General features: G+C 38.0%; 5 protein-coding genes across 6 annotated transcripts; 3 read left to right on the forward strand and 2 right to left on the reverse strand.

Annotated features, from left to right (window-relative positions):
- Nucleotides 1-8,223: 8,223 nt before the first annotated feature.
- On the forward strand, nucleotides 8,224-12,371 carry tnfrsf18 (tumor necrosis factor receptor superfamily, member 18). Its single transcript, XM_084129583.1, has 6 exons — nucleotides 8,224-8,413; nucleotides 8,752-8,919; nucleotides 9,124-9,211; nucleotides 9,307-9,368; nucleotides 10,155-10,319; nucleotides 11,003-12,371. Exons 1-6 carry the CDS (start codon nucleotides 8,284-8,286, stop codon nucleotides 11,155-11,157), a joined length of 768 nt encoding a protein of 255 aa, XP_083985709.1. The 5' UTR covers nucleotides 8,224-8,283; the 3' UTR covers nucleotides 11,158-12,371.
- Nucleotides 12,372-14,183: 1,812 nt separating this feature from the next.
- On the forward strand, nucleotides 14,184-25,098 carry arl8ba (ADP-ribosylation factor-like 8Ba). The gene is made up of 7 exons (XM_084127983.1): nucleotides 14,184-14,427; nucleotides 20,558-20,638; nucleotides 20,755-20,828; nucleotides 20,930-21,023; nucleotides 21,116-21,183; nucleotides 23,917-23,987; nucleotides 24,084-25,098. The coding sequence occupies exons 1-7, from the start codon at nucleotides 14,212-14,214 to the stop codon at nucleotides 24,131-24,133; spliced, it is 654 nt and encodes a 217-aa protein (XP_083984109.1). The 5' UTR covers nucleotides 14,184-14,211; the 3' UTR covers nucleotides 24,134-25,098.
- An 885-nt stretch (nucleotides 25,099-25,983) lies between these two features.
- Nucleotides 25,984-38,896, forward strand: edem1 (ER degradation enhancer, mannosidase alpha-like 1). Its single transcript, XM_084128177.1, has 12 exons — nucleotides 25,984-26,576; nucleotides 27,066-27,138; nucleotides 30,125-30,228; nucleotides 30,533-30,704; nucleotides 30,780-30,963; nucleotides 32,128-32,302; nucleotides 32,712-32,832; nucleotides 33,963-34,133; nucleotides 34,229-34,302; nucleotides 34,388-34,484; nucleotides 34,638-34,799; nucleotides 37,380-38,896. Exons 1-12 carry the CDS (start codon nucleotides 26,113-26,115, stop codon nucleotides 37,467-37,469), a joined length of 1,887 nt encoding a protein of 628 aa, XP_083984303.1. The 5' UTR covers nucleotides 25,984-26,112; the 3' UTR covers nucleotides 37,470-38,896.
- Nucleotides 38,897-39,291: 395 nt separating this feature from the next.
- gnat1 (guanine nucleotide binding protein (G protein), alpha transducing activity polypeptide 1) lies at nucleotides 39,292-44,323 on the reverse strand. Its single transcript, XM_084128178.1, has 9 exons — nucleotides 43,589-44,323; nucleotides 42,581-42,623; nucleotides 42,315-42,456; nucleotides 41,454-41,611; nucleotides 41,194-41,322; nucleotides 40,859-40,988; nucleotides 40,601-40,754; nucleotides 40,185-40,396; nucleotides 39,292-40,066 (listed from the first exon to the last, which is right to left on the reverse strand). The coding sequence occupies exons 1-8, from the start codon at nucleotides 43,692-43,694 to the stop codon at nucleotides 40,206-40,208; spliced, it is 1,053 nt and encodes a 350-aa protein (XP_083984304.1). The 5' UTR covers nucleotides 43,695-44,323; the 3' UTR covers nucleotides 39,292-40,066; nucleotides 40,185-40,205.
- Nucleotides 44,324-45,136: 813 nt separating this feature from the next.
- On the reverse strand, nucleotides 45,137-95,817 carry sema3fa (sema domain, immunoglobulin domain (Ig), short basic domain, secreted, (semaphorin) 3Fa). Of its 2 annotated transcripts, XM_084128175.1 has the most exons (19): nucleotides 95,464-95,817; nucleotides 94,512-94,681; nucleotides 60,117-60,277; nucleotides 59,926-59,988; nucleotides 59,682-59,801; nucleotides 58,766-58,855; nucleotides 57,507-57,600; nucleotides 57,255-57,374; nucleotides 56,227-56,366; nucleotides 54,916-55,030; nucleotides 51,523-51,592; nucleotides 50,547-50,691; nucleotides 50,231-50,453; nucleotides 49,781-49,869; nucleotides 49,496-49,537; nucleotides 49,087-49,244; nucleotides 48,433-48,500; nucleotides 48,199-48,332; nucleotides 45,137-46,937 (listed from the first exon to the last, which is right to left on the reverse strand). In XM_084128175.1, the coding sequence occupies exons 2-19, from the start codon at nucleotides 94,639-94,641 to the stop codon at nucleotides 46,515-46,517; spliced, it is 2,385 nt and encodes a 794-aa protein (XP_083984301.1). In that variant the 5' UTR covers nucleotides 94,642-94,681; nucleotides 95,464-95,817; the 3' UTR covers nucleotides 45,137-46,514. The 2 variants fall into 2 exon arrangements, with proteins under 2 accessions (XP_083984301.1, XP_083984302.1); XM_084128176.1 differs by lacking the exon at nucleotides 58,766-58,855 and having other exon boundaries at nucleotides 95,464-95,780.
- Between the last annotated feature and the right edge of the window lie 48,362 nt (nucleotides 95,818-144,179).

Consider the following 144,179-nt stretch of genomic DNA (forward strand, 5'->3'; position numbering starts at 1 on the left):
ATGTAACATTATTGAAAAAGATTAAAGAAAAAGAACATTACTGATTATTGTATCAGTACAAAAATGCTAAACTGTGACAAAAGTATTTTTTTATTGTTATAATTGTGATTTCATAATATGTAGATATGAGTCAACTAGAAAAAAAATAGTGTAAAGATGTCTTTTTGTTAGGCAAGTAGTGGAGCTCTGAAACCATCTACTGGCTAAATTATAATTTTTTACTTTTAAAACTGCATTTTCCAAAAGATGGGCAAAAATCTTACACTAAACCATGTCAAATTATCCATGTTATCCCCATGAATGAAAGTTAGAAATGTGGATCCTTTCTTGTAGATTTAGGAAGTGTTTTACGCATAATTTTACCTGTAGGCCTAAATACGGGACAATTCCGTATTTTAAGGGACGGGTGGCAACAGTAGCCTTTACAGATGAGATGTATACTGAAAATCAGTTATTTTATGATAAATATGTTATTTCTGTAGGCTAATATGCCACGGAGGTCATTTCTAAGGGTTTTCCATTTTGTATTAGGCTACTAGTTAATTTGATGATGTCTCTTTTTGCATCAGAGTGCGACGTTTGTAGAACGTTTTGTAAAAGGATCTGAAACGAGAAGTCAGATTTGTTAACCAACCATAAAATTCCAGACAGGCCGTGCAGCTCAATCCAACATGAATCTCAGAAAGAATGGAGCCCTTTTGTGAGAGTAGAAAGCATGTGAAATACTTGAAAATATTTTGTCTTATGTTGTTCATAGAAGAATATTCATAGCTAAATTAGTCTGATATTAATTTCCTCTTTATTTGAAGTAGCAGCACCATCTGCAGGGCTGCACAGTTGCAGGTGTCAAGAACAAGCTCTGCAGTGCAGACCAAAATCTCACTCCCTGATACGCATGAGCTATTTGTTTTTATTTTTATTTGATCTAATCTGCCCAGATAACTGCTCTGCCATGCTTTCGTGAAGAACAGCACATTTGTGATGCAATCTTGTAGCATAGTGGTCTGAGAGCTCGGTAATCTTGGAACTTGTTCATTTCCTTACTTCATCTGTTGTTCAAGAGAATGAACCACATCCCTTGCCTTCTTGTCAAAGAGCCCCATTGTCACGAGATCAGCGTTTCCCATTCTTCAGTTGAATTCTTGTAACAGAGAGTAGGCCTTTGCAAACTTATGACACCAACTAATCGTTTGACTGCAGAGACTGCCGTCGAAAATGAGCTGAATGATGCGTTTAGAGAGTCATTTTGAATTTGCATGGTCCCTTTAAATCTAAACCTTAAAGATGCAAACATTTCATTCTATAAAATGGCCTTTGTCATTTTGGAAAATCTGATTGTTAGATCAGGATTTTAAACTTTTTATCAGAATGCTTTTAAATGTTGACGTGGAAGGACATGGAAGGAACATTTAAAACAAAATACAACAATATCAGCAATCTTTTAATTAAATTTAAGACTGGCTATATACCTCCCTGTAAAATGCATATACTTATATAAAATATGTATTATAAATACATTTTTATAAATAATATTTTTAGTTTAGTAATTTTGTATATTTTAAACAAACAGTTAAAAAATAAATAAAAACACATTCAGTACATTTTTCATGCTTTAATGAACTGCTTGCATTAATTTTTTGTGTGTTGAGCAGCTAGCTTGTATAATTCGTATTGCAATATACCGATGGTAACATGAACTCTGTGATGTAGGCCTACAGTGTGGTCACAATTAATGTGACGTACATGTGCTCATCAATTTTATTAGCATAAACCGAAAGAAAAAAAAAACACTCTATGAAAAAGTACAGTGTGAACGTGTCATTGCTAGATGTAAGCTTTCGTAAGATTAACCTCATGCTGTGACATTTCACTTAGACCACTACTGTCAGCTGCACTGAAACGGCAGCTTTGCCTGGTGTAGGCTACCCTTTGAGAAAGACGCAGGGGGAAGCTCGAAATGAAACCACCAGACGTGCAAATGACACTGCAAGACGTCGGCAATACACGCAGACCACCTCTTTTCTTTATGACATCATCATCTGTTTTTTTTTTTTTTACACTTAAATATCAGTTTGATATTTTCATTTCAACCCTCAGCCTCATTTTCTATCGGATAATAATGCATGGGTATAACACTTTATTTTGATGGTTCCCTTTAGACATCCTGTAGGTTGGATTAAATTAAAAAACTTGCTGCATAAAACAAGTGTATTTTTTTTTTTTTTTTTTTTTTACATCCCTTATACACAACAGTAGCCTATACAATCTATTTTGTCGCTCACAAAATGAACACAGATTGAAATGAAAATATAATAATCTCACCATAAATGCATTTAATTAAATCAAATGTAGTAATCTCACCATAAATGTATTTAATTAAATAGCCTACTACTATTTTTCACAGTCATCTTTTTTACTTTAAGACCGGGGTAAAGCAAGGAAAAATATAATTTACCTCAATAAGGCTACATAATGAACAGCACTCGTCTCATTCGTGGAGGTGGAAAAACAAGTTATTTGTGACATGCTTATCGCATTAAAATTCGAGAGTTGCGATTTTAAAATAAGTACATGGTTAAATATTTTACCACTTGCTTGAGCAACTTAATATAGAAGTAGCCTAATACATTATACGTTGTTTAAATTGTGTTAAACAAAGTATTATTCATGAACGTGAATACGTAGGCTATATTAAAGAGTGTATATGTGTACAAAGAGAATCACAATGCTGACAAAACTTTTTTTTAAAAATAAAAGTTGCTGATAACTTCTGGATTTGAAATAAAAATAGTGAGTATGTGTTTGTGGTACAGCCGCAGATCAGTTACGCACTGCAAACGCAAGCATAGCCTGTCTGAAACCACTATAGCGCGTGCTGCTCCAGCACCGCATACGCAGTGCAACACCACCTCATACGCACTGCAAACGGAGTATGTGTGAAACGGGCGTGAGGTCTTCAAATCTCAGGCTTTTCCCCTTGAAATCTTATTAAAACAATTCTAATCACATAAGCTCAGATGCAGATACAAAGCTTAGCTAAAAATGGTTGGATTTAGCTGTCAGTACAGGGGTGTGAGGTGTGAATAGTTGATGTTTGTGCGGGTTCATGTGCGTCTTTTATTAAAGGTCATAGCTCATCAGCAAATCTGCTCCATTCATCCTATTCTCTCTCAATTTAGCAAAGATGTTTGTTCCAATAGTCTTTGTTAAAAATAAATGTACTTTTATATACAGGTCAAGCAAAGAATATAAAAGTAAAAAAAGTAAAGAATATATCATTCCACTGATGTGACAAAGAAAATGACAATGGAAGAACAGTGGAAAAGACAGTGGAAAATGAAAGTTATTTCAGAGGAAACAAGTCATTTTGATAATGAAAGATAAACAATGTCCAACACAAATGTCAAAACAAAGTTTACTTTTGAATAAAATGCATCAGTGTCACAATAAAACCATACATTTTGGTTTCATTAAAATAGAAAAGATGTAATATGATTGTCCGTAGGTCAATATAGTGTGTAAAGCAGGACATGTAAAAAGAAAGGAAATAGAGTTAAAGAAAAAATGTTTAGTAATCTTTAGTCAAAATTTAATAAATTGAAATGTCTTTCTTTTTTTACATTATGTATATATTTCTTTTTCATTCTAATGTTAACCAGTAGCTAAATAGCTATTTGGACATTTTAGCAAATGCAAATTCAGTCTGGTTATTCTGTTATGGAAATCATCTTCTTGGGGTTATGTGTCTGTTCCCTGAGAAGGGAACAAGACGCTGCATCAGTTGCTGCCACTATGGGGACACACCCTAGCGGAGTCAGGTGTCTGAGGCACGTGCACAAACACTCCATTCAATGGTTGACGCAGTGCGATGACGTTGCAAGGTGCACCCCAGCGCCGTCTGAGAACACATCATCAGATTCGTATTGTCTGAAGGAAGATGTGCCGGCATGCCCGAAGCATGGCAGCTTGACGCTTCTCTGGGAACCTGGATTACTTATGTAACCCCAAAACCTTCCCTCCGTCAGCTGCTAACGCTCTGGGGATGCCATACTAACTACGCCATGCTGACTAATACCTTGCTGACCAATGCCTCAAACTAACAACCTAAGAACTACGCTCAGAGGGCTCAGCCCCGAACCATTAAAGTGTCAGCTGGCAAGCACTACAGGGTATCCGGGAGCCGAACAGCAGGCTTCTTGGGCTGTAGTAAAGCAAGCTCACCTCACTTTTCAGGGTAAGGAGTGGGCCCAACCTCAGTTTAGATAGCCCACGTCCTAAAAATAGTCACAAGTGCCAGTCTCTACCTGATGCCAGTCATCTCCTACTTTTATTCCCATCTAAAAACAACCTCTTGTACCCCAACACCTTCCTCAGAGGGGAAGGGATGGAGGGGGAGACTGGAAGAAAGGAAGAAGAAGAAAAAGAAGAAAAAGGGGGCGAGGGCTCAGCGTATGCGCTTTTTATTTTTGCAACCAGATCTGTGTCAGGCTTCTGTATTACGGTTTCCATTCCTCGAAGGGGGAACTCAAGCAGTCACACTCGCCTTCTGCTTTTCTCTCCAGGATCTCGTTGAAACTCCAGAAACAGTCCAGAGGGCAAGACAGGGGCGTCAAATTAAGCCATGAATACTTCTCCGTTGCTACCATAGCAGTCATGGACCGGCCCTATAGAGCTGGCCGACTGCTCTGTGGCACAGGGAGTTAGATCTGTGGCTATACACAGTTCAGAGACCGCCTCAGGGATAAGCCCTCCCCTTGATCTAGGTCTTTGAGCAGATCTGCCTGGTAAACTTGCAGTACAGCCATATCACCCTGTAGCCCAAGACTGGTTGCCCACTGAAGCTAAGTAGGGTTGAGCCTGGTTAGTAGACCTCATGGGAAAACTAGGTTGCTGCTGGAAGAGATGTTAGAGAGGCCAGTAGGGGGCACTCACCCTGCGGTCTGTGTGGGTCCTAACGCCCCAGTACAGTGACGGGGACACTATACTGTCAAAAAGCACCGTCCTTCGGATGAGACGTTAAACCGAGGTCCTGACTCTCAGTGGTCACAAAAAAATCCCAGGATGTCTTTTGAAAGAGGGGTGTGACCCCGGCATCCTTGCCAACTTTGCCCAGTGGCCTCTGTCCATCATGGCCTCCTAATCATCCCTATATACTCAATGGCTTCATAACTCTGTCTCCTCTCCACCAATAAGCAGGTGTATGGTGGGTGTTCTGGCACAATATGGCTGCCGTCGCATCATCCAGGTGGATGCTGCATATTGGTGTTGGTTGAAGAGATCCCCCCCTTCTATGTAAAGTGCTTTGAGTACTGAGAAAAGCACTATATAAATGTAATGAATTATTTTTTTAATGAATTATTATAGTGTGCAAAGCTCCACCAGACTTCCCAGCCGCCGCATACACTCTGCCCTACAATTTCGATGTGCATCTGACATGGTTTAGAGGGTAAAATAGGAGCCATCAGCAATGAGGATGTCCTGAAGGAAAGGTAATTCGCTAAATTCCTCTGAGGCATCCACCCATAACCCTGCTCGCCCAGCCTCAGCAAACGTGAGGCTAGAGCTGCAGGGCTCAGCGGCCGGGAGCGGAGTTTCCTCAATGGGAAATCATGGAGGAACACAGTGTTTGAATTGTCTGCTTGCCACATTCAGCTTACCTTCATATTCTTCACACATTACACAAATAAGCAGCTTCCTGAAGACAAAAAAGTTGATGACGTATTCTTAGGCACCCTGTACGCTGGGGCGCACCTTGCGACATCATTGCACTGCGTCAATCGTTGAATGGCGTGTTTGTTCACGTGCCTCAGACACCGGGTTCTGCAAGGGCGTGTCCACATTAACATCTTTTTTCACGTGGAAATACATCACATTACCATATTAAAATGGGCTGTGAATGGTATTTCACATCAAGTAATTTTACAAATGACACTAAAAAAACTGTTTACGACTCAGGCTGGTACAGCAGTTGTCAAACTAATGAAGGGTTAAGAGATCCTTTGACGAAGTGGTACTTCCTGTTATACTACGTAGTCTAGATTACCTCGATAACACTGGTGTTATCAGAAACAGAGATGTTTTTATTACCCATAGCAGAGCATTTTGTAGGTGGTGGAGAAGTGTAAATCAGACAATGATTAAATAGTTTCTGTGACATGCCTATCAAAACTAGTGATAGTGGTTTGCTTAGGTTTCCTAGAAATATACACCAACCAATGGAGAACATAGACTAACCACAAGGCCACTGATTCAACAGCAATAAGGACGTGATGTTCAGCTGTATCGATCCCACTCTTCTTCTCTTTTTCCATGACTTATTGTCATCTCTGTTGAGGTCTCTGAATTAAAAAGAGCCAAAGTCCTCAACAATTTTTATTTCTTTGTATACTTATGAATTTTTAGTGGGGCGCAATTAATCAGTTGCCAAACCCATCACAGAGGCACACAAATGTCCTTATCATGGCATTCTCTACTTGCTTTACAGTGCAGTTTGCACAACAGAACCATCTGTTGGGTCCTGACCAGGGGCGTAATTTGTGGGGGGGTTGGGGGGGAGATAACCCCCCCAATATTTAAATCTATGCATTACAACCCCCCCAATATTTATACCATGATCACATGAAAAATATGCAGACCCAAGCTTCAACCCCCCCAATGTTCAAACCAAATCTACGCCCTTGGTCCTGACCCAACTGAATCTTAATATTGAGATGCCACTAGTGTCACTTCATCAGCCACTTACTCCTATAGGGCCCTATCTTACACTCAGCGCAATGCAGCGCCAAGCACGCAAGTGTTTTTTGCTAGTTTCAGTCCGACACAGTTATCATTTTCACGTCCAGCATCCAGCCATTGTTTAAATAGCAAATGCATTTGCGCCCATTTGTGCGCCCATGGGCGTGTTGGTCTGAAAACGAGGTGTGTTCTGGCGCATTGTTGGCACGTTGCTATTTTGAGGCAACAGAAATAGACTGCTCCATTGACCAACTGAAACCTGGTCTAAAGTCAATGGCGCAATATTTTTTTATGTGGCGGGTCCACAACACGCATACACTCTGCTTATTAAACACACAGGGATGCACAGCAGCACACAAACATGCCAAATATTTAAAATAAAAGGATTACAATGTAAAAGATTATTATTGTGAACATAAAGATATGGTGGAATCTGGCTTGTCCCGTAGATGGTCTGCTTGCGCACTTTTACCTCAGATGGCTTCGGTTTTTCCACTATCAAATTCCGTCATGTAAATAGCGAATCTGCCATGGCGCGAGCGCAACTGGCATTTAAAGGGAATGGGAGATGAGACTCTGATTGGTTTAACACACGTAAATCCCAAAACACATCCATTACTCATGTGACTTTTGCTGACATTAAAAGAGAAGTTGTCCTTTCACCAGAACGATAGGTAACTCTTCCCTATTGGCTGCCTCATGTGATAAGACCGCATGATTTCATTTTTTTTTCCATTTTTTTTAAAGAACACAAGAGAAGAAATTCTGAATTTACTTTTATTTATTTGAGTTTTTTGCATAGATTAACCATTTTAGTGAACAGATCTTTAAAGAACCTTTTTTTCACTATGAAGAACATAAATATTAATGATCTAACAAACCTTTTTCATTATAAAGAACCTTTTGTCCAATGGAAAGGTTTCATAGATGTTTAAGGTTCTTCATGGAACCACAGATGCCAATAAATAACCTTTATGTGTAAGTGTGTAATGAAAGTTGAATAAAAATAAGTTACTTTAACATTGTTCTATTGTATTCCTCAGAAGAAAGAAAACTCCAAAGTTTGGAAACAACATGAGGATGAGTAAATGTTGGCAGAATGTTTATTTTTTTATTGACTATGACCCACAACCTCATGCTCTATGAAACTGTGAATTATAGTAAATATGTCTTTGATATCCACATCCAGCCATACTTTCCATGTCAACCAACAGCATCAAATACATTGTCCTTAAAAGGAAAATATGAAAGACTTTCAGGGGTATTTATTTCTTCCACCCCTAAAGTGAATCTTTCCCAAAAAAATGACACAGATCTCATGCTTTCCAAAGAAATTCTCTGAAAGATTTTCAGTGAGTTGAATACAAGAATTTGAATTCACATATTGTTGCATGTATTTGCATGTTCTCACTCTCAGTTCTATTGGCTCTTTGGTTTTGACCTGTCTTCCTCATCATGCTCACGCCTCTGCTTTGTGGGTGTAACGTCAGACTATAAAATGTGAGAAATGAACATAGAGAGCAAACCTCAATCTACCGCTGTGATACAATGGACACTGCTAAGCTCTGGTTTACACTGCTCTGTGTTTGTGGCAGCTGGATTTCAAGTTTGGCTATAAACTGTGACTGGACAACTGAGTACGAACTTGAACAGAAATGTTGTAAAGCCTGCCCTTTGGGTAAGATTACAATGATATTCTCAAGACTATGATAAACACTGTAATTTATTCTCTGTTCATGATTTTTGCATTTAGAGTGTTAAAGTTGGTGATGTTTATTATATGTATATTGTATATTATATTACATTATATTTAATAGCATTATTATTAAATTATTATTATTTAAACACCATTAGATAATTGATACCTGAGACATTATATGGAGTATAATGAAGAAGAAACATCCTTATGAAGAAACTCATAATATCATAATATTCATCATAATACATCATAATACAATCATAATATTAAAGTAAGATGTGAAATGCTCAAACTTACTTTAAACTTTGTTTTGACAGGTGAGTATCCCAAAGGCTCATGTCAAGAGAAATGTGAGAAATGTCCACAAAACCCTGCTTCGGATAAGGTCAGATGTTACTGTAATAATGATTTATGCTTAAATGAAGACTGCAGCAGTTGTGTGAAAAGAACAAGATGTAAACCTGGAGAGCAACTGAATAGAAACGGTAAGGCATTTGTTTTTATTTAATCAAACAAAATTACACATGTCTCCACAATGATTAATATTTAGAGCTCCTCCTCTCTATGTGTCTTTCCTGGGGACTTTTTTTCTAATGGTCATAGTGTGTAAAGGGCATGAGGACAGAGAGACATTAAAGTGATTCATGATACTTAACCCTTCAATTGCCTTTTTTCTGGTGTTTTGACAGGTGGCTTTGATTACAATTACTTATGTGCGGAATGTCCAAAAAACACTTACAATGATGCTGAGGACAGCAGTTGTAAATACATTACAAAGTAAATCTTTGTATTTGCTACATTTCATTGGAGTTCTTAAATGAATAGTAATGCCTTGAGATTGTTATCAGGTGATAACTGAGTTTCACAATCAGGTGTGTTGGTGATGTGATCTTCCCTGGAAACAAGACCCACAATGCAAGATGTGCCTCTTCTGGTTTGTAAATTTTACTACTGAAACACATAATGTCATTATGGGGTTCCATTTCCATTCATATAACATTTGTAATTAAAAATGTATGATACACTACTGTTTAAAAGTTTGGGGTCAGTAGGATTTGTAATGTTTTTTGAAAGAAATCTCTCATCCTCATCAAGGCTTATTTATTTGATCAAAAATACTGTAAAGACAGGAATATTGTGAAATTTTACAAGCAAATTTTCAAATAATATATAGTTTAAAATGTAATTTATTAATGTGATGGCAAAGGTCATTTTCAGCATCATCATTGCTCCATTCTTCAGTGTCACATGATCCTTCTGAAATCATTCTAAAATGCTGATATGCGCTCAAGAAATATTCTTTATTTTCAATGTTGAAAACAGTTGTGTTGAAATATCAGGATCCTTTGATGGAAGTTAATTAACAGCATTTATTTGAAATTCAAATCTTTTAACAGTACTGTCACTTTTGATCAATTTGATGCATTCTTGCCAAATAAAAGTGTTCAAAAGCTTTTTAACCCAAACTTTTGAAATGTAGTGTGCATATATTGAAATCTGAAAGTTTATATGTATATATATATATATATATATATATATATATATATATATATATATATATATATATATATATATATATTAATATATTACCATTGCATTTATTGATGAGTCGTTGATGATTTTGAGGAGGAATCTTAAATTACTATATGCTCTATCCGAAATAGTTATCTTACAAGGCATTTCTAACACAACCCTGGTACTTCTTCTAAATTTCCCATAGATGTAAGAAATAATACAGATCCAGACCCCTCAACAAACAAACAAGAAAATGGGATCCAGTCTCATCCACTCATTGTGACCTGTTTAATAGTCACCGTGTTGACCTGCTTCGTTTTTATCATGTATACTGCTTTCCAAATTTACAAATACAAGATGCTCCTAAAATGTAAGTAACATTTTCATGTTTGTCAAATTTCTAGTTGTCTAATGGAGGGCTTGACATTAACTTTTTTACTGGCCACAATTTTGACATCAATATCATGGGGTATCATATAGATATTTTTTAATATTATCTCATAATTTGGCAGCAGGTGTATTAGGCTGCAGTCACTTTAAGACCTGACACACAGATCCATTATACTGTTACACATGCATTTTCTTTCCCAACTTTTTATGTTCACTTAAAACATAACTGACTGTTTACATGAATACTCGCCGAGACCGGGATTTTGACATTATTTTTTGTGTATTTGACTGTAAAAAAGAACTCAATTTAGTACTGAGATGCGGCTTTATGTGTGCGCACTTTGGGTTTGAGTTTTGTGTGTCAACTCGCTGTTGAAGACTGCCACTGCTGAAATCCACCTGCATTTGACAGGTTGGCGGGTGTTAATGTCAAGCCCTGGTCTAATGGATGTAGAATATGGTCATGCAGAATAAGGCATTAATATTTACTTTATAAGTAATAAACAGCCAATATCCTAGTAATATGCATGTTAATAAGCAATTAATGAGAACTGCACCCTAAGCTAAACCATTACCATATCCAAAATGTATTGGTGTATGTAATATGAAATCATTTTTTGTAAATGAAATTCCTATGTCTGATATAATCGCACCTTTCCACAGTAAGAAAACCATGCACACATGTATTGCCCTCAGATACATGCAGTTGCAAACTGTCCAAGGAGGAAATGGGTGATGGATCTGACTCCATGTCAGAGGTATCAGAAGAATATAGCAAAAGTGTGATGTCAACAGCTTTCCTTGAATGTTCTTTGTGATGTGAAGAACACCCAATGAATTGATTGCTTGAATGAATTGGATCTGTATTGATCAGACAAAGGTCTTATCACTTCAGTTTCCAAACAGATTCACATGAGCTAACCACATGTTTGTTTTTGTCTTGATGGAACATTTGCTCTCTGAAGCTGAGTCATGCAAGGGGATATTTACTGTTAACTGTATCTTGTAATTGTTAACCATTAAAGGACAGCCTTTCAGATTTTCGGAAAGAGCAGAGGACATTTAGTGAATTATATATTTAAGCTAGTCAAACATTACAAATGTATTATTATTATTTTTTTCACAACAGATAAAACCTTTGGGATATGGTAATGAACAGAGAAATATGTCTTGTAGCACCAAAGATTAGAAGGCACAACTATCAGCATCTAATGCTCATGTTTGTCTTATTGTATTGATGTTCTTCTGATCACATGTGTGAATATGACGTATAGTTTGCTCTCTGTCTGCTTGTACAGCTATTTCTGCTTTAAGGACAGTTGTTTCACTTTCACATCTGTTTTGATTTGACTGTCAACTATTATTCATTATATTTATTGTATCAATATGCACCATGTTCTACAAATATATATATAAAATCCATCACTTGGATACTTTTGCTAAACAACACTTGAGTCATCTTGTTGCAGACATATGTATTTTTGTGAAATAATTTCACCGCAATTTTGAGTAGTTTTATTTGCAGTTATTACATTTTATGGTCATTAGCCATTAGAGTTACAACGTGCAAAGACTTTTTTTAGAAAGGAAATGTAACTGTATTTTAGTATTTTTTATTGTGAATTAAATGTTATGTTCTACATAAGTTTTATGAGCTGTATAATGGGAACAATACATTGATCTTACATGAAATAAATTAATTAATAAAGTGTTAACACTTGACAATAAGGTTCCATTTCCTAACATTAATTAATTATGTTAGTTAACATGAACTAACAATTTAAAATGCGTCTAATTTATTAATTTATTAATCTTAGTTAATGTTAACATTTTTAAAATTAAAAGTTAATATTATTTAATGAACCTGTCCTGAACTAACAAGCAGGCCTAGTTGTTTTTTCATTAACTAAGGTTAACAAATATTGTAACAAATATATCATTCTTAGTTTCATTACTGTTAACTAATGGGCAACTTATACTGTAAACTGTTATCATAAAACTGAATAAAACCAATAAAAGACTGCAGTATGTGCCTAGTAGCCTACATATGGTTTTGTTTTAACGTTGTTGAGCTTGTAAAATGCCACACTTCATGACACAAACGAATCACTGGATTGGCTTTTTTGTAACGGACTTTTCTATGAAGGACTAAAAATGACAGAACGAAAAATAAATAAATAAATAAATAAAAGTAGAAATAAATAAATAAATGCAGAAATAATAGTGAAAATAAATACATTTTGGTATTATAAATGGCTATTTCTGTATTTTTACATGTATTTATTTATTTATTTATGCATTTTTATATGTATTTATTTATGTATTTATACATTTATTTATATATTTATGTATTTATATATTTATTTATTTATGTATTTATATATGTATTTATTTATACATTTATTTATTCCTACATTTATTTATTTCTGTATTTCCACATTTCTACATTTATTTATTTCTGTATTTCCACATTTCTACATTTATTTTTCCCTGCGCATGTATGCTAATTGACCAATGGCTAACCACGCCCCCTCCACTCACTCGGACAAACAGTCAACATTCGGTAACAGGCGCTTTGGCAGCTGTCACAGTAGGAGACATTTCACAGGAGTCAATTGATGATTTTTTGGAGACAGAAAGATTATATATCATCTCGATGTCACCAAAAGGGCCTTAAATATGCATTGGAGGGTTATATTAATAATTTTATAGTTGAGAAGGTCGATAAGCTTCAGCTCCAGAACAAAGATTTACAGTTCACAGTGTAAACGTTATAGTTTGGTGCTATTTCGCTTCAAACGCTCGCTTTATACGCGTGTCCTATTCGCTTTGGATTCAAAATGTTCAAGCGTCGAACTAGACGCGGATACGCGCGAATTTGACGCTCTATTCGCGTTTGGTGTGAGCGCAGAATAATGAACAGGCTGCGATGTCAAGATTGCATTGCTGGAATGTGTGTTTGTGTGTGTGTCTGTGTGTGTGTGTGTGTGTCAGAGAGCGGGCGCGATCGAACAGTGGAAACATAAAAACATACTCCATTTTGTTCATACAGGACATAATTAAAACTGCAAAGTGTTTAGCCTACTTATATTTGTGTAAAACACAACATTGTGCTTTTTTCAAACTGTAAACTCTTGTCAAACTGTAACCTACAACTGTCACCCAACCAAAATCACACACACACGCTGTTTAAAGCCAAAATGACAAGAAAAAACATAAAAACGAATGAAAACCGATAACCGCAATGTATTGCAATGGACAAGGAAGCAAGCAGAGAATGTCCGAGTGTATTGGGTTAGCTATGCGTACTGTGATTGGCTCATCGCGTTTGGGGGCGTGGCTTAGCCATTGGTCAATTAGCATACATGCGCAGGGAAAAATAAATGTAGAAATGTGGAAATACAGAAATAAATAAATGTAGAAATGTGGAAATACAGAAATAAATAAATGTAGAAATGTGGAAATATAGAAATAAATAAATGTAGGAATAAATAAATGTATAAATAAATACATATATAAATATATAAATAAATAAATATATAAATACATAAATATATAAATAAATGTATAAATACATAAATAAATACATATAGAAATGCATAAATAAATAAATAAATACATGTAAAAATACAGAAATAGCCGTTTATATTACCAAAATGTATTTATTTTCACTATTATATCTGCATTTATTTATTTATTTCTACTTTTATTTATTTATTTATTTATTTTTCGTTCTGTCATTTTTAGTCCTTCATACTTTTCGAAGGAACCGATTCGCTGAAATGAGTCGGACTGCAGGACTGCGCATAAGGGGCGCAGCTTCAACGCGTATGAACACACATTCAGTTCGCAAACGTATCACAGTCAGTCATATGACAGCGGTCAGTTCCTCCCAAACACTACATTACGTTTCTAGTGGTGAAAAACATTGCAAACAACACAAACCTGTAAAATCTTACATCAAAATGTTGGCACTCATTAACCGCCTCTTGGACTGGTTTAAGGCTCTTTTTTGGAAGGAAGAAATGGAATTAACCCTCGTCGGGCTGCAATATTCGGGCAAAACGACGTTTGTTAACGTAATCGCGGTGAGTATTTGCGGTTAGCATGAGCTAGTTTAACAAATCTAAGAGACTGAATGTCAGTCTAGTACACCAGACAATTAACATAATTGCTTTACTAACAGATAATGAAGCTAATTTTACTTAAATTCACTGTAGACGTCTGGAACAGACCAACTTAGGGACTGTAAATCAACGTTTTTGGGAAAGCTAACCGGCTAGCAACGTTAGCTCCCAGATGACCATCAATAATTTGATTGCGTAGGTAGGCGATGGTTTGTGTTGACAACAGTTGACAGTTTACCGTATACATCCTGTGAAATGTGCTTCACGTCCACATATGTTCGACCCTATAAACTTGTTATAATGTCAGCTCAATTTAACCCTGGAACATTTTTGTTTTCGTGATCGGAGTTCTAGAGAGAAATCAAAATCCAACTATTGGTGGCAGGCAGCTTTCTGTAAAACTAACTGGTTGAATTAGTTGTTACGTATTCCTATCCCAAGCATGTGAATGTACAACCCAATGTGTTATTCTCAGCTTTAAGGGTGCACTCAGTCGTTTTTATAATAAACAAATATGTGGTTATATATAAAGAAATCAACAACACTTTTTAGAAATATGATGACGTGAAGACTCTAGAATGTATCAGTCTTCTAGAAAAATATTTTATTTTACTGGAGGGGGTCACCCCATCATGGGTGCCGCCATGTTGACATGAAATGATCATCCATGCAATTTACCCACTTGCTACTATTAATAATAACAATTAAATATAACACAATCATCATAAACACACCAAGTATACTACCGACCTGCAAACAGCCAGTGACAGTACATGGTAGCACTCAGCTGTGTAGTAGCACAAAGCACCAAGAATGTGAAAAAAAAAAACTCTTTGAAATTGAGTCAAAGAATGTGTCATATGGAAGTGCCTCATATCAGACTTGATGCACAAAAATATGGACAAATGTCAAGCAGTAGCCATAATTAGTAAACAAACTTTATGCATCAATACGGAAAGGCGTCAGTATAAAGTCTAAAACCACTGCATTTCATGCTCAAATATTGTGTTGTTCTCTTGATTAGCTTGTTTTTGCTGATGGGAAACTGGATGTTTGATTTAGGAAGCACACGAGTAATCACACTTGTTTATTTTCTCCATAACATCAGTTTTCATCAATCCAGGTATCATCAATCAAAAGTGAGTCACTTATTAAAATCTTTGCTCATATACAGGCGAGGCAGTGTAATAATAATAATAATTCATTACATTTATATAGCGCTTTTCTCGGCACTCAAAACGCTTTACATGGAAAGGGGGGATCTCCTCAACCACCACCAATGTGCAGCATCCACCTGGGTGATGCAACGGCAGCCATAGTACGCCAGAACGCCCACCACACACCAGCTTATTGGTGGAGAGGAGACAGAGTGATGAAGCCAATTAGTATATATGTGTATATATATGTATATATATATATATATATATATATATGTATATATATATATATATACATACATACATACATACATACATATATATGGGGATGATTAGGAGGCCACGATGGACAGAGGCCATTGGGCAAATTTGGCCAGGATGCCGGGGTTACACCCCTACTCTTTCGAACTCGATACTTGTTGTGTTAAAGGGATAGTTCACCCAAAAATGAAAATTCTGTCATCATTTACTCACTCATGTTGTTCCAAACCTGTTTGAGTTTCTTTGTCCTGTTGAACACAAAAGAAGATATTTTGAAAAATGTTGGTAACCAGACAGTTGACAGTAGCCATTGACATACATTTTTTCCTACTATGGAGGTCAATGGCTACTGTCAACTGTCTGGTTACCAACATTTTTCAAAATATCTTCTTTTGTGTTCAACAGGACAAAGAAACTCAAACAGGTTTGGAACAATCTGGGGGTGATTAAATGATGACAAAACTTTCGTTTTTGGGTGAACTATCCCTTTAATTGCATATGCCTATATGTGACTAATAATTAATTCCTAATAATACTGTTTTATCTGCATTGCATTGTGTTATGTTGTTGATTAGACACATGCCCTGTGTCTAACTGGACCTTGAGGCAAAAAATAATAATACATAACCTCATACTCTGAATCAAGACTACATGTACTGTAGTACTTGTTCCGCAAGATCATTCCTAATCCTAATCTAACAAGTAGTTCCACTCTCTGTTCTTGCAAGCACTGTATGTATGTTTCTAGATTCTGGCATTAGTCACAAGACTCACAAACATTTAATGCGGTTCTTCCTGGTCAAGTGACGTCCTCCATCATGTGATTTGGTGCACGAGTAAGCAAAATGTGCTGGTCACAGTAGTTCATTGTTTTTTTTATTTACCATGGTAGAAGACTAGACACTATGAATGTAATGTGGTATAGGCCTACCAACTTTCAAATTGTATTTGTGTTGCTCAAAATGCTTACGGCACATTAGTTGTTGGCTGAAGTGTTCAGTGTAAGCATTGTTGCCTATATTTGTAGTTCTCTCTTCTGTAACCACTTCCCTCAAATTGTCAAAACAGCTTTTTTTGAAATTGTTTTCAGAATGATCTTCTTTCGAAAAGGTCAAATTGACCTTTTGAAGGAGAGTTCTTATGAATAACAAGCATGCCAGGCTTGCAGAAGATCTTGAGCTTCAGAGTATGCTGAAGGAAGGGAATTCGTAAAACTTGGAGTCCCTCATAAGCTGTGGCGTAATACAAATCCTGTGACTACATAAGTCGGATTTGTCACCTAAACTGCCCATTTTTGTGTTTTGCATCATGTAATATGAATATTCATTGGTTGGAAATATTTCTGTTGTATATTTGTTTTCATTCGTTTCAACTGAAGAGGACTTTGATATGGAGAGATAGATACCATTTATAGATTTTACATTAGGTGTGAGTTGGGTCAATGCAGCATAATAGAGTTCAAGGAGTTCCTTTCGGAATATAGGATGGAATAAAAACAAGCTGTGTTTTCTGATAAGAACTGCTAGAAATGTTGTTACTACTAGACATGGAAATGCATATAGGACTTTCCCTCATCAAGGCAGACCACCTTAACTCTGAGTCATTGCAGGAGGTGGTCATGTGGTTTAAACAAGCATCTTGCTCACGTTTTTTTTTTTTCTACAGTAGTAAATACTAGGAATTCCTCAAGATAAAGATACATAATGATCATCATGATGCTATTTATTTGTGTAATTAATTATATATTTAAACCAGTATGGTACATAAAAACTTCTGCACACACATCGATTATTTATTTATTTAGTGTTTTCTGAGCAGACATACTGCAGCTAAATTTGTATTATGCATCATTTAGTGAATTGCATAGTTGAAGAATAGTTTTTGCTGTCTTCGCCCCATCGTCTCTATAAAAACTCTTGCTGTGCAGGCTAATCATTTCAGCGCTTCAGGTGGGAATCACATCTTCTGAGGTGACCATGTGTGTATCTCATTAATTGTTTAAATGGAGTAACAAGTGCAATTAAGTTTTCATCAAGGCACAGAGATGCCAGAGATTGTGCACTCAATGTCCCACTTGCACCTGCCTGCTTGTTTCCCAACCACTGTGAGTGTGCACACTAGTGTGACAGGTTGTCAGGTGCACCGTGGAAAAGTATCAAATGCCAAATAAATAAATGCTACGATATAAGAAAATATCGTCGCTGTCACCTTGTATCTATATTTCATAATTTTTGTTTTATTTTATTTTTAAAAATCAATGCTATTGGTCAAATATTTTGGTTTTACAAATATTTAACCAATGAAAGTATTAAAAAGAGCTTGTGACTAAACCTCGTAAGTAGTTCTACACGATTAATCAATATTAAATCGAATGCGATTTGGCAAAGGCTGCGATTTGAGTTTAGAGTAAAAACATGTTATTAAATCTTCCCTTTTGTTGGACAACAGGTTTTTAAATGCTTCTCATTTTTGGAAAGATGTTTGACGCTTGTTGCTTTTTCAAAGGCACGTTATAAGCGACTCAAACACGCAGTGCTTTTAGATGGAGCAGCATTACTACTCATCACAGAGCCGTGCTTCACTGACAAGCTACGCATAATAAAATAATCGCACTAAGACTGATCGGTTTAAGCGCGATTAAGTGTTAATTCCAATTAATCGTGCAGCCCTCCATTGAATCCTCAAACTGTCGGTCAAACTTTATAACTCCACCCGCCTCTATCGTGAATGTAGTGCCACACACGGTTTGCAGTGCAAGGGTAAATAAAGAACTGATGTTTGATTAACTACAGCATTTTATTTACTCAAGAAACACTATGTCTATAAAGGCTAATGTTTTGTATATTCGAAGAGCAGAGAAGAGTCTTGTATTTGCCGTCTAGTTCTGTTTTAAATAGCCTTTGCATATGTAATGAACAACACGAAAAACCAAGCGCCCACTAGTGTTGCACGATTCTGGGTATTCTTGTTTTGTTTTAAACAGAGATACTGCCTCAGACAAATCTGTCATTCTCCAACTCCATCTAAGGCTTGATTTTCATAAAATGTTAGGCTAATATTATAATGACTCGTGCACGTGTCGGACCATATATAAAGCCACAATACCAACTTTGATGACGCAGTATTTAATTATTGAAAAAATAGTTAAACGATATGAGCGACGATATGTAAATTTGTTGTTTTATCATCACAAACAACATCATATAACTACTTGCATGACTGTATTGTGTTCTCCTACCTGACTTAAGTTTAACATTAAATGTGAGTGCTACTTTAAATACAATATCCAGATTAATATGCCATTTAAAGCAATGCATGTTTGTGCATTAGTGTGCTGTGGGATTTTTTTTTTTTTACTTTCCAAAATCTGTCTGGATCTCTCTGAGTAATGATGGCTGATAGTGTGAAGTTATAGTTATAGATAGTTATCTTTCTCCCTGTTGCCACACAGTCTGAGATGGTGTGCTGACTCAGTAACCCTTTGTTCACTATTAGCTGCAAGAGCCGTGCAGCCAGAGCTGTTGACACTGCAGTCTTGAGCAGCACTACATGTATATTCTCTTCAGTTATTTTGCTTAGTTAGCCTACTTTGCAAACATGCTGTCAAATACTTCATTTAGCTTTTTAGTTTCCTTGATTGGGTTACAGAACATTTGTCAAGGGCAGTTAGTTCCATTGCATGTGATTGCTTTGGTATGATACTTACTGTACACTTTGGGATGCTGCAACTTCAAACGACTCTTTTTAAATTGGCAGACTTCCTTTCCTTTTTTGCCATTACTGCCTTAAGGCATTAAGGCATAAATCTTGCTTTTATCATGGTTGTCACTTTGCCTCAGCACAAGTTGAGCATCATTTGCTTCGTTTCGTGAAGGACAAAAACAACAACAAAAACAAATCCAATAGGCTGTTTTGTGTACCTGCTCTAGAAAATGAGTATACTGTTTGTTAGGTTGTGGGAGTTAACAAAATCCTATCTCAATACGAGTAATTTTATAGCACGGTATCAGTAAGTATTGTGACATTATCTTTGCTAAATATTCAATATTGGAATAATTTTCATTATCAGGTTGACATATATAATTGCTAATATTAGCCAATGGAAGAAATTACATCTACAGATTTGACTATGCAGTCAAGAACTGAATGAGTGTGTTTGAATACTTTGTGGTGGTCCAAATGTTTAAAAAGAAAGTTTTACTGGCAACAGTGTGACAAATAAGGGAAAGTGTTTATAGGGAGGGAATTTTCCCTTATTAAGGCAAACCACATCAAAACTGAATAAAAAAAATGGAAATCGCAAAATATTGTATTGTATAATAATCACCATATTGGCACAGAACTTTTAGAGTTGACTGTGCCAATGGCCTGAATTTGAGAATCTCTGTAGATTAGTACAGTAGATGGTAATATACCATGAAAATTTCCCAGAGCGGTCTTGAGGTTTTTTTGTTTGTGAACTTTCATTATGAATCATAGATCAAATAAATGTTTCTGATGGGAAGCCCTTAACTACCAATCACTGCAGGCCTACGCTTACAGCAATAGGAAAAGAAACTGGGCGTCAAAAAAACCAAAACAAAGTTTGTTTTAGGTAGAATAATGGAAACATTTAATCACAAACAAGTCTTAAGTCCATGAGTTGTTAATATGTGCTATATTATCCCCCCCAGTCAGGCCAGTTCAGCGAAGACATGATTCCAACCGTTGGGTTCAACATGAGGAAGGTCACAAAAGGCAACGTCACCATCAAGGTTTGGTCCTTTTTAATGCATAATCTTGGTTTCTTTGGATTCAGGAGAAAAATAAGGTGCAGGTTTAATTGTAAATAATAAACACTGAAACTAACGTGGGTCTGATTACTGTGCAGATCTGGGATATAGGAGGTCAGCCGAGGTTCAGGAGCATGTGGGAGCGATACTGTCGTGGGGTGAATGCAATAGTGTAAGTATCTCTACATCCATATTCTATAAGAGAAAGAGGAAAGTATTCACACTACCAAAATAATAAAAAAATGTGCATCCTTTCTCCATTTTCTCTCAAAGGTACATGGTGGATGCAGCGGACCGGGAGAAGGTTGAAGCTTCCAGAAATGAGCTGCACAATCTTTTAGACAAGCCACAGTTACAAGGAATCCCTGTAAGACATTTCCTTGTTTTTTCCCCACATCATTGCTCAAACATATCTTCATCTTCACTGCATAAGTTCCTATGGATGTCTTTGTCTTTTAGGTGTTGGTGCTCGGCAATAAGAGAGATCTACCCAATGCGCTGGATGAGAAACAGCTAATTGAAAAAATGTAAGGAGCTGTACACCACACATGCAGATGTTTCCCCGCTGCTTTTTTAAGTAAAGTCTACATGAAATCAAAATGGACAATACCTAAATTGATTTATCAGTGCAAATTAAAAAACAAAACAAATGTTGATTGAAATTTTTTTAATATTTATTTTATTTTCGCCTGATGTCACCCTGGTCAGATTGCTGGGGAAAGTAAATTGTTAACCAGTATAGCTTTTTATATTACTGTCTCTCTAGGCTAGTAGTTCTCAACTGGTTTGGCCATGGGTCCCACATTCTCCCATTCGACCTAAATTTTTAGGAATTTGAACCAAGCAAATTTATTTCTCAGAAATGGTTGACACACACCAAAGTACCGTTCCATTTTATTTAAAGTATATTGTTAGAATATCACTAACACTGATGAATAAACAAGCTAAGGCTGTTTAATAGAAGTCCTAGTTTTTCATAATACCCTAAAGTTAGTAAATTGGTATGAGCCACCACAGTCATCAAAAATACAAAATAAAATACAGTGAGAAAATTAAGTGGTATTTTGGGGTTACGATAATAGTTACCATGGTAAATACACAATACTAACATGAACTGTTAATAAAACATAGACACTGATCCTGATGAATAGAATGAACATCATACTTGTGTGAAAATCGTTTTTAGCTAACACACAATTTATTGGTAGTTTTTGGTAATTTCATGACCTAATTGACAGCGTAAATACAACGTTGTATGCTCGTAATTTCATTATATATAGTGAAGTAATATACAGCATGCGCCTCTGCATTTGCACTCGCACATTGTGAGCACAGGATACTGTCCGACAGGGCAGGAAAGTTTGTTTTTCTGAGGTGAGAGACTTTTTCATAACAATTTACTAAAATGTTAGAATAATCACACTGACATATAGCCTGACAACATCACATCTGACAGCAGATACTAAATCAGGACAATGCATTTTTCTTTGCCACGCTTTACTTAAACTGTGTCTGACAGAAGTGTCATCAGTATTAACACACGTCTTTCAAAATAAAAGTCTTGCATCAGAAAAACATTTACAATTCAGTTTTAGTTGTTGTTTCTTTGACCACACTCTCCGCAACCCACTAAAACAACCTACTTTTTCTTGTGTGACCCACTTTTGGGTTGTGACCCACCAGTTGAGAAATATTGATACATAAATGTTTGTGAAAATTGTTTCAATAACTGATCCAGCTTATTGGCATGAACGTTCTTGGTGGGACATACATTCCTAAAGCTGCCATATTGAACATTATGATTTCTCCCATTCATGTACGAGTGGACTCTCTCGGCCTCATACAGCCTCTGATTATATTCTGCCAAATCATATGATGCTAATAAGATTGCCTTGCCATAATAGAAAACTTAATATCATTATAATAATTAGGAAATTGCATTACTGGCTCTGGCTTTTTTTATTTTATCTTCATTATAAAGGAATGCTCTATTTAAAAGACAACAACACACAATTTAAATTCTCTCTCTAAAATCATCTTATGCATTTAATTGTTTTAAAGAAAAAGAAAAAAACATTGGATCAGATTGAGAATTTTTGTGTTTTCTAAGAATTGTGTGAGAATGAGATGAGTCACAATGCAGGGCTGCCAACTCTCACGCACTGAGCGTGAGACTCACGCAATTGACACTTTTCACACGCTCTCACAATTGCGGAGCAAAGAGGTACTTTTAATATTAAACTAATTCTCAGCTCTTAGATTCCGTCAATTTTATTACGAAATTCGGACAAAAATACGTTTGGCGCTTGTAAATGTGACGTGACAGATCGCTGAGCGCCTCAGTTCAAGTGCACGTTGAAGTCAAGTGCTCGGTTCGATCATCTGTTACTTTTTTATTTAAAGATGCAGTACAACTTACCGAAAGTATACATAATATCGACCATTTAGTGTTTTTCAACCACGGAAAGAGGTCAACGTTACATTTACCTCAGGAAAGCCATTTAATGACCATAGCATGTTAATTGAATAGAAAAAATAGCTAGAGGAGATTTTGCTGAGCACTATATTACATATTTATTATATTTTTACTTATGTCATTAAATAATTGTTATTATAACAAAAACTGCATTATATTTAATTCAATTTGTTATTTTTAACCTTTAATAATACCAGCAGATTGGGCCCTCTATGTTTACAGCAATAGGTGAGATTATTTTTTTAAATAAAATTTAAAATAAACATGTATCCAAATTAGACAATATAATATTGAATAAAAATCGGAATCAAATCACAAGAATGGAATTGAAATCTTGAAATTTTTGTCAAGCAATAATAAAAACTGTATCCTACCAGTCACTGTACAATGTAAACATTGTAACATGTTGTCACTAAACTTCATAAAATTCTATTTAGTTACCAAATGTTTTGACAATCACAATTACACTTATTGTGATGCAATATTTGTTTTTACATATCCCCCCAAAATCTCACTCCAAGCTAAACTCAAAAGTTGGCAGCCCTGCACAATGTCTAGACCAGTTTAACCATCTGTCTGCATGAAATGGAAAGGTTTTGGGGTCTTGTGTTGTTGTAAGAATTACTGCCATCTATTGGCTAAGAGTTGTATCTGCTTCTATATTTTCCTGTTGCTGGACTACACTCTGTTTACAGCTTTTCCTGAAATAACTAGTAGGCCTGAAATGAAATACCATACCATATCAATTGTTTTATTGATCCTTTCTCATGTTCTATTTCTTTAGGAACTTGGCTGCTATTCAAGACCGGGAGATCTGCTGCTACTCGATTTCCTGCAAAGAGAAAGATAACATTGGTAAGTAATGTTCCATGAGGATGAGTTGAGATTGCTGTATGGTGTTTCTAGTCTGCTATACTTACATGGCACTGTTATGTCCCCTGATTCTCACAGACATTACTCTTCAATGGCTAATCCAGCACTCAAAGTCAAGAAGAAGCTGAAAGTGTCTTCTGAGTGCCCGCTGTCTATCCGCTGCCATGTTCCTCTCACACCACATCCTGCTCGCTTTGTGAAACTGTACAGTTCTCCGTACCGCTCCCCTTACACTACCCTGTTCGTCTGATCCCATAATTCTTCACCAGCTCCTCTTCCCAACTGCATCAGTTATGTCAATGATACATCAGTCGCTAAAAGACGCTAGCCTGCAGAATGAGTTCCTCCACCTCTTACGGCCTGCTGTCGGATGAACATTATGGATTCATGGTTTTGCAAATCCCCGCAGCTCCAGTGATCTCCACTTGGGGTTTCCTGGACAAATCTATTGAAAAACTGAGAAGAATCTAAACTTTAATATAGTGTAAGCCTTTTGTTCTCTCCGGTCTGTCAGGTTATGCTCATGAGAGAGTATAATATCATTTGGACTTGCTTTTATTTAGACAGTAAGTAAGTAAACATGCAGCGGGGAAATGTCCCCCCCCCCTCTCCCACCCCCCCTTTCGTCTCTTGAGAAATCTGTAAAATTTAAATGGGGAGCAATCTAGTAAATAAACGGCTCAACAGAAATGTACAAATGATGATCCAGAAAGATTTTTACAAAAAGTGAGTGTACGTATATTAGAGAGGATGAATGTTTTGCTGGTAAAGGTTTTCATTTAGCTCAGTGATGTCTTGAATCCTGTTCATGAGCTGAGAGAAAGAGTAGGTGAAGTTAAAGTGCCTTGTGCAGTGTCTCTGTCCCTCAAGCTAAACAGTATACCAGGTGTGCCTGCCTGGAACTAGATTGGATCAAGACAGCTTACTTTGAACTGCAAGAACCGAAGAAGGCATGCTTTTTAAGGTAGATTAGTGTACTGTTGTCATTATCAACTAAATATTTGTGAAAAGAGGCAAATGTTGGAAACCCCACTATTATAAATGCACTTTTGTAAATACGATGAACCAATAAATAGATTGTCAACATGTAGGAGGAATCTTGCATTGTTGTGGTTGATTTCTTTTTCTTTTTTTTAATGTTGTGGTCAGTCAAGTAGTCATATCTAAAGTTGAGCATTACTGTTATAAATCCTAAATATGCGATCTCAAGTTTTCAAATTTCAAGTTTTTTCTTGCTATTGCTATTTCCATATAAAATCAACATACAACCTGTTCTCAAGATTTTGATTTAAATTTATTTCAGTTATAATTATATTCATAATATCAATTTGATTATAATTATATTCATAATGTTATAAATTAATATATTCATTATATTATAATTATATATATTATGAATTATATTCATAATTATATTTCAGTAATATTTAATAATTATATTTAATAGTTATAATTATATAATTATAGTTATATTCGTTACTGAGGGGTTTGCATTGTTTCTAGTTTATGCATATCAACATTTGTTGACGTAACCAACGTTCTAATACTGCTACTACTATATATATATATATATATATATATTAACATTTAAATTTAGAATCTTAAGTGATTTTTTTTAGTCTGTAATGTATTTAGTATAAAGTATTTAACTTTATTGTAATACTAATTTTATAAAACTTTAATTTAATTAATATATCTTTTTTACTTGTAACATTTATTATTATTATTAGGTTATAGTAGTAGTGGAGGGGGTAATGGTTAACTGTAGCTGTAGTTACAACTAAACATACAGATAAGACTTTATGTACTCCGTCACTTCACACATGTGATTTTCTCATTGGCTTAGAAATGCAGTTTAGTTAGTTTAGCTGCCACGACATCTCCGCTGCTCACTGCGTGTATGAGTAACGCCTACATTAACTATTCGCCCTCTCCGTCATGACGTTGCCGGTGGCTGACCAATCAGCGTTGAGGACCAGGGAGGGGCTGGTTTGTTGACAGGAAGTGTGTGAGAACTGAAAGCGGGATGAAAACTGTTGACTTTTGCGCTTCGGTAAGTCGCAACGTCGAAGTAAATTATGACTTTTAAGGACGACAGCAGGCAAAGATGCAATGGAGGTCAATAGTCGTGGGTCTTCTTGTTTTGAGAGTGGTGCTAAATTGCGCGGTGTGGCTAGTGTTTGGACTGGGACCCAGCTGGGGCTTTGACTTCCCCATTAAATTCTCGTTCAACTTGCATAAAATCGAACTTCTCAATGATGGCGAGAGAGCCACCGTCAAAACTAACGAGTGGCCACAGCACGTTTACGACCACAGAAACCTTCAAGCAAAGACCTGCTCCAAGATTAATGGGAATTCACCAAAGAAATCCTACCTCAGCTTCTTTCAGGAGGGCAGAGATGAATATGACAGAAAGTACAGCTCCTTCCCCGACGAGCTGAAAGTGAAAATGAGGGGAATGGCGCGAGACATGTTTTATTTCGGATATGATAACTACATGAAGTTTGCCTTTCCAAAGGATGAACTTAACCCTATAGCTTGTGAAGGTCGAGGGCCTGACGTGCTCAACCCGTAAGTTAGGCTACTGACTAATCCATATCAACCTTCAAAACGACCATCTGTAATGTTTCATTTCATGTTAACTATATGCTTTAGTGAATTCTCAAGTAGAACTGACTGAGAAGATCTTGGCATGACCCGTGTATATAAATTTATATTCATCTACATTTTACAGTCTTTCTTTATTCCCTTTTCTTACATACATTGTTCCGGAAAATAAGTGTCCTGTGAATCAAATGCCTGTGTAACAAAAATGTTGCTAATCAAGCTTTTTCCTTTAGTCAGTTGATAACGGGTGAGTAACAAGTAGAAACTTTTCAAGTCAGCCCCAAAGTCTGTGCATAGGAGAACTTTAAGGCATGGAAAAGGAGAAATATCTCTTTCATATCCAGCACCACAGATTTTTTTGGGCTTTAATTTATCCCAAAGTATTTGAATAATGGAAGCATATCAAAACCGAATAGACCTAAGGATAAATTTGCTTGTATATTTTTCTACTAGGTCAAATATCAACATCAATGATGTCCTTGGAAACTACTCCTTGACCCTCATCGATGCTCTTGATACGCTGTTGGTAAGTCGGCCTCTTAAACAGACAGATGACTTAAGGTTAACTTAAAGTTAGCCATTTTTTTATAAAAACTTTTTGTTATACTGGTTGAAACTCTCTTCGCATCCTGATAGCAATCAATAATATAAGTAGGGGTGTGCGATATTACGATTTTTGATCGTGGACATTTAAAATGTCTCCACGATCTGCTTTTGAAGAAATATCATAGTATCGTGCTACACTGCATTCTATCAGTTGCAGTTCTGGTGCCTCTGTCTCAACATACTGTACACGCAACGTACATTCACATCACATATTATTGCAGAGGTAGACTTACACTCACGGGATACTGCAATTCACAAAAGTTCATTAATTGCATGTGCTTTAAAGCCTTGCCAGTTAAAAAAATAATTTGTGTGCTGTTCCTCTGTTCTAACATGCGCTTTTCTGAGCGCATACACGAAGCTCACGGGCACTAAAAGCCTGTCAAACAGTGCCTGGATACTGGACTAAGTTATTTTTCGAGTCTTATTGCGGTTTACATAAACACAGTTGATTATGTCTAAAGTGAAAGCAAACATTTGAGAGAAAATCGGGTGCATGTCATATGCGTGTTTATTAGATGTGTGCCGGTCCTAAAGTGACAGTAGCTTTCTTGTGCTGAACACAAAAGAAGATATTTTAAAGAAAGTGGCTCTCCAAACAGTTGCTGGTCCCCATTAGTCTCAGACGTGACGCCCACGGACCGTTGGCTGAACGTCTGATGCATATGGCACACTTTTCTGGAAACACTTCAGGAGTTTCGAAGTTGCAATCTGATTTGTTGAATTCTACAGGATGTGTGTATCGCGTTCTTTATCAGTCCGCCTGGAAACAAATGCCATGACGCCAAAACCCCTCGTGAAAGAAGAAAGCCGTTGTGTTTACATCTGTGACAGTGAGCGCTTACCAGGATCAACTAAACGCTGGACCAGCAACTGTTTGGTTACTTTACAGCTGTTTGGTTACTTGGTTACTTATTCTTCAAAATAACTTTTATTTTCAATAGAAGAAAAGCTTATTCAGGTTTAAAACAACTTGAGAGAGTAAATGATGACAATTTTCTTTTTTGGCGAAACTATCCTTTTAATGTTAATGTTTTAATTTAATGTTAAGAGATCACTCACTGCTCTTGACTGAGAACTTTAAATGAACAAACATATAAAAAAAAACACTACATAAACTTCACTGTATAAATTATACATTGATTCTTATTAAAGCCACTATTAATTTCTTTCTTGAATGCTACTGTTAAATACACCTACTGTAAAATTTATTTTAAAATAAAGGACTGTTTATTTCATTTGAATATTAAGTTGTGTATATGTAATGTGTAACTTTGTTCTTATTTTTTAATAACAAAGAAAATAATGACAGATTTTTATCTTCGCCACTTATTATTCGCCAGATGTCTGCCATTCTTTTTTGTTTTATATTTTGTTTCCTTTTAAGGGTTTGTTTTTAAAATGGGGACATTAGTTTGGCTGTAATGCTTAGTCACTTGCAAAATAGTAAAACCAACATGAAAAAGAATCGTGATAAAATTGTGACTTGTGATTTTTCCCCCAAAAATAATCGTGACCCACCCCTAAATAGAAGTTTTATGATATATATAAATATTCATTCTATGAAAGTCTCAGGAAAAAAAAAAAATGTTCTGCCATGCTGCCATTATCATGTGACCTACCAGCATCAGTTATGTAGCTTCACTGCCATTCATAAATCCTCTCCCGTTGCCTCATGGGATAGTAAACTGTCCATCATATGCACACTTCAGAATCTCACTGGAAGAAGTAGGTCATCCGGGTACTTTTTGCCTCCTCTTGGTATGAGTACTGTGAATTTAGACACACTACTTTTGTCACTTACTGTTTTTCGCCTAGTGTAGAGTAGGGAAGTATGCGATTTTGGATGAACCATGCTGCATTCACGCCATGTCATATCTGTAATTACGAGATGGCAACCTGAGACTTTCTGTCCAGAGCTGATCTCAGACTCAGATTTTTCGCTTTTCTTTGTCAGCACTATCAATGCCAAAATGAATCTGCACTCTGCTCTGTGCGTTCAAAGCCACGCCTCCTTCAAAACACATGAACGGTGTTCATGTGTTTTGAAGGAGGCGTGGCTTTGGAGACGCTCTGAAGGGAGAGTGGGATCTCATGCTTTCAAAGCTAGCTTGCTATTGCTAGCCTCTCCGAAATTGCCTACCCTACCTTTAAGGTTAAATCAGTTCTATTTAATTCTCAAGAGTTAGAAATAATTAGTTGACACTGATAATTGTACAAGCCTTCTAGTTTAAGTATTTTTTTTGTCTTTCTTACTATTAGTAAATTATGTTTTGTGATTTTTTTTTTTTTTTTTTTTTTGAATTTTGAATTTTGAATTTTGCAACAAAAATCAGCTGAACTGCCTAATAGTATAATCTTCTAAAAAATAAAATAATTTGAGCCATTCTGTTTATAGTCCTAAAATTTATAGTCCCAGAACAGATTTAGCATTTTTGAGCCATGGGTTCCCTCCCATAGATGCTGGCTTATGATTTATAAGTAAAATAAGGTCTGCGTTTTGTATTACTTAAAGAGACATTCACATTTTATTCTACAACATAAATTACAGTCGTTTTTTTTTAAGCTGTTGCTAAAATTTGTTCTGCTCATGTTTCATGAAAAGGCCCATTATTTATCCTTTACTACATGAGAAGAGAAAGAGGGAGTAGCTGTTTTATGTGTGTCCCAGTAAACAACCTTGAATTTATCTGCACTTATGATTAACTTTCAGTTATCTAGTGAACAAAAACAAAAAATCCACATCAACAGATGTATGGCTTCACCTGAACAAACTGTGTGGCTATTAATTACAGAAAATCTCAGGAATTCCTCACTTCCGTGTCACCTCAGCTTAATTCAGTAGTCATCATAAGTATGTACATAGATGCATAATGTACTCCCATGTTTGTTTTCCATTTCTGCAGGTGCTTGGAAATGTGACAGAGTTCCATCGAGCTGTTAAGCTGGTGATTGAGACGGTGTCTTTTGACAAGGACTCCACTGTTCAAGTCTTTGAGGCCAACATTAGGTGCAGTATTTCACTCTTTTATTCAGTCCGTCAACACCCTCGTCGATTAGTTGATAAAGGAATCCTATCCATTCCCATTCGATCATTGTATGGAAATAAGAAGTGTTCTCCTTTTGTGTTCTATGAATGAATTTTTTTTTTTATAGAGCTTTGTCATTTGACAAAACAAACCATTTTTGTAATGGAATAATTAGGCTGATCTGCTACGGTTCTATTCATACTTTTAAATAAAGTGAGAAGTGTGTTCAAAACAGCATCTTTGTTGTTAACCAGGAAGTAACTGAAATAAATTTTCCCTTTTCAGAATTCTTGGCAGTTTGATCTCATCCCATATTCTGCTGACTGACCCACTGCATCCTTTTGGGGACATAGGGCTAAAGGACTATGACAATGAGCTACTGCACCTGGCACATGACCTTGCTGTTCGACTGCTACCTGCCTTTGAGAACACTAGCACAGGCATCCCCTATCCCAGGGTCAGGCCCACGTACATAAACATGGCCTAGATTTTGCTGCATTTGACATTTGTATCTTACCATGGTTTTGTGCAGGTGAATTTAAAGAAAGGTGTTCCTCCTGACAGCATTAATGAGACGTGTACGGCAGGGGCGGGTTCTCTGCTCGTGGAGTTTGGCATTCTTAGCCGTCTGATTGGCGACTCCACATTTGAATGGGTCGCTCGGCGGGCTGTTAAAGCTCTGTGGAACTTGAGAAGCAATGAAACTGGGCTGTTGGGTAAGTGGTTGCATTTTTGGTCTGTTTTAGGGTACATTCAGACTGCAGGCAAAAGTGTTTTTTTGCTTATATGTGAGACAGATCTTTTTTTTGGCACAACAGTGTGAACAGCACAAACCACATGGAATCTGTGGTTTGGAATGGAATCTATCCTTTTTGATTCTGATTTAGGCCACTTCCATATGGGGTCCTAAATCAGATGGGTGTCTGATGTTTTACAATGCGACCTCAGTCTGAATAGTCATGCAACATTTATGTCACTCTAGATCAATACTTCTATGATTCTACATACCGGTATTTGTTTGGTCACTCAGTGAATATGGAAGACTGCAGCGAAGTCTATAACCATATGAGAAAAACATTGCTCTCGTCCTCGTCTGTGTCCTCCTTTTCACCTGCGCACAGATTCACTGGCTTCCTTAGCACAAAATGCCTTAAAAGAATGTGTAAATCCTGACTTTAGTAGCCTCTGTTTACATCTGTATGACAGCGTGCTGTGTGCCATCTTTGTTATTGTTCTTTTGCGTGTGCGGGTCAGTTCAGGATCGTGACCTGTTTCCAGTCAAATCTGATATTGGCCACATTTTAAAAATAATGTGAACAGCCAAACAAAAAAATCAGAATTGAACACTTAAGCGGGTCGCACACCGGACGCGCAGCTCAGCGCCGCGCCGCGCCACGTCTAGGACAACTCTCACCTGAAAATCCGTTAGCATCAGCAATTTTCTGATTTCTGTAAATAAGTATAAAACTAAATGTATATTGCAGCACAGGGTGAAGTCCGTATATACATTAACTACGATTTGAGACACATAAATGTAAATTTAATATAAAACTATGTAAATGGCGCTCTGTGGCGCGGCAGGATTTTGAACACGGTCCTGAGCCGTTGCTGGGCGCCGCGGACAGACGCCGCCGGTGTGTGTACTCTCATAGAGAATAATGTGTTCGAATTTAAAAGACGTGGCGCTGCGCGGCGCGGCGCTGAGCTGCGCGTCCGGTGTGCGACCCCCTTAAGGCTTGCAGTGTGAACATAGCCTTAAGTCCTTCCCTTAAACAATAACTACAGACCTTTTCTTTTTCTTTTGTTTTGGATCCAGTATCTTTAATTTGTGATCACATGTCTTTGTCTGACCAGTGATGATCCTTTTGTTCCTTTTCCAGGGAATGTGGTGAACATTCAGACTGGTCAGTGGGTGGGGAAGCAGAGCGGTCTTGGTGCCGGCATGGACTCATTCTACGAGTACCTCCTCAAGTCTTACATCTTATTTGGAAAGAAGGAAGATTACATGATGTTCTCTGCAGCTTATGAGAGCATTCAGAGCCACCTGAGAAGAGGGTGATTATAAACATGTGCATGTGACCACAGCTGTTTGTGGCTGCAGTTTGAGCTTACAAAGACCAAAGGAGTTTGCATGTGGGTGTCTAACCACCTGCAGATAAAGTGTGTCACTTGGAATTTTTGGTTGTTTGGCATGGTTTGCAGCCAATGAGTGTATTGCTTGCAAGTTAACTTATTATAACCATTCTTGTATGTGAATGTGTCATTCAGATTGGTTTAGGTCTAGACTGACATTTCAAGGTATATGTAGACATTTCAAACTACACAGATATGCAGAAGTTTAAGCGTGACACTTTCACCTCACACCTCAGGGTGTGCATTAATGATTTCTTATTAAACTATTGTAATGCTTTTGTTGACACATCCTGGTTCTAATTGTGTACTTTTTTTTTCTTTACTTTTACAGAAGAGAGGCGTGTAATGAAGGAGAGGGTGATCCACCACTGTATGTGAATGTGAACATGTTTAATGGGCAGATCATGAACACATGGATTGACTCTCTGCAGGCATTCTTCCCTGGACTACAGGTCTAAAACGTGTCTTAATTGTCTCCTGCTTCTCTCGTTCAATCTCTCTATTGTCTTTATTTAATCTAAGTACAGTACATTCTGAATACAGTCTAGCCTTATTTCTTAAGTACTCAATTTTTTACGACATAAAAAAATGTGGTAACACTTTACAATAAGGACTCATTTGTTAGCATTAGTTAATGTATTAACTAACATCAACTAACAATTAGGAATATATTTGTTCCAATATTTATTCATCTTAAATAATAAAAATCTAGCTGTTCATGTTAGTTCACAGTGCATTAACTAATGTTAACAAATACAACATTTGATTTTAATAATGTATTAGTAAATGTTGAAAGGTTAATTGAGAAGTATTGTTAATTCTTTGTTCAGTTAACTAATGAAACCTTACTGTAAAGTGTTACCAAAAATGTTCTAAGATCTAGTATAATGTCATTATTATTATAAGCAATAACTTACATTACCGTTCAAAAGTTTGGGGTCAATATGTTTTTTATTTATTTATAATTTTTAGCACAAAGGATGCAAATAAATTGTATTTATTAAAGTATCCTGATTATTTTATTTTTTTATCAGTTTCAATAAAAATATTAAGCAGCACAGATGTTTTTAACATTGATAAAATATATAAATAGAAAGACTTCTTTTAAATCGTAATAATATTTCACAATATTATTGGTTTCACTGTATTTTGATCAAATACATGCAGCCTTGGTGAGACTTCTTTGATAAACATCAACAAAATCTTACTGACATCAAACTTTTGACAGGTGGTAGTAGTGTATATATATTTTGTTTATTAAAATATTTTGTCGTTAGCTTAGCAAACATTTGCTCCCTATTTAGAGTGCTTTAAATAGGCTCCATGTGAGGTTTTGTTTCTATTTCATCTGAAGTAGCTGCCTATGAATAAGAGAGCAATTGTCTTGGTGATAAACATCAACTTTCTGATCTAATATGAAAATCCAGTTGTTCAACTAATTGAACAGTGTTTCAGTTATATCTGTGGAATCTACTTGACTCAAGTGCATACAAAAATGGACCAAACTAGACCTGCTGATAGCCTTTTTCCATTGTTCATTAACAAGGGTTTCTAACCAGGTGCACACATTTCTGTTGCTCAGGTTTTGAATGGAGATGTTGAAAACGCCATTTGCCTTCATGCCTTCTACTATGCAATCTGGAAGCGTTTCGGGGCTCTTCCTGAGAGATACAACTGGCAGCTTCAGGCCCCAGATGTCCTCTTCTACCCTTTAAGACCTGAACTAGTGGAATCCACATACCTGCTCTATCAGGTACAAACCTTTTCTAACTGCTCTTTTTCGATTAAGACCAGATTTTTAGACTGCAGCATTACAGTATAATTACCGATGAACTTGACTTTCTACAGGCAACCAAGAATCCTTTTTATCTTCACGTTGGGATGGACATCCTTGAAAGCCTCGAAAAAAATACCAAAGTCAGGTATGTGGATTAAAATGTCAGGAAGTGATTTGATTGGGATGCTGGTATGTTCTCAAGACAGATGTTTTGTTTGACTGCTTCTCAGGTGTGGTTATGCCACTCTCCATCATGTGGTGGATAAGTCCAAAGAAGATCGCATGGAGAGTTTCTTCCTCAGTGAAACCTGCAAATACCTTTTTTTGGTTAGTTTTCTGTTTCTATATGCTCTCCCTTGTAAAAATGTTCTATTCTCACTTAAATCTTATAGTTTAAATTTATAAACTATAAACATGGTCAGTCAAGTTTTATGCTGCTGCCATGTCAATCACTAAATTATATTTTACAATCTTTTACAGCTCTTTGATGAAGACAACCCGCTGCACAAGTCTGAGAATAAGTACATCTTCACTACAGAAGGCCATATAGTGCCGATAGATCAACGCTTCAGGGAGAAAAGTTGGGAAGAGCAATTCCCATGTGAAGAGCCCAACAAAGAGCCCCCAGCCAACATAAGCAACGTAAGAAATTGGTTTAATAGACACTAGCAGTCATCCCACTTATGAATATGAATTATAGTGGCGATCTCAATGAATCTTTTGAGTCATTCGTGAATGCAACTTCTTTAATCAGAAAGTCTTTTTTCTTTTATTAAATTTGTTTAGGTGCAAGTTAATTCAGTCAGCTTGTCCAGTCAATTATATGCTCCTTCACAACCTGCCCTTTAAAGATATTCACTTAAATGCTGATTTTCTCTTGCTACAGGCAAAAAACACCAAAAACAACAAAGCAGTCACCTTATTTATAAAAGGAGGGATTCAGTGCTTGGAAGTGAAGCAACTGCAATAATAGTGAAATTATGTGAATTAAATGGCTCATGATATTTTTTATTATTTTAATGTTTCTTGAGGTTTACTCATGTTAATAAAAGTTTTTTACACGCGCACACAAAACAGTACATACACAAATATATATGTATATGCTGAAAAATGAATATTTTCACCCTCATTCTGACCGTTTTTAAGGGGCTGCTCCTTTAAGGCTTGCCGGTTAAGGGCAACTGTTATGATTGGCTAATATCACTGACTGCATAGAAAACAATATCAACGCCCACTTGCTATTGCACATGAGTAAGTGTATTGAAAACATTATCCACTAAGACAAATCATTCTGAAATCATTTACTTCAGGTTTGTGATGCAGCTGTTGTCAGATCCAATACAGTTGGGTGCTTCATCTTTCAAAAAAAATTTCTTTTTAAAATCTCCATTACACTGTGCCTCGTTTATATATCCCCCTCAGAAGGTCTTCCTTTCGGAGTCACACCCTGGGCCTTCCCGTTCAGAAGTGACCGGACACCTAAAAATGAAACTTCCTCCATCCCAGTAAAACCAATGCAATTTATTTTTGTTCTATAATATTTATTCTTTTTAATTTTGTATTTTGAGAGAATTTTATTGAATTTATTAATATTTATGCAATATTTATGGTCTATTTTATAGGTCTATATATATATATATATAATGTATGTATTATTTTTTTTTTAATTTTTTTTTTTTTTTTATGCAGTATTTTAGTAAAAAGATTAGCACCATCTGGTGAGAGTATGGAGAGAAAGCGTAGAAGCATAGTGTAACCACTAGATGGCATGTACAGCTCTCTATGGAGAGGCATGTGAATTCCCCAGCTGTTTATGGACACATTTACTTTTTTTTTTTTACAGAATTTGTAACAAAAAATGCAATTCATTCAATTATAACACTTTATGTAAAATTATATATATATATATATATATATATATATATATATATATATATATATATATATATATTATATATTTTATTATTATTATTATTATTATTATTATTATTATTATTATTATTATTATATATTTTTTTTTATTTCCCATTCATTTTCTATGGGGGTCATTTTTGACCGAAGACCACAAGTGTGACTATTTTTTTTACAACTACTTAGCATGCTCGGATCATGACCTCAATTGTTTTGTGTGTTCACATACCTAATGCCATAAAAGTCACCAAGTTTCGTAATATTCCGATGAAGCTGTGATTTTTAAAAATTCAAAACACATTTTTTGTAATCAAAATTATTGGTGTGTATGTGTATAAAAGTGTGTTTGTATGTGGGTGGGTGTGTCTTTTTTGCACTCTTGATGTTGTAGAGTGTCACCCCTTTACAGCTGTGTACTTTTTTTTAGGATTGTGGCCGATTTGTAGATTGTACACACAAAAATTCGGATTATTTTTTTTTTTTTTTTTGTCAATTTCCCATTCATTTCCTATGGGTCGGTCATTTTTGACCGAAGGCCTGTAGTGTTGACTATTTTTTTTACGACCACTTGGCATGCTCGGATCATGACCCCAATTTTTTTTTTTATTCACATACCTAATGCCATAAAAGTCACCAAGTTTCATAACATTCCGATGAAGCTGTGATTTTTAGAAATTCAAAACAGAAAATGTTTCGGTCAGAAATGACCGAGGACCGTCTGAGGGATATATATATATATAATTCTCAGACGCTATCCGGGACGACATTAAAAACTATCCATCCGATGCTGTGATCCTTCTGAAGACTGTAGAGAGATGCAAACGAGCTGTTTAAACTAGACGCGTCAATGCAAACGGCACATGTCAGCCGTTAAGACCCTGAATGTCAGTGGGCGGAACCTTTCATGCGATGATGTATATCTATTTGTTGAGGTCCTGCTCTGGAGGCAGTCATATGCAAATGTATGTGTGATGTCACAGATCTCGCAATATCAAAACAAGCTGTTTTTGGAGCTTGATAAATGCCTTGTTTGTACTGAGGACATTTTAAGCTCTGAAAATGGCAGAATGTTTTAATGGTACGAATACCTCTTATATGTCAAAATATCAAGACAAATTTGATCATGTCATAACCCCTTTAATTTATATTTCTTTTTAATTAACAAATTACAATTAGCCACTACCAGCTTTTTTTTTTCTTGGGACATAATTTCAATATTAAAGTGTTTAATCGGGTATTTTGTTAGTGACAGTATGAAATCTAAAAAGTGGTCATAGAAATAAGAATGACATATTTTCATTTGTCCAATAGTGTGAAAGGATTTCCGAAGAGAGACGTTACGGCCTTCCTCTAAAGAGCATGTACATGAGGCAAATCGACCACATGGTGGGGCTGTCCTGACATTAGTCCTGCTCCCTGGAGGTCTCAGCACCTACAAACCCCCTGGAGGGGTTCAATAACTCTCCCATCAGATAACTTTTTGCACATGGAGTGGCAAGGTATTTGGTCAACAAATCAACCAGTACGTTTTGTTGTGGCGTTGTATTATTATTATTTTTTGACATGAAAGTGTCATTCTTAAGCTGGACCAGGTGTTTGGGTTTGGTTACATATTCAGATCCAGCCAGCAAAGTCCACAGCATAAAAAAAAAGCACATTCAGGGAAGTTTGGATCTTCAGAATCGTAAAAATCAATCACAAAACTGTTTTTGATTCCTAAGGCTGATCGCCTTCTGCGCAACGAGTGTGTTACATGTTTTCTTCAGTGCCATGTATAATGAAACTTGACCTAGTATTATTAAGGGCTCTAATGGGTTGACAGATGGTATGCATGTTTCAATTTTCTTCTCAAGGAACAAGCATTCAAATAAGCTTTATAGTAGAAAAACAGTTGTTTATCCAGTATATGTCTTTCAGAAACACTCACAACAGATGGGCTTCATTTATTACAAATCAAACTGCATTCTGAATCTTTTTCGCTTTGCAATTTGACACGTTCTTCATTGTTAATTTTGTGCCTTGGTTTGTGAGAACACTGTGGCCTATTTTTAGTTTATTTGCATGATTCCATATTTCCAACTGTACCCATTCTGATGTTGCTGTCAGTGTATTGTGGTAAAATTGGAAAGGTTTTGTTATGTAGCATACATGTTTGGTAAGTTTGAAATCTCCACTCATTCATGTATTTTGACAGAACAAACCTCATATAATTTGGTACATTTTGCACAGCGGGTCGAGGAAGTGCCGTAGATTCTCTCTCAAATGGGTCTAGTAATTAGTCTCCACTCTTCTATTTTGTGTTTAAACAGACAAGAAAACAATTACATGCATTAAAAATGTTAAAATGTTCTTGGACCAAATATGACATTTAACAAAAACATGTGCCTTTAACAAATTTCATTTTCATTTTTCTTCAGTCCTCAGGATCAGTAGTTTGCCATGATGCAGTCACTCGAGGTGATATGCATGTAATGTGTCAGTAACATTGTTAATTTTTTCTCTTTTAATGCTTAGATGTCATGCATATGTTTTCTGAACAAAAGTCGAAAATAATGGATTCTGAGAATGATCATTGTGCTGATGAGAGAAGAATTCATTTCTTTGGTATTTCAGATTATTTCCTTGGGGCACGTATGGAGGATACTCTCAGTAATTAGGGGTTGATATTTATTCCGATTTGTTTTTATCAAAAACAAGTATTCTAATTAAAGTTTATTAGATTAATGTTGTTCTGCTTGTTGATTTTATTGTGATTAAAGAGACAAAGGTGGATGTCTACACTGTGCATTTTATCAAATCAAAATTAAAACCATGACTTGGCAAAACTGTTTGATAGTCTAACTTGATTGAGTTGAAACTGCAAAAGGCACAAAATAGAATCAGTGTGTTTGGTACTGTACAATCATTCTATTAAACATAATTGAAACTGTAAAAATGCTTTGAATATTTATAACACTGTAATGCAAAGCCATTGGAACAGATCCATTAATAAACTTGGATAAAGTGGTGTTAATGGGCTTTACTTTTGCAGGTTGCGCTCGCAAATTATCTGTGGGGTATTTTCAGTTAAAATTTCACATACACATACAAAAAAAAAGAATGATAGGGAAGGTGTAGGCTATATAAGCTAGTAAACAATAATGTGTAGTCTGTTTACCCCTGGATTTAAGCTGTTCATGGGTTTGCATTCTGCCAGACACTTGAAAGACAAAAATACATCAGGTTCAGTCTTTTCTACAGAAGCTTTATTCGTTCAATTTACATTTACATGGTTGGTTCTGGTTTTGCAGTCAATTGTGCCATTTTAATCAATATTCGCTGTTGTAATTTAATCAATGCACTCAGAAACCGTTCGTTGTCTCACAGCTAACTAACTGTGCTCCTGAGCTAAGCATCTTATTGAAATAGTATTACAAGCTATCTTTTCATCAAAGTTATCCATCTTACATAAAGATTCGGATCATGGGACATAACATGATATAACTCTGTAAATAACACAGAACATTGCAGCTTAAAAGTATGAACTTTACACAGTTAGTAACTGCTATGACGTATAACTGAAATACTCTCTGGACTTCATAATGTGTGCTCTTGCAAAACATTATGCTGAAGTGCATATGCAGGTGTTTCAGAAGTTTAGCTGTTTGGTTTGCAGCTGCATGTAGTTGCAAATCTACAGGATAAATCAGTGCGAAAAACTAATAGGACCAAACACCCTCATAAGGGCCGGTTTTTCAAGCAGGGTGATGCTTCATGTGTTGTTATATATGACTTGCTGCAATGGATATGTATTAGGCTCTGATATTTAATTAAATGCAGTGTTTAATCAAATGTATACCAATATAATTTTCTTCTTCCAGATGCAATCAATTCAATTCCCTTGTGTGTGTGTATTTGTGTTTGGTTATGTGTGTATGCATTGGATAATCCCACGTTACCCAGGGAGGAAAACAAGGAGGGGCAATGGGTCAGTATTGGGTTTTGTTGATTTAGACACTCTGTAAAAGAAGAGACATTTTAATTATACACATATAGAAATTGTACTGATATTTGATATGCTATAAAACAATAATACATTAATTATTTACTATACTGTTAATATTGTATTATATTCACCTCTTCTCACAAATGGCTTGTTTAGAAGAGGCCGCAGTCTTTGAGATTTTCTTTGATGATAATGTCCGTTACGGCATCGAACACAAACTTGACGTTCTCTGTGTCTGTGGCACAGGTCATGTGGGAGTAGATTTCTTTGATATCTCGTCGCAAGTTCAGATCCAAGAACTGCAGCTTGATGTAGTTACCAGCATCCTCAAAGGTGTTGGGACCTGACAGAGGCATGCATTATATTTTTTTAGCGTAGTTTTGCATATCATATGACAGAAATAGAAGCCTAATTTTGACATTTGGTTTTGTTCCATGGTAGTTCCTCACTGAAAATGTATTGATATTCAGAGTTAAATTGTCTGGTTCAATGCCTATTTTAAGAACATTTATGTTAAAGAATCAAGCTTCTGATTTTGAGGTCTCACCATCATAATCAGGGAAGCACATGCTCAGATGAGCTTTCTTGATCTTCTCCAGGAAGACATCCTTTTTGTTGAGGAAGAGTACAATGGATGTGGTGGCAAAGTAACGGTGGTTACAGATGCTGTTGAACAGGTGGAGACTCTCATGCATTCGGTTCTTTGGTTAAAAGGACAAGATAAACAGGTTGCTAAAATGCACAAAAGTAATACTGTAGTTGATGTGGTTGGGGTTTCATTCTTGGACCACAAATGGCAACCTACCACTTCATCATCCTCCACCAGCACCATGTCGTATGCGCTCAGTGCAGCGATGAAGATGATACAGGTCACACCCTCAAAGCAATGGATCCACTTCTTCCTCTCTGAGCGCTGACCGCCCACATCAAACATCCTGCAGACCAACATCAGTTAACATGGCATTGGTGTCTATTTAAGCTTGTCTTATTCAATTGTTCTTGAAACTTTTACATTGTTAAACTTTTTTTTTGTTGCTTTGATTCTCTAGAGATGATGATGGTCAATGGGCAGTTGAACTTCATGCCATTGTTATCATTATGAAGGCTCTTTGTATTTTAGATGACTTTGTTTTAGAGTACCTGAAGTTGAGATCCTTTAAGCCGAACATGGTCTCGATGATACCGGTGGTCTTCACTCTTGATCGCAGGACGTCCTGTTCAGTAGGGACATAGCCAGGCTGGATCAACCTCTCCAGGTCACTCAGATAGCTTGGAGATAGAGTAAGAGAATCAATACAATATTTCCCTATACTTATTAATTCAAAGATAATTTGATCATGGCCATTAAAGCCTTGCTAACTGGTATTTAATGCTTTAAAAGACTAATTCGAGGTCCGTACTATCCGGCAGAGTCGTTGAGCTGGTATTCGGAGGCTCTTTCAAAGCAAGCTTGGATGCCCGAGTCCTTCCACAACCTCAGGATGATGTCTGACAGCTCCTTGGGCATGGAGCCTTCCTCGATGGTGTCCGCTAAGTGCATCAGCTTCCTTCCATCATCCTGCAACAAACAGATAAAAACAGTTGTATCTAAAAATTTCTCTTTCTTTTAATAGTCTCTTTCAGATGTCTATCATTCATGACCTCTCCTAATAATCTAATTTTATAAATCCTCCAGTTATTATGTATGCTTTCATTATGGTTTTGATAGAATAACAATTGGCAGGAGATAAAAACAAAATAATGAAACTCCTTAGAGTTATAGTACTATATAGAGTGAATTTGGTTAATCTGAGGACACCTACACATTTTCACATAGGTGCTACTCTTTATTTTACAGTCCTGCTTTGCATGCACATACTATGTACTTATTGTAGTAATGACACTAACTGGGTAATAACTAGGTTATAACGCTGAAGCTACACCTAAACTTGACCTTAACCCATGGAGTTGTCTTACATTACACAGTACTCTCGTGGGTAAGTACACTGCGAGTAAAGTGCACGTACTGTAAAATAACATGCAAAACAAGTGTTTTGCAATTCAGCATGAGTGCAAAAAGTACAGTACATTGTTACAAACAATGTATTTGTTTTGATGTAAAGTACAATACCATGGTGTTTTGGACATGTACTGTACATTGGTAATACAATACCTGATATAATACCATCTGATATCATAATTGTGCCATGGTATCACCAATGGTATATTCCATACTTTAACCTATTTATTTCTATAAATGACTAATGAATGCTGTAGAGTACCTGTGCAGCAGAGTCTCCATAGGAAATGTTGAGTGTGGTCATGGCCTTCACAACGGCCAGCATAGACTGCAGGGTGTTGCTGTAGATGATGACAATGAACTCCATAGACTCTTCAAGGGAGTAACCATCTTGGTGAATAATTCTGTGATGGGAAATAATTGACATTTAATTGAAGTTATTTGTTGGTTATGATATAAAAGAGCAGTGAACATGAATCATTAATGAGGATAGTCTCATGTAATACTTTTGGTTTTCTCAGCACTTACTTCATCTGTTTGACAATAGTGCTTTTACCCGACTCGCCAGCACCTGAACGGAAAATCATCACGGATTAAGGATTATCAAGGTTATTTCATTCGTACACATATATACCGTTTAAACGTTTGGAGTTGGTTCGATTTTAAAACATCTCTCACCAAGGCTGTATTTATTTGATCAAAAATCACAGTAAAAACTGTAATATTGTTAAATATTCACAATTTAAACAAAATGTAAAATAACTTGTGTATATATATATACATATATGCAATTTTTAACAAAAACAATTTACAGTATACATCTGACCTCCAGGTCTGCGGACACCCGGTTAAAAACCACAGATCTACATTGAGCCAGTGTTTTGAGGGGTAAAACCTCAGTGAACTACTGAGATTTGTCAAACTGTAGATGTTTTTTTAGAACAGTCGCACAGTAATATTTGATTTATTTTGGCATGAATAAGAGAATTAATGCCAGAATACACCCTCCTTCTCTCCTCTGTCTTTGTTTATCTTTTGGTGGATTACATTAAGAGGCTTGAGGCTTATTATTATTATTGTCTTAAGCCCTTTCAAGCTTGATGTCCCATAACCCTGACCCACATCACTTCACGGACAAAGACACAGGCAGTTATGAATGTACATGCATACTTGAAAAATGTTTTGAAATATTACATTTAGATATTGAGATATAGAGACTTTTATAAACCGTGCGGTCAATTTTGTGTCTTCGGTTTATTTAGCTCCACTTTGGTTTGAATTTCAGTAAGACATTTTCCTTGTATTTAAGCTTAAGATATCTAATACTCCTTTCATATCGCACAAATATATGAATAAAACATTAAATGTCATTCAGAATCTTTATGCTCACAACATGAAGTCATTGCCTGTTTATTATGAGGTTTTAAATGGGAAGGCTACACAACAAATCTGCAATATACCATTTTCCAAATCTAGCAAGTTAGCTGTTCTTCATGTTTTGACTTGAAAAATTTGAGTCCCCTCATGCGTTGTTACCTAGCAGCAGAAGTTTGACGGTCCTGGCATCTTTGTCGGCATCATCTTTCAGCTTCCTCTCTAGCTCCCTGGAGTGCTTCTCCTCGGCGCTCGCCCCGGCCCCCATACTGACTCTTGATCAGGGAAAAGAAGTCCTTTCTGGATGACCACTCGCTTGCCCAGAGGCCTCCAGGTGCTGTCGACGATACAGCTCACACCTCAACTGGATCTTGGTGATCTGATGAATTGTTTTGAGTCTTAGAGGGATTTTGGGGATGTCTCTGACCACCTGGGTTGGTGGGGCCAATGAAGAACAAGGACAGAAGGCGTTCAAAGCGTGGAGAGGTCATCCAACCTCAGATTTAAGGAGAAGGTGCTGTGCTCAGCAAAAGGTGATAAGCTGTCGATGTCTTCACGAGCACATTAAAAAGGACTGTGCGAGTGGTAAAATGTGACGCTACGAATGTTACAATTGTTGTTATGCTATTCAAGAAAAGGCAGAAGAAGACTGAAAAGTAAATGGGTCTCATAAATAATTGGATATGTTGTCTGCCATCTCAGTTTTCTATCTTTATTTTCTGTTGAAACTATGCCTGACATCATGAAACCAAATTGCGTCCGTTTGGCTTTTTCAAAATAGCCAGATTTTTTATTTTTTTATTTTTTATAAAACGACTGAATGTGAACGTGTTCTGAAATCTCCATGAGTAATTCTAATCTCACCTTCCCACTGTAGTCATCAGAATCAGTTTCCACAGTGTACAGTGTGTGCAGCGCAGCGTTTAAAGAGCTTTAGTCTTTTACCCGACAGCTCATTGACCCCAATCTGAAGATTGATACGTTTTAATCCTCAGGCATCACAGGTAACAGAGACAAAGAAACAGGAACACTTTTTTTAGGGACTTCATTATTAGCAATTCATTTGATGTCTCAGTGTTCTGAGCGTATGCCTGAAAGAACCATTTATGCACATATGGTTTAATTATATGATCACATTTATCATAGTAAACATTTAGCTTAAAGATCAATCTAAAAAAAACGACTACCAACGACAAACATTAAAAATGTGTTCGCATAAATCTGAGTTTTAAGTGGACATTCTTAGGAGCTGGTGCAATTTGTGCAACATTTTTACAGAACCGTCACATTATTTGATAGATTTATCTGGGTTTAGTTTGTAATGCAAAAATTATTTTGAAATAAAGTGGGGATTTTTTTCAACTTTGAGAATTTGCATGTCACAATTACATTATGCTTCTTAAAGTTACAGTAAAAAAAAAGCTTTTTTGAAAGAAAATGACATTTGCTAATTAAGACAGTTTTTTAGTATTAATAATAAAGAAAATACAATTTTCAGGCACAAATCATAAATGTTATTGTGAATGACCCTAATGTGAAGTTCGGTTCATAAAATATGCAAATCAACAGATTCCTTAAATCCACTTTTGGTGTAAAGTGAAGAAGCTATTGCTTTTTTATCAACCGTAAACTCTTCAGGGAAAATGAAAGATTCACATATAGGTATACCCAGCAACATTTCTGAAGAATGGCCAACCTAAATTTGTTATAAAATATATAACTTTAATTAGTCAACGACAAAGATGTAAAATAAAACAAATAAAAAATACATTACGATAACATTAACTGTTTATAACATCTAATTCTGGATCTTTTTCACATTAGAATATTCTAAAAAAGACAAAACAATAGGACAAACCACAGTGATGAATAATGTCTTACAAATGAAAGAAAAAAAATACATTTACAACACCCATTTCACACAGCCTGTTTGCTGTGTGTTTTGAGAAAACACAACAGAGGCGAAACACACACATCAGGTAATTGTGCTTGATTCCATCACTAGTTCGGCAAAGTCCTCTGTCTTCAGAAAACAGTCTCTCTCTTCATCTCTCTCTCTCTCGATTCATTGTCAAAGACCATACAGCAACACATCCAGAAATCGACTACATATCTGTACAGTACAAATACAGTTCATGCAAACTCAAACAAGTTTAGTTCCAAATGATTTAACGCTTTCAAATGATTTTTTTTTGTTTTTGTTTTTACATAAAATGTCTGGAGAGTTACATATTTAAGATTCGCTTTAAAAAAAAACAAAAAACAATTTTAAACAATGCTTTAAACAACTCTGCTCTGCAAAGAGATGGACAGGTTTTGAACCCCCAACTTTTTGAGATTCTTTGCGTGCAATAGTACATATTTCCATAAATGAAAAGAACAAAACAAAAAGTGATGTACATACTGTACAGGAGGCTGTAATTAATAATAAACCAAATATATAACACACAGAAACGACTTTATATTTAACACACATTAGCATAGCAAAATATGGAAGATCAAGAAGATTAAAAGATGAGTGATAAAGTGTTTCTCAAAGTCTTTAGGGAGGTCACAGAACACTCAAATAGATGTGGAAATGCCTTTATCCGTACATCTGCAGAATGAGAACGCGCGCTCAGCTAAAAGAGTCAACGGCTTCTGACGCAGTCCCATCATAGCTCTGGTATCGAAACATCAAGCGCAGTCAAACTGTCCATCGGGAGTTTCAAACGTCCAACTATCCGGTTAGTGGTATGTACACAACGTTTTATAACAGTCGCACGGTGTTTTATGACGTGAATACCGTTGCAATAAATATATTGGAAGGGAAGTACAATGATAACAAAATATTTGCACAGATCTATACACAAAACTTTTTTTTTTTTTTGCTCTATTTCCATACAAAGATATCCACAGAATCTAACTATGTACAACCTACAATAAATACTATGCATTTTCAAAAACGTACTGTTTATTTTCTCCTCGGCCATAATGGTTGTGGGTATACGCTGAATATTTTGTGTGTAATGGCGGTCAGAGACTTTGAGGTCAACCTCAAGTCTAGCTGGGAAATCTCTGTTTGGATGGAGCGGGATGTTTTTCCCTCTCATGTCTCAGCCATGCTGCTCTGCTCCTGGTGGTGTCTCCTGTTCCTCGGCTTCCGTAGGTCCTTCTGTACTTCCTTGAGGTCCTTCTTCTTGTGTTGGTCGTCCCCCATCTGCCAGTAGTCTTGGCAGTACTGGTTGATGAGGCCCATCTCTGGTTGGCTGAGGATGGTCAGCAGGTCTTTGTACTGCTCTGCGCTGGGCGTCCAGGCGCTGGACTGGAGAGGCGGTGTGACGGGAGCGCTGGATTCTGTCTGGATGCCGTTGATGGTGCGGGCGGAAAGAACCACTAGCTGAAGCTTGACCAGCGTGTGCTTGAAGTTCTTCTCGGTGGAGGTGCACTGGTACACCCCTCCGTCAGACAGCTGGAGAGAGCGCAGGAGGAGACCCTGCTCCGTGCGAACGACGCGCCCGTCAGAGCGGATCTGAAATACATGGGTTGGTGAAAAATATGAACTTTAGGTTCAAATCTATATTAAAGTGAATTCTCTAGATTCATTGTCAAAGACCATTCAGCAACATATCCGGAATTTGACAAATACAGTTCATGCAAACTCAAACAAGCCCCCTAAAGTTAGTTCCAACTGATTTTACGCTTCCAAATAATCACCTATTAAATTGCTTGCTTGGACAAAATGTGAAAATTATTTTTAATGTAGCTGGTCAAATTCTATCAATTAGTATGAGGCCATAAATATTCAATAATACAATGCATATATATATATATATATATATATATATTATATATATATATATATATATCATTTTTTTTATATATATGTATTTTATAGGGAGCATAACACTGTACATCACAATATTGCTGTAAGTAACTGCATCAATCAGTACAAGGTCATAAAAATTCCATAATTAAAAAAACAATTTGAAAAAAATTTTTTGTTTAAATGTTGTTTTTAATATTTGTTTTATAGAGAGTATAACACTGCACATCACCACATGGCTGTAACTGCTTATATACACAGAAACTAAATAATATAAATTGATTATATTACTTTAGTCAGATGGGAACCATCAGGGCCTAAACTACTGTAAAAATAATATTTAACTCAGCGACCATTATGCACATTTGCAGAAATTCTGCATAATAGTTACATTTTTCAAATCATAAGATTAATAGGGTCTGTTACATACATTTAATCGGCTGCTGTGCCAGTCTAATGATATGATATATTATCAACATTGCTTGATTGGGGAGATGGATTACAAAACGCCACGATCGCTGTTCACTATGAGGAGGAAGTGTCTGTCGCTAATGTGCTTTGGTCTGAGCGCTGTCATGATCCCTCGGCTTACATTAAATGGTGTAGGTTTTGTGGCCGGTTGTCACCATAGTCCACTGAAATGCACACACCGATTGTGTGATGATGCAATTATGTATAATGATGATTTGCATTCGATTCTTTTTTGTTCAATTTTGGTGATAACTCTCTCTGGTGTTTGCTTGTGGCTTTTCCTGTCAAAGGTAGCATGCAGTATTATAGAAGAGGACACAGTAAGCTAGGCTGATTTTAGGCTGAGTTGACTTTTTTCCAGACGAGGGAAGGGGTTGAGAGTCACGGTTCGCTACTGACTTCAGTAAATAACACCTCAATAAGTAAATGCATGATTAAGATGACACAAAATTCATTCTAACAATTATGGTATAACGAGACATTATGCCACACATACCTCTCTCCTTCTATCACTGTTCTCTTTCTGGAAATGCCACTTGATTGACACATGAGGAGATCTGGCCTGGCACTCCAGGAAGGCTGTGCTTCCCTCTACTCCATACTGTACTGTCTCCAACGTGTTCTTATTAGCTGGGAGGAATTCAAACAAAATATCTAAAACAATAACCAAAATCCAAAGATTTATTTTACTTCTTCCAAAGTAGTTTTACTCATCAATATCATTCCTCACCATTGGAATTGTAGCCCCTGCATTGTCTTATAGGGTTGCCATACTTCACATCTTGCCTCCGACTCCGCCTACAAGATTTAAACCACCAATAGCAAATGAGGAAATGAATTCAAACAAATCTCATGGTGAGTTCAAGTCCTCCTGGGAAGTTCGCATTTACGATTTGGGAAGTCGTCTTTACGACGTCAGCAAGATGGTGGGGTACCTTCTCTTAATTAAGGTTTTTAAACTCTACTACTAAAAAACAAAGAATGTGCATCAGGTGTGCTTTGCTTTTTTATGTTTTTAATTCATTTATGAAGCCACTAAAAACTTTATTGTTACATACAATATTGTTATATTACAATGCTATTATATTTTGTGCAGACAATTTGCTTATTTTGTCGTAAATAAAAAAGCTTGACAATGTGCTGCTAAATACCTATAAGTATTGTGGTATTCCGCTATGTTTCTCACTGACCCCCCAACTCGTAAACTTCGTAAAAAGAAAATCCCGAGCTTCCCACTCGTATTTACGACTTTGTGGTGGTGTTCGTCTGCTTTAAACTCGTAAATATGATCTTTCTGACATGACTTGAACGCACCATTATATTGACACGTATTTTAAATACAGTGATGTGATGATAAAGACATTTACACACATGCAGCTCTCACCTTTTTTGGTTTGCAGAGTAGCGGGAGCAGGACTTTCCATCCCAGGCACAGTAAGGGTCTCTGGCCAAGCAGCAGTCAGCGCACGCCTCTCCGTACACATCACACCTGTGCAGAGCCAGATGAGTGACACCCGCCGCTGAACTTACATACAGCTGTTGCTACACACACACAAAGACAGGAAAATAAAAGTTACTTTCATTCAAAATACATCTAGTGATTCCAAGAATCCCAGGATTACGAATGTTCCTCATTTGTAACTAACTTTAAATAAAGCATCTGCTAAATGACAATGCAATGTAAACATTCCGTTTTAAACTATATATAATATTATTAACAAATTTACTATTAATATTTCAGAATTAGTTTTTTTTAAGTTTTGAATTCTAAATGAATTTGTTGTGCAGCTTACCCGTTTTGGGGAAATCTTCATAGTAATGATTGGAGTTGGAACCTGTAATATGAAAATAATTATATTTTATCAAATACAATAGTATAAGATATATGGGTGAATTTGGGTTGATTGGGACACTTTTTCTAAGTCATCTCATTGGCAAAAAGTCTCCCAATCATCCTGAATTCACTGTATAACGTAATTTTATATATTTTAAATTTTATAAAATATAATAACAAAAACAAATATAAATATAAAACACACAGTGACAAAAATGGAAGTGTAATGGAAAGATGATCTTACTCTAAAGACCTCCACCTCCTCCAGAACCAGCTCTTCAGTCTGCAAATCATCTCTGGGCAGGACAATAACTTTCTGAATGGTTCCTCTATCTGTAAATGACCAAAAGACAGGAGTCAGAAATATTTATAAAACATAATAATCTTTGGGACTGAATAAAGAATAAATATTCTTTAATTTTCTGAAAAGCCATCAAAAACAGAAGGTGTCAATAACTGTAGTTCACTACTGCATTTCTAGATCTAGAGCAGCTTTATTGTGTACAAAAGTGTTAATATTAACTATGTCGCACATTTGGTTGTTTGGAAATAAACAATGATTTAGAATTAGAAACATTTTCATTGTGGTCTCAGACTTTTTGGCTCCACAGTATGTATACTGTTTATGTATAAAATAAATATAACTATATAACTTAACAAGCCATCTGTATGTGTAGATGGGTAGTAAGTTCACCTGTTCCTAAGAAAAGAACTTCATAGTTGCCATCAGCAGCAGCCACTTGGTCCACTGTGATGGTGGTGAACTCATAATCCACATTGGTACGGACCACTAGGGGGCGCTTGTGGACTGGATAAACGGAATTGAACATGGTGGGATGGTTGCGCATGAAGTTGATAACCTCATCTGGGTAATCTTTAGTAGACTTCATGTTGGGGGTGAACGTCCCTCCTGGACACTAAGAATAGAAAGATAACATCAAATGTATATCAGCTTCTAAGAATTTCAAACATGAATGATTATTATTCTAAATGTTACTTGTGACACTTACTGTTCCTGGTCGGGGGTAAGGGATTTTACCCTGGTAGGCAACCCACTGGTAGTTTGGCCCTTCCTTATGAGCGAAAGGGCCATTAAAGACCATGCGGACATCAGCCATTGAATACACACATACTGCTGAACCTTTGAATACAGACCTAGAGATGTAGAAAGAGAAAGATTGATGTGTTGAGAAGATCTAGACACAGTATTAGACCAAATCACACAGGCCTTGAAAATGCAAAATTAGCAGCATTTTCACTAGTATTTTCACTTTTGACAGCACTGTAATGTCATAGTACAGATGTAAAATGAGTTGGGAATGCCTTTTAACAAATTAGCACAAATACAGATACAGATTGAGAGAGAGAGAGAGAGAGAACAAGAGACAGAGGGACAGATAGAGCTGTGAAATCACTAGCAGTTGATGGAGAGAGTCTTCACTATTATCACCAAGAATGGTACTTTTGGGTTTAAAGAGCTCAGACAGAGCCTGAGGGCTTCGCTGATTTAATCTACAGCTAGACTGTGAATTGTCATAACACACACAGTCTTGTGTATTTACAGTGGATGATTAGCATGTGAACCTCATCTAAAATGTTGCTTCCTCTGAGGCCATTGTATAATATTTCAGCGTGTACGAATATCCTCTCATAACTGCATCTGATAGTGGTGGTATTATGTAGATAAGTCCTTATGAGAATATCACATCTCAGATTCACAGAAAAGCTTCTTCCTTTGTGCTGTTAGAGGACTTGTACTACCGTCTGTGAAGCCTGCCAAACACTTGTTATTCAGTATGTTAGAGACAGTCCTCAGCAGTGGAGAAATGGGGGTGTTGCCCCGCGGGCAACTGGAGTGTGAATATGAAAGCAAATCTATTCAAGCTCCCTTGCCAATCTGATAAGTGGCTTGATTAGTAAGAGGCATCGAGGAGAAGTGAGGATTGGATCTCATATTTTGGGAGAGACCGTTGTGAACTTACGCACCCAGATACGGAGAAGACGCCGTAAATGACAGGATTCTTGATGTCTTGGGTTTTCTGGATGTACACGTCCCCTGAAAAGAAGATTGAATTACTTTAGTTCCTAGATTTAAAAAACAAATGAGCTATTTCACCTACTTCTGAAGTGTGTACTTTGGTGGTGACATTAAAAAAGTTAATTCTTTTGAGTATGTGGTGAGACAGTGAGCAGGTAATGGGACATATGACTGCATCTAGATACCACAGATTCCTTTGTTGCATAGCACCTTGAAACATTTAGCATCTAGCCTAATTCATTATTACTTAAGTGTTGTCAGCATTGTTTTTGGAATATAACATAAAACGTCCTTACTACCTGACTGATATCACTGAAATAGGTTTCCTTAGATAATTGCATTAGTCTCTGTGACAGCTATAGCTTCACATCAAAAAAGAGATAGTGAAGTGGCTCGCCCTTTTTCAGTCACTCATAAAATATAGAATGTTTTGATATTGCATTGTATTTGAAGGGCAGAGTTTTGGTGTGTGGTACAGGGATGGGGGATGCAGTAGCTGAGGTCTAATGTAGTGGCTAATTGATAGCAGAAATTAGCAAAACAGCTAAAATTGCTATCAGCCCCTTTGAGTTTTTAAATTTAAAATCTGCTATGGCAGCTTCGTTATTGCCTTCATCACTACTTTTGTACTATTCAAATATTAGCACACTGGAAATCCACTGGAAATTGAATGCCGTTTAGGCACCTCTGGCATGCTGTTCTCTATGGAGCCTCAAAAGGTGATTTTTTGAAATCTGATTTGAAAAATATTTTATTGCATTTGGCATTCTTATGCAAACCTGAGAAACTTTGCACTTACTTGCAAAACATTTGTGATTGAAATAATATGAGGTGAGAGAAAAAACTATATTTCTTATATTTAATTTCTGAGTGAATGCAAAGGTTGCAAACAAATGCAAAGTTTCTTGGGGAAACGCAATACTTTTGCTAGAGAACACACAAGTATTGAAATGTACTGTTCTTTTTCCTCATATCTCTTTTTTTTGTCCACTTAGGGGTTCTGTAGTTTTCAATGTACTATGATTTAGGACACACTAATTCCAATTTTGAACTTTATTTACGGTCCGGCAACAATGGCTAAACCAATGCAACAATGGCTAAACCAATGTCACAAGTTTGGGGGCAGAACTTCTTGTTTTTCCTGAACAATGGAAGATTGGCAAATTGTCAGAGAAACCTGTTTGAAAACATTCATTATTTTTGTAGCTCAATTTAACACAGCCAGTGACACTGAAATTGACACTGAAATTACTGTAGCTTAATGTCAGCAAGGCGCACAAAAAGTCAGATGTCTGTGAGTGTATGTGGGAAGACAATCAAATCTATCTCAGTTCAATTACATCACACAAAATACTTTGCATTGAGAAGACAATCCTTCCCTCTTACTGTTCTCCTCTGTCTTTGTCTCAGTCTCTGAAATTCTCCTGCTTATTTCGACACAAATTAACTGGTCCACAAACGATCAGTGATAGTGGGGCCGGGGGGGGGGGGGGGGGGGTTCACCGTAAGAGCAGTTTCTTGAGGGACATTGTAAGGGGGATGAGAGATAGAGGTACGTAGAAGAAGGGTGAAAAAAGGGCAGAAGAAAAGGAAACAAAAGGACACCCAGATAGTTTAAAATGTAAGGAGGGCGAGTGGTAAAAGAATAGACAGATGTCCCATCAAAAACAGAAAGAAGATGACCTCAGATGGATAGTCACGGCTAAACGGACTATTAAGTAATCAAGCGCTGAGGGAAAATCCCACACTACAGCGAACAAATCTCGCTCTAGCCAAGCCACAAAAAACAACCCATAAAACCTCACTGCCCCTCTGAGGATAAGGGAAAACATCCATGCAGTCAAAAACTCCACTGACAAGTTCATTCCTCAAACACAGTGACAGAGGGAGGGTGAATGCCCAACCACAGTGAGAAAGAGAGGGCAGAGACGGCGAAAGGAGTCCTGAGGGTACCTTGTGCGCTGTTACAGGAGCTGGGAAATGAAGCGCATAGAACGGTCGCTTACTCAATTTATGCACGTTGCAAAAGCAATAAAATTCCAGCATTCATGCGCTTACATTCATTTGCCTCTTAAGAGTGGCTGAGGCTGTTACAGCTGGTTTATCAGCCGATCCTATTCAGTCCTGTCAATCAAACTCTCCCACAACGGGAAAGACTCCATTTTGTGTAAGCCTGTTAAGATGCAGCTTACATGTATGCGTTACTTCACACATGTGCACATAAATGCACAATCATGTATGTAGCATAATGTCAAACCACAAATATAAGACATTTTTATATTAAGACAGTTTTAGGACAACTTTTTAAAAGCCTAATTTGTCATTTAAAGCTCTACAGAAACTACTCAGAACTGCTTGCCACTTTATATTTCTCACAGGCCCTTGTGGCACCTCACGCTACAGCACAAGTGCTAGACACTGCACATACAGGAAAGAGAGGAAATTACTTTTTCCAAGTTATACCCTCTGGAGAGACATATCCATTGAACCATCAGACATGAATGGTTTCCACAAATGAGCTATATCATGCCCTATCCTGAAATAAGAGGCTTCTTATTTCAGCAAGTATACCGTGAAAATGAACAGAACAGAACTGATTATAATGTGCATTCGGTGAACACCTCACTGTATATATGGAGTCAATCAAATGTTAAAGCTGTTTTATTCTATATTTTGTAATACAAGACTTATCCATAGAAACAAAACAGCATAAAATGTCCTCAAGGTAAATTAATTAGAAAGATTTATCAAATAATCAGTAGTACACTAACAAAAAGCATCTTTTTTTTTTTTTAGACGTACCATGACAACACGTTAAACTGGATGTTAGATGTTAGTACCATGGTATTCTTGGAAGCGCCATGGGGTACCTTTTAAAAATCATGCATAAATTTCAATTCCATTAAATATTTCAAAGTATTACCATCTGATCCATATACCATGGTAACATCACAGTACAGAATGTTTTGTAAGGGTCAGTATCATGGAATACATCAAGGTACCATGGTATTACACTTACTTAAAATATTTTAAAGTACCATGGTTTAATCGGATCATACCGATAGATTTCCATTGTGTGTGCTTTTTTTTAGGAAACTACTTTGAATTGTCCACTTGGACTGCTTGTATTTAATTTAAAATATCCTGTTAGAAATAATCAAATGCAAGCAGTCCAAGAATTTTTTTTTTTTTTCTGATGTTAGAACATTAAACCAGATTTGCTTTTGTCAGCATCCTGGTCTGAAGTCATGTAATAAAGATCAACTACGGTATGTAAAATATTCAACACCAGTCTCAGGAAATGATCCATAAACTACAACTTCGCAAAAAGAGAGACTTACGGAGCTCATCAAAATGTGTCTCAATGCCATCAGAGCCGGTCACAGAGCAGATGAGCCGAGCCTTCAGGAAAGTACTCCACTTATTCACCAGACAGCAGTGTCCTCCATCATCATTCTGTAGAGGAAGTGAGGTCATGTTAGCCATAAAGAATCACTGTTAGACACCACACAGATTCTAGCTGTAAAATTTGATATGATGGACACCTTGTGAAATAGAGACATTTCTTAACATCAGTATCTGTCCCTCTCTCAGGGCTATTTCTGTGGGTTTGCATTAACTGGCTGTGACTGGGTTGTAAACATTGGCTTTGAGCACTGCGCAGCCCCATCTGCTATGGACAGCAGCCAACTTCAATAATGAGACGCAGCGATGCCCGGTGACCAGCCGCCAGCAGCTACCCACTTATTACAAACATGCTTCTTTGATTCACATTAAAACAGCAAAAAATAACCAAGAAACAAGCGGTTGCTCATGTAGGAGGCATTGGACAATGATGGATCTGAGGACACTGAGAATCTGCCAATCAACAGTTCTGTCCTGTAGGACTGATTTCTTTAGCATCATGTTCAGCATAGGAACACCCAATAATTGAAAAATGTATAGTAAATTATAAGAATACCGAATGGGAATACGTCAACAATTATTCACCCTCATGTTGTTCCAAACTCATGTGACTTACTTTCTTCTGTTGAAAATGTTGAAAAATGTACTTTTCTGTGCAGTTACAAATGTGGAGTCTTCTGAAGCCACATGAAATCTTTGTGCAAGGAGGACCGAAACTTATAAATAAAGCAGTATGATATTGACAGCCACACCAGATCTCTTTGGTGTGTTAGAGATGTAGCAATTTCCAATGTGAATGAGTCATACTTGAGTCAGTTATTTACAATGAATCAGTTTACAAAAAACAATCTAACTGATTTGTCCTTGAAGAAGAGTAATCCTGTTATTGAGCTCAACTCACTGACTGACTGATTTGGATGCACTTACTAGAGGGGATGATTATCAAAGAATAATGACTTAAATTTTAGTCTGTTATGCATACAACGCTATTGCATATTGTGGCAATGTGACATGTTGTCTGGACACTTTTATGATGCTTTTATAGTTCTTTTTGAAGACTTAAAAGCTCCAGTCCTCATTCTTCGTAACTGCATGGAAAAGCCCAAACACATTCTTTAAAAATTTCTCAGTGTATAATTGAAGAAAGAAAGTCATGCAACTTGAAGGCAAATAAGTGAACTATTCCTTTAAGGATATGTAGATATGTTGTACTGGAATAAAAGACAAAGGTTAAGAAAATGTCACACCAAACAAATTCTGCCAATCCTGGACTGAGCCATGGGAGTCTGACCCATCTCAGAGGCCTTCTCACGGAAGAAGAAATACAGCTTGTCGTCATTCTTTTCTGCACTATCAGGGATGAGCTGAGCATGGACGAATGTTGGATCTGAAGGAAAAAGAAAAAGAGGGATAGGAAGGGAAAAACCAGCAAAAGAGATAAATCATAGATGGAGCAAAAAGCAAAGAGGGAAAAAAAGGAGAGCCAAGGGATGATATTAAATAACATTCACTAGAAAAGTGCAACTAATACAAAGTGCATGATGACCTCTCTCACTGTTAGTCTACCCTCTCATTCACTATACTGAACAGTCTGAAAGAATCTCTTTGAAGCCAGTGATGATTATTACAGTAAATACTAGTAACCAAAAAGGCAAAACTAAAGTAAAAAATCTGGGCCAAGGAGACACACGTAATTCAAGAGAAGCCCAGTCTAAAACATTCAAGAATTAGTGTACTATTTGTGAACCATTAATGAAAACTATTAGATGAAAGGTAGCTGTAAAAAACACATTTTTGTTAACTACAATAAAAATAAAAGCATGAATTTGAAAAAGAACATTATCAGCAAGTCCTGCAGCATGCTGTTGTTGTGAATTTGGCAAATAAAATTCAGAATTAATTATATTATTTTGAGTATGGTGCTGTCATATAGTGTGTTTACTCACCAGTAGATGGAACAATCTGTGGTTTTACATATAAAAAATAAACTATATAGAGCATAAATTAATAAATAAATAATTTTCTTAAAAAAAATAGTGAAATTCTCGCAGCAATGATCCAGTCAGGCATTTTAATAAAGGTCAAGGATTGAGCTTAACTAAGCAGTAATTGCTTGAGGGAAATAGTTTTTTCCCCCCAAGTTTATTAAATATGAGGTTAGTGTGCAGGAGGTAGGATGAAGGGTCAGTGTTGAATATTCATATCTGGCACTTTCTCCACTAAACAAAGAACTTTTTCTTGGTGGTACGCCATGGTTCAAACATTTTGTGCATACCGTGGAGCCAGCGGGAGTTATACTGGTCGGTCCTCATGGCTGTGTGTTTGCCCAATGTGCGAAAGATGGCCGAGTCTGTTCCCATAAAATCAATGTAGACGCCGGCATACAGCTGGCCATCTGCCAAAATGGAGTGAGCATAAGGGAGATAAAGAGATGTAGACAGATAAATTGAGAAAAATGAGCTCATCCAAGTCTGAAACAAAGGAAATGATACTTTGTATAAGTATGATGACAATGAGAGGTACGTACTTATCAAAGCTGAGACGCTGTTTAGTTTGGGGTCGTAGGGGCATTTCCCTTTCCCAGAATCTACTTTACCAGGCTCCAGTCGGAAAATGTATTCCTGGAATGGGGAGAGCATGAAGGTTTCATTAATGAGAGCACAACTGATCACATTAGATGAGCAGTATTGATTCTCTTTCCAATGTTTAAGAGTGTGTGAAGGTATAGCCAGGAAGTGAAATGCGGACAGGTTCGCTGGGATAAATGGAAAAATAACTAGTTGGGGCTGTAATAAAACTGAAATATGTTTAGGTAACCTATTGCGTGTGTGTTTTTTTTAATGTTGGCTTTTTACATATTGTCTAATGCCAACAGCAATATCTTGCCATTTGACAAAAGGGAGCTGGTGAGAAACTGCCCAGAAGAAAGAAATTAATGCCATAATCCAAAGTTTCCAAGGTTCTTGGTAGTTGCCAAAGAAAATGAACAGTTTCTTACAATCAGCTTCTCAACATTTGGATATAAAACTGTCTATATGGCTTCTTTGGGTTAGTGACAATTATTCAATTCTGGTATTTAGGAAAACAAGATCTTGCTTCATGCTAAAAGCTTCACTCTACTCCATGCAGTTTGCATGCTAGCTACAGTCAAAAAGTTGCAAACATTTTTTTTAAAGTATGGTGACTGCTGTGTTTGCACCAAATATGTAGCCTACAGCAAGTGGAAATGTCTAACATGAATTAACACATTAATTAAAATCTAAGCAGAGGTGTAGAAGGACATCTAAAGAGTCTACAAAATGCCGCTAAAAATATATCAGCAATTCAGCAGATTCAAGTCTCAACGAAAGACTTGTTTTGTATAATATACAAATATTTTTTGGATCCTTTGTAAGATTTACACGCACACCGCAAATGTAATATAAGCCACCGATCAAATCTGAGCTGACTAACCACTTTTTAGCATGATGGAGTGTGGGTGTGGGAGTAATCTCTGCACGTTCTGCTAGATATCTGCGCCAAAGGCAGGCTTTGGACAAGTGTAGGCAAACTTGAGAAAGACAAGCTCTAAAGACAACATTTCCTCTGCTGTTTCTCTCAACGCCGAAAACCAGCTGTTGAAAAACCAAATACTGTGAGAACAGAACCTTTCCTTAAACTCCTAAGTAAAAAAAAGACCCAATCATCTAGAAACCCAAATGCATCTTAAAAAATAAGTCCAAAATAAAGTTAAAAAAAGGACTTCAATCCCATTGTTCACAACAAAGGGAAGAGTTCATTTCCCACCTTGGGTGCGTATGGTTCTGGTGAGGCACTAGGGTCTGCAGCTCGACTGGTTCGGCCTCCTGCGCGAGGCATCTGATCTTGGAGCAAGCCCTATAAAACAAGGTGTGTGCCTCAATAAAGTCCTGTTTCTATGAATTCAGGACCCAAGAGAACATCCCAGACTGTGTCCAAACAAGGAAGATGCTGATATGCTAAAAAAGATGGCTGCCGTTTGGTGTATCCATTGAGGACAAAGAAGATGAGCAGATGTTAAGTTGTGTTTAAAACATGCACATGCTGGGAAACCTTGTGAGCACATGAACTGCCCTTTTCATGCATATGAAAGAAACAGATATGCAAATTTCAGAACCCCATTAAACATGAACAAATACAGCAGGATCCGAAAACCTGAAACCACAAGTGAAAATGCTAATTTTTCATTTTTCTAATTTCAGAAAAAAATTTGTTCATTACAAATCAATATGTGACTGAAAATTTTAAAAACTGAAAAGGGGTTCACATGATTAATGTCCCAAATTTGCTAATATTTGAATAGTAACCTAGAAAGAGCACATGATTTTGAATAATTTTTCATTATCCCAGATTTGCATTGTGATTTCAGACTTTTTTCCACCACAGTATGTATGAACAAATTTCTGAATAATTTTCCTGTGGTCAGTGGTTAATGATGGTATGTGGTCATGGGAAAGAAGGGAGGTGGAATAAGGACTGTTTAAATGCTATTACCCTCCTAAACACTAGGAAAAGTTTTTAAGTAACAGTGTCAAAAGACATGCAGGTGGTAAAGATTATCCTGTTTGTTCTAGGGTGGGGAAACATTCCTCTCTAATGACATAATACCTTTTGAATAAGGTAGCCAACAGTTTGAACCCTTGACCTGCAAATGGTAGCAGGTGACCTGCGAATGATAGTTTACCTGTGCCCTTTGACCTCTGTCCACATAGGTACAGATGGGGTTATAAGCTCCCGTTCCACACACATACAGGTGAGTCCTGTTCCATGACTCGATTAGACGGATGAAATTACCACACTCGCCCTGACGACACAGAACATAATGATATCAGTGATGCTGTCATCGTAAAACAATACTTCCAGATGCTTACATGCTCATGTTGGAATAACTAGTTTAGGATTTACAAATACTGCGGTACATTTCTTACATTGATGTCTTTCCCTGAGAGGACACACTCAGTCCTCCTCTGAGGAGCCACAGGCCAGTGAATCTGAGGAGAAAGACAGTGATAAATAAACAGTCATCCTAATCCAGGGAACAGATTCAAATTTACTACTGCCAAGCCTTGCTTATAGTTTTGTTTGTTGCAATTTGTCTGGTGTAATTGAGAAATCTTACAATGAGGGGCTCTTTGTTGATGTCATTCAGGTCAAGAGACAGGATGTAGTCCTTGCTGCCCACGTACATGCGATCATGGTCCTCGTCCATACGAAGGATTCTATAGTCCGTCGAATTGAGCAGGAAGGCAAAGTGATGGGCGGTTCCAGTAGACTTCAGCTCTATAAAAAAAATTGTTTTTTAATTTAATTTCATTTATATATTTAGCAGAGGCTTTTATTGAAAGTGACACACAAATGAGGAAAAACAACTTAGAATTTTTTTGATTTTATTTTTTATAAAAAAACCTTTTATATGGTTATGGAAATGCTGAAATGTCATTTATGCCTCTCGCAGCACTAAATGTAACTGCAAAAATAATGACCGTTTCAAACAAGTTTCCACATCTGCATTCGGCTCAACCGACTGCATGGGTTTGGGGTGGGGCTACCCAAAGTAGCCAATGTAGCTGTGTTGCAAACTCTTGGTTTTGGGCACTTAAACTGAACAACTCTGCAGAAAAGCATCCCAGATGAGACTTAAACCCACAATTCTAAGCTTAGGAGGCCAGAACCTTTTCATTAGCCCACCGGGACTGTTGGTCGCAGTGTTTTATTGCCTATTTGTTTTATTTACAGTAGTTTCTGGAATTCTTATGGAACAGTAGAACTTGTCAGTACAATAAATGAAATGCAACTCTGTTGGATTATTAACATTATTGAAGATAATAAGGGAAACAAAATAACAGAAACAGCCTGAATACTTATCAACACCTCAGAAGATTTTTTAAATATAATAGGCTTTCTACCGGATGCATGTCCATGCTCCAAATCCGCAAACGCTAAAAGGGCTCACACACAATAAATCCAAACACAGTAAGTGTTGCCAAGTCACAGTAGTTCCTCAATAAAACAGCATCTGTACAGCTGTATGGATATGACCAGGCTGCAGTCTCTGCTGAGCTGGCTGGAGGGTTTCCCTGAGGTTCAATGCCCTGGATACATTCCTAGGTCCTTTGTTATTATTATTTTTTCAGCCCTGTTTTTACAGGGTGGATTTCTTATGAATTTTTGTCTCTCGGAGAGTTCTCTTGGGGCCTCTCAGAGTCTTATATTTAAATACTACTACTAAAACTGGTGTGTCATGCTTTATTTTCCTCTTCCTCAAACAAGCTTAGTTCCTTTTGTTGGAAATTGAGTACAGTATGTGGTCTGAGACCTCCATGCATGGGATATTTAACTATGCATGCTCATTTTTGTTTTAACTATGCATGCTCATTTTTGTATTTAGATTAGTTTTACTGTAATCTAACACTCACAAGTTAATCTTCAAAAACACAAATAATTTAAAAATGTAATCTTTAGCAAATATATAAATGAATATAAATTTTTCATAATGAAATTCTCAATGCATCCCTCCAGTTATCATGAACCAATACCGGTATACGTTATAGTTCATGGAGTCCACCGCGCACTCTCTTTGGATGACCATGGAGGACTGTGTTGTAAGTTCCACTTTTGCAGAGGTAGAAGGAAACCTTTGGAAACCTTCACTATTGAAGGAAACCTTTGGAGAATGGAATGCCACGACTTAACACAACATATTAGCTTCTGTCTCTGATAAGGTCTACCTGAGAATCAACTGCAGAATGTTGGATGGCTTAATAATGCATTGCAGATAGTTGGCAAAGCATACAAAACAAAGAATGGCCAAGCAAAATTTCAATTTCAAATCTTACTGTAACAGTTCCCCAACCATTCAGTTGTGAAACAGATCTGTGCTGAAAGTCTTGACCAAAAAAAACAAAGGTCAGATTTTCCACTTCATAATAAAAAGAGACACCAGACCACGTAACACCATCATCAGAGTTTAAAAAGACATAATTTCTGATTGCTCAAGGCCTAATGGATGGAAAAGTGCCTTCAAAATGTCTTTCAAAATGTACGAAATAGTCTATAATATAACCGCAAGTACATGATGTCTACATAGATGTAACAAAACACTTTTAAAATAGTATAAATGCGGCCTGCTTACTTTCTTGACTTGGTAATTGTTTGTGGTTTGTATAGCAATGATGATTCATGAAATTTTGCTTTAGAAAGAATCACAAAGTCAAACAAGACTAAATGACATAAAATATCTCGGAATTTACTTTTCCTAAAACATATTATGTTTTGGATCAACTGTCTTATAAAAAGGAATCAGACTTAATCGTCACAGGAATTAGGTTTTTTAAAATTTTAACAACAACAACAACAACAAAAAGTTATTCTAGAACAAGATTCAATAATCAAGCTTGGCAAATGTTTCACTGGAAAGTTGGGGAATCTAGAGGAACGTACAAGCCACAGAGAAGCACTCGTCTCTGCAAAGTACCAGTATATGAACGTTCTATCAGAAGACACAATCTACTCTGCTCTTATACAAAGAGATTTAGCACGGGCCGCAGACAACATAAAATCTCATTTACCTGTGTGGGCATTCCTGGCACATAGCAAGAATTCCTCATCTCTTTCTCTTTTCAGGGTTCTAATTAAGCACAAGGGCAGGTCCACCATGTTCCAACAAGTTCTCAGCCATGTCTCTGTCTTTGTCAGCACTAATAATGCAGTTAAGTAACAATCTCTATAAAGAGAATAGCAAGTGAACATTTTTCCATGACATAAGTGTTATTATTTTTAATGAGAGCGAGTTTTGTACTGCCACACTTTAACCCAACATCTTTAACATCTCAGACCTGAAGCTGGGGGGAATGTGTTGTAAGCCAGATTTGAACTGGCTTGTGTCAGAGCACATGCTCTAACTGCTAGGCCATGGCTTCAAACTTTTATTTCTCTATTTTTTTATTAAAGTTTTAGTTTTTAACTGTTTTATAACCTGCTTTAATTGTAAGAACTAATTATTTGAATGTCGGTATGAAACAGAGGTTGCGATAGCTTTTTCTTCCCTATTGTGAGTGAAACGGTTTCTCAAACAAGAAAAAATGTAGGACGGGACTTGAGTTTGTTCATCAGGAATTGATTGGATTATTGTGGTTTGCTATTGGTCGATCTCATGTGAGTGACAGGTTGTCCCGCCCTTGCGCCACTAAACACATCATCAGGGAAAAAAAGAGATGCCGCTACAAGAGGGAAGGGAAGTTATTATTAAAGATTTTGAGAGTAATTGAATTAAATTATAATGATGTGAATATATAAATAATTTATTATCAATACTGAAATATTCCATAAAAAAACTAAAACAAGAATTGTCCCATTTGATTTCATGGTGACAAGAGTGTATAAAAGCAGCAAAGACATCTGGATACTGAGGCAACTAGTTTTTAGTACTATGAGGACTCAGTGAGGTCTAAATTTAAACACACACACACACACACACACAGACACAGACAGAACTTTATCTTTGGAGTCTTTGGATCTTTATTCTTTACCTTCAGCTATCCAGCCTAAATGATCACTTGAAGATTAGGTCTTATCTCTTGGCTTCAAAGGGCTGTCACTTGACAGCTCGCATGGATTTGAGTGACCAGTTGAAGGACGGTGGACCAAATTTAATGGGGAGAGAGACCTTACCTGCACTGCTTGCTATCATTGAGTTGTGTGTGTGATTCAATCTAACCGAATGAAAACTTTCCTGTCACGTTCGGCATGTGTATGAGGCATTGATTTTAACAGCCCTCATCCCTGACAGAGGATTACTGCATTACCCTTATCTTCTGGGAAGACAGGGCAGGGTGATTAAAGTAAAGGATTTAATCAAACCACACAGATAAAATGTCTTTTTTCTTCTCTCTCATCTGTCCATCAAAATCTTATGACAAATAAGGGCAAAAGAAACAGATAAACTTACAACTTGCTGAGTGCCCACCTGTGGTAGAAGTTCCCAGCTCAGAAGTCACGAGGGACACATTCAAACGATTTAGATGAGAGGGCCACAATATATACATCTCGACACTTAATCAAATAAATGTATTTTATTACATTAAATAACAAAATATCAAACCAAGTGGCAACTAACTTAACTTTTCATCTTTTAAGTGGGCCTGTAAAAAAAAAAAAAGTTAAATAAAGACTGACCTCCAAACCCATTTTCCCTTTCTTTCTTGCTACGATTAATTAAAATATAAAAGTATTATAATACTTTTACTGATGAGCTCTCATTGTAAATATTTTCACTAGTTTTATTGAATGTTTTGCACACAAAACTAAAAACGCATTGCCTAATTTAACAAATATATCGGAGTGTCTATTTACATTAAGTGCAAATAGCCTGCCTTGTTGGTACAAATGTCTGGTTGGGTCAGACAAAAGCACAAAAAGCGCCGGTGACCTGTCAGCAGCAGTTGCGTAGGGAGTAAGGCGCATATCAAACCAAGTGGCATCTGCTAAGAAATAATTATAGAGTTTTTATTGGAAGCAACTTCACTTACCTGAGCCACTTTTTAAAATAATTTTTAACTAGCTTGTCTATGAAGTTCCTTGTATAGGACGAAGTTAGTTCCCCTCAAGTTCACACAGCAGAATAACCACCGGTGTAGTTCATTATATAAAAATTATTTTTTGAACAACAAATTTATAGTTTTTATAGTTTATATATATATATATATATATATATATAAAGTTTAAATGTGGCTGTCACTAATAGCGCCTCTGTGGCCCTTTCCGACCGAACACAGCGGGAACCATCACCCGAATATTAGTTACGCCCGGACTCCTTTCTCACACGGACCCAGTACTTTTCCGTCTCAGCTGTGGCTCATCATCCCATTAGTTATCGCCTTTATAAGGCGCGGACTTTCTCTTGTTCATTGCGAAGTCTTATCGTTCCCTATGGTCGTAATTCTGAGCGTTTATCTCTGTGTTGGATTTTCTGTGTATGACTCTGGACTGTGTACCCCGTTGACGATTCCTGCTACCTGCCATTGCGACCATTGCCTGTCTATTGAACTGTGTCCCGGATTACCTACGTTGTTCCTGTTTTCTGGTGATTATTCCTGCCTGTTGACGATTCTTAATAAAGCCTTGCAGATGGATTCGAATGTCTCTGACTCCGTGTTACAGAAGACTTCGCCACCTCAGGATCCAGCGGCTTTAGATCAAGTGGTTACTGAAGTGACACGGCAAGCCTCTCTGTTGACTGTGCATCACCAACAGTTGGATCGGCTGACCACCATGACCGAGGAGTTGGTGCGGTCTATGCGGTCGCTCACACAGGCTGTGCAACAAGACCCCACTGCATCGAATCCTCCCACTGCAGCCCCCACCGCGCGGCCTTCCGCGGTCTTCCCCACGGGAATACACGCACCCCGCTTGGCACTTCCAGAGAAGTATGACGGCTCTCCAGGCAAGTGCAGGGGCTTTCTTATGCAGTGTGCCATCTATGTGAACTCGCTGCCGCCGGGCTCTGTGACGGAGGATGGCAAGGTTTCCCTCGTCTGCACCCTTCTCACCGGTAAGGCCTTGAGCTGGGCAACGGCCTTGTGGGAGGGCCAACAGATGGTTTTCGTATCAACGTCGTATCAACGTCGTATCAACACTTTCTCACCAAATTCCGGGAGGTGTTTGATCACGCTGAGGATGGCAAGGAGGCGGAGGAGGAACTATTAAACCTTCGCCAGGGATCTTCCACCGCTGCGGATTACGCCCTCACGTTTCGCACGCTAGCAGCCCAGGCGGGCTGGGAGGGAAAACCCCTTAAGGCCATGTTCCGTCGAGGGCTTCGCACGGACCTGCAGGCTGAGCTCGCTTGTCGGGATGAGAGCAAGACTTTGGAGGAGTATATGGAGATGGCGATCAAACTGGACCATCTGCTCCGCTCTCGCAGGAGTCGCCAACCACGATTACCTCTCGCCTCACCCCAGTCTTCAGCTCACGCCCTGGAGGAGCCCATGCAAGTGGGATTTTCCCGCCTCTCTGATGAGGAGCGCGAGAGAAGGATGAGAAATCGTCTATGCCTCTACTGTGGTCAGTCTGGTCACTTCCGAGCTCAATGTTCCGCTCGTCCTCCTAGAACCACCAGCACTCGGGTAAGCCACAATTCCTTGTCACCCTCTCTCTTGTTGGATGTGTGCTTGATCGTCCACGGCCGCCACATCAAGACTAAAGCCTTTATTGACTCAGGGGCGGCCGGTAACTTTATTGACCAAGACTTTGCTAATCGCCATCGCATATCTCTTGTTCCATGTGACCCCCCTATGGCGGTGGCAGCCCTGGATGGAAGACCACTAGGTGCTGGAAAGATCTACCACATCACTGAGGCCATCACACTGATCACCAGCTCCCTGCACACCGAGACCATCCAGCTCCATGTCACCCAATCACCTCACCACGCCATTATTCTTGGCCACCCCTGGCTCACCCTCCACGATCCACAAATTTCCTGGAAGGATCAGGACATCACCCAGTGGTCCCAATCTTGTCTCCAGAGGTGTCTCAAATCCCCACAGAGGAACCATCACGTGGTTCCAGTTCCCCAACCTGAAAGTCAACCCCCGCAGGACCTTCCCGAGGTTTACTGGGATTTCCACTCTGCATTCAGCAAGTCCCGGGCCACCCAGCTTCCACCTCATCGGGACACGGATTGTGCCATCGAGCTCTTACCTGGAGCCACGCTCCCCAAGGGTCGTGTATACCCCCTGTCCCAACCCGAGACTCTGAGCATGCAGCAATACATCGACGAGGAACTCGCTAAGGGGTTCATCCGACCCTCCACCTCACCTACCTCGGCGGGCTTCTTCTTCGTAAAAAAGAAGGACGGATCCTTGCGTCCCTGCATCGACTACCGAGCCCTCAACGAAGTAACAACCAAGTACCGTTATCCCCTACCCTTGGTACCTTCAGCCCTGGAACAACTCCGCACTGCCCGTATCTTTACCAAGCTCGACCTGAGATGCGCCTACAATCTCATTCGCATCCGGGCAGGTGACGAGTGGAAGACGGCCTTCTCCACGACGACTGGCCACTATGAATATCTGGTCATGCCCTTCGGTCTGTCCAACAGTCCCTCTGTCTTTCAGGCCCTTATCAACGATATTTTCCGAGATATGCTCAACAAGTGCGTCATAGTTTACATTGATGACATACTGATCTACTCCGACACCCTGTCCGAACACGTCCAACACGTACGGGCTGTGCTCCAAAGACTAATCCAGAACCAGCTGTACGCCAAACTCTCTAAGTGTGCCTTCCACCTCTCCACCGTCTCCTTCCTAGGATACATCATCTCTGCTGAGGGAGTCACGATGGATGACAGCAAGGTTTCCGCCGTGCTACACTGGCCCCGTCCCCAAACCGTCAAAGACCTCCAACGTTTCCTGGGGTTTGCCAACTTCTATCGAAGATTCATCCGGGGTTTCAGTCAAGTGGCAGCTCCTCTAACTTCCCTCACTCGCAGTGGAGGTGGATCCAACAAGCTGGCATGGTCTACGCTCTGCGAGAAAGCGTTCCAAGATCTGAAGACTCGTTTCACCTCGGCTCCCATCTTGAAACACCCAGACCCCCAACGTCAGTTCACTGTGGAGGTGGACGCCTCCAGCACAGGTATCGGAGCAATACTGTCACAACGCCAGGGAACCCCAGAGAAATTGTACCCGTGTGCCTACTACTCTCGCAAACTCAATCCCGCGGAACGTAATTATGACGTCGGGGACAGAGAACTGTTGGCCATGAAAGCGGCCCTGGAGGAATGGAGACACTGGTTGGAGGGCTCGACCATACCCTTTCTCATTCTAACCAACCACAACAACTTGGAGTACTTGAGAACCGCCAGACGTCTCAATGCCCGCCAGGCCAGATGGTCGTTATTCTTCTCCAGGTTTCTCTTCACCATAACCTATCGGCCCGGGTCCAAGAACGGTAAGGCGGACGCACTCTCCCGCCAATACGACTTGTCCCAATCAGACACCTCTCCGGCCACCATCATTCCCATCTCCCAGATCGTCTCCCCCGTGCAATGGGACATCATGGCCGAGATCACTGAGGCCCTAGAAACAGATCCTGCTCCTCCGGAATGCCCTCCTGGACTGACCTACGTCCCCGCTCCCCTACGGCATCGCGTACTGACACTGATCCACGAAAATCCCAGCGCTGGCCACCCCGGCGTCCAGGCGACCAGAGAACTCGTTCTCAATAAGTTCTGGTGGCCTTCCATGACTCAACAGATTCTAACCTTCGTCAAGGAGTGTGTCACATGCAACCAAACCAAATCCCTACGCCAGCGCCCTGCTCCATCCTCTCCCCATCCCAGAGAGACCATGGTCCCACCTGGCCGTCGACTTCATGACCGACTTGCCACCTTCTCACCACCACACCGTGATCCTCACCATCATTGACCGGTTCTCCAAGTCATGCCGCCTTATTCCGCTTCCCAAACTTCCCACTGCATGGGAGACTGCTCAAGCCTTGCTCAACCAGGTCTTTAGATTTTATGGTTTGCCCGAGGACATAGTCTCGGATCGAGGACCCCAATTCACGTCCCGTGTGTGGAGGTCCCTCTGGTCTCAGTTAAATGTCAACGTCAGCCTCACGTCAGGGTACCACCCGCAATCCAATGGACAAGTGGAGAGGCTGAATCAGGAACTCTCCCGCTTCCTACGAGCTTACTGTCACCTCCATCAGGAGGACTGGAGCGAATACCTCATGTGGGCTGAATACGCCCAGAATTCCCTAAGGAAGCCCTCCACCCAACTTACCCCATTCCAATGTGTGTTAGGCTTCCAACCTCCACTATTCCCGTGGTCCGGGGAACCTACTAACCTCCCCGCAGTGGACACCTGGCTACGGAGGAGCGAAGCTACCTGGGATCTAGCACACACCAACCTACGACAGGCAATCCAACGAGTTACCCGCCAAGCCAATCGCCTCCGGAGAGCCGCTCCCCCATACCAGGTCGGACAGTGGGTCTGGCTCTCCACCCGGGACCTGAGACTCCGACTACCCTGCAGAAAGCTTAGCCCAAGGTACGTGGGTCCGTTCAAAATCCTCAGACAAATCACTCCTGTGTCTTTCCGTTTAGATCTCCCATCTCATTACCGCATCTCACCCACTTTTCATGTATCCCTGCTCAAGCCCGCGGTGGAACCGGGAGGAGAGGGGGACCAGGACGAGGCCGCTCCGGCAGAGACTCCTCCCCTAATGGACGCAGAAGAGAGCATTTATCAGATCAACCAGATCTTGGACTCTCGGCGACGAGGCGGGGTCCTCCAGTATCTCGTGGACTGGGAGGGATACGGCCCCGAGGAGCGGACTTGGGTCAATTCTAAGGACATGCTCGACCCCCAACTTACTGCTACATTCCACCGGGAACACTCGGAGAAACCCGCTCCTCGTCCTCGTGGTAGACCTCGGCGCCGAGGAGGAGCTCACGTCGGGAGCCGTTCGCAGGGGAGGGGCTCTGTCACTAATAGCGCCTCTGTGGCCCTTTCCGACCGAACACAGCGGGAACCATCACCCGAATATTAGTTACGCCCGGACTCCTTTCTCACACGGACCCAGTACTTTTCCGTCTCAGCTGTGGCTCATCATCCCATTAGTTATCGCCTTTATAAGGCGCGGACTTTCTCTTGTTCATTGCGAAGTCTTATCGTTCCCTATGGTTGTAATTCTGAGCGTTTATCTCTGTGTTGGATTTTCTGTGTATGACTCTGGACTGTGTACCCCGTTGACGATTCCTGCTACCTGCCATTGCGACCATTGCCTGTCTATTGAACTGTGTCCCGGATTACCTACGTTGTTCCTGTTTTCTGGTGATTATTCCTGCCTGTTGACGATTCTTAATAAAGCCTTGCAGATGGATTCGAATGTCTCTGACTCCGTGTTACAGTGGCTTAAGTGTCCAAATTCTTTTTGGAGCCACTGTACTCATAACCATGCAGTCTGTTGTGTACCATGGACCTATGGGGAAAAAATCCTCATCTGAGGAGAACGTATAAAGCATATTAAGAATAAGAAAAAGAAAGAGTGAATTGGGGAGAACAGTGATGAATTAAAAGAACACAATAGGAATAAGAGAACTAAAATACCACAGATGAAGAAAGAGAGGCGAGGGGGGTGTGTGAATCTCTTTGGTCGGGAGTCTCGCCTCAGGGAGTGATGGGAGCCACTGTTTGCTTTGGCCCACAGTTTCAGTGAGAGTGAGGGTCATAGATCACGCTCACAGACACAGGCACACACTTAACGACAAATCGAGCACCGCGTGTTACCCTGACCCATGTGATCCTACAGTGAATTGTTTCTGAAAATGGGATGAAAAACTTCATTCCTCCCTTCTCACAAACAGCAGCCTAACAGCAGAAACATGGTAATAATTAACAGGCCACGGCTCCATTTGGTGCGATGACCCAAAGTCCTTGCTCTAGTTTAAAGAGCTTATTAAAGATGTCAGAATGTGTTTTCACAAGATCACAGCTCATACTACACTATAGTTAGGCCTATTTATTTTACATCAGAATCTGATGTGACAGCCTATTATGTATGGTATGTCTGGTAAGCCCTGACCTTTCTCATTTCGCCTTGTGTATAGAACACAGCCAAAAACAACACCTCAGATTCTTGATTCATATCGATTAATGTGCTTGAAGAATCAGGTTTAGCCTTGGTGAACAGTTAAACAAACTTTAGCAATCCTTCTTAGGTGTTAAACCCAAAGAAATGTGGGAAACGGTGAGCAAAAAACAATCCTAGCATGATGTGTGCGATCGATTTAATTTCACATGCTACGCGGCATGTCAAATGTATGTGAGGCAAGTCCATTCATAACAAACTTTTCTGAGTTCTCGTGACCAAAAACAAAAGTCCTTCTGCATGCATCCAACATTGCTCTGCCTGATGAACCTGATTAGCTTTCACTCTACAGAAGACCTTAAGGGGTTTATCTCAACATCTTCTGATGTCACAGGGATGGTTCTTCTTAAATGAGGTTGTCAACAAACAGACACTGATAAGCGCAGCTACTCTTCCTGTTTAACGTTATCATATTGGTCAATCTGACGGTTGCGGCAAATCTTTTCAAATAAGCATTCCAACAAGAAATGCCATCAGAGATCTGTTATTTCCTTGTCTCCTTTAATCTTTTTCCTTTTTAACATGTTTCAACACCAGATCGGTCCTCCCTCCTGTTTCACACCATCATGGTAGCGAGCGACAATGCGAAAGTCATAAAAATATCAAAAATATCTTTGAAACAAGAATAATTTATTTGAAAAACAAATAGATATACAATATTAAAACTTTGATTTGTTTATTTGTTACATCACTAACAAAGTTTGCACTTGTTTTAAGCATAATCTGAAATTTAGTGAAGTCTGTGAAAAACATTTAAAATTATTATTAAATTGAAATTAAGACAAATTCAATTAACCTTGACGTATTATCTTGCATATTTTACATTTCAAAGATGTTTTGATATTTTTACTGGAACAAAACATTTTTAAAATCATCCTAATTGAAAAAAAATTGTAGTGTATTTCATCAGTTTGGTCTTGCCTTTTGCCTCTTTAGTTTCTTTCTCTTTCTCCAGTGAGTCTGTCTACATACCAGGGAAGAGATGACAGATAATTCTGATTCTTCTCACTCAATGTCTTTTTTTTCACACTCTTACTTACATTTTTCTATCTTTCGCTTCTTTTCCTGGGTCAGATGAGAGAGTTAAATAAAGAACAATGATAGAAATACAGCATTCCTATTCAGCCAGGGAATGCAAATTTGCTTTTGTTGCGAACAGACCTTGGTGGGGTGGGGTTAACATAAGTATTATTTTCTTTCAAAAAGATTTACTGTTATTGTTTTATATGTAAAAAAAAATCTATATTAAATGCAGGAATATTTTGCATGAACAAATTTGAAATGAGCCTCATATACTGTATGCCCATTGCTACATCTACTGCAACAACATCCCTCTCTGAAGAGAATGACCCATTCAGAAAGTATAATCTTTTAGACAGACGTACAGAAGGACCTTACTTTTGTCTTGGTCTTCTCTTGACGTGTTTTTGAATTAGCAACACTCGAGTTTACGTAACATGTAAAAGGCTGTGACATTCAATCTTCTATCCTGATTTCAACACGCTCACGCAATATTGCATATTTCTGTCACAAGACATGAGACCTCACTGAAGAAGAGATCGTCATCTGGATAAGTGAAATACTGATTACCAAATCACAAATTCACAGAAGCATTGTTCCTTATAGCAGGGTGTAGTCCTAATCTCAGGAATCTCGAGAAGCATGTTCAATAAAACTGGAAGAAAGAAAGCATTTTTTTGTTGGTTCAATATCCTCTCATTTTAAATTAACCTGCTGGGGTGTGAAAATCAGTCTTTTCACAACTCCATTGTGCTTTAGTTTGGTGGCCATCTCTCCGACACCACAAAACCATTCAACACACAATGACTACGCTGGTTAGTTAGATCAGGGTCAAGGGGTCACAAAGGTTATCATACACACTGGCACTCCAGCCAGAGGCCTCTGGGTCATTAAAGGTGGGGTCAGTGGGTTGCCTACTGGATACTCAACACACATCCACTTGACCTCTGTTGCTTGGAAACAAGGAAGAGGTCATCCCAGGAGTGAATAGTCACAGCGACCCGTAACCAAGCAGAAGACCTTAACGGCATGTGACAGGCGAGAAACAAGCATCTGAAAGCGGCAGCCGCAGCTCGCCTGCTGATTAAGAGTGTGTGAGAGAGCCTGTAAGCTTTGATTTGGCCGTTGCGGTCCACTCATTCATTGAGTGCCTTTCGTTTCTGTCTTTGCCTTGATTGTGAAAGCTGTAAAAACGTGTGACAGACAACAGTCTTAAAGGGATAGTTCATGCACGAATGAAAAAGTCTTGGTCTGCATATCTTAATGTCGCTCTAAACTCATTTACCCTTTCGCATATTCAAACAAAGTATGAGTTCATGAAAAGCTGGAGAGTAATTTCTTGTCCTCCTTAAATGGTGTCAAGTGTGCTTTGCTTCCTGTTCCTATCTTTATCATGATTTAAATGATTACAAGACAAAATTTACAAAGAAAACTATCACTTTCATTCTATAGAATAAAAGAAGCCTGGCTGTTCTGCTAAATATCTCCTTTCGTGTTCCATGGAAGAAAATCAAACAGGTTTGGAATATCAATGAGTATAAGTGGATTATTCATTTTCATTTTTGTGTAAAGTAAACTATTCCTTAAAAAAAAAAATCCATTATTCGCTTAGTGTGAAAAAGAGAGCTTAGTTTTATAAGAAAAGCTTTTACAAAGCTGCCTCATTGACAAGCTTGAAAGGTTACATTTTTGCACATTTTTAGTGTAATGAAGTATTATCTTTAGCTTAGAAGTTTCAAAATATGCAGTTTAAGAACTCTTAATGCACTACCGTTCAAAAGTTTGAGGTTGGTAAGGTTTTTGAAAAAAGTCTCTTATGATCACCATGGCTAAATTTATTTGATCAAAAGTACAGTAAAACAGTAATATTGTGAAATATTATTACAATTTAAAATAACTGTTTTCTATTTTAATATTTGTTAATGTAATTTATTCCTGTGATGGCAAAGCTGAATTTTCAGCATTCTGTGTTACATGATCCTTCAGAAATCATTGTAATATGCTGACTTAATGCTCAAGAAACATTTTTTATTATTATTATCAAATGTTAGGAACAGTTGTGCTGCTTAATATTTTTGTGGAAATATACATTCTTTCAGGATGAACAGAAAGTTAAAAATTATTTTGATAAGTAAGGAATCATTTATAACATTATAAATGTCTTTACTGTCACTTTTGATCAATTTACTGCACCCTTGCCGAATAGAATAGGTTATTAAATTCTTTCAAGAAAAAAACAAAACAAACAAACAAAAAACCTTTCTGAACCCAAAATTTGAACAGCAGTGTAGGTGGGTGTTAAGATGTGGGTTGAGTAAATTTACACCCTTATTAATTGTCAGTGCAGTATCATTTAAAGAACAACATTCTCAAAACTAATTTAGTATAAAGGCACTGATTCTCCGGTGCACCCTGCCATTTGTTTTCAAAAGCAGAGGCTTTCAAAGACACAGCATGAGATGCATCGCAGTGCCACCATACAGTGTAATAAAACAACCAATATGCATCAATGTCTCTCATCGTTTCACCGTTTCTCATGCTCTCGCATGCACAAACACAAACACACACACACACACACACACACACACACAACCACGTGTGCAAATTGAAACACATTAACATATGTAGCTCAGTCTCATGGGAGAGAGACCATAAGAATTGGAAAGCGTAGCCCCACCCCCCATATAGGAGTTGTCAGTCAAAATGCACATTAACCACTTAAGGCACTCAAATGCCTGTGAGAAAAAAACCCGTGAGGAATGACTCTATTTAATAAGGCCTGATGCCGGCGGCAGCAAGCCATCTTGAAGACAATGAATTAGAATAAATTGGAAGTGGAAATGAAGAATATATAAAAGTTTAGATGCATACTGAAAATTTGATTGTGTTTTATAGATGTGCATGTGTGTGCATCTGTTAAATTCTACTGCATCTAAACATCATATTTATCTCCTATTTCCTTGACTTGGTAAATAACATATATAAGTAATATATATATTTATATATAAATAAATATATAAATATATATACATATATATATATATATATATATATAACAAAAATAGTTAAATTGTGCTTTCAGCAGAAATATAATTTAAAAGCATGTTTGAATCTTAAAGTGGATTTTAAAATTAAAGTAGTTCAAATCCCATTTGTCCACATTTTCCAAAGAGGAGCTATCAGTCAACAGACAGCTATATTTTCACTCCACTGAATGACACAAATCCAGTTAAATTTGTGATAAGCAATGAAAGTGGTCTTTGGCAGGTTGAACGTGCTAAACTTAATTGCAATGCAAATGGCCATCACCTCTAGACACTGACAAGAAGTATATGGAGAAAACTAACCCACAACAACTCAATTTCAATAAAAAAAGAATTTCAATAAAAAAAGTCATTGCATATTGAAAAACATTCCCTGATTAAGAGAGCAGTCTCTATTTCGCTTTTATCTTCTGCATAAATACATAATACCCCATGCTATGCTAAGCTGATTGACAGCTTGACAAGCCAATGGATTACTGCCTCTATGCAGTTCATGGTGACAGACAAGCTAACCCCGCCCACTAAAGGCAACCATGAGCTTTAGGGTTAAAGCCCTCTTTTTCATTTGACAGACAAATGGGCAGCTCTTTCCAGTGACCCTATGATCTCTGAGCCCTGACAACAAAGATCATGTGATTTGCACAGAGAGGTGGCATTGAACTTCTCTTTAGTTCTGCTCTTCTTTTGTTGCATTAAGCGCCCCCGTCCAACACCAGCTCTTCTAGAGGCACTTTAGCTGACAATATCCAGCAGAAACAGAAGGAGCAGATGAAAGAAACAGAATAGCGAGTGTCTCAAAGTGGCTAAATTCCTATTATTAGCATGATGGAGATTAACATGAAAAGGGAGAGAATAAAGTGCATTTAAAATCACAGCCAGTGAATAGAAAAAGTTAACAAGCTTCAGTGCAGGAGAAAAAACATCCTATTTATCTTCTTTCATTTGCTGGTTTGACATCTGCAACAGATAGTCCCAGAGGTTTGATGTGCCCCCATAAAAATGGATCACCTTACATGTTTTAATAAGACCAATCATTTAATCCATGTTACAGGCAATTAACTCCAAACCAGCCATGAAATTATCTAATGCGATTGTCTCTTGTTCGGATAACTAATTGAAATCACAAGCCAAATGAAACAAGCTAGTGATAAACGACCTGTGAAGGAAAACAAGAAAAAAATGAAATGATAGGGATAAATAAGGTATGCTTTCGTTGGCAAAGTCAACATGATCAGTCTTCAGACGTTATGACGTGGGAAATCGTAAGGCAAAGTCTCAACATGAGGACTTAATTGACATTTTGATAAGGAAGTTCAAATACACAGGTCTTTCTTCCTGCGTTTGGTTTCTCAGGACTGTTGAAAAAAGGAATGTTTTCTTAGTCAAAATGCTTCTTTTGAGTATTGTCAGTATGCGTTAACTGCTGCAGCTATTCTGATAATCATTTGTGTTAAACTGTCGATCACTGGTTTAATCAATTGACTAAACAGATAAAGATGGAAAATAAATCTTGTACAGCATGCTGACTTTTTCACATTTTCTCAGCTATTTTGTATAGGAAATCTGTAGAAATGGGTTTAAATGTGCGGTCAAATGTGTTAAACAGAGCTAAGAGTACTACAATACACAAATTTATCCAAAGAATTTTAATAAACAAACACGCTATTGGTAGGGAATGTGTATAACTAACAACGGATGTTCCAAATCTGAAGCAATCTGCAGAGTTTTCTGTGTCTGTGCAGATTCTGTGTGGGCTTGAGTTTGTCCAACACTCTACTTCAAACAATGTGCAGATTAAATGCTAACAAACAACAAAAAATGTAAATACACACCATGCACTGAGTGCAGAATATGAACATTGTTATTTACTCATTCTCTACACTTTTATGACTTCACTTTCTTTTGTGTTCCACATGATAAATAATGTACAATGAAAGTGGAATGTTACTTTGGACCCCATTGACTTTCATTGTATGGATTTGCATGTATTTTTTTTTTTTTTTGCATGTTCCGTAGAAGAAAGAAAGTCACACTGGTTTGGAATAACATAAGGGTGAGTAAATGATGAATGGTCATTTACAGGTGAATTATCCCTTTAAGTGCCTTGGACAACAACGGCATTTGTTGTCAACCATTAAGTTACTTTAAGTTTAGATATAAATGACTACACAAGGCAACCTCCCAACACACACACACGCGTCAGAGAAGCAGCTTTGAGAGCAGTAAATATGTTTTCACTTGATTCTCTCTGTAACAAAATCAGCAGGCAGAGCAGACATCACGTTCAAAAATCGTAGAAACAGATGTTAGCCGACTCTAGACAGACACCTAACACATTCCTCCTGGCGTCTCTCCAGCATGCACCTCTCTTATCCTATTACGCTCTTTTTCCCAATACATCCCATCTACATTTCCATCTTGTTATCGAGTCAATGGGTTCTCAACTTACAGGAGACTCACAAAAAGACTATGAATTGTGGGACGGTTTGAACATTTGGACATACACACAAAATCTATCTTGCTTTCCTATATCACATCTGTTTGTGTCTTTTTCTTCCAGCAAAAGGTATAATTTAGAGTATCTATTTTGCAAAGTCTCCAATGGGACCAGTTTGATAGACTCAAGAGATTCAAGCTGTAAATCACCGCTATAAAAAGAAAAGAAAAAAAATCATCTGGACCCCGTGCTATTTTTTAGCTTGTGGTTTTAACCTAAATGTGTCTGTAAGAGTGATGATTTTGACTTTATAGCTTTACCGTTTCTATGATGTGAGGCTCTAAAAGTCTTCAGAGGTGAAAATATGATCCAATATCCTGTCCAAGTACTGAACTGAATCAGAGCGCAATTAATGAAATCTCATGTCAGGTTCCATCCCAAAAGACTTCCTCTTGCAGACATATTTGACATGCTTCTGAGAAAATAGTACTTTCATTTGATGCCTAATATGTATATGGCAATGTTAAACTAATCTGAGAAGAACATTTTAAATCAGGGGTCTCAAACTGTGAGCTAGGTTTGTACAGTACAACCCCTCAAGTGTTAATAGCTTATAATTCAAAACCTTTAATGTTATTTCAAAGTTTTCTTAAAAGGACTGTTAAACAGTAGCATAATATATATTTTTCACACACATAAAGTTGAATTTACACGTCCGTCAAGTTGTACATTGTATATGTCTACCAAATAACTGTATACAGATAAAATTCATGATCATAAAACATTTGTATTACTAGCTGAGTTTGAGACACTTGCTTTAAATAGTTAAATGACAAGTATCAGAATAGAATTATTTGATGGTTCACACATTGTGTTGTTTTAAATCCTAATAGCTCCTTATCAATCTATTAATCTCTTTTTAACAAATCCAAACCCACTTATCAACATCAATTTATATCCACATAAGATAAGAACTCATGTCTGGGACTGAAAGATAGTCAAGAGTATTCCCTTCTTGTGTAAGAAGCAAAGGGACAATCTTTTTTTTTATTAAAAATGAATTCCCAGAGTAATTGTAGCCAGCAATATTTCACTATAGCAATATCAGCATGTCAGTCAAAGTTTCATCTGCATTTTTTTTTTTGCAAACGTGCACCTGTCCATGAACAGGAACTGACCTAGACCTCACCATTAATTAATTGGATGGAATACATAATTGTATCAAATTATGAAACATTAAAAAAAATATATCAGTTAGATTTATAAAATTACATAAAGAAATATATAATATGTAAATAAATAAATTACAAATTAATTGATTTCCATATGGGCAAAAGAAAAAAGAGAGGAATGAGAGAGACAGCCGGGACAAGAAGAAGAGCGAAGAGACCAAAAAAACAGACAGAGAAAGCGGCCAAGTCTAGAAGAACCAGCGCAGCCTTAGGGCCGTCTACATTCACAGCCCTTTACTTTAAAGTACAAAAATAGAGGAAGAATGGAAAACGGCATCATCTCTTTTACCTCCTAAACAAACTTTGCCTTTAATGAGCATGAGATCAGTTCATCACACAACAACATGAGCAGACAGCTCGCTGCCACCACAGACGACACCAACAATTCCAGTCTCATCTCAGACACTCACAAACACACATCCACAATCTACTCACCATGTAAAGGCATTTGAGACTCCAGCTGAATTTGGCTCAGAACCACAAGCACATCTTTCCCACCCATCTAACTCTCCAGCCCACATGTGCCATTCCTCTGAAGTGACGAGGAACATCTGGAGGAAAAACTTACCTGAGAGATGCCGAGACACGCACATACTCTCACTGAATTAAACATAAGAGTAGATTGCCAGTGTGCTTCCAATGATTATGATTGTTACCTCTTATCCACACTATCATTAAATTGTCAGGTATGTAATTCATTCTAAATTGTAAATGCTTTAGAAAGCACCACATCAACATTTAGCAAGCACAGTGAAATCAGGTTTCCTATTCGCTCTCATTATGTAAACGGTCAAAAGGCCAGTAAACAGCAATATGGTTCCAGCAGCCTTTTCCCCCCAAATATCCCATACAAAATAAGTATCGTGGAGGTAACAGTGCTGGTATCAGATGACAATACCATGGTACTTTGATATACTGATTAACATATTCATCTGACACATTGATATTTACATGGTACTTCAAGGTATATCAAAGAATTTCCAAGGTATTTCATGGTACTGATGTTTCTCCTATAAAATCCCTTCCACTGAAATAAAAATTAAAAGCAAATGAGACAACTGGTGGTACTAGTCAATTAATTTGCATAGATTATTTGTTCTTGAGAGAATATGATGGGGAAATCATACATATCGCTTTTATGAGTGAGTCATTGAATCATGTATTCAACCAATTCATTCAAAAACACTGATTCAAACACCACCACTGTGTGTTGCTTGGAGACACAGAGCGGTTACTGGTGTTTTGTTTAAAGCTTTTTGTGATAATAGCAATGTTAAGTTACTCAATATTAACTTCTTGTATCTCAAACTGTTCAGAACAGCGTTTCTACTTGTCATATTGCATTTAATCAAATTCAATAAGCAGCGTCTCTCTATTAATAGTGAAGCTGTGGGTTTTAATTACTAATAAATATATGCTAGAACTTCTCAGTTTCTAAGCTATTTTATTGCTAAATCACAGAACAGTGTTGAAAATACATTTCTGCGCTACTGAATGATTCTGTGTGCAGCGATCTGTGCGTGGTGTGCGAGCAATGTGTGCACAATGAAGCAGCGTATTCGTTTAGAACAGTGATTAACTTATGTGTACAATAAGCTGTTTAAAAAGTGCATTCACCCGATTTGTTTTGAGCATCCGGATGGAATAATCAAACATATATTGTGGAGAGCTCTCGGATTATGCATTTACTTGTCATTTTAATGGTTGGAAACGGAGCGTAAAAGTGGACTTCAAAGATTTCAACCTGTTGCGCCCTCTATAGGGCATGATCAGCAACTAGTCGACGTCAAGCTTAAAGCACCATGGCAGATCATTACAGTCGACTAGTCTGTGCAACAAAAAATTCAAAAACAGCATTTATTTGAAGTAGAAATCTTCTGAACTCTGCATATGTCTTTACTGTCACTTTTGATCAATTTAATGCTTCTTACTTCTTTTTTTCTTACCCCAAATTTTTAAATGGTAGTGTATTATGGTGTCCACATATTAAGCAGCAAAAACTTTTTTCAACATTGATAATAACAATGATAATTTAAATTGTAATACAATTTCACAATATTACTGTTTGACTTGTTTTTAATCAAATAAATGTAGCCTTGACGACCATAAACTTTTTTCAAAAACTATTTAAAATCTTTATAAACTTGGTCTGTTTATATATGTATGTATATTATATAAAAAAATAAAAATACATTTTATTAATACATTTCTGTTAACAGGTTAAGGAAAAACAAATGCTGTTTTTTTTTGTTTTTTTTGTCTCATTCTCTTTTCTGTCCTTCTCTGTCCTCTAACATGATGGAGAAATGCCAGCCAGTCAATGATTGACACATTTTTCCTTTTAGCACCCCATAACCCCTGTTGTGAATTCACATTATGTTCCCTCCATCCAGTGGCGTCCCTGCTCTGTGATTGGCTAACTTTCCCTCTGTTTCCTCTGTCATGATGCTTTGGTGTGTCAGCACAGGTCATTGTCTGAGTCTAAGTACTGCCATGGTATTAAAGTCTGTGCCTGACTGACAGATGGTAATAAATGATGGCAGTCTAAAAAAACATGAAGGGAGAGGCGCCCTTGACCTCACACCCCTCTAAGGTCGAGCATGTCTGGTAACCTCATAGATGTAACTCCCACACCCGGACCACATCTGGAGGGAGAATCTCTTTCTCTGTTGGTTTGTGTGTGTGTGTTGGGGAATGTAACAACTCATCTTCTCACTGTTGTCTACCAAGAATTAACGTTTATATCTGTTGTCACTGCCATGACAATACTTAAAAATAAGACCTCCCCTATTTGGTGAGATCAAAGGGTGTATTTTGTAATTTCCAAGAACTTGATGTACAAAAACATAGCTATCAAATAACAGGTGAAATGTGCCGTAACGCAGTGACAGGTAACAGAATATATGCTGCCATGGCAACCAAACCAGTAGACACACAAGGGAAAGGCATTGTCTTTGCTGATAGAAAGGGTGTATGCAGTGCACACAGACACACGCATTCATCCTAATAAGCACACACACTTTTTTTTGTGGGGGGAAATTATTAGTAAAACTTAATGCTTTACTAATTAAATGATAATTAATGTTTTTATCATTTTATCGTATACACTAATGTTTGGGGTCCGTAAGGTTTTTTAATTTTATTTTTTTTATTTAAATACAAACAATCATATTCACCAAGGATCCAGTAAAGTAAAGGCATGCATGTATAATGTTACCATAGATTTCTGTCAAATTCTATTTATCAAAGAATCCTGAAATTAGGCAGCACAACTTGTTTTCAACATTGATATTAACAAGAAATGTTTTTTGAGCAGCAAATCAGTATATTAGAATGCTTTCTGAAGGATCATGTGACACTGAAGACTAGAGTAATGACTGCTGAAAACTATAAACTATAATATTTCATTACATTATCTGTTGCTGTTGACCACACTTGTCTTTGCAAGTGTCTCCAATGTCTACATTTCTCGCATTGTTAAACAGCTGCCCTAACTGCACAGAAGGTGTCATGGGGGTCCAGGTCTGGGGTTCAGCAAAGCTGCCTGCTGACAAAACCTATTGTTACCTCTCATTATAAACAGACCTGAATGATGGTCTGTCTTACTGAATCAACTCACAGTGGACCACACAGTCTTTCTCTTTCTTCATTTTCAGCAAAAGACCACAATAGGATGAGACAACATGGATACTCTCTGAGCAATTAAGGTCTGGGAGAAGACAGAGACCCGCTCTCACCAGAACAGTTGTCACTACATTTTACTGTACTAAAGTTTAGTTTAGGGCTGCAACAGCTACTCAATATTATATTCAGTAAAATCCACTCAAAATAAGTAATAAATCTTAAAAATTAGTTGGGTATTTGCATTGTGCACAGAGAATGCCTGTTGGTGTGTCTTAATGCAAGATGCATTTCTATTAAAAAAAAACCCCACACATTTTACTACTTGCACTAACTTCCAAATGTTTGGGTCAGTACATTTTTTTAAAGGAATTAACACTTTTATTCAGCATTCAGAAATGACAAAAAAGACATTTAAAATGTTACAAAAAAACTCTATTTTAAATTAATACTGATCTTTTAAACTTTCTGTTCAGTGTTTCCCATACATTGATTTATTTGTGGCGGCCCAGCACAATATCAACATTGACCACCACAAATACATTTCAGTGTTTCCCATTCATTAACTAGACTGTGGTGGCCCGAAAATATATTTAAACTTCTCATAATAACATAAAATTAATGTCTTTAATGTAGTGTTTTGCACCATTGCTGTCAAACAAACTAAAATCAAAAGCTCGATAAGGCTTTGTGTCTTTATCAAATCGCGAAAGACTGCCTGTTTGCGCTGCGCAAAGATAAGTACGCGCTTCGCTCACGCGATCAGCTCCGCGTCTCAGTTCACAGTGTGTCACAGAGTTTAGTGTGCATTTGGCAACGTAGCGGGCACCAGTTATGCATCATTTCACATCAATATTACTGTTTTTCCTTCATCTTTGACTAAATAAATGCAGCCTTGGTGAGACTTCTTTCAAAGCATTAAAAAAATCTTACAACTAAAAAATGTAAATGTAAACTTATTTAAACTGTTGATCTTTCCTATTTTCAGTCTAAATAGTGAAGGGACATTTTAAAGGAGCGAAGTCAGGAAACATATATCAGGTTATTTTCATTCTGTCTGACACATTTCCATCTGTCCTCACAAAAGACAATCAGCATGGGAGGGCTATAAGAGACACTATCACACACACAGAAACTTAGAAACAGAGCATCTTTGTCTTGCATCAGTGCAGAACACCAACCCTGCCTGTTTCTCAAAGTGACAAGTGAGAAGATTTGCCTCTTTTTCCCCAAAGCTGCTCTCCAACAGCAATAGAAAAATGTTTTGATACTCTGCATGAGTTTTTGCATTAGGTTACAGAAACCCCTGTGTTACACTCCAGAAAGAAACACATCAAACTGGCTGACAGTGCAACCATTTATCCAGACCGAATAACCTTTGGTTTTGAGGTGGTTTTATAACAAGGCAGCCATCTACACTCCTGACGCTTTTAAATGCCTTTGAAAAGAAACAGTGTATTAGAGATGAGGAGCTGCAGACAGATAGAAAATAGAACATGAGGGGAGTGATAGTGTCAGAAACGAGTGAATGCGAAAGCCGATTAGCGATGAGAAAGGTTATGATAAAACACAGGCTGAAGATGAGTGTTACAAGACAAGCATGAGTGTTTGAGTGCTGTGAATATGGCTGTTTTACAAGAAGAGATGAGAAAAAAATGATGACAGACAAAAATCTCTGTGCCTCCAGAGAAAGAAGGTCTTTTACAGACAAAAACAGAAAACATTCTGTATTTTGTAGCCACATGGAAAGAAAACTGAGATGAAAAATGTATTGTTGTTGATGTTCCCTTTACATAATCAACTACATCTCATATGTTTTTCCCAAAATTCCTAAAAGTCACCTTGAAATCAAACAGACAATTCTTATTTTTTTAATGGAATATTGCAGTATTTATTATGATGAAGAGTTTACTGGTGAGAGGACGGGACAACCTGACACTCATATCACAGCAATAGCAAACCACAAAAATCCAACCATCCAATCAATTTCTCATGGAAATAATATATATCAAGTCTACATTTTTCTTGATTGAGAAGTCATTGGATATATGTCACAATATATATATATATTTTTTTTTTAATCACAACTTCCATTTCATAGGAGAAATTAAAATAGACGCAAATTAAAGAATTATTGAAATGCAGTAACAGTATAGAGCTCTAAAATATGTGGAAAAGCATAATTCAGATAACTTAGTCAAGACATTTGATAACTGAGAAATGTAATATTCTCTTTTGACTGCAGACTTTGATATCATAGCAAATCTGAGCAGTTTGAAACATTTTAAGACATCTTCTGAAACCCTACATGATGTGAGATAACGTCTGTTTCTAGAAACATCCAAGTAAAAGTCACTTTCATTTAATCTCATTACTGTCTACAAGAATTCTTTTTTGTGTTTTTTTTTTTAGGAAAGCAACCAGCAGCTGGTTCTAAAGTGCATCACAAAATGAATCACTTGTAAAGCACAAACACATACGAGCAGCGCTCTGATAGGCCTTAACATGCAGATTAAGATGATCATTGAAATACTCAAGGTCATTTGGTAATTAAGCCATACAACTAATCATTAAAACACAAAAAGGCCAAACATTGCATCCGTAGCAGCCATCTTTCTCTCACGATTGGTCCTGACATCCAACACGTGACATATTTTAAAAATGAGAAGTATGACCCAGTGTCTCCTTGCATAGAGGATGGTCTTCTCAAAATGAGAAATTCTTTATGCCACATACACACCCACAACTAACCCAATGTGTGACTCATCTGAGGAGCCGTGACCCAGACCTCACTCAAAATGAATGTCTGCACTCTTTCTCGTCTCATGGGAGCGTTTCCACACTCCTTCAGGGGGTGACATGTTAGACACCTCCCCTGGGATTGAAGAGAATGAAAATATAGCACAGAAAAAAGAAGCTAAAGGAAGAGAACCAAGAGATGATGAAATAGAGATATGGGAATTGATGGAGAACAGCACAAAATACAAGAAGTATAACTAAAAATAAATAACTAAAAGGATGGACAGATAGACAAGCAGAGAGATTTACACCGTGTCCTAACTGCATGCGACGCGACGACAAGATAAAAGGTATCTTTTCCATGTTAAGCCCCGTTCACACCGCCAGCGACACTTTGTCGCTGTATGTCGCTAGATATATATAATTCTTTTGAGCCTAATTCCTAGTCAAATTAAAATGATATAGGCCTAGTTGTATATATCACTTGTGATGGTATTTAGATATGGCCAGACGTGCAGTCTACCAATAACACAAGCCCACCAGCGACTCGCAGTATAGAGACTAGCGATACACACATACATCGTATACACTATAAGATGAAAAAATTACATGGCCTTGCCAACTAACTGAATAGAAGTGTTTTAAAAAAAAAACAAATATTAATAAAATGACAATTACTAAAACTAAAATGAAAATATAAAAATAAAAGCTAATTAAAATTTTAACAATTTTAAAATTATTTAACAGCATAAATAATGTTAAATTAACACTGTTCATGTACTATTGTATTTACATGGGTGCTTCAAAGAATGGTACATGATACCATGTCCAAAAATCCACAGTATTGGTTTAGTGAATGTCCAAAAGACATAAAGTTAATGTGACAGATACATAAGTGGTACTTTGATACATAACATGGTTCTGAATGATTACCATGGTACTTCAAATAATACCATGGTACATGTACAAAAATCCATGATAGTAACAAGGTACTTTGTAGTATTTTTGTTAGTGACAAAAAGAGGAAGACAGAGAAGAGAAAGTAAGAGAGGAGAGGGGGTGTAGGAGTGCAGGGTCTCTATATTTAGCCCTGCTGCTGTCACCTCCACTCTTCTCTCACTGTGACAGTTTAGATCCAGTGCCGCAGCACAAGATGCTGGGATGCACCGCCACCTTGACAAAAACCACACTGAGAGAGCGTCTGCTGCACCCTGGCATCACAAACAAATGTGTTTGGTCTAAAATAAGACAACAAAATGTAGCATAATCAGGATTTTCAGAAGAAAAAAATTATCCGCAAGACTCTTAGACACCATAATTCAGTTAATACAGCACACCCCCGGCAATAACAAAAACAACAAAGAACAGAGAACAAAGAACAGGCCTCCCCTTCTGAGCCCATGCCTGTCTGAGTCCCATGCACCCTTTTCTAAGTGATTCTTATGAAACTGAAACTCAATGTAGGGTCAAGAGGTTAAGTTTATTACTCTGCCAAGAGCTCCATTAGAGAAAGCCTCATGGGAACAGCTCAGAATAATGCATTTTTGATGAATCTCATCGCTTTCGGTTTTTAATACCGTTCTGATACATCGCTTGGGTTTCACTTATAAAGTGAGAGCTTGACTGAGCCTGCACGTTTCAGCTAAAAATGGAAAACCTCAGTGTTACCTGAAGACAAACACATTTTTTAGGTTGATCGGGAGAAAACTGATACAAAACACAGATGAGAAAGACTGAGGGTCGCGCCAAAAGTAAAGATGGATGAACACAGCTCACACAATCCTCTCCAAATACTTTCCCATCAACGCCACAGGTGAGCTAGATGAAGAAGTAATGAAAGTAACTGAATGGCACTACAGTCTCAATGCAGCTGTTAGTTAGTGTCTCTCTAGTGCGGGTTTGAGAGAGACAGTGTCTCACCTTCTGTCTGAGCAGTTCTCCTAGGCATATCTTGGCAGGTTGAAGGAGGTTCATCTTTCAGAGAGACAGTGATTGCTCCAGGGCTCTCTCTCTCACACGCACGCACGCACACATATATATGCTTTCTCATTCTCTCTGTATCTGTGTGCATTGTCAGAGGGAAGCACTTGCTGAAGTCTCTAGTGTCGCAATTGACCTAGTTAGAACCCAGGTAAAGACAACATGATGGATAAACCTAATCATGTCATGAGAGGAAAGTACTGAATGTAGAATAAATGTTATAGTATTAAGGTTATATTTATTTGAAAGATCTTTCTTTCTTTACCTGGTGCTAATCCGTCTCTTTTGTCCACTTTCAACCACTTCTGTCCTCCTGATTTCTTAGAGGAGAGGGTCTATGGGCAGATAAATGTATGTTTTTTTTCCAGATCTTTCTATCTAATGGACAAAATAGGCTCACGCAATTTACATGTGAACAGTAACACGATCGGAGATGACAGAAAAACATACATCAGCTTTCGTTTCTGCTCTGATAGCCTTAAGATCAAGCCAAATGCAGTGAGTGTGTGTTAGAAATCAGGAATGGTGAGAGAACATTGTGCTTGGTACGTTTTTCGTCTTCAAACGAAACTTGGGTCTCCAGCCAACAAAGTTTAAATCCCGTCTGGCTACTGTGTTTCATAGTGTTAATGCATTAGGTCAGTAGGCGGAGAGTTCACATGACAACATGAGCATTTACACAACGAAAGCAATCCGGTCAAATGCGTTTTCGACTACCTCTAGAAGTGGTCGAAAGTGTACAAGCTCAAAAAGCTTTGGACCCAGTTAACAACTGTATTAAGCGTTGTCCACGTGTGATCCGATCGACCAAAACTTAATACCAGGTGCAAACAGGTTAGGGTTAGGTCAAAGTTCATCTTGAAAAACAATCTTTTTAATGTAATATTAAAGGGGTGGTTGAATATGATTTCACTTTTCTAACTCTAGTTAGTGTGTAATGTTGCTGTTTGAGCATAAACAACATCTGCAAAGTTACAACGCTCAAGTTCAAAGCGAAGGGAGATATTTTCTTTTAAAGAAATTGCTTTTTAAGGACTACAACAAACGGCTGGTAAGGATTTTTTTTGTTTATTTTTATGGCTGGTAAGGACTACATGACATTCCTCCCGGGTTAGTGACATCATCAACCCTAAAATTTATATAAACCCGCCCCCGGAAACACGATTTATAGATTATCAAGACAGAATATGCTAATCAATGACTAGAAGATAACTACACATAAGCTACATATATTCACCAACTAACCATTCAGAAATGTTGTCTACATGTTGTCACTTCTTGAGTCTCTCCATCTTTCTGACTTCGGTTTGAACATAAAAGGCCCGCCCCCTGTGCTGGGAGCAGCAGCTCATTTGCATTTAAAGAGACAGACACAAAAAAACTTTAACATGCTATATAAAAATATATGTGGGGTATTTTGAGCTAAAACTTCACATACACACTCTGGGGACATCAAAGACTTATTTTACATCTTGTGAAAAGGGTGTTATACCACCCCTTTAAATAAATCCCAAAATGAATATTCAGTTTTCATTTTGTACATTATAAATGTTGTGATGCCCAAATTCACTTTCTGAGTTTCTGCATTCAAAATCCTGCATTTAAAAAGACTGATTTTAGTGTTTAGTGTTATTTTTTTATTTAGTCAGAATTAAGTAGATTTTACTAGGTTTATCCAATATATTTGGAAGCTTGTTTCCTCCAAAGAATAAAAAAATGATTGCGACTTTTTATCTCACAATTCTGACTTGAATTGTGAGATTATAAACTCGAAAGATATTAATATGTCACAATTCTGAGGAAAAAAAATTGCATATAAAGAAAAAAAGTCATAATCTTGAGATAAAAAGTCACAATTATTTTATTTATTCCTTTATTCCATGGCGGAAACAAGCTTTCATAATTATTGAATCAGCCATAACATGAAAAAAATCTGTGCACCCCAATTTTTACTTTTCTTTCTTGTTCCATATGCTGCAATTGAAGACAGATCATTCTTTGTCCTTTTCTCTGATTGTCTTCATTCCCCTTTTTTTCTTGAATATATTTTGGCAACACTTAAGGCCATACTCATTTACATAAAAAAATACTAAATGAGAATTGTTAAAAGGGAATTGAGAACGTTCTACAACATTCCAAGATAAGCCACTAAACATCACCATCAGCCGCACAATACAATATGTTCTGAACTATAAAGAGAAAGCCAGCAAATTCAAAAATGTAATGAGATGTTAATTGAAACACGTTCCAAAAAAGCAAAATAATCTTGGAAGCTGTAACGGACAATTGTTCCAGTAGCCATTTTTGAGATAATGTTTTCACTGCATTATTGTAATGGTCTAATTGGGTGTTTGGATATATTTGTATAGCATTTTTTTCAGGCACGGCCAATTATGCATCCAGGTGTTTCTCAGATAAAATGAAATGAACAGCAAGAACAGAGTTAAATGCTTTTAAATAGAGCTGCAGATTAGCATTACAAGCATTTAAAGCAAGAATTTGTTCACTTTTCCCACACAGCGAGGACGGATCACCCTGACAATGACCTGCTTCTGTTTTTTTGGGGTCACAACCTCAGCCTCTGGCACCCTCAAATAGGCTGTTATTAGGGCTTGTTTGAAGATAAAAAAAGCCTCCAGACCAGACAAATGCACACACACATATATTGTGCCCAGGTCAAAGTATATATTTAAACCTCTAGATAATTTTCAACATGCTCAACAAACTGCTGGAAGCAGGTGCAGGAGCTTGAGCATATAACTTTTTGGGTATTCGCAAGAACTGATAAGTCTATCAGCAAATATAGTATATGAAGAAATGCAGATTGGCCATGTTTGATTTACTACAGTTCATTGCCAACTGCATGACAGAACCATGATATTTTATGACACTTCAAAACATAAAGCAACGAAGCGAGCTCACAGGAAGGTACGTCAGAGATAAATATATCTTTGATGTCATTCTGCCAGTACATTCAGTGACATAGCTGAAACTCACACACACATATACAGTACACACATCCTCCAAACATGCATGGCTTTAATATGTACCTATAAATACAAATAAAACATTAATTTAAAAAAAAGAAAAGAAATTATTATATTAAAATGTTGATTTCTTTATTAAAAGGACAGCCACACATGTAAGCAAGCCTTACAAAGCATAAATCTGTGTTTAGATTTCAGAAGAAACATTGTGACATTTTTTAAATAGAAAAATGCTGAGAGGCCTTCTCTGTCAGCTGATAATATTCGCTACTGTAATGAAGATGAAAGTAACTTAATAAGCAGGGGAAATTCCCGACTTTATACAAATAATAACCATTCAAATGTTTGCATTGTAAGAATGTACAGGGAGACCTCAGATATAAAAACGCAAACTCATTAAATAAAATCAGAGGATTTCCTATTAATTCAATAGAAGGGAATACTAGGGAATATATGGCAGCACGGTGGCTTCACTTTTGATGCCGTCATGAGCAATCCAGTCATTTATATAGATCAAAAATCTAAACAACACAGATTGACCTCTCTGATGAGTCTCCAACATGGACGAAACTCACAGTTTGTGCTGATACCGCTATATATTTTAACTTTCAAAAAAAAAAATCTTATTTTTTAATATTACTGCTTTCTTACTAGACCAGAAGTCCTAGAGTGTGACATCATTTCCACATCATAAAAAAGCACATTTCTGGGTCATGGATCTATGTGCGGTGGATAGGGTTTATTAGCACTTTGCATTAAATGATAACTCCTAAAGCTCTCAAACAAAGAGCTTTTCCAGTCTCCCATTAGAAAACCACACAGACTATCATCTACGGCAGATGGACTGTTTTAGTGTTTTTAAAGAACGCTACCCAGGTGTTAACTTGAACAGCAAAGGAAAATGAAGCACACTACTTTAAATGCCTTGCATAATTGTGATAATTTATGCACTGCCATCATCCCCACATTGTAGTTGATGCACCTTGAGATACTTACTTTAAAATGTTTTCTGTCTGAGAACATTTGTCTAAATTGAGCAATAAGCACTCTGCCCCTCAGAGAATTTACTAATGGAATTTAAATTAAAACAATGTGCACAAACAACACCCGTGGCACCATTTTCAAACACACATACACACTCACAAAATAGCAATTCACACACAGCATTCCTTCTTGAATCATCCCTGGGCTCTCATAACCACTGTAAAGTGATATAAGATGCATAAACATGGCCATAAATCCACTGTCATGTCCAAAAACTAGGAGTTATGTGAGGGCGCATATGCAAAGAAATGAACTTAGGCTGTCATGTGACTCTTCGTAAGTCCTCTGGGATACCTTTTAGCATGTAAATCCCAAGCTTGCAGAGATACATGGGAAAGAGGGGATTTAAAAAGAAGTGTGTGCATGTTAAAGAGAAGGGCAAACGTAATATATCATAGTTACTCCCATAAAACAGGGAAAAGATGAGAAGAGCCATAGAAAAGAGTCTGAACTTGTAATAAGTCATGTCTGCAGAGCCCGAGACCTCGAACTTCACAGATGATTGGGCTTCCAGGGACGTTTCTGTGGTCCGGACTGTCTGTAATGCGTAAGGGCACAAGAAGACACCAGTATCTGCCCTCTGAACTCACCGACATTGCTAACAGCAGCCAAGTCCTCCCTCAGAGCCGAAAACTGACTCTGTCTGGCAGGGTTCCCTGCCCTCCCTCCCTACATGCTCATACTGGAGAATAAGAATAAGAAAGAAGGGGATCTCGGTGAACCGCAGTAAATGTGTGTGCGTGGGTGCATTCATGTGTGTGCTCAAGCTTGCGCTTATGTATGAGGGACGGACTTGTGAATTATACCTGAATCCCCCAAGGGAGGATTGCATAAAAGGTATTAATTTCTTTCTTTACTAAGTCCTTAAACCGGACTTCTAGCTAAATTGAATCATCATGCTCCATGCATGAAATTAAATATTCTCTACACCAATACTACTGTACACTGTAAAAAATGATCGTAATTTTAACGGTAAAAGACTGTAAAAATGCTACAGTGAAAAACTGTTAATTGGTTAACAGAAAGTTTCCGTACTATATACGGTAAATAACTGTGATAGATCTAACGGTACATTTAATGTAATTTTACTGTAACATACCGTTAAATTTACAGTTTTTGAAAGTGAAAAAACAACTCATTGTATAATTTACAGTGAAAAACCGTAAATTGACATTCCCACAATTCCCTGTGACACTTCACATTTGATGTATTTTTGTTGAAATAACTATGTTTGTTTCTTCATAGTTTTCTTCGTTTTTTCTAATCAGTTATGTACATTAGGGGTTTATGTTACATTTAATGTTGTTAAATTAATGTTTATTGCATTTTTAAAATTTCATGTGTTACCATGATGGTGTTTAATGTTTGTGTGAATGACACTGTGCAGCTTCTATATATATTAGTATTAACTTTCTTGTGGAAGAACTGCTTGTGTTGAGCTTTGATTGATCATGTGACTCTCATCACTGCTGTGATTGGTGGTTATCAGTGTACAAAACAGATATTAATACTTCAATAGGACGGTAAATTAACTTTATATCATATTACTGAAATTTACTGTTATATTTACTGGATTATACTGTAAAATTGACATGTTGTTCAGAATAGCACGTACATTTTACAGTTTAAACCAGTAAATATAACAGAACTCCAGTGTGTTATATGCTGGTTTAAACTGTAAAATGTACATGTTATTCGGTAAAAGCAATTACTGTTTTGTTGTATATTTTACGGAATTGTTCTGGTAACCCCAGCTGCCAGTTTTTTTCCGTAAAAACTACGGGATTTTTTTTACAGTGTATATCAAACACTTTAGTGTTCATTCAACATATTACAACACAGGGTTGTGCAAAATTCAGAACTGAAGAATTTATTCTTTGAATTCATGCGTTCACATTTAAACTCAATTGTAAACAACCCACAAGTAGAAGAATTGGAATATGAATTAGAAAATCAACCATTCAATCAATATATCAATCTAACCATTGTATACAGTAGTATCTATATCTATAGTATCTATCTTTCCATCCATCCATCCATCCATCTTCAAACTTCAAGGCTTTTTCTGAACATTCAAACCAACCCTTTTCGAAGCCAACATTCAAATTTGTCTATAAAAACTTTGATAAAATTAGTTCTATTAATTTCCTTAAATTTTAATCCATTTTATTTCTACTTCCTTACATTCAAACTGCAGTTGCACCTTGTTTAGTTTGTTTCAAGAATGAAATGGAATTTAAGCCATTTTCAATGCAATCATGAATGGCGCAGAACCCTGTTACAACAGCGAACAGATGATGACCTCATTGCTCAAATAGTCACATTTAAGCAACTGAGAGGGATATAAAACAGGATGTTTTGTGTGTCTCAAAGAGTGCAGGCACAGAGGCAGGCAATTACAAAGAAAGCCTGGATTTTGGTTAGCCATCATAATGATTTTCTAATGACACATCCCAAGTACAAAACCAGAACAAGATCCCACTAAGCTTGAAGCTGTTTGTGGGAGAGAACAGAATGTTTAGTGAGTATAAGTCCTAAACAAATGTAGCCGTCTTCACAAGACGTTCAGGGGAGGAACATGATCCAAGTGTTTGGTCAAAGCTTTTGGACAGGCGAGCAGAAGTAGCCAGAACTAAAAACTATAATCCATCCAAAGGTCCTCCACTACGTCTTACATAAAGCAGACTAGATCTTTAATTTCATCTTTAGTTGCACTGTGTTTTGAAAATCTCCAGAACACTCATAGATCTTTTTTTTTTTTTTTTTCATATTGTAAGTTGGAATATCCTATCCTGTGCATGCATGTAGTATGTCTCCAGTGTATATTTTGGCAGTCAAGAGTGGTCAGTGTCAATGTTGACTGACAGAAGTACACTAAGATTAGGCATAAAGGTCCTGGGAAAACCAACCACACCAATATCATATACAGTATCAGTATTCCATTTTGGAGGAAAGACTGTAAACATATTTAAGCTTAAAAGCAAATATTACCTTTCAATTGTGATTCCTGAGCATAAAATAACAATAAAACTGAACTATTATAAGAAATCATTGATGCGTAGTCCTGGAAAATGGGCTGCTACCAAGAACATGGATATTCAGGAAAAAAAAAAACAGTTCAGAGAATCCCATGGGAAATACTGTTTCAGAACTAAAAACTAATTGCATTGCTTAGCCAACCAAGAGCCGTGCACAAACCCAACATGAAATCCTATTCCCCCAGCAAGGGTTAAACTCACAGTTGTGCAAATTCTGAATTTAGGTCCTTTCTGGTAGACATGCTCAATCCCAAAGAGTGTTCGAAAAACCAATTAAAGAAACACAATAAAGGGCAACAGAAATTAAAATTAGTTCAGGCAGCAGACAGTGAAAACTCCTTGAATTAGAAAGGTGAAATAGACATGTAACATAAGAAGGGAAGTAGCTTGCTCAGCACAAAACTGAAGAGATTCCCACAAAGCACAATTAAAAAAACGTATTGCCTAATACGACAATAGAATAGAAGCACATTAAAAATGCACTGAAAGTTAACATTATGAGACTCGGGTTTCCTGGAAACACAGAGGACAAAAATAATAACGCATATTTCCCATGCAATCTATATCATATCAATTGCAGTTGTTTGTTTATTTATTTATTTCTATATTAATTTGAACAGGAAAGCAGTGGATGCCATCTCCAGCAGGGGCTGTAAGCATCCACAGAGCAACAGTGTGAGACAGACAGAGCAAAGACAACAGAAATGCATCTTACCTTTGAAGGACAGGAAGACTCGTGGAACAGAGGCGGGTGGCAGGGAAGACAAAGGGCTGCTGTGGACCGAGACAGCTGAGAACACAGAGACCAGAAGGGTCCCCAGCACCAAAGTCCCGACTCCCTGCATGATCACTTTATCCAAAGACCCACAAGAGATTTATTCGGTCCTGCATGAGAGGGGAGGGAGGAAGGGGGTGAGGATCAACATTAGACAGATATAAATGAGCTGAAAGAGTTCCTCATATATTCATGATTTCAATTTTACATTTCTTCTTATTCAATGGTAGCAAATGAAAATTGTTAATAGAGATAAGTTTGAGTGATTTTTATTCCCAGATATTTACACATTTCTACTCAATTGGTTATCGGTTCCTTAACATCGAGTCTTAAATGGTAAGATTTTATTTCAAATTCTTTGTGGAAACCTTTCACTTTGTAATAACTGACTTATTAAAATATTCATAATGCACGTTATGGTTTTTGTTGTAGTAATGACTATTTAGTAAACTGTGCCAAAAAGCAGTAAAATATTATTAATAATAATAATTAATATATATATTTAATTACTTTAAATAAATAATCAGTGAAGGATCGGTCTTACAGCGGCTGATCTCTGTCACAACTAAAGCTTTTTTCATTCCTTCCAAACAAATCAAATAGATCCATCAGCATATGACTTGCAAATGAACTTCAACGATCAATAGCATTGTCATTTCCATTTTCAGAAAAACATGTTTCAATAAACCTTTCAAAATAGATAGTTTCCAGATTTCAGTAGCGTGTAATGGACTGATCCTCTTAAAAAATAATGTAGCCTATAAAAAAAAAAACATTTGGATAACAACTGTGCTGCTGATCTTCTGTACAAACAAGTACTTATGATGTATGTGACGTGAAGCATAAAATACATGTTTATCTTAAAATAAACTGAAATTAACGCAGAACTCACCTACAAAACGTCCGTCAAAAACGACCCTGTGTGTCCAACTGTACAAACCATTTACAATCCAGCGCAAAGAAAACGTACAGAAACAAAAAGCAATGCGTCCAGTCAAAAGTAACTGCATACACGTGTCCACAAAGTAGTTGCTCCTTTAAACTAATTTATTATACTGATTCCGTGTCAGTTCAAATGAAGTGCAAGTATCCCCTCTCGACCGGAGTTTTTAAACCCGTCTCGTGTATTTTTGTCCACACAGCAGCACCAGCAGCAACTGCAGCAGCGCGCGCTTCAGGTCCACTGACTGTCTGCTGCTGAAGTAGTCTGGCAGGTGGATGGAGCGCTGCTACTCCCCCTGGGCGGAGACTTACCTTAAAAGTAACACCCATTTATGTTTTGAACGCAATTAGGCAATGCAAATACATGTGGCGAAACCAAAACAAAATCATGAGACATGTTAGTAATGGGGGTGCTACGCTTATCTTCACTAAATCACACGTAAACATGCGAACGACTCTCGCGTGCGCTCGCCTCGCGCTCTCTCTATCACCCTGGGCGACGCCCACGCGCTACACGCGTTCAAAACAGTAGCTGTTATTTGGAGATAAAAGACAACAATTTCATTGCATTGTTCTGAAAAGAAAGGAAGCAATGTGTATAATTAGGCTAATAATATCTATATTTATTAAAAACTTATGATACAACGCAACTCTTACGGAGAACGCATTTTCTGCAAAAGTGTATGATGATCAAAAAAATATTTTTAGTGAATCCTGATGGAGAAAAACTAAATTACAAAAGAAGATTGTTTCACCTCCAGCATGGAGCATATGGACCCTATATGCGCCTGTACTATATAGCATGCAAAAAGCAAAAGGCCTAAGTCAAATGAGTATTCATGAAACAGTAGCCTACCTGATCCTGAAGTGTGCAACCAGTGGATACGTTGCTATCCCATCAGGCCACACAAGCTGAGGAGCCAAGAAAACTCTGAGCCAGAAAAGTATTTTAAAATGTAAGTGCTACAGAGAAAGTTGTTCAGTTAAATAAATGTTTTTCACAGTTGTTGGTACATCAAAAAACATCCAGGTCAAAGAGCAATGTCAATTGCTGGATGCAGTATGCTGCCATTTTAATGTACGTTATACGTTTCCTTTAAACGTTATTTGAAAGAAACATTGATGTTAATACCTTTTACAAAAATATAAGTCATAAGTCTTCTGTTGCATAATATATATCAGAGATTCTCATTAGCAACATAAATCTGCAACATTTTAAGCATAAGCATTTTAAGCATTTCGTTGATTTTACAGTGCATGACAGCAAACAGATGTGTTGCTATTCAGTGCTGTGAAAGAGTCGAGGGCTCAATCCAAGGGCTCAAGCTTTCTCTGTTTTGCAGAGAATCAGTAAATGCAATTTTTCACAATTTGATTTCATAGAATAAATTACACAAAGTATGAAATCTGCCCTAAGGACACAGAAGTAGAGTGAGAATGACATGTTAGTGCAGAACACATAACGATTATTAGATTTGTTGAGACTTTTATGTAAAAATGGCAGTGCAGAATGATGATTGTTGTAAAATTTTTCATCTGTGCAGTTTCACACAGGCACAGTATAACCATGGGGTCATAGTGCAATGTGGACTTGTCTCAGTATCCGTGCTAAAATAGCGCAACCTGATGTTGCACCAAGTTTGCGCAAAACAGCCATTGCCTGACCACAGAAATGCCAGTAAGGGCTATTCATCAAATAAATGGCTGAATTGCAAAATAAACATCCAAACCACAATACACAAACCTTTAATTAAGAATGCTCAATGACGGATTTGTGAATTACATTTATTTATTTTCTTTTATGGTTTTAGTGCTTTTGTGGTTCAGGTATTCCCTACGTTAGGATAGTAAAGATAGTTAGCATAGAAATGCCATACATTTTTGTGGGGACCTTTTTTTTGTCCCCATGAGGAAAACAGCTTATAAATCATACTAAATGATGTTTTTTTTTTTGTAAATTTAGAAATGCAGAAAGTTTCTTTCTTGAGGGTTGTGTTTAAGAGCAGGGAAAATGACTTGCGAAATGTGAAAATCATTAAGTGGAAAGCCTGTGTGTGTGCGTGTGTACCAGAAAGTGAGAATGAGAGCAATTTATAGAAGGGCAGTCAGTGTTGCAATGATCTGACCCAGTATAGCAATTTATATGCAGTCTGTCTTTATTGGTGTTTTGAGTGATATGATATTAAAAATAAACTGCTCTTTAAAACAATGAAATATATGGGCTGGATTTCAGATCAGTCACATAGTTTTCTTTTTGTGATAACTGATGAATCTCTGCAAGATTTCTCTTTGAAACTGGAATGTATGTGCAAGCTCTCTTTCTGTATGTCTGATGAGGCCAGTGAAGTAGCACAGATGAAGATAGACAGATATTGAGATATTTCATCCTTTCAACACATGTCATTCTGTGCAAGCGTGTGTTTGTGCACTAAAGGAAACAGACAGAAAGTCTGAAGTCTCGATGGCCAAAATGACGACCAAATGTAGCACACAACAATATCATTGAATTTGACAGAATTAAACAGAAATGATTAAGCAGAGTACTGTAAGTGAGAGTGTGTGAACTATAAGTGTCTGGTTGCAGTTGGCTCAAGCAGACAGATAACAGGTGTGATCCAGGACGACAATGACACAGAGACACGGAGTGGCCTTGACTTTCACACACCAAGCCAAGGCAATTACCACTATAGCTCAGTAAAGCATCTCATTATCTCTGCATCAGCAGTCAGTCAAAGCACAGGCTCATGTGCGCGTATATTCCAATCAATTTCATAAGTTAGAAAGGACATGGCGATACACACCGGATGAGTGGATTAAGTGTGATTTATGTGTGGTCTGTTCTGTAAAGTTTTAATTTAGTGCGATCAACCCAAACTCAAAATATTTGCTCAGTATACTGGCCACTCAAGTTCATATAATTTTCCATTATCTATATGCAAATATTTCCATGTAATTTATAGCTGCAGGCCTGTAACCTTAACATACTGTATGGTTATCACTACCTTTTAATTATCTGAATGATTTTTGCAGTTCTTTTTACGCCTCATAATCTCATTCATGATTATCGTCAACTAACATGATTGTACGACCAGATGCTGGGTAATTTAGATCAAATCAAAATGACATTCAAAACGAGGCAGATATCTTGGGATTTGTATGGAGTATGCAGATTTGACCGTATGGAATATTATTAGTGGGTATTGATAATAGTTAAAAACTTCTGGGGAAATGGATGGATCCTGTGAAGTGCATTATAGTAGAATGGAAAAACACTTATCACTTAAAAACAAGGATAAGAGGTATTGGAGGAAATGGCATAATTCCTTTGTAGTGACTTCAAAGATGGAGGTCAAGTGAAAGTAGTCTACAGAGTTGGGGATGTATTTCCCCTATGACAAAGATAATCCCTGGATCCAAATATACCTACTTCCATATTAAATAGACCTTATGCGCCAGAGAAACAAGCGCACAGCCATCTTTAGAATACTGTGTTTGAACTTCCGTTTTTGCGGTAGTTCTGTGCATTTCTATGGCATCGCTGTCGAAGAGTAATTAGCTGAAGTGGATTTACTTATTGTAGAGTTAACGAAAGTTATCACGAGCATTGTAATGTTTGCAAATGTTATAACAAATATCAGTAGACCGGAAAGATATTAAAATGAGCGGCTCATTCATAAATCTGTAAGATCTTACTTTCATGCTGTGGAAATACAAACTGGAAGAAACACCATAACGAGCGCAGCACTGAAAAGGGGCGGGGCTACATAAGGCCTATAGTAGGTGAAAAACAGTATGTGAGCTACTATTTACGGCGAGATTCTGAAGTGCGCATCCACACCTTACTATCCCATGAGGCTAAGGGAGAGGATTTGTGAATAGAAGTGAAGCGACAAAACTGACAGTTTAGATCACATGGCGGTGCCAACTTCATTCATACTACACACATTCATAGTATATAGAACATATTTTTTTAACGATCCTGAAGTTTAAAACCAAATGTAGTACCTACTATACAGTATGCCATTTCGAACGCAGCTAATGACTGATGAAAATAATACATTATTTTTCACATATTTCACATTGTTGCAGCACTTCTCTACCCAATCTGTCAGTAACGACCTGTGCGTTTCCCAAAGCCAACTATGGTCGCAAATTCCGTTGTTACCAACACAATTCTATGGAACTTGCGACCATAGTTGGCTAACAATGCTTAGTTTCGGTCTCTTCGAAGCCCCTCCTTCCGAAAAATCAAATATGAGCTGATTGGTCTACTGCACCAGTGTGTTGTGATTGGTCAGCCGTTTCAAGCGTGTTTCGGACATGTCACGCCCCTTACCATAATAACCCCTTTGTTTGCATATTTGGCAGGAATTATTTAAATGAGGAATATTGTGACATGTACATTCCCTGGAAAAAGTCTACAAGATACATTGAGGTGTTTCAGGGTGTTCAGAAACAGTGCTTACCGATATAGAGAATAACTCCCTTTAGAATGGACTTTGTGCTTTAAAAATTAAAAAAAATCTTTAAATTAAAATCTTTTAACAAAAATACACACACCTTTTTAAAGCTAACAGAGTTTATTCATGCATGTTCACAAAAAGACACACACACGCACGCATGCACACTTAATCATGTTCATAAATACCTATGCTTTGTTTTGCCTAATTTCTTTCAAGACATGCCTGCAGGAATAAGCATGTTTGCTCACACACACACACACACACACACACACACACACACACACACACACACACACACACACAGGTCAGAACAGCTCTGGTGCATGTAATGACTGATCATGTACTCACCCCTCAGTCACGGCACTGGAGCTGCTACCTTTTACCTTTGAGATAAGACATTAAAAATGCACAGCCTCCGCCACCACTCTCAGGAGTCCAGCCTACTGTTCATTAGCATTTAAATGAGAAAGAGATAGTCGTGTTTGCCTGCAAGTCATATACCTACAGCAAAGAGCGGAGAGACTTCAGTACTTCCTATAAATTTCTACACCTCTTCTGAATCTATCCCTCCAAACAACTATAGTAACTGCTGCTTTTATCCCCCGGGTGCTGACAAAAGACTGCTTGATTCTAAACAAATTAGCTGTCGTGTTTTGAGGACAATTTAGATTACCGGTATAGTTCAGCAACATGGTTTCCAAAGAACATCACTGCTGCCTATTTAATTTACATTTGCATATTCATGAGAACATACCTTCTCAGTGTTTGTACTAGAAATTTACATTTTAACCAGTTAGTTTTGAATGCTTGTTCAATTGTTCATGCAATTGTAAACTGATTTTATTTAATGAACACGAGCATGTTTTGTTGTATTTACAAATTGTCAACATCACTTTATTGGTAATCAACAGCATTACCACCGAAAAATGTTGTTCTTACCAAAAAAAGATCATGCTTGTTGACCAGCATTTTTGTTGGTTAGCAGCACCAAACCAGCATCAACCATCATAGATCTGGTCTTTTTAGCAGGCTAGCATTATCAAATCTGCCGTGAGTTATGGAAAGACAGGCTGCTTTGCCTGAAAGATCAATCTGTCAATCTTTGGAACAAGTAGCTTAAAAGATGATAGCCTGCTTGTGCTTGATCTTTTCCAGATCCTGAACTGATGCAACCAATATAATATGGTTTCAAGGGAAAGAGAGAGAAAGTTGAACTGAAGGCTTACGCATGTTTCTGATTTGTCACCTCAGAAAAGCAGTCATATTTTAATAATGTTTTGTCTGTGGTTTTCATGCTGGCTTTTGATTTTTTTTTTAAAGTGACCAACTATCTCTTTTACAGTAAATACAGTAACAACAGACTGAGTGTCACTGGATTTTCCTCGTTCCCAGGGCTGAAACTAAACTTCACTGGTCACATATGGATCTAATCATGGCTGTTACAAACTGAGGTGTCCCACGAATAACAACAATGGTTTCATTTTCAAATGGCCCCCCGTCTGAAAGAGCCTCTTTCCTCACAACCCGTGGCCAGCAGGGTTGTGTAATCATCATCCTGTCAGAGTTGGCTGAATAAAACCCACCTCAAACTCCTACTTGCCGCCCCAGAAAACCACAGACAGCCCCTATTTGGACGACTAGCCCGGTGAACGCTGCGGAGACATGCTCCAAATCTGAACTATGTACTGAATATACAAAATCCAATGCTCTAGTGACCAAGGAAATGGGCTGAAGACATGAAGGATTCTACTGAAGTGGAGGTGATGGTTTCAGAACAAGAAAAACATGGTTGTGTGAGTCTTTTAAGGGGATGGAAAAGAATGATCCAAGAACTGGACTTACAAGATCTAATTCACTCGGGATTAGATGAATACGATGAGAAATGCAGGAGGAAAAAGCAGGAACTACTGATGTGGGTCACCGCAGACTTGAGATCCATTATTGAAGTCTGCTGGATACAAAAGAGTACAATCTTGTCTTCGTATGAACTGTCTATGTAAGCTACAACCTTCCCATTTAAAGGAATGGATCCCACAGGAATTATAATTCCGTCATCTTTTTATTTGCTCTCATGTCATTCCAAACCTATATGACTTTGTTTCTCGCAATTTCAAGAAATATTTCAGATTATTATCAATGATGAGAACGTAATATTTTTGTGGCAATCATGATACATTTCCTAATTTTTCTAAATTAATTTATGAATAGGCTGTTTAATGACTCATCAGTGCAGTAGTCTATGGTCAGAGATGCTGACATTTGCACAGTTGCCCTGATTTAGGGCAGCGAGAGCGACTAAAGCCCTGAATCACTGAGCTACATCTGAACATGTTTAAATCCCCCTGAATTAATAACAGTTAATCCTTCATGTTGTGGACATGAGGATAAGCATGTCATAAATGCCATAAAAGCTCAGAATAACATAGGTTTTCATGCAATTTTCTTTGCATTCTTTTGACTAATTGATCCAATTTGTGCGTTTAAAGATTTTGTTTTGTTGTTGTTGTGTGGTTTTTTTTGGGGGGGGGGGGGGGGGGGGGGCATTTTTCTCTTTTCTTTTCTTCAGCAATTTTCTTACCTCTATCTGTGTACTATTCTGGTACTGTGGTATAACTAATACTGTTGCTCATTTGATTTTTTTTGTGCTTTTCCATTTGCACCTCGCTTTGGATAAAAGCATATGCTAAATTAATAAATGTTTTCAGGGGTCACATGAAAAACAAATTCACAATATTTAAAGACAAAAAGCACAAAATATGTTCTCATGCTCCTCTTGGTTCTTCAGTATAATCAAAAAAGCATGAAGTTGTTCAACAGCATGTCATTCAGTACAAGGGTAACATTCAAAAGTAAAAGTCATACGTCACAGCTTTTAAAGTGACTTAAGAAGCATCTAAATCCCTGAAAGATTACATAACTCCACCATATAAGATGATGTATAACACAACAAATGTGAGTTGATAAGAATAGAAGCAGTGTTATATGGCAGTGTCGTTTAATGTGATAACCAGCACAACTACCTTCACACATCTGCTCCAGGAATTTCCAATAGGATGTATGTTTTCAAGAGACATGCTATATCTTACCCAGATGTCAGTGCGCAGTATGGGGTATCTGGTGCATGTGCAAGCTCACTGTGGTTCGGATTAAACGCCAAAAAACACAACATGTGGCTCTGATCTTACAGTGATGTCACAGCTGCCCTTTTATTAATCCTTGAGGAATATTTGTGATTGGTTGCAGTGTGCTCTACATCATTACCCTCCTTAAGTAACAAAACCCAAGCCTGGATTTCCACAGCTATGGATCTATATAAACCTCACTGCAGGGCCTGTCAAAGAAACATATGATAGCAGCCATTATTCTTGTTTAAAAGCCAAATAACACTCGGTTGTTTCCTTTAAAGATTAAATCTGGTGAACTGCCTTGATCCGGAATACTCTGAATAAGCTGCTTTACCATTTCCCCTCAAATGTTTAAATTTAAAAGAAAAAACCTTTTAGATATAATAATATTTATTAGTATTATTAGTCCTTTGAGTGAGTGCTCAATTTTTAAGCACCCCTTACAAATATTCAATTCAACATCGATTCAAAAGTTACCAAATGTTACCATAATTTATTGCCTCAAACAATTTATAGTAGAATTGACATAATTAGAAACTGTATGTGCTCTTAAAAATGGTTCCAAAGAGGTGTTTTCGCAACAATCCCATTGAAGAATTTTGTTTTGGTTCCCCAAAGAACCTTTGGTGCAATGGAAAGGTCGCATTAATGTTAAAGGTTCTTCATGGAACAATCAATGCAAATAAAAACTTTATTTTTAAGAGTGTATTGTAAAAGTATTCTTGAATTAATTTAAAAAGTACTGAAAAGTATAAGTTTGCAGGTTTACAACAATTTAAACAATCAAACGGACCTTTTTGAGAAAACAAAAACAATGGAAGCCATCAGAACGCTTTTCATTTACTAAATGCCTGTAACAAAATGATAAAATTATCAAAACATAATATGATACTAAAACAATTTAAGAAAATATGAAGCATGTTTATCGTTCCCCAGACATATAGAGAATGTACCCTCCAATTAAATGTGTAACCTCTGCACTAACATGCATATTGTATGTGTGTCCTTTTCACAAGGCATATTATAATACGATCTTCAAAAAAGCTAATTCAGCAGGAACAAAATTATTCGAATGGTTAACCTGGAGACCTTTTTCCAAAATGAGTCAATTAAAACCTCCATACCTGAGTAACATTTCTGCTGCATGAGCTGAAAAGTTCAAGCACTGTAACCTCATGTGACCTCTTGCTCATTACTCTCACCGGTATATGCAGGGGGAAGCTTGGTTGCAATGCCACTCTGCATCATAAATATTTAGTTATAATGATCAGTTCTCTTTTTAACTGAGTTTGCATCTTAAATTAAATCCATCCACTAGCACAGAGTCATAAGACAGTGTTTGCATAAAGCACAGGTAAGACACTACTGGGGGGGGTGAGAAAGCACTCTCAACTTGACATGCTAATTTTCAATCAGACAAATGAGGTACTAATGAGACACGGCATTTTACACTGATGAGCATTTGACTGATGAGGTGACATTATAAACACACACACAACTAATCATTGTTCATAAATCCTGCCCACTAATATAACAATTCATAGTCAATGTTTAAAACATACAAACATATCATTCAAAAGTTTGGGGTCAGAAATATTTTTTTGAAGTTGCTAAAAATTCTATTTCAAATAAAAGAATCAGAGAATGCTGAAAAAAGTATAATGGTTTTCACAAAAAATATTAAGCAACCATTTTCAATATTGATATCAATATTGAGCACCAATCTAGAATGATTTCTGAAGGATCATGTGACACTGAGACTGGAGTAATGACACTGAAAATTCAGCCTTGCATCACAGGAATGAATTAAAATATATTAAAATAGAAACATAAATTAATCTGTAATAATATTTCATAATATTACTGTTTTTATTGCATTTTTGATCAAATAAATGCTGCCTTGGTTTACGTAAGAGATGCAAAAACATTTTTAAAAAATGGACCAATCCGGAACTTTTGAATGGTAGTGTGTATAATAAATATATATACAGAATATCCTTTTGTGCTCAATGGAAAAAATTCAGTCAAACAGGTTTAAAGTGACATGGGTGAAAAATCTCTTTAAAGACGACTGTGTATGACTGAATACATGCATATGGTCTTTATTTGTGATAACCATCATGGTATGGAGCTCATTAAAATAGGTGTGCAGGTCAGGCTTTGATAGACAGCGAGATGTCAATCACAAATTAAAATCTTGAGAAACTGGGTAAACCATCCACCTCCCACAGGTCAAACCATATAAGATGGAATTTGTTTTTCTTTGAACAAAAATGGTTTTCTTATAACACCAAAACCTCAACCAAGAGTTCAGTTCAAGCCCTGTGCTGTAACACTGACAAAGTTCTCTCAAAGCAGCAAGTGCTCTTCAGTATTTTACAGCTAGAACTTTAATTTACACCTTTAATTTGGCATTAGCTGATGCGTGAGGTGCATTTCTCGCTTCACACGTTCTCAATGTTCATGCTTGTCTTACTTTTCTATTCACCTTCAAACACTCACTTCTCTCTCTCTGAATTGGAATGTTAGCTTGATACTGTAGCGACAAAACTAAAATTAAAAGGGATAAAGGGACTTCTGTCATCATTTATTCACCCTCACGAGATTCCAAAGCAGTATGTCCTTCCTTCTTCTGTGGAACATAAAATAATATTTTGAGAAACGTCATTTTTCCCCATATAATGGAAGTCAATGGGCTACAAATGTTGTTGGCATACCCAACATTCTTCAAAATAACTGTTTTGTGTTCTGCAGAAGAAATAAAGTCATACAGGTTTAAAACGATGCGAGGGTGAGTAAACGATGGCAGAATTTTCATGTTTGGCTAAACTACCCGTTTAAATTTTAGTTTTGTTGCTACAATATCAAGGTAACATTCCAATTCAGAGAGAGAGAGAGAGGTGAGTGTGTGAAGTAAGACAAGCATGAACATTGAGAACGTCTGAAGCGAGAAATGCACTTCACGCATCAGCTAAAGTTCTGAAAGTAGAATACTGCCAAATTTATTCTAATTTTAGCGTTTAGTCTTTTGTGTTTGGTAAAAATAAACAAACAAACAACATTAAAATATCTAAAATTATAATACTACTAATAGTCCTTGAGTGCATGAGATAGATTCACTTAGAGTTTTTAAAAACTATATTAAAAAAATAATTACCTCAGGTTTCAAAATGAAATCTTGAGGATGTGCCACCTATAGGATCACATATCTCCTTGTTGTGTCTTTAATATAATTTTTTTTTACTTTATTGTTGTCAGTTGTATTTATAAACAAAAAAATCTGAAAATAGATTTTTTTTTTATTAAAAATAAACAAAAATCTGAAAATATTTAAGAAATATTAGTATTAAGTTTCAAAATGAATCTTGAGGAGGCTCCACCTATGATCACATGATCATAAATGCCAAAATTACGTACTTTTCAAGTGGCGCCGCCTTCTCATAGTGCCTGACACAGGTTTCACAGTGGCTGTATCACCCATGAAGATGGGCTATAGCCTAAACCAAAACTGTAAACACCACAGACATTAAGGGTGACGTATAATAAGAATTCTGCACAAATTATATGATAAATTACTGCATATGTTCCCCCCAATCCTGAATACAGGAATTTTAGCCTTAGTTGAGCCTTAGCTTAGATGAACATGTACTGAAACAAAAACACAACACAAGACTATCTTAAGTATTCTCTACCACATTCGTCTTAATACTTAATTAATATCTTTCTTTATAGTCGTTCTGTTTGATCGTGGCGCTGAGATAAATTGCTAGTCTGTGCAGTGCCAAGCCTTCACATACCTCTTTAACTATTGTGTGTGTGTGTGTGTATTTGTGTGTGCATGTCTGATACCTCTCCTCATGGGCCTGGGGGATTTTATTCTGTCAGGTCTCAAACAGCACTATGGGAAATATGAAACACTGATAGGACCTGCCTATGAACTGAAGCTGATAACAGACGTTTAGAAGTGTGTGTGTGTGTGTGTGTGTGTGTGTGTGTGTGTGTGTGTGTGTGTGTGTGTGTGTGTGTGTGAGAGAGAGAGAGAGAGAGAGAGAGAGAGAGAGAGAGAGAGAGAGAGAGAGAGAGAGAGAGAGAGAGAGAGAGAGAGAGAGAGATTTTAATGGATTGCGAGTAAATTAAGGTGTGTTTTATCCACGTCAAACCAGCTTTTATCTGTTTTTTATAAAAGACACCATAATTACAATTCAGTGCAATAACTGCAATGATTAGGATTAATTCATTCACAGCCTTAAGTAATTACACGCAAATACTGAGTTTGAGCTTAAAGACCATGATAAAAAAAGAGAGATGAAGAAAAATATTTGTGCTCATTCCACATGCACTACAGTATGTAGCTTGCGGTTATTTTTCACCGGCTTCAGACTGCAGAGAGGAACATGCAGCGCCGCGGTGTTGATTAAAACTGATGCTCCAACATGAAAATGAATCACTCGTGAAGAAATCAAAGAACTATCGATGTCTCTCTCCCTCTTTCTCTGTGTTTCTCTGTCAGTCAGAGGTTGGTGCTCCTCTAATCAGCTGTCATCAGTGTAAATGTGAGCCGACTGCTCTTGGCCACTGAGGACATCAGGCAGCTCTCTGCTGTCAACTCCCATTAGCCCTCACTAGCGTCATAGCAGACTTCTGCCCCATTAGCAGCATGGCAATATACATTATACATAGCACAGCCTAAAAAAGGTGTTATGAAACATTTGTCTAGCCAGAAATACAGCCATCTGACCATCTGCGGCATGGATGTTTGAGAAACAAAGCACAGATGTGGGATCTTAAAAGCAAGAACATCCTCCCAACATTTCAATGAGCATGTTTGCATGCACGATCTTATACCGATTGTGCTTAATAACCCAACATGTAATGTCATGTAAACACCTTAAACTGTGTTCTTTTCTCAAGTAAAAGCCATAAATAGTTTAAATCCATTTCCGGACAAAGATTGTTGTCCACCACCCCAAATATCACTCTCCTTTACAGGCATTCCGGTGTTTTATTTTTTTCAGCATATGCACATCTTGTGTGCATATGTGCTTGTTTTTATGTCAAAACCAGAGAAAAACATGTAAATTTCAAAATTAATTTTGACTTAAGTTGACAGGTTTTTATACTGAGCTGATTCTTGATACATGTAAACACAATCAATGTTATAATTAAAGACCTCATTTCATACATTGTTTACAGGGAATAGGCAGATTTTTTCCACCCAGATTTTCTCTGTTGCCTTAAACAAATCTGGAAACAATTGGATGTAAAAAAAATAAATGGAGCTGATACAATACAATATTATAGATCAGCGACAGCCAGTTTAGCAAATATACTTGTTGTTTAAATTCTGCAAAAAAAAAAAAAAAAAAAACTTTCTAGAAGTTTTCTAGCGTTACTTACAATATAAGTACAGGGAAAATAAATGATAAATTATCAATCACTAGCTCACTGACCTTGCAATGAACCTAAAATCTAATCCAGTTCAGTTCAAATGTGAATTAATAGTGTGCATTTCCCACTTCAGGTTGTTATCAGTTTGGATACTTTGATTATACATAACACAGTTCAGAAGTTGCAGGTTATGCTTTAGTACAGTAAATCATGCAAAATCCTATCATATGGAATTTTTTTGTGATTGTAATGGACAATTATAATTTATTTGTTTTTATTTCATTGAGACTTTCAAACTTGAAATTTTGAGCCCAGATGACTAGAGGAAGACAACTGATTGCTCCCACAACCCCAGCTGTCGTGATGGAGCCACGGGCACCTCATCAGCCTTGGCGCCCTAATCTGCACTATACGGGATAGTGCGAGGGGATTGGTTGGGGAGTGGGGCATGTCACCCTTTGGCTTTATATCTGAGGAGTTTAGCATGTGACCAACTGCAGAGGGGGGTCCTTTCAATATTAATGCAGCACCAGGAGGTTTAAACCTCAGCCTGAGAGAGAGTTGACAGGTCTGTGCCGATGGCTGGTATTGAGCATATGTGCACCTGCATGTGTTAATGCCCGTGACCCAACTGAGACCATTTAACACGATTTTATCCACAGTGGCAAAGCACATTCTGAACATAAAGCAGCATTACAACAGCATGTGGAAAGTTACTTTGGATAGTTTGACAGTGTAAAATGGGAAAAATTCAAAATCTTTCATCCATGGGGAGAAAAAATATCCAACCTGCTGAATTCACCAACCATATATATCTACAGTAATAGTATGGAATATGATCAGCAGCCTAAATGTTGAATAAAATTTATTGATAATAATAATAATAATAATAATAATAATAATAATAATAATAATAATAATGTATTATTTCTATTAACACTGTAATGATCAGTATACATTAAATTTTAATTATTTAAATATTTTTTTTTTAATTTAAAAATATAATATAATAATCTAATTATATATATATTTTGTTAGTATAAATGTATAAAATTATCTATCATACACAGTATAAATGAAACAATTAAGTGACCCTAAAATCTTGTACTTATTTTAGAGTGGCAAACATGATGTGTGTTATTCAGTAACTCTATCTGGGACAGGATCTGCATAAAAAAAGCTGACTAATGACTGAAACACAATCCCATACATTCTAGCCCTATATTAAAAGGTGTTTATTGTGTTTCAGTTGAGGATTCCCCAGTTGAGGATTGTTAAGTGACATTGCTACTTCGTTGGTCATTTGTCTGTTTCCCGGCTATCAATTTCTCTGTAGCTGTCTATTTGAGTGACAAAAACCAAGTTAATAATACAATTAAAAGAAATATCTCATCATTCTCCATAACGTGGTTGCTATTTACATCTTATATGTCTGTAAAGGCAACGATTGTTGCATTGGTTTTACATTCCAAAGAGCTCTTGGAACGGTTAAGCAACGAGACAGTTTGGCCCAGCGGTGGAATAGCTGCTAAAGAGCACATCTTAGTGTAAGAATATGTTTGCAGCGATGAATGTCAGGAGAGGTTGTGCGGGAAGCCCTCATATGGAGATGGTTTGGGTGTGCATTATGTTAATTACTATGCTCCCTTGTTTAGAATAATCTGGACAAATCATAGAACAATTTTATACGCATACACACCTGTTGTGAATTCCCCATAAAGTTTGCATAAAAACTTTTTATGTGCACATAAAAACCACATAACAGACCAAATAACTCCTGATAAACAATATGAAGAAATATTATTTCAGAAATATGCCTATTCTTGTTTGTTTGTTTTCAACAGCTGTTCCTGATCCTTTCAAATGTGAATGCTGACCTCTAGACCACGTTTATGAGATTGTAGTGTCCATCAGGCCTGCCATGCTTGTTAAGACTGGTCACGCTGAACAAAACGAGCTTTGTCACACTACAGACCACACACACACACACACACACACACAAAAGCTGTTATTGCTTAGCACAGTTTGCAGACTTTCAATTATTCCCATTACCAAGTGATTTTATGGCTTTAATGTGCTGACTGATATGACCAATGAACATTAAGGATACACACTAGTTTATTCATAGCTTAATTTTTAAATGTGGGCATGATTTCTGGCAAAGTACCTTTCACTTTACCTTGTAGCGACACCATCAATCATCTGTTCATATATAACTGCCTCATAGAGGGTATCATCACTAAATGTAAGCACCTGAGGTTTCCCTGAATAGATGAAACCCCAGTGAGAAGAAAAGAAGAAGGACTGAAGAGATGAAGAGAAGGGCGAGTCTCACCTGTCTGTGATGAATTATTCAGTGAAACAGCCAAGAGTGACTGTTATGTAAAGGAAATGCTTCAGGCTTGCTTAAGGTGACGTCCAACATGTTCCATCTGTGATAATCTGTCACAGACATTCAGAAAATGAGCGCAAGTACAATTAACACACACACACACACACACAAAGAAATACACATATACAAACACACTCCATCTCACACTCTCTAAGCAGCATCTCAGAGAATTGTGTTACCATAGAGACAGAGGGATGAGTATTTTAATGAATAGTGCATGATGGGTGAAGAGTAAATACTGGTTAACGGGACCCATTCAAGACCTCAATTCAAAACCAAAAGTCTCCTGCTTTGCATTATTAAAAGCAGGGTTGGTGATTTGTTCCAGAAACATTTTTTGTTATGCTGGTTTAAAGTCTCTTCACATCCTGATAGCAATCACTAAGTTAAGTGGTCTAAATGTATTTATATGTATACATATATATCGTCTTTGGAAGGCGTAGGACCATAAAATGTTCATCAAATAATTGAATTCGGTCTGAATGTAATGATATGATGTCCTACCAACTGCCTGTCAACGTATGCATTTCCATACATCCGCACACCGGCTCACACAGACATCACACGTCATCAGTGTGTTTCATGCTGTGCAGAGTTAGACAGACGCCAGTCACCGAGCACCGCAACCACCTTTTACAATTCCTCCTGATCCAAAACAATGAGCTTATGCTGTGTTCACGCCATAACTACCGCAATTTGGAAGAGACGGAAACCCATGACTCGAATTTATGCATTTCAATGGCAACACTATCAACGCCAAAATGAATCTGCAGCAGTCAGGTGGTGATACAGGTCAGTGCACTTTATTGTTTATGTCATATGCTTTGAGATATGAGGTAATTTAACGCCGTCTCTCGTGACTCTTTTGTTTGCCCCCTGCTGTACATGTTCATGTGTTTTGAAGGAGGCGTGGCTTTGAAAATGCTCTGAAGGGAGGGTGGGATCTTATGCTTTTAAAGCTAGCTTGCTATAGCTAGCCTCTTCGAAAATTGCCTACCCTACATTTAATGTCTTAGAATTATTATTAACATAGTTCCAGCACACTTTGTAGTAATGAGCGCAAATAACAATATAGAAACTTTAAGGATCCAACTATTAATTTTTTAATAGCTAACATAATTTAAAATCCATTTGCAAATTATTAATAACGTACCCAACATTTTGTCATAATTTACTCACCGTCATGTCATTCGAAACCTGTATGACTTGTATGTCCAAGCTGTTTTCTATACATTAAAAAGGAAATGACCACAACTGTAAAAAACAAACAAATTTTTTTGTGAATAACATCTTCAATTGACCCATCGCAGGGAGTTTGATTGACAGGCGATCTGACCAATCATAATCCGCCATCTGCCATTTTTGTCCGACAAAGCAGTCAGGAGAGTAAGTAGATTAATGTTGGAGGATTTGAACTTGAAAAACGGTGTGTGCTGACGTCTTTCCGCGGTTAAAACAACATTCCTTCTTATGTTTATTCATGTTTATTTGATGCTATAAATTAACTAAAAGGAAGAGATAATTGGTTCACAAGCAGCTTTAACTGAGGCTCTACGGCGATCTGTTAGACACATTAAAGAGCCACAAAACGGTATTTATTGTTTAAATTTCTTTAAAAAAAATTACCAAATTTGAAAGTTGAGACTTTGATTCATATTAAAAGTAACCTGGTCTGTTCTGTCTGTCAACGCGTTGTCACTGCCCTTTTTGCTCCGCAATGTATTTTTCACTGTGGTGTGGCGCGAGAGCGGCGTGGCTTGTCGGACATAGCAACAGTAACTAAAGGGGGCGGGTCTTTGCGAATTAGAAATCATGGAGGGGCCTGAAATTGTCATTGTAGGTGCATGTCCACTGTGAGAGACATAATCTAAAAAAAAAAATCCAGAAATCACAATGTATGATTTTTTAACTATTTATTTGTATGATACAGCTGCAAATAAGTATTTGCAAAATAGAATAGAACTTGCAAAATAGCAGGGTGTTCAAATACTTATTATTACTTTTTTGTCCCTGGTTACCATTTACGTTTTAGTACATAGAAAACAGCACTGTGAACATTTTTCAAAACAAAAAACAAAAAACAAACAAACATTTTTCCTCCTTTTTTGTTCCACAGACAAAAGAAAGGGTGAGTAAATAATGACAGAGCTTACATTTTGGGGGTGAACTGTCCCTTTAAGATATATATTTTTTTTTTTACAATTTATTAACATTTCTGCAAGAAATTGCATCAGAGTTTGGCCTGTTTTAAATAAGAAGCTGAAAAATCGCTATAAATTCGAAGAGTGTTTTCCAGAAGTCATTGGAAAGACAGTCAGGTATTGAATGTCCTCTAAATTAGGATCTGTGTAGCCATGAAATATCTCCAACCATAAGTACAGCAGCCTTGGCCAGTTATGATGCCAGAACACCCCTAAAAATAAAGATAATCACAGTCCTGACTCGCAGAAAACTTTCACACACAGGCTGTGGTCCAATCACTGTCACCTAGCAGTGGGCTTGCGGATCATATTGCAAAAATTGCTTGGACAGTTGATGATTGTTCTGTATCTGCAACTAATATATAAGTAATTTCTTTTTTAAAGTCTCACGTGGGCAAAAATTTGCTGCTACGACCAACTTGTTAGACAGAAATGTCTCCTGTCTCAATGACTATCCATTAAAATCACAGGATAGCAAGGGAGATATTAATGATTGGAATAGAACTAAAGCAAAATGCTTGACAGTCAGAACATAGCAATCTGTCTGCTATATTTATATCTATTTCACACCACCTCTGAAACAATATGAATAACAATGTTTGCAATAATGTCCTCTGAGGCCAATTTACACAGTACATCTCTATAACATTATTTTGAGCTCGATCTGGACCAAAAAAAAAAAAAGTGAGCTTGCATAATGGGCTCAATCTCGCTGAATAAACTTCCGAATGTTTGGCACAAGAGGATTCATGGTCCATCAACTCTCACATGTCCAGATGACCCTAAGAACATCCATCTGGTCAGAAACTATTCAAAACGTCTCCTCACCTTCCTCCAAGGATCATGTGTGCTCAATAGGCCACATGTTTTTCTTCTAACACATACACGCACACACAGAGTTCTACGCAGCTTCACTGAATTAACTTGAAGCTTCAAGTGACAAGGTGATTTAGAATTCTGCAAGTAAAAAAAGTGTTTTTAACAAGAAGGACCTGATTTTGTGCAGGCAGAGAGTTCATGTAAACTTTGAATGTTGTTGGCAAACTGTCAAGCTATTCCAACCCTCAGTCATCTCAGTTCCTGGATTCATCAATACTCCAGAGTACATTCTTGTTGAAGGTGAAGGTATTTACCGCCTGGGAAACAACGGGAATGACAGTCAGTCTTAAATAATACTGAAATTTGAGAATTTGAGAGCAACAGGACTGTGTCATCACAAAATTCTCACCTGCCATCCTCATAGTATTGTTATTTTGATGGGTTTCCTATTGCACTCAAACCCTTTATCACCTTCTCTTTCTCACTGGGCTCGATTTCCTTTGGATATTTGCCTCTACGAGCCACAGACACCCCTGCCTCGATGTCCATATCTAGAAAAACAGATTATGAGAGCTAATGAATGCTAATTCTAACTGCAGTTTAAAGAATATAGTTCACCTAAAAATACAAATTCTTAAATACTCACCCTCACGTTGTTTAAAACCTAATGACTTTTTCTGTTAAACACAAAAGGGGAAACAATAAAGACTGAACAGGCCACTCTTTTCCATGATGAAAGTGAATGGGGATACAGGCTGTCAAGCTCCATAATAACCTTAAAAAGTAAGTATATTTCAAGTCATAGCTTTGTGTGATGAACAGACTCCTGAAGAAAACGCCTCGGTTACGACTGTAACCTCGGTTCCCTGAAGAGGGAACGAGCGTTGCGTCGAGAATGACGCTATGGGGAACGCTTTGCGTGATGACGTCTTGAAGCACATGTAAAATCAGTCCAATGGTGTGGCGGAACGTCAGAGGCGGGTGACGTCACGTACCAGGAAGCTATAAAAGCCGGCCTGAAACAGAAAACGAAAGCTTCGTATAGTCTGAAGTCGGGCTGACAGGCATGAAGGAGATATGGCAGGGCGACGCAACGCTCGTTCCCTCTTCAGGGAACCGAGGTTACAGTCGTAACCGAGGCGTTCCCTTTCAAGGGAACTCGCGTTGCGTCGAGAATGACGCTATGGGGAACGTCTATACCAACGCCTCCATAGCTACAAGTGTCTGTCCTGTGTGAAATCTGGAGAGCAGCACTAGGAAGACAGAACATGAGACCCTGGAGCAGAGTCTAGATCCAAAGAGTAGAACCTGACGAAGGTGTGCAGTGAGGACCAACCTGCCGCATCACAGACGTCCTGTAAGGACACTCCTGAAATAAGGGCCTTAGAGGCCGCCATACTCCTCGTAGAGTGTGACCGGACAGCCAAAGGAGAAGGCTGCCCAGCCGCCTCATAAGCAAGTGAGATAGCCTCGACCACCCACTTGCTCATTCTTTGCTTAGACACCGGACCTCCCTTGTTAGAGGACCCAAAGCATACAAATAACTGATCACTTTTACGCCACAGGGCAGCTCTGTGGACATAAGCGTCTAACGCCCGAACTGGGCAAAGCAAATTATTAGCCTCCTGGTCCGCATTCTGAAAGGGAGGAGGACAAAAGGCCCGCAGAACAATAGGTCTGGCCACATTAGTGGGGACCTTGGGGATGTAACCCGGTCTAGGATGAAGAAAGGCTTTAACCATACCCGGAGCAAACTCCAAGCACGACGGAGCAACTGACAGCGCTTGGAGATCCCCTATTCTCTTGAGAGAAGAAATGGCGAGAAAGAACAGAGCTTTCAGAGTTAGGAATTTCTCAGGAACCTCCTCAATGGGCTCAAAGGGGGCCAGGGAAAGGCCTTGCAGCGCAATGGACAAATCCCAAGGTGGCACCCTAGAGCGAACTGCAGGCCTCAGCCTCCAAGTGCCACGAAGGAAACGAGATACCAGAGGGTCTTTCCCCACAGACATCCCACCCAAAGGAATGTGGTAAGCACCTATGGCCGCCACATAAACCTTTAAGGTGGACGGGGTCAGACCTGCAGTGAACCGGTCCTGCAGGAACTCCAGCACTGTACCAATTGGGCAGTTAACTGGATCCAACCGACGGTCACTACACCAAGAAGTGAATACTCTCCACTTCAGGGCATAAAGTTTCCTCGTGGAGGGAGCTCTGGACTGTAGAATGGTCTCAACAACCTCAGTTGAGAGACCTGACTCTATGAGCTGGGCCCCCTCAGAGGCCAAGCCCACAGGTTCCACAGTTCTGGGCGGGGGTGAAATATTGAGCCCCCTGCTTGGGACAGAAGGTCCCTCCTGACAGGAAGCTCCAGAGGATGCCCGTCGAGGAGGGACACAAGATCGGGAAACCATACTCTGCCCGGCCAGCGCGGGGCTATAAGAAGCAGGCAAACCCGGTCCCTGCGAACTCTCTCCAGAACTCCCGGGAGCAGAGCAACTGGGGGAAAGGCGTACAGACGTAGCCTCGGCCACGCCTGTACCATAGCATCCAGTCCCAGAGGAGCTGGATGCGTGAGGGAGAACCAAAGTGGACAGTGAGACGTCTCGAGACGCAAACAGATCCACTTAAGCTTGGCCAAACTCCCTCCATATCAGCTCCACCACCTCGGGGTGGAGCCTCCATTCCCCGGGCCTCGGCCCCTGTCTCGACAGAGTGTCTGCTCCTATATTCTGGACCCCGGGGATGTAAGCTGCCCTGAGTGACAGTAACTTCCCCTGGGACCACAAGAGGATATGGCGTGCCAAGTTGGATAACGGGCGCGAGCGCAAACCCCCTTGGTGGTTGATATAGGCGACTACCGACGTGTTGTCCGTGTGTACTAACACATGGTGTCCCCTGAGATCTGTGATAAAGCTCCTCAGAGCCCGGAAGACAGCTAACATCTCTAGGCGATTGATATGCCAGGAACGATGATGGTCTTCCCACAGACCTTGAGATGAGCGACCCTCCAGGATCGCTCCCCAACCCGTGAGGGAAGCATCCGTCGTTAGCAGTTTGCGACGACAAGGAGCTCCCAACACTGGGCCCTGGGACAGGAACCAAGGTTTCTTCCACATAACCAGGGCACGTAAGCATCGCCGCGTGACCTTGATTGTGCGAAATGGGTTGCCCCTCGGGGAAAACCCCCTGGTCCTGAGCCACCACTGCAGGGGCCTCATGTGCAGTAGTCCAAAAGGTATCACGTTGGAAGCTGCTGCCATGAGACCCAACAGTCTCTGGAACTGTTTGACAGTGAGTAGCTGGCCTAGCTTTACACTTTTCACAGCTGCAAGGATGGATTCTATACGTGGCGGTGACAGGCGCGCCTGCATCGACACAGAATCCCAAACCACGCCTAAGAAAGTGGTCCTCTGTAGTGGAGAAAGCACACTCTTCTTGGCGTTCAACCGTAACCCCAACTCTTTCATATGGGCGAGAACGACATCTCGATGTCGAACCGCCAACTGATGCGACTGAGCTAAAATCAACCAATCGTCGATGTAGTTCATTATGCGAATGCCCTGGAGGCGCAGAGGCGCCAGAGCTGCATCCACGCATTTCGTGAAAGTGCGGGGTGATAAAGCTAGGCCGAATGGAAGAACTCGATATTGGTATGCTTTGCCCCCGAAAGCAAACCTCAGGAACTTCCAGTGACATGGACGGATGGAAATGTGGAAATATGCGTCCTTGAGATCTATCGTGACAAACCAGTCCTCGGACCTGATCTGTGGCACGATCTGTCTCAATGTTAACATTTTGAACTTGAGCTGCATGACTGACTCGTTCAGAACTCGAAGATCTAAAATGGGACGCAATCCCCCGTCCTTCTTTGGAACTATGAAGTACCGGCTGTAAAACCTGGTTTCCCTGCTGGAGGGAGGTACATATTCTATGGCCCCTTTCTCTAACAGAGTGTTTACTTCCTGTTCCATAACCAGAACCTGCTCGGGGCCCACCACTGTGGGCAGGACCCCCATAAACCGAGGTGGGCGTTTCTTGAATTGTATCTGATACCCTTTTTCTACGGTCTGCAGGACCCAACGAGAAACATTTGACAGTAGCTTCCACGCTGTCAAAGATTCTACTAGAGGTACCAGCCTCTCGAGACTGGTTTCTGGATTTTGTTGTTGCTGAGTAGTCGGTTCGTCGCCCTGTAACGGCGCACCGGCAGGGAACGACTGAACAGACTGCTCTAACACCCTCCTCAGAGGGGGCGGGCATCCCGAGGCCACTACGTTTCCGGGTGGTCCTTGAGATATGTGCTCGCCGGAGACCGCTGCGCCCTGTAACACCGGAGGTGGCAGGGTTAGCAGAACGGTCCCCTGAGGGTACCGAAGAGAGACGGGCACCGTAAAAAGAGGTGTTAACCGCTCTGCTTCGGGGGGGACTACCCTCATTCGTCCTGAGCCCACGGACATCAGGACTTTTTCCCAGCAGCCTTCTTGGCGGTAATAACGGTCCGCAGATCCGTTTTACCCCTCGAAGACTGCTGGGTTTGAGAGCGCCCTCCGTGTCCCCGTGATTTTTGTGGGGGAGCACGAGAGGACACACTCTGTTTTTGAGTGGCACGATATTCAGCGCTCTTTTTAGAGGAGTGAGGCTGCTCCCGCTCAGCAGCCTCAACGAAAGAACGGCGGGGGAGAATTTTCTGAAGTTCAGCTGTCTGTTTTGCAGCTTCTTGTGACTTAGCTACAGCACTGTTTACAGCATCACCAAATAACCCAACAGTGGAGACCGGAGCATCTAAGAGGACATGTTTCTCTTTATCTTTTATGTCGCTTAGATTGAGCCACAGATGCCTCTCAGTGGCCACCAGGGCTGCCATAGACCGCCCGATTGATTTAGCGGTCTCCTTGGTGGCCCTGAGAGACAGATCTGTGGCTCTGCGCAGTTCGGCTACTGTGTCAGGGCCAATTCCCCCGCCCTCCTCTAAATCACCCAGTAATTCGGCCTGATATGCTTGCATAAGGGACATCGTATGCAGACACGCTGCAGCTTGACCAGCGGCTGCATACGACTTATGAACCAGGGCAGAAGTAAACTTAACTGGCTTAGAGGGAAGTGTAGAAGCCTTCAGGGAAGATGCCGTTGCTGGAGAAAGATAGCTCGCAAGCGTCTCCTCCACCTTCGGCATCTCCCCATAACCATAATCTTTATATTTATAAATGGAAGAGTAGTGTGATGTTTGTGGTGTGTATACTCTGTAAGACATGGGTTTCCCCCACGATCTCGACACCTCGGTGTGGAGATCGGGGAAAAACGGAAGGCTTCTGCGCTGAGGCTGTGTACGAGATGGCAGGAAGCGTTCGTCGAGCTTACTTTTCGAACGAACGTCCTGCCTATCTTCTGGCCACTCAATAGATAATCGCTCAACGGCTCTTGTAACCACGTCGAGCAATTCTTCAAACGCATGAGACTGAGGTGGCGAATCCTCAGACTCAGCGGCAACACTAACAACGTCCAACTCCTCAGAGCTGGACAATTGCAGTGTTGGTGCCTCCATCGGGGGGGAAGAAACCGCAACGCGTGCTTCCACACCCTGATGAGAGGCACTGGATCTGTCAGAAGGAGGCTGGGATAAGGCAGAGCCCGTCTCAACATCCACTGACAGATCCATTTGCGAACCCCAGGTCTGAGATCGACGCCGAGCCTCAGCAGCGGCGGGACCCGAGCCCTGGGGAACGTAATCCTGACTAAATCGAGCCAGGCGGGATCGGAGCGTACGCAATGGAAGCGCGTCGCAATGCACACAGTCACCACCCTCGACTGCTGACTGGGCATGCTCCTCTCCCAAACAAACAACACAAAGAGTGTGTGTGTCACCTCCCGTTAAATAACGCGGGCAGGGATGAACACACACTCTAAACTGCTGATTGCTCGCCATACTGAATATATATATAATATAGACAGACAACACCAAATAACAAGGACAGATTTCAACACAGAGCGCGACTGAAGACTCAGAAAGCTTTCGTTTTCTGTTTCAGGCCGGCTTTTATAGCTTCCTGGTACGTGACGTCACCCGCCTCTGACGTTCCGCCACACCATTGGACTGATTTTACATGTGCTTCAAGACGTCATCACGCAAAGCGTTCCCCATAGCGTCATTCTCGACGCAACGCGAGTTCCCTTGAAAGGGAACTCCTCTGCTGTTTTCATGTCATTTACCCTTCCAAAAGATACCCATGTTACAATCAGTCACATAACACACAATTGGTCACATCAAAATTACAGTGAGGAAAATAAGTATTTGAACACCCTGCTATTTTGCAAGTTCTCCCACTTAGAAATCATGGAGGGGTCTGAAATTGTCATCATAGGTGCATGTCCACTGTGAGAGACATAATCTAAAAACAAAAATCCAGAAATCACAATGTATGATTTTTTAACTATTTATTTGTATGATACAGCTGCAAATAAGTATTTGAACACCTGAGAAAATCAATGTTAATATTTGGTACAGTAGCCTTTGTTTGCAATTACAGAGGTCAAACATTTCCTGTAGTTTTTCACCAGGTTTGCACACACTGCAGGAGGGATTTTGGCCCACTCCTCCACACAGATCTTCTCTAGATCAGTCAGGTTTCTGGGCTGTCGCTGAGAAACACGGAGTTTGAGCTCCCTCCAAAGATTCTCTATTGGGTTTAGGTCTGGAGACTGGCTAGGCCACGCCAGAACCTTGATATGCTTCTTACAGAGCCACTCCTTGGTTATCCTGGCTGTGTGCTTCGGGTCATTGTCATGTTGGAAGACCCAGCCTCGACCCATCTTCAATGCTCTAACTGAGGGAAGGAGGTTGTTCCCCAAAATCTCGTAATACATGGCCCCGGTCATCCTCTCCTTAATACAGTGCAGTCGCCCTGTCCCATGTGCAGAAAAACACCCCCAAAGCATGATGCTACCACCCCCATGCTTCACAGTAGGGATGGTGTTCTTGGGATGGTACTTATCATTCTTCTTCCTCCAAACACGTTTAGTGGAATTATGACCAAAAAGTTCTATTTTGGTCTCATCTGACCACATGACTTTCTCCCATGACTCCTCTGGATCATCCAAATGGTCATTGGCAAACTTAAGACGGGCCTTGACATGTGCTGGTTTAAGCAGGGGAACCTTCCGTGCCATGCATGATTTCAAACCATGACGTCTTAGTGTATTACCAACAGTAACCTTGGAAACGGTGGTCCCAGCTCTTTTCAGGTCATTGACCAGCTCCTCCCGTGTAGTTCTGGGCTGATTTCTCACCTTTCTTAGGATCATTGAGACCCCACGAGGTGAGATCTTGCATGGAGCCCCAGTCCGAGGGAGATTGACAGTCATGTTTAGCTTCTTCCATTTTCTAATGATTGCTCCAACAGTGGACCTTTTTTCACCAAGCTGCTTGGCAATTTCCCCGTAGCCCTTTCCAGCCTTGTGGAGGTGTACAATTTTGTCTCTAGTGTCTTTGGACAGCTCTTTGGTCTTGGCCATGTTAGTAGTTGGATTCTTACTGATTTTATGGGGTGGACAGGTGTCTTTATGCAGCTAACGACCTCAAACAGGTGCATCTAATTTAGGATAATAAATGGAGTGGAGGTGGACATTTTAAAGGCAGACTAACAGGTCTTTGAGGGTCAGAATTCTAGCTGATAGACAGGTGTTCAAATACTTATTTGCAGCTGTATCATACAAATAAATAGTTAAAAAATCATATATTGTGATTTCTGGATTTTTTTTTTTTAGATTATGTCTCTCACAGTGGACATGCACCTATGATGACAATTTCAGACCCCTCCATGATTTCCAAGTGGGAGAACTTGCAAAATAGCAGGGTGTTCAAATACTTATTTTCCTCACTGTATATATATACACATTTAATACTTTTATAATGCATTTTGTTTAAATATTGAGCTTGACATCCAGGATTCCTATTCACTTTCATTGCAAGGTGAACCATTTCTTTAAATTGATCATTCAAACATTTCAGATCATCAGACAAAGATCCAAACAAAGTATTGTGATACTGTAGTAGTGAAATAAGAATTCAAAAAGCAGAAACACTTTAGATTTCTCAGTTTTACAGCATTTCTATAATAGTTTTTTTTTTTTTTTTGTATAGAAGTTCTTTTTCAAAATATAGCATTAGACCACATCTGCCAAAATGCTCATTCTTCTAAATGCTGGATGTTATTCTATACAGACTAAACACACCATATGATTTGAAAGCGAGCAGCAAACGAGCTTCCTTTTCATAGTTACTTGGTTGTCCACTCATTTCCTCCACCATATGGAGAACTTCCTTTCACCAAACTACATCGGCTAGCAAATATTAGTGGAGCGAAGGTCTGTCAATGGCTTCCACTGACCACAAAGGATGTGACCCCTGATCTTTGCCCCTGCACTGTCAATCATAGTGTCTGGTTTGTGTTTTCATGGTTGCTAAAGTTGATGCGTGACCCCGGAAGGATTAATGAGAAAACAGGGTTTGGTTTCAACCTTAAGGGAATCGGTTTCTTCTTAAAAGTGCATCTTTTGTTGGTGGAGTTTGTTCCCCATTGGCAAAGTAAGGTTGAAGAGTACAAAGTGAGACTGATTAGATGAGACGGGAGAGATGAGACAGAAATATGATCATTGCCTTACACTTGGAGGGAAACATGGGTTTAAGTGCTTTTAAATCCCAAGCACATGTGTGGTAGAAGACATCATGTCACAACGGGACCTCGGTCAGAATCAATCAACTTCACTGACTTTTCTCATGACATGCACACACACCCAGAGACATAGATCATATATCTATGATTCCCAAAGAACCTCGTCTTGACTTTAGTTATGCCATCTCGTCATAAGCTAGGCCGTGTAACTTAATTCAAGATGATCAACGATACATAATCAAGTGTTATTTATTTGTTGTTTTCTTTATTTGCATGTTAACACATGGAAACCGTACACTTCCATGGCGGAAAAAGCGGTCACATCTTTCATGCTAGACAGCTAGACATGCTGTTTCGATTCTCTTTGATGTCCCTTTAGTGACTCTCACTCTTGAAGATTTGATTTCATTGACCTCTGCAGTCTTACAGTTCATGTCCACCAGTCTTCAAAAGAGCGACAACTTCACAGCACTTGACCGCAACCTCTATCTTGTTATGCTGTTTGAGGCACATCCAGAGCAGAGGAGTCAAAAGTCAAGTACAGCCAAAAATAATCTGTTTATGGGAATCTCAAAGATGTGCTCAATGTTTATGCCCATAGCTAAACTCTTTGAAATTCCTATGAGCTAACGACATAACACGGTACAACTTTATAAAGGAAGGCAGTAGATGTGGCAACACTGAATGGTGTTTTTCATTGCTAGCAAATGGCTTTACTACCTCATGTATTTGACATTGTTAGAAAAAAAATATATAAATACATATAAAATATTATTATATTACATATCATATCTCAAAAAAAAATTGCATCATAACTAGGGGTGTAACAATATATCGCAATACAAAAATGCAACAATATGTATTGTGTATAGTGAGAAAAAGTTCAAGTTTACAGAGTTAAATACTACATTAAACTACTACATATAATGTTGAATATAATGTATAAAAATGTAATGGGGGAATATTTTTGGGTCCCGATAATGCTAAATGTCTTATGTTACCAGTAAAAAGTGGCCAACATTATTTTAAATATATCTAGTCAGTGACAGTGCAAACATATTCGTCAAAATAATTCTGCATTTTCAGCTTCAGAATCATGAATATTTTTATTCTGGTGTCACCATTGTCCTGTGTATTGGGTTACCAGCACCAAGTCCAAAACTATTCATTTCCACCCCCAATGTAATACCAAATTTAGCAATTTAATCAATCGTTTTTATCAGTATCGCAATGATATTGTATTGTGAGTTCAGTATTGTGATATCTATCGAATCGTGACATGAGTGTATCGTTACACCCCTAATCATAATTTTTTTTTTTTACATTTTGATGATCTATTATTTGAATTTGCATTACTTCATTAATTAGTTTGTTTCTGTATTACAGAAATGAGAATGGGATTTTTCACATTACTGTTTTAAGAATGGGGCCAATGCAAAAACTAAATTATAATATTTCTAAAATTAAGCTTAAATTTTCTTTACATAAAAATAGCATTCATAATTATATTAGGCCTATTATAAGTATTTATTTATTTATTTTATTTTTATTACAAGTTTTTTCTTTTGATTTTGTGGTGAAATTTGACCCAAATATGTTCTTGCATGCATTTGTCTAAAAATGTTGTATGTTCTTAAAATGCAGACTGTGATACGTAAGATGTACATTTAAACATTTACTCCACCACATACCTCACACAAACCTTAAAGTCAGCTCAGTCCCTTTGTGCTGATAATCAGTACAATCTTCACGCCTTCCCATCTAAAATCTTATTTTCCACCAAATGGGTCTCACATGTTTCTGCTGATCTTTGACACTGCACTGCCTTCGGTTGTGATTGCATTGGCCTCTGACGCTTGTTTGTGTAAGGTCTCAAGTTTGGATTCTTGCTGTACCTACCAGGAAGGGAGAGAGAAACAATGAGAGAAGTTTGCAGATAGAATGGATTTGTTGCTCTCTGGGGAGGACAAGGTAGACATCCACTGATCACAACTGACATCACCTTTCACAGACGAACAAGATTGTTTGCTGCAGGGTTAAATGGAATTCTTAAACAAACGTCCAGACCAATCTGAAACCCCAGAGGGCAATGTGAGGGTCATGAGTTAGACCCCTTAGACACATTCACAGTACTGATGGATCATGTAAACAAACTAGATATAAATCGACTGAATTTGAAGAGCTTTAGTTGTAGTGCAAAATGCAGTGCCGGTTTCCATATCCAGATTTTCTAAAATGGACTGGCACCACTTTCATAAAAGCTGAAGAGCACATGTGCACATTCTACATTTAGACTTAGATTTTTGTTCATCTAAATACCAAAACCGCCCTCTGGTGCCACTTCCTTAGTACATTTTTACTAGCCACATAAACCTGAGGGGCCAAAAGCAACAGCTCAAAGTTTGTCCTTCCTCTCCAGTGGGCTTTAAACTGGCTCCTCACACTGATTTTTAGGGGCAGAGGAAATGGGTTTCAGCAAAACAGCACATCCAAAGGGAAGTGATTAATCGCGAGAGTCTCTTCCACAGCAAGTCCTGCTGAGCTGACATCCTTCGAGAGGCTCCGTCACTCCTGAGAGGTAAGCAGCACACCATTAAATCACTACAGGAATCTCGCCTGCATCTAATGACCTGTGTTTAAAAGTTTAAAAAGCTTTTCCTTCTAAATAAAAGATAATGTAAATCACAAGATGTCTTTGCCCCATTATTGATGTTTTTGACCACATCAGTTTCAAATTTTTGCTTTCAAGTATGCAGCAGATGGGTGAATCTCACAAAACCTGTGGACATGATTATGCCTTGGTCATACCACATAATAAAATAAAATTAAATTAAATTAAATAGGGTTGCGATTAATATTGTTTGAATTGTGACATTATTTTCAAGCACATTACATTTTTCATCAAGCTAATCCCACCCCCAATTCAAAAAACTAATGTGAAAAAAAGACCTTTCACATTTCTGTAACACAAGAAAAATTAGTAAGGTAAATTAAATTATTTATCCATAATTTTGTTATTTGTTGTACTGACTTGAATTTATTCAGATTTAAATAAAACATTACCATATTTATTTCCAGAAATACAGTTTAAAAAAACACTACTACAATTTAAGAATGTAAAATGACTGGATGCATTAAAGTACTGACAATAATTTCTTATTACTTTCTTTTGAGACAAAATATTAATATTTTTTTATTTGTACAGGATGGTGCATGCTAAAAAGAACTGTAATATGTTAAGAACGTAATGCTCAGTTCATAAAAAAAGAAAGAAATGGGAACAGCCAATGACAGAGCAAGTGAAAGACAAATGTTACTATAACATTTACACAAGTTATTTGTAACCCCCATCATCTTCCCCCACACAGAGAAACACAAGCAGAGGGATACTGTAGATGATAGATCTGCCCGTTATTGCATGTACAGCCATTCTCCATCAAGACTAATCCTGTCAATGACAAGATAATACTCTTGCTTTCAGCCCCATGAGTGAAGATTCAGATATTACTTTTTAATCAAATCACGGCCTTATACACGACAGGCGGTAAATCTGACTTCAACAATAACATCCAGTTTCAGGAAAGAAGTATTGAAAATCATCTGTATGTTTCTTGCTGCACTACAAATGCCCAAATTGTGTATGTGAATGAAGTTTTCAAGGAATACAAACTGGCTGCTGTCCACCAACCAAACCTCCTCCAATTTCCCCTAAGTATGTTCGACTGTGTGCACAGTCGGTTTGTTTTGCAATGCATTAAGCCCATAAATTTTCTAACTAAAATGGTGAATTATAGGTTAATAACCTAAAAACATACCGTATATTATATGATAATATGTTATAATGGATGATTGCATGCTAATTATCCAAATAAATGACAAGCAGAAAACGAGCATTTGGGCTGTACCCTAGAAAAACAGAATGTTGCACTACTATGCATTTCTCCGCACAAAACGTAGCCACGCCATCTCAATTTGATTGTGGAATGTTTGCTTAAACTGTCAACATGTCAGTTTCCAAAAAAATCTGACAGAGCAGCCCAAAATGTTTTGACATGTTCCAAATACCTACATAGAAAAATAAATACATACATCACCCCAGTATCTCATTCTCTTTTGTGTTTAAACAGCGTTAGTGTATGCAATGTCTTCTCCGGGTCACTGAAGGCATGTCTGTATTGACCTTGGCTGTCAGAATGTCTCTCACCTTGTGTTGATAAGGGAATAAAAGTGTACGAACTGAGGGATGTCACAGGGGAAATTCAGTGATAATTACTGTTTGGGGGTAATACGGCCCAGCTTTAATTCCATTTCACATCAAATAACAAGCAAGTGAAGCGTAGGTGGTGGATGGGAGTAGACAGCGTGTTTGCCGCGGTGAAGGTCTCCCCGAGGTCCCCTGCTAAGGAAGGACGTGTGCAGTGTGATTAGAGGGGTCTGATTGGGTATCACTGAGAGTAGAAACCAATCAGCAGCTCATCAGGTCCTTTATCCATCTCAGTCTGTCAGTTGCTCTCTCTGTCTCTCTGTCCATCACCTTTTTCCATTCCTGCAGATTTAACTACTTCTCAGGGATGAGGTCCTAACACTTATTATTACATTTTGGCGTGTCGCTCATCCTATACCTTTATTATTTGTGCTACGGACATAAATTATACCTAAATAGTGTATTTTTTTGATGAAATGGGTGGTTATACTTTTTTTTTTTTTGCATTCTGCTTTACATTTTTTGACTAAAAATTTTAAAGACGATGGAGGGACCCGAGATTAATCTAGACAACCGGATGTTAAAGAGATTTTAGGGTGGGCTCTTTTGACTTGGGCCAGTTAGCGAACACCTAGCAACTACCCAGAACACCCTAGCACAGTGTTTCCCAACCCTGTTCCTAGAAGCACACCAACACTACACATGTTTGTGTACTCTTCCTAATCAAACACACCTGATTCAACTTATCAACTAATTAGTAGAGACAACAAGACCTGAAATGAATGGGTCAGTTAAGGGAAATCTCCAAAATGTGTACTGTTGGTGTGCCTCCAGGAACAGGGTTGGGAAACACTGCCCTAGCATAGGGTTTTGCATGGGAAAGCAGGAACCACAAACAATTTCTTCAGAAATTATACAATCTAATTTGTCCATTGTTATATTTTACATATGAAATAAGACAATATTTTTGTGACTATAATCATCATTGTGAAAATATAGGACAGGGGTTCTCAACTCTGGTCCACAATCCTGCAGAGTTTAGCTCAAACCATGAACAAACTCACCTGCCTGCAGCTTTTTCTTGTAATCCTGAAGACTGTGGCTGCATCCAAAATTGCATACTTCCCTCCTGCATAGGCAAAAAACAGTATGTGAATAAAGTATGTTCGAATTCACAGTACACATAAAAAAGGATGCATATGTGCATATGATGGACGCTTTACTATCCCATATGAGGCCACGGGAGAGGATTTATGAATGGCAGTGAAGAAGTGACACAAGACCCCAAGAACAAATTCGATTCCTTAAACACCAGTAAAACCTGATCACCCTCTAAGTAAAATCTACAATCTCAAGATTATAGTTTTTTTTATGAAGATTAACTCTAAAATAATAAAACCATACCAACATGACAAAAGTATAGACATCCACTTCAAATTAATAGGTTTGGCTCAGCCCTTTAATTTCAGAGAATGCACCCTCATACAATACTATTCTAGACAATTGTGTGCTTCCAACAGTTTTGTTCCAGCATAATAATGTCCTTGTGCACAAAGCAAGGTCCATAACAAGTGGTTTACCAAGTCTGGTGTGGACTGGCTAACTCAAAGTCCAGAGCTGAACCCCAGTGAAAACAGATTATGAATTGAAACTTAAACTCAGTGGCAGGCCACAACACCCAACATCATTGCCTGACCTCACTGCTTTTATGTCTGAATGGGAGCAAATCACTACAGTTATGTTCAAACATCTAGTGGAAAGTCATCCTAGTAGTGTGGAAGTTATTATCAAAATGGTTTTCATGTCCATATAGCGTAAATGTGTTGTGAAATGCCCTCTGAGCTATGCCATTGTTGCTCCTTAGTAATTAGATTTAAAAAAAAAAGAACAGAAAAAGAACACTAAATATATGAATTGGTCAGATAGTTCTTTAGATAGTTCTCAGTTCTTTAGAATATATTTTCAGATGCATTCTGTAATAATTTCCATTTTTTTATATGCCATCTTTAATCTACTGTGCCACCAGTGGCAACTCATCAGGCAAGGGAAGCACAACCTACCCCAAATTTTAAGAATGATGATTTAATGTTAATACAATTCCCAGCTATTAATTTCATTTCATGTCTCAGAATGTGTATTTCTTGTAATTTCACCAATGTAACACCATAAAATATTACTGAAGTAGGAATCACCACTGCTCTTCCCTGAACGTGCTGAATCTGCCTATGTAATGACAATCGTTTAGAAAACCTTGCTAAGGCGAGTCTGAGGGGATAGAGAAGGGGAGGGGGAGGCAAACTGATAATGTACTACCTGCCTTTATTATGGAGAGTAGAGATATTGTATACTTGATTGCAAACAGATTTACCAAGCTACTATTCGAACAGCAGCTACAAATTAATCCACAAATCCACTAAGTATATTAGGAAGAAATAAAGGAAGACCACACACCTAAATTGGATGTAGGCTACAGAAATCAGCTTCATTAAACAGCTGAACATGCTCTTTTAACATGGACATTTAAAAGGACAAAATAGTGGCTATAGGTGAGTGAAATTATATTTGTATTGTTGCTATAGGTGAGTGAAATTATATTTGTATTGTCTTCTTGTACTTGTACTTTAAATTCTTTAAATTTTCTGTCTAATAAAGACCCCCCCCCAAAAAAAACATTTTAAAGCAGTTAAAAAAATTTTTTTTTAAAATCCTCGGGAGGGGATAGCCAGACTGCTACAATTAAGTGTGCCTCCTCTATTTTAAACCCCACCAGCCGCCACTGTGTGCCACATGAACTGAATTTGGCAGGACACAATGTAAATGGTGAAACAATGACAACTCAAGTAATATTTTATAAAAATCACATGTAAAATCACATGAAGAATCACATGTTAATGTTTTGGAAATTAAGGACACCTGAAAATTCAACAAAAAACTAAATTGTGGTAATTATCACAAATAATACGATTTTACCTTTGGAGACATGCTACGGAACACTCTTGTCTCGATACGAAAGCATCCTACACGATTATTTGCTGAAACAATAATTGAAGAATTTGAAGAAGAATTTGAAGAAAAAAAAGTTTATTGCAATTATTACCCTGAACAAGTGTAATGCTAAAGAGCTCTCTGCATTTGTGGTATATTTTATCGGTGTGTTAACACATACTTTCTGCTGCATCATCTTCAGCCATCTTCCTAATCTTTCAGACTCAAACAAATGCAGACACTTTGTCTAAAACAAAGCGATGGGATGGTCTCAATGTCTAAGAGCCACTCTCAATACTGCTGCACGCCATAGAGATAATCGGCCAGGAACGCCTTTGTTCCTCAAGAGTGATGGGGGTATTTGACTTAGCATTTTTTGATGGCACGCATAGACTCCATAGCAATGCCATGTACAGTATGTATAGCATAACATAACATCTGCAGTAGCTATGTTTGCCTGACTTGTGTTCACGCTGACACTGCCAAAAACATAAATAACCCACTGGGTGATCATTCAGGGTGATTCAATCAAACTTGGATAAGTCAAAATTCAAAACTTAAATCAAAGGTCTACAGCACATTAAATTATAGAGGATATTTTTGCTCTATTTATTACACCCACACAAGTGTGCAGAACACATGATTTACCCTAAAACGAAAACAAGACGGTGGAATTACCAGAAGGGATCGATATCTTTCCCGGTTTGTGTGTGCTGCCCTGCATTGCGTGAGTAGATGTCTGTTATTGTTGCTTTTTCAAAGCAGTCAACAGGCAACAGAGGATAACTATGTTTTGATTACATCAGGCAGATATTGCTGCGAAAAGAGAAGTTGGAAAAGAGGCACGCTATACAGTAGGTTATCCTCCCATCTCGCCCAAGCGTGATTGGCTCACTATCACAGATTCGATAACATCATGCAATCTGTTCTAGTTGTACTTTGGGAGATTTTTGACTGTGGAAAATCTGGCCAAATGGTTTAATGTGACAATTGTTTTATACAATTTACTTTTCTGTGCTTTTCACTAATTTTATTAACTGTGGGGTCCAAAGTTTGTAATTCATAATAGAATTTAAACCTGCAAATAAAAAAGAAAGTTGCTATTACTTTACAATAAAGTTCTGTACATTAACTTTAACCCTCAGTGGACCAATCAAAGATGTGATGTTATTTGCATAAACACTCAAAATGTTGTGGAATAAAGAAATGTCACATTATACCAATGCTGACTGCAAGCGTTAGTTATACTGCTAGGAAAATAAACTATTTTTTTCTCTCGGCTAGTGAATTTAGTGCCAAGGATAAGCCTAAAAACGAACGGAGATTGATATGCTCTGGGTTTTGTGATTTTCCCTTAAGTGCGCTAGCTCTCAACTGTCTCTTTGAAATGCTTCGTAAACACAGTCTGCAAACCATCGGAGAGCAAGTTTCCTCTTCATCATCCAAATGAGGAAAGATTTCTCCACTTAAATGCGGGCTGTACATATAACAAGAAGAATCAGTACTGAGATGCTATCGCAACAAAAGATTAAAAGTCAAGTGGATCTCTCTTGCTCTCATCAAGGGCTATGATAACTAATGAGACCAAAAAATTTATAATCTCAGACAGTCATCTAAATTAGCAGCACAAATCAAAACTTAGTATACTGATGAGGGGGGAAAAAAGGTTCAAAAGTTTGTCAGCAGGTTAGCTTAGCACAGATCTGTTAGCCCCTGCCAGTAGATACCAAAACTACACCATATAGTTTTAAAAGCATCTTTCACCATTGCAGCCATTAAGCTGTACATTCTGATAGAATAAAATTGATTGCAAGTAACATATCACTTAAATGTATAGGCTACATGTATTACAACAGCTTAAAATAGTCACCATCAGCCAATGAGCAATGTCATGACGTAATTTTCATAAGGTTCCAGAATGTTTTGTCACTTAATTTATACAGCTCAGGTGATTGGTTCAAAAAGTTATGTGGTCTCTTAAGCAAAGAATACAGATTTCATCCAAGTACATCCAAGAAACTGCCATTGAGATGAATGGGAAAGCTAATGGATAGCTTATTTCAGGTATTGGAGACCTCTTTGAGATAGATAGAAAAAAGAAGCATAATAGAAAGAGATGGCAGTCCTCTAGACATTTCGAACACACACGCCTTCTCAAGTTACTCATGAAGGGCATCAGAGAGACACCACGACATGCTCATCCCTTTCTCCTGCACATTCCTGCTATGCAGAGCTCATAGAGCGGCACTGGGATCCGCTTTCAGCATCAAACAAGATTGCCAACGGGTCTGTCGTCAGTTGGACTTAGCTCCAGGGACAGAGAAACTTGATCTTCAGCATATAGGCTAGGTCGAGGGGTACAAGAGTGGAGGAGAAAAGAGAAGAGTCCCTGTTTGAAACTGTAGGAAAAGAAAAGGAACCGAATACTGTGGGAAATGGAAGTGGAAGTGGAAAGCACCTTTAAAAAGTTGGGTTTGTTAAAAGTGTGGGTCTCTAAACCTAAATGATGGTCAATAAAAAGACACTATAGCCAGTGTTCTCCATCAATCTGAAGCCATTGATTTTAAGCAGAAATGGCATGCAGTCCTCATTTAGCAGCTAAGGGCTCAGCTTCCATTGAGGAAGTTCATTTATGTATTGTGGAACACATCCTGTAACTGTATTAGGATGCTAGAGTCAGTCCTTATCTGACAGATCAGCTTTGAAAAGGGATAGGGAAGTCAGCTCACCATCTGCAAGAGGCTCAGGTTTCATCACAACTTGTTGCCTGGTACTAAATAAACTCTGGCATGCTGTGTGGACACTCTATCCTTGTCCAAAGGACCGCTGACCCCAGTGAGGATCTTAACACCCAGGGCCCCTCCTATCCATGGACCTAATAGGAACACATTCACCGCTTTCTTCCCCCTTGAAGATGGCCTCCACCCACCATTATGCAAACAAAAATCACTGCTCTAACCGACAACCTGACATTGCAGTGATAATGAGACAACCAGACAAACCTGCTGCCCATTTTCCTGGACAGACAGAAAGAAGGAGGTTCAGATGGACTGACAACCAGTGAGTGAGTCATTAGTCATTCCAACTCTCTGATCACATGTTTGAAGCCATTGAGCATATTTGTGTACAGTTCAAATTGAGCTACAGTAAAACTGAACTTGGGAAGATACTCACTGTCCTTCTCAGATCTGATACAATCTTTTTGCTTACACAAAGCCCATTAGCTAATGCTTATGTTATCCACGTGGACTCTAGCAAAGTGATTTTCTGGCATTCTTCTATACCTTAATGACTAATAATTGAAAAAAAAAAAGGTAAAATAGTCTGTTGATTCAAAAACAAGCACCAATGGGACAATTAGCCTACACAATCACGCAATGCAACATGTGACAAGGAATCGAAGAGAAAAGTGAAAGACCGTTATTTTGTCTGTTGACTGTCGATGATGCATTTTTAAAACTAAAAATGTCTTTGTTAATTGATAAATAAAAGCTGAAATAAAATGAAACTTCAATGAAAACTAGAAATAATTTTTTATAGATATGAACAATAAAACTAATAAACTACAAAAGCACATACAATTACTAAAACTTAAACTAACATTAAAATTTACAATAAAGAATATAATCAAAAGCCAATTCAAAATATTAATAAATACTATAATAGTATATAAATACTACTAAAATAACACTGTGATGATGACCTCAGAGGCTCAGACAAAAGAGGGTGCAATTTCAGAAAAAAAGGTGGTGTGACAACCTACTAAAATCAAGTTATTTTGAGTCGGATACACAGACATTTTAACTACAATTAAATATATCTAAATTTTTATTTATTAAAATACAATATGTGCAAAAAATAAAGAACTATTTGGGTATACAGAGTGGCAAGAATGTACACTACATATGATGCTTGCATAAGGTTGGGTTTTTATGAACACATCAAGTGCTGTACAATATCCTTCCTCACTTTCATCAGCGATATGTTCATTCAAACATGAAAACCCACATCAATTATTTAAAGTTTATAGAATCCAAGGAGACCCAAAAGAATCAATTTTTTCTTCTTTGTAACAGCAGCAACCTCCACTGTCGAGTAGTGAGTTAGAGAAAGTAAGTCCTGCAGCATGCCATGAATTTATCATCACAAAGCTGTGGAGCAATCGATTGCACATAGAATGGAGAAGATGAAACTAATGCAGGGTTCAGATTGAAGCCTGCCAACTGAGGCAGAAGGAGAGGAGAAAATGATGGAAAAATCGATGGCCCCCACCTGGCACTCACCCAGGTGACCAACTTTCCCCATGATGAACAGACCAAGCAAACAGATAAACGAGGTGTTGCTCCAGTAGAGCATCATAAAGGCGATGAATCTTTTTAGCTGGTTGCTATTTTGATTAATTAAATAATAAAGGTGTGTTAATGAAGGTGTTTTGGCTTTATGCAACATTAGTGCCCGAAAGTTATAAAGAAAATGAAGTGCAAGGGTTCAGAATATTATAAACATAACACATATAATGGTCTCTTTTGACTAGCAACCACCTAGAAACGATCCAGAACACCAATGTGCCAAAAACCCTTCAGACAGTTTGACAACAAACAAAATGAAGATATATTGTCAGCTTATAGGAGATAATAGCATATGAAATATCTTTTTTTAGAGATTTTAAAAAGGAAGTAAAGATTGATTTCTAAAAAATAAATTATTTCCCCCTTTTTTTCAAAAGCACTTACCATGGGTAAAACCATTGTTATCATACTAGAGGAAATTTTAGCTGAAATTATTTGTAGACGCGCAGTTAATTTGACCTAAGTCATCACCATGCATACACATCCCTTTTCTCTATTCTTTCCATCCCTACAAAGTGTTCCCCCCCGGCGCACTCTTCTTTCTCTTCCTCTCCCAGGTATGTGACCCGTCAGTCAGGAGGAGAGCTCTTGGTTCCTGTGCTCATTTAGATTTTAACAGCCATAAGTTCCCATGACAGCTGCTGCAATTGAAATGATACAGAAATAACAACAGCTGGGTGTTGCACACACACTTTTGAGACAACCTCACTATGGCCCATTCAGCCATGTATCCATTTGCTTCAGGCTTTCATTAGTCCAGGAGGGGCAATATTTATGTAAAAGCTCTAGGTTTACCAGGTTTACTGACAAGAGAGGGCAGACAAATTCACTTCTTAGTTTCCAATTCCAAGCTGTTTTTCTGTTGCTTGTAAACAGGGTTGGAAGACATATTTTACTGTCGGTGGAACTTCTCAGACAGCATGATTTGTTCTTTCTTTTTTGTGCCAGTTCCAAAGTACTCAAAGTCTAAGGGAGTAGCAAGCAACCAAAGAAATATTTACAACTATCATTATATTTTAAAGGCTTAATTTTGCTTAGCTGCAAAGCTAAGAAAACATGTTTGTTGGTGACGTAAAGTGGCAGCTTTTACACCAAGCAGAAGCCTTTGCCAATCGACTGCATCAGCAGCCAATCAAACGAATGAACGCACAACCAGTAAGTAATCATAATATGGGTCGTACCTATTTACCTACTTTTCAGCTAATCAGACTTCTGGTGCTATGTCACCTAATATTCAAGAGCCAGAGTTTGCCAGACTGATAAGGTTGTTCCTATCCCCATGTCAAGTTGCAATTCAAAGAAATTGTGGGAAATTAACCCCCGGTTTCACAGACAAGGCTTAAGCCTAGTCCCAGACTAGGATGCATGTTTGAGCTGTTACTGAAAGCAACTCTTAAAATATATTGTCTCTTATACTCTTATAATACAGTATGTCTTATAACTCTTATGTCAATATGTCAGTCTCATTGTTTTGTCTAAAGATGAAAAAAAATAATCAAAAACAACATCTATTGCATACAGTAATTTCAATTCATTTTAATTGTACTTCCTTACATTTCGATTCAAACTGCAATTCTGCATCCTGTTGGTTACTTCAATTCACATTCAAGAATTCATTTGGAATTTAAAATGCATTCTCTATTTCTATTCAACCCTAGTCTAAACACAAAAAACAGATTAATCAGCAGAAACAAAATAAAATAACGAATATCCAAGTCAGATTTTTTCCCCCTGCTTTTATGGTCTAAAAGTTACTTGGATGTATGAAACATCACTCTCGTCTCCACTAGTTTAACATCACAATAGGACAAGTTCCTCAAGAGGATGTTCACATCCATTTATCACTCTACGGCAACACTGCAACAACAACCTTATTCAGTGGTTGCTAAACAAGGGAAAACATTCCCAAAATAAAAAAGGTTAATGATGTTATTTACTATCATCTAAATTCCTCAGATAATTCTGACCCAGGAGTATACAGCAGATGTTTAGTGGATACTATAGCATTTATGCAGGCATCTCAAATGTATATAGTCTTTAAACTGATTTTTTAGGGCAACTTATCATAACAAAAAACACATTCTCTCTAAATACTTGGCCATTTTCCCATCACATTGATCAAAACCATGGGGGTAACATTCTCACACACTTGAAAAGAGTCATCTTCTCTTGATTAGCAACCAATGAACTGAAATGATTGTTCTTTATCTGCTTCATTTATTCACTAAAATCCATCCATGTCTAAAATATCATGATGGATTATTTCAGTAGATGCTACAAGCCTCCCTTGTCTCTTAATTCATCCATCTATTCTCTGTCTTGTTGACAATACCTTTTCCGGTTGGCAACAAGTCATTTCTCTTCATTTCCCAACTGAACAGAACTTCAGTCCAAGGCTATTGACAAATGAGAACAAAACCTGGAACTGTTCCACCAACTGTCCACTCTGGGCCCCGGCAAGCCCTCAAACTCCATGGTGGCATTCCGGGGTGGACCTAAGACAGACTCCTGAGGGGTGGCTTTGATTCACAAAAATGCCACTTTTTGTTTCAGAAGAGAAAAGAGCAGGAAAACCTCTGCAATTTCTCACCAAGTATGAGGAAGAGGAAGAGAAAGAGGAGGGAAGATCGGCTCGGCTGGAGTTAAACCTCTCGCTTTGTCTGTGTTGGGTTGGGTGTTGTTTTGAGGAGGTGATTTTAACCCTCCAAACACTCCCTCCTCCTCAAGGACTCCCTGGAAACCAAAACCTTCTGTCCGTATCATCTCCATTCATTTAGCATCCAGTCAAGTGGTTGAATTATTTATAAAGGCACCAATGCCTTTTAATGGCTGCTTGGAAGTAGTTTGTTGACACTTCATGGCTAAGGGAGGTAAAAACAGACAATAACCCACTGTTCTGTCATTAGTGGATAAAGAAAACGAGAGCCTTGAGAATACATACTATGCCACACTTAAAGGAACAGTTCACTAAAGTCATCAAAGAAGCGAGATAAAATCAATGCTTTACTATAGAAAGGAATTTTCTATACTTGGAATTTTTTGTCTACGCACCTCATTTGGACAAATTTTAAGTTCCTAACTATTGTTCAGTATTCAGTCCTCTGCATTTAACCCATCCAAGTTAGTGCACACACATTAGGAGTGGTGAGTAGTGAACACACACTGCAAACCGTGGACACACACACCCGGAGCAGTGGGCAGCCATTTTTGCTGTGGCGCCCAGGGAGTGATTGGGGGTTAGGTGCCTTGTTTAAGGGCACTTCAGTAATTTCCTGCCAATAATTGAGAATCGAACCCACAACTTTCAGGTTAATCTCTGACCATTAACCACAACGACTGCCCCCAATATAGCCGATACTGATATTCTATACTATTCTAAAAAAAAAAAAAAAAAAAACAGTACAATAAAAAATAAAATCAATCATTTTAAATGGTACATTATAATGTACAGTATAGGGCTGTCACAATATCAGATTTTTCACTACACGGTTATCATGGCCAAAAGAATTCACAAAAGCTTTGATATCACAACAATATATTGTGATATCTATAGAAATCTTGAAAAAAAGTAAAATAGAAATTATAGAATTTTATAGTATTATATACAGTGATAAAAGCTATATGTCGATTGCCATTGCATTATAAATATACATTTTCCTTATGAAAATACCCAAGATGGCTTAAAGAACACAGATAAACCATAATACTATCGCAATGGTGTGTTAATTCTCTTCATGTTTAATCAGTCAAAATGTCCATCTGTTTTATTCACCTACCACAGAATGACATCAGAAGTGGAAAACATTGATCAAAACATACATTTACACACAAAATGACCACCAACCATGACTTTCAGACGCCATCTTTCTTTTTCTAGCTCAACTGTCACAGAATGGAAAGTACAGGATTGTAGGATATAAGGCAGCGAAGGATACCTCTATGCTGCCTTCCAAAGGTATCTCAGGAGACAGGAAGTGAAGCTAACATTGGATTCGGACGTGCCTTGATTCCTTCCTACCTTGGAATGCAGCCTCCAAAGACAGCATTTTTAAGTTTTCAGATGCAGCCCATATTAGGGATTTGCTGGAACTTCCAAGCAAAGATAATTATAAATGTAAACACAGAGAGGAAAGCAAAAATAAATATATAGTATCATCTGAAAATGTATAATATAATAAACAAATATTTAAATAATTTAAATAATATTTTAAATATTTTAATAATAATAATAATAATATAGTCTGAAAACCGATATAGTGCCGATATATTGTGCATCAATAAAAAGAGTAAGGAATTAATAACAAATAATTTTATAAATAAAATTTAAATGGGACATTTAATAAAAGTTAACTAAGTAATTAAGTACTTACAGGTAACAAAGACCTGCTAAAGTACTCCCTGGGAAACACATATCACTGGTGTATATGCAAAAATGAAAACCTTTATACCCTGAAGGCCAACAACAATGGCTAATAACAGCCTCACAGCTGCCCTCTAGCACACTGTGCAAACAATGCACAAACATGTGACTTCCTTAAGCTCCAGGGTTTTTTATTTTTTACAGCAGAACAAAGTAGCCGAACTGTAAAGAGTCACCACAGCTGGAGAGCCAGAGAGCACATCAGGGAGGAAGGAAGGCCAAGTGCTTGAATGACACTCCATGGGGAACATATTCTTAAATTTTACCCCACAATTTTCTTTAATATGACAGGGCAGAGGTGATAGTGGATACTTTTGGAAGGTCGTAATATTTTGCAACACTGATAGACAAATTCACAAGGGACTGGGAAGAGAACGAAAAGAGAAGCCAGATGTTTTCTCTGTCACGTTTACTTTACCATTCCTCTTTAAAACTAAGAGAATCAATCCCAGTCTTGTTTTGAATTGGCTTAGCTTGTGTTTTGTGAAGATGTGTTGTAAATAATTTGCAAATGCATGATCATCATTTTCTTAGGCCAAATCTTCTGATTGCATTCGGAAAATATGGATAGATTTGGATAAAATATGGATAGATGTCACCCCCCAATATCCAGATTGGCTGGCTGAAATTTGGCTTACTAACAAAGCTTTCAGTACTCACGGACATACAACAACTAGAAACAAAATTACAGAACTGCAACATATTTACAGAATAATAAAAACATGAATATGAATAGTAAATTTACAGCAAATGTTTATAAGCTGTAAAGGAAAATCTGTATCAGCAAATAAAAAAATGAATACTCTATCATTCAAAAGATTGGGGTCATTAAGATTTATTTTTAATGTTTTTTATGATTTTTGAAAGAAAGGTCTTCTGTTCAGATTGCATTTATTTCACCAAAAATACAGTAAAAACAATATTAATAATATTTTAGTATTGTGCATTATTATTACAATTTAAAATAATTGGTTTCTATTTTAATATAGTTAACTTTTTTCAACAGCCACTCAGTCTTCAGTGTCACATGATCTTAAAGAAATCATTCTAATATGCTGATTTGGTGCTCAAGAAACATTTCTTCTTATTATGTTTGTGCTGCTTAAAGTGTGGAAAGAGATTTTTTTTCAAGAAAAGCTTTTTTTTAATTAAAAATCTTTTGTAACTCCATAAATGTCTTTTTGATCAATTTAATCAAACAAAACTACCACATTTGGATCCTTACATCCTTGTCTTAGATATCTTAAATGGTCCAAGATTGAGTTTATGGTCCTAAAAGTCTTGAACCAGACTGTAATTTGAGATGTTTTCATGTTCGTGACTTACTAAATCTAAAGAAGCTGTGGAATCTGTGAACACATTGGTAGCCACAAGCCAAAGGAACATGATCTGGACCGAATCACAGCGTTTGACAGACAACAGACAACTTTTTTCAATACAATGGCCATTGTGCACCTCGCAATGTCTGCAAGCTGTTACGACTGACTTTGCGAACCCCCACTGTGAATATTTGTCTGTGCTAGCCAGCATCCACCTCACACAGCAACACACATTACTCAGAGAAGTCCCTGCCCACAGAACCATCTGAATTCTCCTATAAAAACATAAGATGTGGAGAAAGGTAGAGCTAGAGTCAAGGTCAGACTTTTACTACTTTAATTTCCTTCATATTTGGCCTCTAGGCTTGTCCTCATGTCCCAAATCCTCATTTTTAAAGGCTATCTGGTATGAGGCTGAATTCAAAGCACCATAAAAGCATCATAAAAGTAAACTATACCAACCTATATTTATCTTCTGAAACCATAGTAGCTGTGTGTGATGAACAGACCAAAACAAAGCCATTATTCACTGAAAATTCTAACATGCCTTTAAACCTAGAGACAGATCTAAATAAAACGGTTTCTCTGAAATGTTTCCAAATAATATTTCACCAAAAAAGGTTTAAAGAGAGAAGCACCACTGACATTGAATGAAGACAAGCAATAGTATACCCTCTCTTCTCTGTAAACATTGAGCTCTATCTAGCTTGGATTGTCTGAGCAGAATCTGACCATAACGTACATTTTGAATATTATCAGCCTTGGACGTAAACATTTATTTGTGCATTGCTCATTGTTACCTTTGGAGCAATACACTTTTCAATTTCTCCCAAGTATAAACTTGTCGAAAAAATTATATTTTAATTCTGGACTAAACTTCATTCCGTTATGGGAAACCATTCAGCCCTGTTTGAAGACTGATTTCCAGGAAAGTCAAGTCTACATACATGTCTGTCAGTGTAATTTAACTCTATTACTAAATGTATTCTGCATTACTGTTTTTGAATGTTTCTGATAGTATCATATTTTCAATGACAATGAAGCTATAACAATCCACCATAAATGAGTTGCATAAGAACACACAATGTGCTGTAGGGGGGTGTAAGGTCAGGTGTGTAGTGAGAGTGACAGAAAGACTGTCAGCTGGGTAGACTGTGTTGGGGGTGATGGAGACATGGCTAATATTTGAACAGTTTGATTAAGATTCAGCTCCATTCCATTCTGATATCTCTCCCTCTACCAGACTCACTACAGCAGATAATTGACTCTTTAATAGGAAAGCAATTCAGCCAGTAAAAGTGAGTGTATTTAAGGGTGGATATATGAAATGAGAAAGGTACCACCAATCATTCAGCCTCTTTAAGCATCAAATGGAAAACAATTACGCTATCCTCTGCTTTTGCATGCACTGCTCAGAATTGGAAACTTGGGAAAAAATGTCACAAAAAGTGTAACAAACATGTACAAAACAATATCTCAAATTGTTTCTCCTAGACAACAAGATTAGGTCTTGAGAAGTCAAGAAGTCAACAAGAAGTCTCTTGAGTCTCAGATTTGACTCACAATAAACATATTTTTCAAGATTTTGGATGGATGGATGGATGGATGGATGGATGGATGGATGGATGGATGGATGGATGGATGGATGGATGGATGGATGGATGGATGGATGGATGGATGGAAATTCTAAATTTGAAATTGAAAGAATGATCGATGGATGAATGGAAATTCTGAATTTGAAAGAATGATGGATGGATGGATGGATGGATGGAAATTCTGAATCTGAAATTGAAAGAACAATGGATGGATACAAGCAGGAGAAAGATAGATATAGAGCCATGACTGCAAGTTTGATATAAACAGCACAAGTATGTAAATAAATAAGAAATAACCACAGAGACTTAAAAATACACTCTTGTGTGCAGAACTACTTTCTTCCTCCATGGATTCAAAGCTGCTGTTGAAAGTTAAACAGATGTGCACAAGCCTCCATTATTAATTCTAAAATGTAGCTTTAGAACTAGCAATGATGGCTTGAGCTGCTTAGTGTATTATTGAGATTACTGAGAGTTTTATGAGAGAGATGCTCAGCATGTTCAGTAACTGTACACACTGTTCGTCTCCAAATGAAGACCTCTATAAATGGAAGAACGCAATTACATCACAATGCCTGAAACTGAGGCAGGAGTTCAGTCTAATGAGGGTACCCGACTGAAATAGGCATCTTTAGCTCAGCCTCTTTATCGGTGATGATATTATAGAGCATATTTTAATGGCTTTGTCTGCTACAACACAAAAGATAATATCTAAAGACAAACAATATAATGAACATCTCACTCAGACAGGTCCCTCAGCATCAGACCTAATTTCAGCCAACATTCTTCACAGACTGTGTGTCTTCACACAGCAGGAAAACCAGCAATGACTTTGTGGCGTATTCTGCCTCAGGCTACAAATTGCACAGGCATAACAAGGGTCCCATCGTGACAGCGTTTCACACAAAGACATCTGTATTCCACATGCACTTTGAACATGTCTTTTTTTCCCTTTCTTTTTTGGGAGGTAATGATGACCAAGACAAACCTTATATAGCTAAAGGAAAGCTGTCATGAGTAGTCATGTTCCCATGCCTTGACAGGCTGTATCACGGAATCAATAGTTTTGGTATCACAATAGAACATTAGTTCACACTGTATCCACAAACAACTCTGTAATGTAATTCTTGTGATTAATGTTTGGTAGATAATGCATGGAATACATTGGCATGGTTTTACAGACATGGCTTAGATTAAGCCAGGATTAGGCCTTAGTTCAATTAGGACATTTAAGTAGCTTTTATACACATTCCTTAGAAAAAAACATTACTGGTGTGCATCTTGAGATAAAACAATGGCACTGACATATTTTAAGATATTTGAAGACATGCTTTTTTAGTCTGGGACTAGGCTTAAGCCTTGTCTCTGAAACTGGAGGTATATCTTTACCAAATATTATTCAGTAGGCTATAAGACATGGGTGATCAGCTTCTAAGTAAAATAAACACTAAAAGAAGAGATGCTTAGCAATAATATAATAGAATATAATACACAAACAAATAATATTCAATGTCCATTTATGTCATTTTATACTACAGGGCTGTTGAATGCTTGATTTTGATTGGTTGATGAATAAGGAGTGCAATTAATTTCAGGGAAACGCACGGCTAAAGTAGTTACAGTGGTTGTTACAAACAAGAAATGCACATCCTGAGAAATGAAGTGAAATTAATAACTGGGAATTTTATTAACATTAAATCGCCAAAAGAGGCTTGGGATGGGATGCGTAAGAAATTAGTCCCACACAAGTCCAGGCCGTTGAATTATTAGAAAAATAACGCAAATAATGCTCCCTTCGCGGCCGCATTACCACCTCGGGTATGCATTATTTTTCTAATAATTCAACGGCCCGTTGTCAATTATTCCTTGCTTATAAAGCTGTGTAATTGGAAGGATAATGTTCAGCCAGACAGTTTTATCTGAAAATAAACTTAAGGGGTTTATTTAGCTATAATTATCGTCGGTTATTACTGTACATATAATATTATCTTTAAAAACATGCCTGGACGTTCTTAATTTTCTAATAATGCTGCACTGCAGTTCTTACAGTCAGTAAACCTCCTTGGACCAATTATGCTTAAATGAATTATGTTAATTACTATTATGCCCTTTGCCACCTCCAACAATGCCTTTAAAACAATTATTTTTAAAGAAAAAAACAAACAATTTATTGTGTGCTCTCCTGGACCTAACAAGAATCAGCAGTTCAAGAAGCCATAGAACTAAGCAGATCATCAGTATCAACATTCATTTGATAAGAAAAATAGATATTTTAAATTCATTAAAATCAATTTAGCATAATAACATTACAAAACCCTATTAACATTCCTTGTCATTTAGATGTTTTTCAAAGGAAACTAAGCTGCCGGGGCTCCACACACAGACACTGAGAGCAGGTTTTGTGTGTGTTTGTCTATGTATGTCTGTTACAGCCTTCTGTCAAGTCTCAGCGTCTTATACTGCCCAGTAGTTGACCTTGGGTGGTGATAGAGTGGGTGGAATACATTAAAAGCCCTATCGCATCTGTCAACGAGAACACTAATGAGCTGCCAACAGACGGACAGACAGACAGACAGAGCGTGTGCGCGCACACACACACACACACACACACACACACACACACACACACACACACACACACACACACACCTGTGAGTAATGAGCCATTAATGCAAAATGCAATCACTTCCAACTGTCTGTCAGGAAAAAAAGAAGAAGAAACTGTCTGGCACGAAAT

Source organism: Abramis brama (assembly GCF_963993115.1).
Source record: "Abramis brama genome assembly, chromosome: 11".
Lineage (NCBI taxonomy): Eukaryota > Metazoa > Chordata > Actinopteri > Cypriniformes > Leuciscidae > Abramis > Abramis brama.

Coding starts and splice junctions, on each gene's coding strand:
- tnfrsf18 (XM_084129583.1), top strand. CDS start 8,284: ATGGACACTGCTAAGCTCTGGTTTACACTGCTCTGTGTTTGTGGCAGC. Junction 8,414..8,751: donor TTGTAAAGCCTGCCCTTTGG/GTAAGATTACAA, acceptor TTGTTTTGACAG/GTGAGTATCCCAAAGGCTCA. Junction 10,320..11,002: donor ATACAAGATGCTCCTAAAAT/GTAAGTAACATT, acceptor ACCTTTCCACAG/TAAGAAAACCATGCACACAT.
- arl8ba (XM_084127983.1), top strand. CDS start 14,212: ATGACAGCGGTCAGTTCCTCCCAAACACTACATTACGTTTCTAGTGGT. Junction 14,428..20,557: donor CGTTTGTTAACGTAATCGCG/GTGAGTATTTGC, acceptor TATCCCCCCCAG/TCAGGCCAGTTCAGCGAAGA. Junction 21,184..23,916: donor AAACAGCTAATTGAAAAAAT/GTAAGGAGCTGT, acceptor CTATTTCTTTAG/GAACTTGGCTGCTATTCAAG.
- edem1 (XM_084128177.1), top strand. CDS start 26,113: ATGCAATGGAGGTCAATAGTCGTGGGTCTTCTTGTTTTGAGAGTGGTG. Junction 34,485..34,637: donor CCTGCAAATACCTTTTTTTG/GTTAGTTTTCTG, acceptor AATCTTTTACAG/CTCTTTGATGAAGACAACCC. Junction 34,800..37,379: donor CCCCAGCCAACATAAGCAAC/GTAAGAAATTGG, acceptor TTTGTCCAATAG/TGTGAAAGGATTTCCGAAGA.
- gnat1 (XM_084128178.1), bottom strand. CDS start 43,694: ATGGGGGCCGGGGCGAGCGCCGAGGAGAAGCACTCCAGGGAGCTAGAG. Junction 40,989..41,193: donor TTAAAGGATCTCAACTTCAG/GTACTCTAAAAC, acceptor GTTGGTCTGCAG/GATGTTTGATGTGGGCGGTC. Junction 40,755..40,858: donor TGGTGGAGGATGATGAAGTG/GTAGGTTGCCAT, acceptor TTTTAACCAAAG/AACCGAATGCATGAGAGTCT.
- sema3fa (XM_084128175.1), bottom strand. CDS start 94,641: ATGCAGGGAGTCGGGACTTTGGTGCTGGGGACCCTTCTGGTCTCTGTG. Junction 56,367..57,254: donor TAACTCCCGCTGGCTCCACG/GTATGCACAAAA, acceptor TTTTTCCTTCAG/ATCCAACATTCGTCCATGCT. Junction 49,245..49,495: donor TGAAGATTTCCCCAAAACGG/GTAAGCTGCACA, acceptor GTGTGTGTGTAG/CAACAGCTGTATGTAAGTTC.